Here is a 142540-nt window from a genome sequence, read left to right as displayed (position 1 = left end):
TTGCCATAACGCCACTTTGCTTTTCTCTCACTGAGGCCATAGGCCCCATAAGAAATGGGGCCTGGTCCGTACTATTTTGTTTGATTTTGTTTTCTTCCAAAGGAAGATTGGGCAAAGCCAGTCAGATATCAGGAGTTCAGTGCCACCTTAAATACTGAGAATGTGGCAAAGGTCTTAACTATTCAGACTGTCCCTACGAGTGTGCATAGGTCATAACTGTCCCCACGAGTGTCAAAGGTCATAACTGTCTCCAAAAGTGTGCAAAGGTCATAACTGTCCCCACGAGTGTGCAAAGGTCATAACTGTCCCCACGAGTGTACAAAGGTCATAACTGTCCCCACGAGTATGCAAAGGTCATAACTGTCCCCACGAGTGTGCCACTTGCAGACCATTTTTTTGCCTAATACTGTTGTTTCCTGTCATTCTGCAACTTCATCTGAATTTCTGTGAGCCCCAGGACTGGCCCATGCCACCAGTTTTCCTGACTTCTGTCTCTATTGTCCCATCTCTGAAGTTATGGAAGCACAAACAGGACAACGAGAGCATCCTCACGAGAATTCCAGGGCAGCTGAGAGCCCTTCCTCTTCTCTATACTATTAGGGATCTGGAGTTTATGAGGAGGACAGACAACAGACTCAACTGTCTTTCTGTTTTGGAGAAGGAGAGGCTCTGTCTAGAGCCATGGAGCCTTTCTCTGAGCCAGGCTTGAGCAAAACTACTCCCCCCAGAGCTGGGGTGAATTTTGACAGTCCCTATAGGGTACCTTGGCTCGTCCAGAATTCTTGTAGCAGAGACTGATGGTGCTAGAATCATTCTGCACTTCAGACGAGGACCTACAGGCTAGAGGGTGTAGAAGGATCCAGATACCCTCCAGCTACTTCAAGGTTCAGTAAGAGGGATGAATGTGTCTCCATCGGGAGAAAGTAATGAGAAACACTGCCCGAGAACAGGAAGAATCAGGCCAGGGGAAGTTTAGTGAGCAAGAGAGTAGGATGGACCAGTTTGCTGATCAGCCTCCTTCCCATTCTTTTCCTCTTCCTCCTCCTCTTCTCCGCCTCCTTCATCACGTTGTTGGCGCTCTGAGGCAGCAGCCAGGTCCTCCTTTTCCTCAGCCAGCTCTTCAAGCTGTTGCTGTGCCAGGAGCTGGCCCACCAACTGCTCCAGGGCCTCCAGGCTCAGCCTCTGCAGGCGCTCCTCGTGCTCTTGCCTCAACAGCCCCAGCACTGCCTTGGCATCCTTAGGCCCAAAATGTTTGCCTAGGACCTGGCCCAGCTGGAGCCACAGGGGCTGGGGCGGATGGGTCTTGTCTAGCGCTGCCTCCTCTGGAGGCCGCATGATGACATTGATGGAGGCGTTGGGCCCGATGCTGTAATCGGAGAGGTGTTTGTCATCATCCAGGAGCTGGCCCCGGAACAGCAGGTGCTGCTGCTCTGCTGGCACCTGCAGGTGTTGAGAAACCAGCTTCTTCAGTGTGGCCACACTCTCTTTTCCAGAGACCTTCAGGCTGCATCTTCGGCCCAGGAGCAGTTTGACCGTGAGGAACATTGGGCCAGAGAGAAATCAGGAGGGATCCATGCTCTGGGAGTTGCCCTGAAGGTAGAGGGCCCTATAGGGTGACCCTGTCACGAGAGGGCCACTGCTCCCAGCAGGGTAAGGGCCCAGCTCACTTGGGCAGCCACTAGCTAATGTTCAGTGATGTCACAATGTTGTGGGAGGGCTCATTTCCATAGCAGAACTCTAGGGACAGAAAAGGGACATTGTAAACATAAAGCATCTTTCCTATGAGAAAGAGGGGAGAAGAGGTGGGGCAGGGGGTGTGAAGTGACCAGGAAATAAAATGTAAAGAGAGCTGAAACAGAGAAAGAGAAACGGAAAAGGAACCATGAAAACAGCATTTCTGCCAATTTTCTCAGCACAAGCCTTGGGTACTTTCTTGATGTCAGCAGGAGGAGACCACAGAGCCCCCAGGAAATCTGTCTTATATCCATAGCCTCAACTTAATCCACGCGACCTACAAGATGCTTTGATAATTCCTGCCTGTGGGAGGGGAATGTGTAGGCTCATTCAATCCTACAGCCAAGAGGCACATAGCTGTATCTTCATGGTGGCCTCACCTTGCCTCCTGAACCAACATCTACTCAGTATCTTCCGTGTGCCAGGCACTGAGCAGACTCCGGTGTGCAGAGTCACATAAGGGGCAGGATGCTTGTTCGGCATGAGTGTTGTATTTGACAAGTTTCCCTGCAGCGCGTTGTTGATCTCGAGCTAAACCCTTTGCAGGTGTTGCCATGTGTTAGCCGGCAAGGATGGTACTGTCTTGGCTGAGAAGTGAGTGAGCCTAAAGAAGAGCTGATGCCCCTAATGGGTATGCTGGCTGCTTCAGGGGATCCCATGGGTCTCCCCAGCACCCAAGCCCTCCCTTCCCCTCCTCCCTTCCCGCCTTACTCCTTTCCCTTTCCTGCTGCCCTGGCTCTACAGAGGATGACATTGTTGACAATCACCACGGCCTTCTTGAGTCTGCCCTTCCAGTCCCTGGCCCCAACCCCTGGCCCAGGGTTAGCCAACCTTCACCTGTCCTTCTGACCTTGACATCTAACAGCAGCTGAAAGAAATAACCGTAAGCACCAGGACCGTTACCTCCACTCATTCTCCTGCTCCTGTGTTCTCACGCTTGGCGGATGACCCAGATTCTGGTCCTAGATGGCCCAGCACTCACAAGTCAGGAATTCCACCCAATGAAGCTCTTGCTGAAAAGTGCTCCAGAGTTCATCTCCCCGCTGGCCCCCACTGCCCTCCATGACTGAGGCCTCACTATAGCCACTGCTCTGAACTCACTGTCATCTCTCGATGCAGCTACTACCTTGGACCCGCTCATCCCACAGGCAAAAGAATGGTCCTAAAATTATTGTGAGTCCCCTGAGTTTAACTCTTTTGCTCTTGGAAACTTTCCTGCTGTGGCACCTAAGGACTTTACAGCTTGGCACCCCATCCTCCCCATTTTTCATCCTTTGCCCCAGCCACATGAACCTGCCTTTGTCCCTGCTTGTTTCAAACTCTACCAACTCACCCTGCAAACTCTGACTGCCTTAAAAATCGCCTCCTCCTTGAAGCCTCTGCTTTCCCCAGGCTTGGGCAAAGGCAATCCTACATCCTTCCCTGGTGCCATTCCTCCACTGGTTGGTATACCCAGCACAAACATCTCCACCTCTCCCCTGACGCTCAGTAGCAGGGTCTGAGTCTCTTCCATCATGATGCCTCCAGTACACTGAATTTTATATACAGATGGTCTTGTTGGTAGAAGAGATCCAATTTAGTCACACTGAGCCAGGCAGGGTCGTGCAGGATCCAAGTACATAGACTGGGGAAAGACATAAACTTGCCTGCAGCCTCTCCTTCACCCTGCCTCTTCCCCTAGAAAGAGGAAAATCCAAAATTATATAGAAAATAAAACAGAAAGTGATATGAGGCTTTACCAGAGGCTCTTCTATAATACTTATTTAAATAGCCAGTTCCCTGGGAGAATGAGAAGCAAGTCTGAATTTGCAAGTGTACACACAGTGTGGGAGGGGCTGTGGGCTCCGTGGTGGAGATGTGGGCATCTGTGCAGATGAAAAGAGAGATGTGTTTGGTTTCTGAAAGGTCACTTAAGAATCCTCAGTTCTTTGAGAGGCGGACCCCCTGGTGGACAAACCATTGGATAGACAGGAATGGAGCCATCCTATGGGAGATACCCAAGCAGAACTAACTAACCCACAAAGGTTTTCTGGAGGGCCAGCTCTAAGTGATCTTTACAGGGGACAGAGGAAGGTGAGGCAGGGAAGGGAATAGCTTGCAGTCTGCCCTTCTGTAGGAAGCTGGGAGCATCCAGGATGAAGATAAAGTCAGCCATCTGCCCCTAACCCCTCCTCCGAAAACTATTTATCCAGGCTTTGAGCTGCCCCAGTCATGAGAAGTCTCTGGAGATGGCCACTTGAGTTGGGTTCCCCAAAATGAAGTCCATGAAAGACCTAACACGGGCTCAGCTCTCCAAAGCTAGTAACTATGTGTAGACAGGTACACCTACGATAGAGACTTTGGGGCCACGAGGACAGTAACAACTGAGTTAGTGGTGTTCATACATGCTAAGAGAAATGGTCACTACTCCCCTGGAATCTCCACCACCCTCCCAAAGGGGGCAGAAGAAGCACCTGTCTGGATTCCTGTTTGGAGCCAGAAAATATTCCAAGCCCTTTCCCTACCATGCAGTTGCTTGTCTTAATTATTCAGTTAACGTGAGTAAATAAAATTGTGGAATTAGAGCATGCAACCAGACAATGCCTGTCATAATTAGAAGGGATGATCATCTGGAGTGAGTGGGTTTGTGACTTGGGAACGGGATGAATGTGTGCAGAGAACGTTGAATGCCATGCATTCATATTTCTCTTAAAAACACTTCAAAAAGCATTAGCACCACTGGGGACCAGTGCAATGTCCGAGGAGGAGATGGTCAGGGGGGGAGAATACTCCTCCCTGGGATCTTCCATCGCTGCTGGGTGGGCTAACTGAACCTTGGTGCAAAGAGAGCATACAATTAGACCTTTTGTCCCTCAGTTGTCCTGGGGCCTGCCTTTAGCTGGGTGAATCCTCAGATCTCATTTTGCACCTCTGGACAACAGGAGGATGATCAGTTCCCACCATCCTTTGGAAGTTGCTATGTGAACCCACAGCATCTGAGCCACAGAGATATTAAACATAGGGTTCGATTTACAGATAGAAATGGAAGTTCCTATTGTCGCTCCTAACCAGTGAGGAAAGAGCCCACTACACCTGGAAACATGCTCACAGTGACTCCCCACATGCTCCTATCTGTACAGGTGGACAGGCAAGGCAGTCTTCTGAAGACTGGTCCAGCTCAGAGGGGAAGATGAGGTGAGTTCGTTAGCACCTGCGGGGGCTGCAGTGTTGTGGGACATTGCTTTAACCAGGCAAATATGTGTTACATTTGTTTAACGATGCAAAGATGTCTTGCTTTGCCTGGTTAGGTGCCTGATTGAGCTAATTAAAAAGTCGGATGGCCAATAGCTAGGAAGCAGAGTGATGGGCAGAGCTGGCAGGCAGAGAGAATCAGTGGGAGGAGAGAGAGACTGAGGAAGACAGAGAAGAGAACAAGGGAGAAAGAGAGGGAGGTCCCAGGGCCTGGCAGCTACCAGACAGAAAGACATGGAGTAGGACATACAGAATGAAAGAAAACTAAAAAGTCCTGAGGCAAAATACAGATGAAGAGAAACAGGTTAATTTAAGTTTGAAGAGCTAGTAGACCAGCATAAGATAAGGCCAAGCATTCATAGCTAATATTAAGTCTCCTTGTCTTTACTGGGGAGCTGGTTGGTGGGCAGAAAGAAAGCCTGTTACACTGCAGGGTACAGTGAATTTGCTGCTGCCTCCTCTCTGATACTGACAAAGGCTTATCAGGGAGGTAAAAGTTATGATCTCTGTCCACCCGACCCCTCAACAAGGTGTTGTTACTGTCCTTGAATGAGGCCGGCCTGGCTTTGTCGGGAGTACCAGGATGGGGCAGCAGCTAGGAGTGAAACCAGGAAGACCTGGAAGTAGCCGGAAGCAGGAAAGAAGAGGGCAGGCATCCAAAAGTCAGAAAGGGAATCAGCAAGGAGAGAGCCACAGAGTGGGCCAGATAGCAGCACCAGGGCAGGGGACAAAGAGAGAAGAGAAGGGGAGATGCGGGGGCAGGAAGAAGAAGTTCAAGTTCATGTAAAGTACAACAAACACTCGGGCAGACTGCTCCTCTGAGAACTCCATCCTCTTCCCCTCTCTTCAGAAGTGGGAAAAAGTTCATGGGAAAGGGTTGTTAGGGTAAGTGGGATCCGTCCGGAGAGCTGTTTATCCTGGGGGTGCTGAGAGCCTATGGTCTTTGGTTCTAGGAACTCTCTGCTGCCTCCACCTCAAGGGGAGCCTTATTGCTCAGAAGCACATGGCGTGCTCATCCCCCAAAAGGCCCAGGAGAGCCCAGTGCCACGAACAGCAAGTCCTCAATCCTGTAGCCAGATCCATCCTCAAGCCCACCCTGTGCTGGCTTCTGTAGGAGTGGTCTCTTGAGGTTGATCCACAGTCCACAAGCCTAGCTTTAGGAAGGACAGGCAGCTCTTTAGGGGACTATCTGAGCAAGCGGAAGATGGCAGATCTTATGCAACTCCAAGAACCCACAGGAGCCAGGCGGGAGAGCACAGACATAGACAAGCTCTTTTGGCAATAAGCAGGCATGATGTCTATCCAGACCTCTATTCTCAAGCCTAACGACCCTATCCCTGCCCCATGCTGCTGTCCCAGCATCCTGGAGAAGTCAGGAGCCTGTCCCAGTCAGCTAGAGGAGCCTAGTAGCCTGGTCCTAGAGCCAAACACAACTCCCACCTTGTGACATCTAGCTGTGGCCACTAGATGTCACTAGTGGCCTCCCTGGCCAGCTCCTTGGCAGGCATGGCCAAACTATTGTGCTGTAGGGCATACAGGACTGAATCTCAGGAACAGAGTCTTATCCTGAATGAACTCCACCTCTCACAGATTGCTAGTCATTCCTCTGTTCGGCCCTTGACAGTCACGCTTGGGGCATAGACATAAGGACCCACACTGAAATGGGTTCTGGGCTGGGCCAGGTCAGTCAGGCACATCTTTTGGGAGACACATAAGCCTGCCACTTTTGTGCCTAAACTGCTACTAGGGAGAGAAAGAAGCCACTGGTGGGGTATCAGAGGGCTTTGTTCAGGAGGGGCCTTGGGACGAGCTGAAGGAGCCACGGAAGGCAACAAGAACATCCCGGCTAAGCGCCTAACCTGCACAAGGCTGCGTGGAAGAGTGTGGAACCTGAATGGGTTGGATGAATGATTTCCAAGTCACTCCAAGGTGTCTGACTGCTCCTCGGAAGATTACGACATCGGCCTGAGTGGCAGGAGTTCTCTATCCTGCAGCTTTGATAAAATACGATAGAGCAGAATCGAGGACACAGAAGCTGTCCCTAGAACTCTAGGGTGGTGTCTTCCCACCTAAGATCCAGATCCAGAACCGGAACTGCGGGCCTGAGTTCATCTCTAGAATTTGCAATTAGTCTAGATACAAGGTACTCAAAAGAGGTTAGCGGTGGGCAGGCGGCAAGGGAGTGGGAGGGCTAAACTGAGGCTGAGGGCCCAAGCTCATTGGCTACCTGGTAGGATGGCAGGTGTACATCAGACGTCAGGCTCCGTTGAGATGCTCAGTTGAGCATGTGCAGCAACGACCCAGGGTTAGCAAGCCGAGCAGGGGTCAGATAAGGCAGCCCCAAGGTCCTCCCTCTCCTGCTAGTTTGTGCCCAGGTGAGAAGATGCAGTAACTCTCCAAACCAAATACCTATGGGGAAACAGAAATGAGCCCCTAGCCTCTGGGTCTTGATGGAGCTTGTGTGCTGAGCATGGTGTTTCCAGCACTGAGACCCTCCTGCTCCTTGCTGGGTAGAGATTAAAGTCATAACAAGGCTAGGTTGTTGGCCTGACAGGAACCAGCAGCCCATGAATGGTAGAAACCCCGGGAGGTTGGCTGTTCTAGGTGACAGACTATCCTGAGCGGTCCCAAACTACAATATATGCTTTCCACTTGACCTCCCCCTCTCCCCGTGTCCGTGCAAGAGCATGTGGACTGAGTACAGGATTCAGGGCTACATATGCGGAGACATTTCTAATAGGGAGCAAGAACATTGAATGGGGCTGCATCTGCGGAGACATTTCTAGTAAAGAGCCAAGAACGCTGAGTTCTGCCGACCATCAGCAGAGAGAGAATCGGCCTCAGGTAGCCCACGGAGATGCTGAATTAGCCAGGAGCAGGAGGATAGACAAGACGACCCAACAACATGCAACTTTGAGAAGCAGATGACTGAGAAGACTACGCAGTGTATATAGGCTGGATAAAGAGGCCCTGCCCTTTAGTAGAGAAGGGCTCACTCACACAGTAGGTAAAGGATGTCTAATCTGTGTTCATCGTGTGCTCTGATTATATGAAGAGGTGTTGGGGTAGTTCCACTGTAGCTGAGCCTGGGACCCTGAGTTCCAGTGTCACGGGTTGTTAGAGGAAAGGGCGGAACTGAAAGAGCAAGAGACTAGGGCCCAGGAAGGTGCCTTGCTAATTGCCAGCCTATTGTGGAGAGGTTTCCATAACCAGGGACCCTGGGGAGAATGCCATCAAGAAAGAAGCTGGCCCTAAGCCCAAAAAAGTGAGGCAGGATGGCTGCAGGGAGCCACGTGTGGAGAGTGGTCCCTATGGCCCCAGCCAAGTTTCTGGGCCCAAGATGAAAAGTGAATCACTGGTTCCCCCTGGAGGGGAGTAGTCAGTCACCCTGTAAAAGTTTATTTTTATACATGTCTGATCTATTTCACATCCGCTCAGATATTTTGACACATATACAGGAAATGTAACTCTCCCCCATATGGCATGTTTGGTTGGCCAGACCTGAGGAAACTCAATAGGGTCACAGAGGAGCAGAGGAAGAACAGCAGCATCAGGGAAGGATTGCCAGAGGCCTGAGGCCTCGTGACCACCTCAGGCCAGAAGACTGGGGACAGGGATCACAGTGAGGCCAATACAGAAATCCTTCTGCCTGCGTGCACAGCCAAGGACGCCAGATCCTGAGTGTGTCTGTGGTCACTGCTTCCCTGGTAGGATGGACGGAGGATGAAGTGAATCCAGAAGCAGACGGAGCAAAGAGAGGGATGAAGAGTATGATAGAGAGACCAGCCAGGCCTCAGGGACAGAGGCACAGTGGACACCACTGCCCCCAACTAAGTGAGGGGAAGAATGGCTCCAACTCAAGGAGGTCGGAAAATCACCAGCTCAGAGCCCAACTCCAGAGCACCAACAAATGGCAGCTTCTTCCTTCGGTCCTAGACACAGGCACCGAGGATCCGGGTCATGAACTAATGCTTTTGAGTGTGTGAGCAAAGGGGTGTGAAGAGCAAGGAACAGCAGCTTCCTCCTTCCACACAGGTCAGGGAGGAACTTTCTTCCCAGTTCCCACATGCCGAGCCTACTTCTGCCAGGGAGAAAAAGGGATCAGATTGTGGACCTCACTGTTCCAAGGGGGAGTAACTTGTAGATTTGGGGAGGCTTTTGTTTTAAATTCACATTCCTATCAGACGGTATAGGAAGGCACGCTGACAGTCTCCTGCTCATGAATGGTGATGGAGCAGATACTCCCAGCAGTGCCTTGATGCTGGCCTGCAACACTGAGTGTAGACAAGGGCCTCGGAACGGAACCCTCTCCTGTGAAGCACTGTCTTAGTTCTGTGTCGTTCTGAGCACTTCTGACTCCACCCCATGAGCTCCACCAGTGTCTTGGGCCTCCTCCTTGGCTGTGGATGCCACTGACCTGAACTGATCTTGTTGCGTTGGTCAGCATCTCTGCCCCTACTTGGGGTGGGGTACAGACTATTCAGGATTTCAAGGCATCCAGTCCCTGCCTGAAGTGGAGTGTGACAGCCAAGAAGTTCCTAGGCCCTCCCTTCCTCCCCTTTCCTCTGGAAGTCAGTGTGTCAGTGCATGAAGGCTGCACTTGGCCTCACCGCCCCCTATCCCCCCCCCCACACCTCCCCATAAATCCTGGCGACACAACAGGAAGGCCCTTTAACTAGCACATAAAAGTGCTTTGGGCTTTCAAAGGCCCCTGCTCTGTGTTTACAGGGGGCCCAAGCCTTTTACTGGGCCATTTCCAGTCCTCCTTCCCCTGACCTACTGATGCATCTCAGGGGAATAGTTACAGGCAAGCCACGTGACCATGGGGCACAGAAGGAGGAAGAGCCCTCTCAAGTCGGGAAGGCAAGGATGACCAAATGCACAGACTGAGCACCCATCCATCCTATGACCTGGGCAGTCTGCTGGGGTCACACTACCCTTCAGGTAGAAGCACAGTTGGACTCACCAAACGGTTGTTTAGTTGCTGAGTCATCTGTCGTCATAGAAACTGTAGATGGGTCTTGAAAGGGTCCCAGAAAACATCTCTATAGGGGTAGGAAAGGTCCTGACATGAGAAGTACTTCAGGCCATGTCACAGGCGGCCAGGTAGTCAAGCTGTCACTACTGGGACTTAATGAATCCTGGACATCATTTTAGCCCTCAAGAACTATAAGCCTGCAGGTCCACTGAAGCCAGCTAGTCTGGAGACCTCTGGAGGGACCTCGGCACTCAATGCAGAGGGCTGGGTGTCTCTATTCCTGGGGACAGGTAAAGAAGGGGCATTCAAGAGCTAGAGAGAAGTCCTCACCAGCCAGCCGTGAAGCCCCCACCCGCTCTCCTCTCAGCCCAATTTTATTCTGTCTAGCTCTCTCTCTAGCTAGCAAGTCTGGGTCTACCTCTCCCCACTCTATGGTGTCGATCAAATCCAGGGCCTCACACATGCTAGCCAGTCACCGCCTTCTTGTGGCAGGTCACAGGCAGAGACCAGTCTGTGCATAAACAAGCAGTCTTCCTGACTCAGTCTCCAGAGTGTGGGGTCACCAGCACTCACACAACACCAACCCTTCCTGCCTCGCAGCCTTTCCTTCCCCCTTCTCTTTCATAGTACTTCCTCTCATTCCTGCCCCCTTCGCTGAACCAGAGTCTATTATAAATGATTTTATTTTTCTTCCTCCCTGCTTTTCTGTCTTTCGAATTGATCTGATCGCTCTTCCGTCCTCTCTTAGATAGATAGGGTCTTCTCTTCTGGTCTCTTTTATAAGAAATCGTAGAATGCTAAGATTCCATGCACACGACCATTCTCCAAAGCTGTTTCTCCCCATTTCACAAGTCCATATCTGGAGGCTCGAGGCATGGACGTGTTTTGCTTAGCACCATCCAGCCATTGTAGGCTAGTTACCTGCCTGTCCTAAGCAGTAGCAATGACAACCAGCATTCCCTCCAGGTGCAATACATAGAGCTAGAATATGCCACAGACTGTGTCACATGGTTGGAATGGTCAGCACAGTGGTAGGGTGCCAATATTCTCCTTAGTGCCTCCAAGCACATGTATGATCACAATAACCCTGTAAAGTAGGTACTGCCTCTGTCCCCACGTTATAAATGATGAAACTGGGGTGCACAGAGATCAACCAAGTTGTCCACAGTCACACAGCTAGAAAGTGGCCAGTACAAGATTAAAACCTAGTCATTTGACCTCCAAAGCACAGAACCCCCCTTCCCTCTGCAGAGGGTCCCTCTGTCAGGAAGCAAAGAAAGGCAAAACAGGCCTGCGGTTTGCAGAGGACTGGGAGACTCGCCTGTGGGGTTAGAAGGTGCCCGCAGAATGAGTCTGGGTCTGTGTGCCCCTGAGAAGTTCCGAGGCCAAGGGCTGATGGGATGTCATGGGAAGGCCTCTGCTGAGACAAGAGATTCTGTCTTGTTTCTGAGTTGGAGAGAATAAAGGCCTCTATTGGGAGCCCTGCCCCCAGCTGTTTCCTGAAGAATCTGTCACCTCCCCTTCTGGGAAGGCCCCTAGAACTTCTGACCCACTGATCCTTTCACCCTTCCTGAGATCCACCGTTGAGTCCTGCCTGGGGAGGGGGCCCATCACCACCACCCCCCACCCTCCGTGAGCTGCCATCATTCCACTTGCACCATGGCCCCCACCGTTGCTGGGAACTTTGGGCCTGGGCCTGGGCCTGGACCTGGCTCTGTCTCCTGGAATGGCTGGAAAATGTGCTTCTGTTGATAGAGTCTAGGGGTCTTGAAATGATATCGTCTAGGGGTCTGGACTGGGTTCATTTTCTCTGTCAGTTAAATAATTAAAAGGCAGGAAAGATCTGGAATACAACAGGTAGTAGAGGCAGAGAAATCTCAAGCATCACAGATGGAATCGACAGTTAGAAGAAAAAATAAAGAGTGTTATTGGGGGTGAGAAAAAACACATGTGGCAAACACAGAGAAAAAGACCCTCTGCAAAGGGGGGGGGGGCTCAGAAAACTGAAAGTTCAGTCTCTTCTTGAGGGCTGGAGATTTAAAGTCTCTGAAGCCCCCCAACCCCTCCCCGTCTCTCTCTCTCTCTCTCTCTCTCTCTCTCTCTCTCTCTCTCTCTTTCTCTCTCTCCTCTCTCTCCCTCTCTCCCTCCCTCCCTCTCTCTCTCTCTTTCTCTCTCTCCTCTCTCTCTCTCTCTCTCACTCTCTCTCTCTCCCTCTCTCTCTCTCTCTCTCTCTCTCTCTCTCTCTCTCGCACACACACACACACACACACACACACACACACACACACACACACACTTTAGGGTTGATGGGTTTGAAGACAGGATGCTTGACTGATCCACAACTGTGTTCTGATCCAGCCTGGAACTTGTTGAGGCAGTCTGTCAGCAGGGGGCCTCCTGGTGGGGGAAAAGAAGCTACCAGGCTTTTGTCTACAATCGGGAGGTTGGGGAAGAAGCTGGCCATCTTGGAAATTCACCACCTTTATTTCTAGCCATGGCCGGTTCCCCATCTGTCTGCCTACTAAGGACTCCAATTCCTAGTCTCCCTCTGCCATCCTATCCTCCCTCCTAGACCCTACCACAGCACAGATTGGATTAAGAACAAAAATATGAGCTGTGTTTGTTTTAATCAGCTTCAAGACACGGGGGCTTCTAAAGGGAAGGCAAGTGAGCAGGCTGGAGCTGGCCCCGGGGGCAGGCAGGCTGGGCGGTGATGCCATCCCGGGGTCAGGAGCATGCCGAGCAGAGAGAGCATCTGTGGGTCAGATCCCTGGCAGATAAGGGGAGAGGGAGAGGACCTGGGGCCCAGGAGGATGAAAAGGATGGGAAGGGGGGAGGAAAGAGATGCTTTTCCTGAGACATGAGAACTGGGGAGAGGCAGGACTGCCTACAATCCCCAACCTGGAGTGAGGGGGCAGGGAAATGGACAGGAGAGGAGACAGGGAACCTGGGGGGAGGGGAGGTGATGGTGTGAAGCTCAGGAGCTTCCTGGAACCTAGAGGAAACAACAGAAAGCTTTTTTTTTCTAACAGAAAAAAAAATCCCTCCAAAGTGAGGGATGATGGGAAAGAGAGGCAGGGTCAGTCAATATCCTTCATTCACTACCCAGTGACAGAAGGACCCCTGCTGGTGCTGCCATGGAACCCAAGCAAATGGTCTCGAGACATTTTTGTGTACACCATCACTCAAGTAGCAAAACGCTATATTAAAGGCACCGTCTAGAAGGCAGGAGACAGAGACTGAGGGAACAAAGGCCTGGAAAAGCAAGCGGCTGGGAGAAAAATGACATCCTTAGGGACACATCAGATTGGATAAAGACCTGGAGCTTGGGGGATGTAGAAGAGCTCCAAAGGGGAGCCAGAAGCCTGGACCCTGCTTCCACACTCTGCCAAGTTTATTTTATAATCTCAGAGGCCACATTTTATCTCTAGGCTTGGGTCTTTTGGACTATAAGTCAGAATACTAGCCACTCTGGAATTGTTAGATATTTATCAACTTTTTTTTCTGAGGTGTGAGTTCGCACGTGTGTATGTGCGCATGTGAGTGTGTGTGTGTGTGTGTGTGTGTGTGTGTGTGTGTGTAAGCCAGAGATCAACTTCAGGTATTGATTCTTTTTTTGCTGTTGTTGTTGTTGCTTTGTTTGCTGGCTTGTTTGTTTGAGGCAGGGTCTAAATTAGGTCTAGCTGTCCTGGAACTCACTCTGTGCACCAGGCTGACCTTGAACTCACAGAGATCTGTCTGTCTCTCCCAAGAGCTGGAATTAAAGGTGTGCACTACCACATCCAACTAGGTGTCCAGCCTGGTCTACAGAGTAGTTGGCAGAGGCTGCTCATTTGTTTCCCAGCCACCCAGACCCAAAATAATCACACAGAAACTGTATTATTACAACACACTTCTTATTGGCTAGCTCTTATACCTTAAATTAACCCATTTCTATGAATATGTGTGTCTCCATGCAGTTGTGGCCTACTGGTAAAGTTACATTCAGCATCTGGCTTCTGTCTCCTGTGGTGGCTACATGGCTTCTCTGTGACTCCACCTACTCTCTCTAGATATCTTTTCCAGCCTGGCTATATGCTGTTAAGCCATTGGCCAAAAGCAGATTCTTTATTAACTAATGGCAATAAAGCATATTCATAGCATATAGAGGGGAATTCCATATCATCTCCCATTTTCCGTCTAAATAAAAAGGAAAGTTTTAACTTTTAACATAGCAAGATTACATACAGCAAAACAGTTATCAAGCAAGAATTATAATTACAATGTTTATATCTAGTTTATCTTTTATCATAACTAAGGAAAGCTATAACTATTCTTCAACTCCATTAAAGACTCCAGAAGGATATAATATTACCTAAGTAAACAGGAAGTGCATTGTAAGCAACTTCTAAAACTCTAGAATTGACAGAGACATCTCGCTGCCTGGACAGTCACCCAAGGTTCTTCTATACCATTTCAGAATCCATCTTCAGCCTACAGGCCCATGGTTTCTGGGAGACTTTTCCATGAAGCAAAATATTTCAAAGAAAGTTTCATCTATATTGGCAGTTTGTCAGTCACACACTCTTCTGTGTCCTGCAGAATGTCTGGCAGACTCTTTCATGAAGCAGCAAACCCCAAAGGATCATCTCACCTTTAGGCAAGTTCAGCAGTCATTTTTCTATGGGTCCTGCATGACCAGTTCATCAAGCAGTCCAGGCAAGAGCAGCTTCTTGCCCAAATGGCTACCAAACTCCATAGGGAGCCTCTTCAATGCCCATCATCCTCTTGAAGTAAATTGGTGCTACCAGGAGCAGATGAGTCTCATTGTCATGAAAAGTCCTAAGTTCTTAAACATTTTAAATGCCATATTCTGTTAGTCTTTGCAAGGTTTGAAGAATAACTATTCATCTGAAATATATCTCTTTACAGCTATAAAATCTAACTAACATGACTACAAGCTTGATTATTATAGATAACTATCTATTAATCTGTATTTTTAATTATACATATTTTTAAATGAGATGTGCAAACACAATACCTTAATCAAGAGCTGAAATATACACATAATAAAATTGACCTTAAATTTGTATCAATAAATTAAGATCCCTACCAAAGCAAATCTCTACAGCATATCCCCCTTTAAATGTAAAGAAGCATTTATAAACAATATTTGGTAATTTGGATGTAGTCTCTCCACACTGCTTCATGATGCTTATTGGGAGAAGTAATTTGGGGAATTCTCTTGAGACCTTTTGCGGGGCTTGGTCCATCAAACCATATTAGTCTAGAAGGAATTCACAGGTTCTCATCCTCTGTGGAAACAAAAGCAGAACCTCTTTTTCAAAGCAACATATCCTTAGACCCAAATTTTGAAATGAAGATACCTTTATGTTGGTTTAACTTAGCAACCTGTCCAATGAAATATCTCTCTGTACTTAGCTCATTCACAGTCAAAAAATTCAATGAAAATACAATAATATACATAATCTAGACTGTGTATATTCCTTCTTTATGTGGCTTATTTTTCTTTACTCCTTTAATCTTTGACTATCTGTTCTCTGTCTCTTTAAAGACTTTACTTTTTTAACCGTTTGCTTCTTTTTATAACTGTGTCTTCTCTCTCCCAAGCCTATGTTCATTTATCCAACACTGTGACCCATTTAGAGGTCTTTTCCATCTGGATTTGTCTTTAGTGCATGTGTATCTGTAATTATTTTCTGACCAGGAGTGCTTTTTTTTCCCCAAATGCTAAACAGCGCAGCTAGGAACAATTCTGCCATCCTGCCTGTTGGCTCCACCCAGTCCAACATGGCGGAGTCTCACTGCCTCTGAGACTGCTGGGTGGGAGCCATCCTCACCACTTCAACTCTGGGTGGCACCATGTAGCATATAAACCCTTTTTATCTGAGTAAAAGCTAAATCTGTCCTGCAGCACACTGCGCAGCCTAGAAATATCTCTGTGTATGGCGGCAGGAATCTGCCATGCTCTCCTGCCTGTGCACGAATAGCAGACCCGATCCAGCTGCTTTCCCAGGCAGGGGTGCTGAGCAGCAGGTGAGCTCTCCGCTACTTTCCTCCTAACCCCAAGCGGACATACAAGCACCCAGACCCGAAGTGTGTGGCTCGCCATGTGGGTTAGCCTCAGTTGTTCGGGCGCTATTCTGTAGACAGAGACTGCTTGTTCATTCCCGACTGCCCAGACCTGAGGCTGCTCATTCTTTTCCTGCCACCCAGACCCAAAATAATCACACAGAAACTGTATTATTACAACACTGCTTGGCCTATTAGTTCATGCTTCTTATTGGCTAGCTCTTATTTCTTAAATCAACCCATTTCTATTAATCTGTGTATCTCCATGTGGTTGTGGCCTACAGGTAAAGTCTCATCTGCCATCCAGTGTTGGTCTCCTGTGGCGGCTACGTAGCTATAGCTTTTCTGTGGATTACTCTCTCTGTGTATCTTTTCCGGCCTGGCTATATTCTGTTAAGCCATTTGTCCAAAGCAGCTTCCTTTTAAACCAGTGGCAATAAAACATATTCGTAGCATACAGAGAGGAATCCCACATCACAGAGTGAGTTCTGGTATAGACAAAGCTACATAGTGAGACCCTGTCTTGTGGGGAAAGAAGTTCTGGGAAGCAAAGTCAGGCTCTTATGTTTGCAAGAAGAATATTTTACTGACTGAGCTATTTCCCCAGCCCACATTTGCAAATGTCTTAAAGACACGTCCTGTGGGCCACAACTGTATACTTCCTACCATGAGTCCATGTGCCAACAAAAGGGACCAGAGAGAGCCAAGGACCAGTCTGAGGTCACGCAGGCGGTGAGAGAAGAAACTGGCACAAGTGCCCAAGGCTCAGGGTGTTTGGCTAATGTCCCAGCTCTTCAGAAGCCAAGTAGCCTCAGGCTACGTGCATAAGTAAAAAGACCCAGATGGAAACAGGCGATTTGGGGAGAGCTCCTGGAGCCTGGCACAAGCTGGGCAGTGGTACCATCCTGGGGCTAGGAGTATGTGCAACAAAGAGTATCTGCAGGGCAGATCCCTGGGGCCAGGGGGCATGAGAGGATGAGAAGGAGAGAAGAGACAGGATTTGACAGTAAAGGGCCAGAGCTACCCACAGTCCCCATCCTCCAGTGAGGAGGGGGGCTGGATTAGTCCCTTCTCCTGCCTGACTAACACTCTGGACCACAGTTTCTGGGAGAAGAGGGCTCTTGGGGCAGACCCAGGAGAGGGTTTTGATGATGGTAAAGGTAATGATGCTTTGGTAATAGGAAGAAAAAGAGAAGGAAGCAAATAGCAAGCTCATATGAAGATGCTTTTGTTTTAAAGTTTTATGTTCTGCTCTTCTTTAATGATTTAAAGTGCTGCTTCCTGTTACATAGCATGATGAAGGCAGGAATTCTAAAAAGTACTGGCAGAGGAAAAGTTGTCACACCTATATTCATCCCTCAATTAAAATCGTTAATTGGTCTCATAAACCCCACGACATTTGGAAACAATCATATTATCTTACCCAGCCTGGGGCATAGCGCAGGGTTCCACATGCTGCAAGGACTGGATAATGCCATCATCATTCGGATTGCCAGGCTGGGGTCTCGAACCTCAGAGTTGGGCAGGGCTGGGGCAAACGGCTGCCTTTTTGGACTCAGTTTTCCTTTCTGCATAATGGGAGACAGCTACTAGGAGATGCTCTCCTGAGACTCCCAGCAGCAGTGGTAACCCATGGAGCTAATAGGGCAATTGAGTTAAGGGGACCCAAGTTCAGAACACACAGCTGTGCTCCTGGCCGAAAACTCAACGGGGAGGCAGCTCGCCCGTGCATGGGTCAGGTTTATCAGGAACAGAGCAGAGAGTCCTGCTGACCACAAGAAAGGAGCTCGCGTGGACATTAGCCAGGACACAGACCTAGAGCAAACCCACAGTCCACCCTTCCAACCTCTGGCTGAGTCTTCCAGCTCCGTTCCTCTGTCCATCGTGAGTCATCTCACCCTTGTGGTCAGTCAGTCCAATTAGCCCCTGCCCTAAGCCAAGGGTGGGGACACATGCATGACCCAGGAAACATGGTGAACACGTTCATGCTGTCCAATGTCAAATGACAACGTGTGTATTTATTCCCATGTATCTCTTGCATCTCGGCCCCTGAAGAGGCCATTAGAACTGAAGAAACTGATCTGTGCCGTGCACACCACTCTGCTTGCTAGTGACAACTCGCTCAAGCTCTGGGCACATTTTTGCAGCATGAACACTTGATACCCCCCCCCCACAGACACACACAGACACACACAAGCCAGTGTTTTCTCTATCACAATCTTCCATTTCCTCTGTCATATAAGTTTTCCAGTCTGGTTCCCCAACTGTGTCACGGTCCTCTGGGAAGGGAGATTATCCAGGATTTGGGAACAGCTTCAAGTGCCATAGAAAAGAACGCCCGCAGACTACACATTGTCACAAGCAGTCTCGACCCTCAAGGACCAAACCAGTCCTGAGAAAGTATCTCTGCTGACCTGAGGGTACAGAGAAGAGAAGGGGGTTCACGCATCCCCTGAATCCTTTTGGCATCCAAGAAGGTAATCTGTCCACACACCCAGCAACAAGGCAAAGCAGAGGCAGAGGCTTGGCTGTGGTCATCCATGGGGCCTGCAGTGAAGAAGTCAGAGGAGGGAAGGGAAGGGCCTGGGCTGTCCCGCCTGCCCCAGGCCAGTGTCTTCACACCACCTTCTAGGTGTCTAGTGACTGTACCAGGCACTGCTTTAAGGTGTAGGTAGCATTTTCCACCCTTGGTCCTTTAGGAAGAAAGGGTTGTCACCAGGGTTCTTGGGTGCAGAAAGAATGTGGGGTGACCGAGTCGCCATGGGGGAGGGGCGGTGGCAGTCTTCCAGGCCCTCATAGGCTCTGTATAGCATCAACCCCATTCCCCAGACACTGAAAGACACCCGCTACTGACACCATGGCGTTGAGTTTCCCCTGGGCCAGTTCAGGCTCCTGTCACCAGGCCTGCCAGGAAATTGCTGTTGACACCAAGGGAAGGGCCCCAAGACCAGGAACAGGGGAAGCTGGAGACTGTGGAGTTGGGTTTGGGACGTTCTGAATGGGCACGAGCCAGGGTGGGAGCAAGCGAGAGAGCTGTAGATCTGAGAAGGCCCATGATGTCCAGGACCCTCAGTCTCCATGGCATCCTGCCTCTCCTGGACTCTCTTCAAGCGCCTATGGGACCTTGGAAGCTTAAGGCCAACATGGCTGTATGAGAGGAGACAGTGGCACCACTGTCCAAGGACCATAGGACCCCTTCCACATCCCCAAAGTTATACAGTTACCTCCCCTCCCTGCCAGCAATCTCAGAAGGAAAACTAGGGCTCCCCTACCCTTTTGCATGCTCCAGGAATCCCAGAAGCTATAACTAGGGCAGGATAATGTCTTCTCTGGCTGGGGAGGGGTCTTGAGACCATCTTTAGATAGTGTCACTGGCTTTGGGCCTCCACTTCTCCATGGGGAAATGTATTTGTGTTGGGAAGGCTGGGGATGGGATGGCCTGGGCTACAGAGTATCCTGAGCCTTCAGGAACACAGGAATGTCCATGGATTGCCCTGGTCTGCCAGCAGTCTTTCCTTCAGGTGAGAGCTCTCATCCTCAGACTGAAACATCCCTTGGGCTTGGTCCCGGATTGGCCCAATCCAGCCCCAGGCAGGAGCAAGAGGAAGGCCAAAGATTGGGGAAGGCTCTGTTTGGGTGAAAGGACAATCTTGTTGCAAGCAAACCATAGAGGATGGCAGGACCTGGACTATAGTGTCGAGATGGTAATACAGTGACGGTGATGTTGACAGGGATACAGGAGCGTGGCGAGTGGCCTGCATGGATATAAAATAGTGGGAATCGCGGGAGTTCCAGAAGGCTCTGGGCAGTTTCAGATACCAGGTAAGCCGTCTGGGGCTGACCTCAGCAGTCATCAGCCGCACCTCCACGCCACGCAAAGGAAAGGTACTCTGCCCATGTAAAGACCTGATTGTGTCTGGGTGGGGATTCCAATTTGCTGTTCCCAAAAGCGGTATTAACAAATGACAAAACTGCTTTAGTTTTCTTGCTTTTTAATGTACTCAAGAAAGGGTATTAAATAACAACCGAAAGAATGGTATTTAAGCACTTTGAAAAAGAAGAGGGGGTGGTGGTTATTGCCGTGATAGAGGTTAAGCCAGGGCCACTCTGAGTGCTTGGAAGAATCCCGAGGGTGCCCGCGGTGCACAGGTCAGGCTCCATCCAGCTCCAGGGCTGGGAGGATCCCCGGGAGAACGGATTCACTGTGTGCTTAGGGTCCACACACTTCGTTCACTCCTCACGAGAAATAAACAGAAGCAGGAAGGAGGAGAATGCACTTCGGATTCCGGGTCTACCTCTTCACACTGGATGACTCCACACACACCTTAGTCTCTCTGTGCCTCTGTTTCCCTGCCTCTAGGAAGAGTTCTGGTGAGAAGTGAGGTTCTATCCGCGAAGCCTGCTAACCAGCAAACAGCGCGCAGCTATGGCAGTCACCCAGGACATGGTTAGTCCGTGCTGTGATTGTGATTCCAGCACGGTCCAGCTGACAGTTTCATGTAAAAACAAAGTACAAAGGCAAACATGGGAAATGAAACCTGATTTTATAGTATTAATCACATTGAATCGCACTGCTTCTTTCCTTTTATAAAAAGCTTTTCTTTCTTTCTCCCCCTATCTCCCACTAACTGTCCTGGAACTTGCTATGTAGCCCAGGCTGGCCTGAACTCCCAGAGATCTGCCTGTCTCTGTTTCCTGAATGCTGGGATTAAAGGCGTGTGTTACCATGCTCAGCTTATTTTCTTCTTAATTATGTAAATGAGTGTCTGTTAGGGCAAGTGTGGTGAATGAGGGTCTCTCTCAGATCTCCTGGATTACAAACTGCATTACAAGCAGTTTGTGAGTTGTCTGACATGGATTCTGGGAGCCAAGCTCAGGTCAGAGAATATGCTTTATCTGTTGAGCGTCTCTCCAGCCCCTAACTTTCGTATACAAACTTACCATCCCGAAGATCTATATTTGAAAATTTACAAATTATGTAGCAAGTACCTAATGCATGCTGTTAGCTTCCAAGAGTGTTCCTGCCAGTAGGAAGGAATTTAGTCTTATGACAGAGACAGTATAGAAGAAAGCAAATAAATATATAATATGATTCCAACAAAAACAACAAAAATGCCAAATGTCCCACAATGAAAATGTGAGAAATCAAGACAAAGAACAAATCACAAAAGAAGCCAAAAAGCGCAAACACTTTTCTCGTAGAGGAACAAAGAAATGGATTACATCAGACTCCAGGGGATAGTGAGTATTTGAAGCCTTGACATGAGATACCAAGAATTCTGCATCCGGTGAAATTATCCCTCAAAGTGAAAGTGAAATAGTGACTCCAGACGGACAATGTCAATAGCAGTGAGAGCTGAGAGGGAGAACTAGAGAGGAGGGAGTCAGCACGCAACGGGGAGGGTTGTCTCTTCAGATACCTCTCTCTAAGACACTGCCTAAACAAAGCAAAAGAGTGGGACATGGGTCCGGTGAGGGTGAGGGCAGAGGGTGCCCCGGGGAGAGGGGACAGCAGGGCAGAAGCCCCTGAATCTGGACAGGGTATGAGAACAATAGAGAGGCTCAGGGAAGGGAAGCACATCAGGCCTTGGGTAGAGGGCATGAAGAAAGACTGGTAAAGCAGAGGCTAGGGACGCAGAAGGAGCTTTGATTTGCACTATCATGAGACTCCACGGCCAAGGGTGGCGACATCCACTTTAAACCTTTGAATGGTCACTCTGGCTTTGGTTTGTGGAGAAGACAAGAGACTGGCTGGAGGGCATTGCAGCGGTCCAGGTTCCCGGGTAGCAATAGAAGTCCCTGGATCTGGGTGTATCCAGAGGTGCTATCAAGTGTGTGGGACTTGGAGTGTGAGGGAAAAAAAGAGGCTGTGTAGACTCTTGGCCTAACAGCTGTTGTGAGGCTCTGGGACACTAGCAGGCTGGGGCAGACTTTGTTTGTTTATGTGATGTTTGAGGTGTCTGTTAGGCCCAAACTTCTGGGGATGTAGGCCTAGGACTCTGGGAAATGAGAGAATATCATTTGGGAGTTGGCGGGGGCAGAGAGACAGCAGCTGGAACACTGGACCATGCTAAAGCTTGTGACTGTCTTGGAATCCTCAGGGGAAACTCCACACAGCTCCACCAGGGCCAGTGGAAAAGATCTTCCTACTGCTGTCCCAACAAGGTTGGAATATTCTGGCAACACCAGAGACCTACCTCCTTGCCTGCCTTGTTTCCAGCGACTCCCTCGGTTCCTTTCACCCCTATAGGCTGAAGAGTCCAAGCCTCCATATGCTGACAGCAAAGCCCTGAGACAACACATGCCCAGGAGCTGACTGAGAGGGGCAATGGTCAGGGGAGGACGTGCACACATCCATGAGCCCCCCAGTTCCCCGAGAGGACTTGAGATTGTCTTAGATGGCCCCTTGTATACATGTCCCTCCAGTCCTCAGTGCATGGGAACACAATGTGACCTCCAAATAACAACCACATCAGGTCCCCCAAAATGTGGCAAATGGAGGTTGAGACCCCTAACACCCACCAACATTCCTGCTAAGAAAAGAAAGCAAACCTGAGACCCAAAGCCCTGTACCGGCTGCCTTAGCCACACTGCTACGTTGTCGCCCTGTTTGTTTTTATAGCTGTTCTGTTTATGGCAAGTGCTGCTCGTGTTCCATTTATAGTAAAGATGTAAAATTTCCTCCCAAAGATGCACGTATGTGTATGCGTGTGTACGGCAGGTTAAAGGAAAATCTTAGCGGTACAAGCACACTCAGATGGTAACCAAGACCACAGAGGTTCTACTCAAGTGACTAAAGTGTGAAAGACATGATCCTAAAAGAAACAGAAACAAACTATAGCCCTGGGCTTATCCTTGTACACAGAGCTTATAATGACCCAACCTCCCCAGGCTTCAGGGGGATTGTCTCCTTTCCTTTGTCCCATCCATCCCTACTTCCTGCACAAGTGGATAATGCCCCCTTTCCATGACCAATTAACCCCTGTCTGTGGGAGCTCACCAAGGGGAAAAATTCTCTGCTTGATTCTTATCACAAAACCACAAATTCAAATGCTTGTCGTCTTCCTATTGATGCAAATTTGAGAGAGACCCTCTACATCAGCGAAGATTGCACCGAGCCCTGGGAGTAAAAGTGGCACCCCAGCACACTTCTGACTCTAGGGGACAGTGTCTTCAGAATGGGTTTGTAGTGTGACATTGTCTCAGGCAGCACTTGGCCAAAGCCAGACCCCAAGCAAGCTCTAAGATCCAGGGGGTCCACCCAGCACTGTGGGTCAGTCAGATGAGCACACTGGGATGGAGTCCTCAGATGTCATGAGCAGAAATCAGAGGACCATCACAGAAGGTAATCAGATAGGAGCCACGCTGACCCTCTTAGGACCTCGTGGAAGGCCCTCTCTGGAGACCTTTGGCCCAGTGATGTTATCCCAAAAGTAGGAAGTGTGGGTTCTGGGCTCTCTCTACCTCCAGCTGCAGCCAGGCCAAGGGAGGCACAGCTGTATTGCCGGAGGCTGTGTCTCTTACGAAGGAGAAACATCCGGCCAATTCCATCCAAGAATGTCAATCAAAGAGCTGGGGAGGGATCAGCCGGCTTGCCATTCTCACTAGCTAGCTCTTGTGTCTTAGGAGCAAGCACTAGGACCTTCTTAAGCCAAGATAAGGAGCTGCCTGTCTCCTGAGGGCTATGGCCTCTGCTCCAACCCCCACCTCCCTGCAAAAGCTGGCTCACAACCTGTGGGAGGCACAGGGCCTCTCAGGATGTGACCCAGGATGTGGGGACCTGCAGGCTCCTCAGAGAGATATGCAGAGGTGAAAGGGCAAACCTGTTTCTAGTCTTCTTATCAGGGGTGGCTGAGTGAAAGGGAAGTGGGTTGGGTAGCCCTGGAGGTCAGGCTGGGGGATCGTGGCTGGGGGGGTCATGGCTGGGGCAGGGCTCAGCCCAGAGGACCTTGGAGGAGCCCCTGCTTGGCAGAGAAGAAAGAGAAAGGGGTGACTTGGGGGCCAGAGAGGGAAGGCCCTGCAGGGGCAGCCTGTTCCCAAGAGGAAGAGAGTTAGGGTGACAAACCGTGCAGGTTTGCTCAGACTCCAAGAGCCTCCACAGACCAGGACTCTCAGGTTCAAAAATGGCATCGTGGGTCACCTGAGGTGCAGCCTGGCTACGCGACTACCCACCTCTACCCCGCTTCCCCTTGTCTGAAAGTCTTTACTGCTGTTCTGCCCCCCCCCACTGTATGTATTCCACAGCATTAATGTGATGCCAACTGTGTACCATGCTCACTACCAGGCACCTGGAATTCCCAGGGAAAGAACAGCACGCCCTAGCCTGTCCCTGAACTTGGAGATGACATACTCTTCAAAGCCTGGGTAGGATCCTGACTCCCCAGCCCCCCCCCCCATGGGGGGGTCTGGAAGACCTTCCTCCCTGTGAGGGCCGTGTCTAATACTGCCCCACTTCACAGTGGCTGCCTAGCACAAGGACCCGAACAAGAAGGTACTTACTTGGTACTTGTCTTGGGTATAGGGCCTGGGTACGGAGGACAGGTCGGAGAGGTAGATGCCCCAGCAATTTATCAGTGTTCCCTGCCTCTTACCCTCCTCCTATACTCACAAGCTCGCAGGAACACTTAATCTTAAGTGACATTTTCCACACTTCAAAAAAAATGGAAGCAGGCACCCACTCTCAGGCTGGGGAGCAGGGGGACACGGGCAGACCTCTGGACAGAGCCCAGCCTTGGTCAGAAGAAAGGTATCATCTGGGATAGATGGACTGTGGAGGGATGGGAAGTGGCTTGGCTTCTCCTGAGATCTTGACCTTGGGCTCTAGCATCCTGGTCCTTCAAGGGTCCTCCCTGCAGAGAGCCCGCAGTAAACATGCCAGGTAAACATGACGGCATTTAGGGAGGACAGAATCCAGCCTAGGATCCTGCGTCTGAGGAAACCAGCTGTGAGTAGCTATAGTGCAACAAAAGCTATTGAGAGATAAGACAGGGTAGAGGCTGGGAGAGGCGGGGGGGGGGGGGGGGGGGGGGGGGGAGGGGGGGGAGGGGGGAGACGGGGGGGGGGGCGGGGGGGGGGAGCTGTATAAAAGGGAACTTTCAACCCGTCTACACAGTTCCTCATGTTGTGCTGATCTCCAACCATAAAATTATTTCCGTTACTATTTCATAGCTGTAATTGTGCTACTGTTATGAATTGTAATGTAAATATCTGTGTTTTCCAATGGTCTTTTAGGGTCGCAGGTTGTGGGAAGTTCTGCTCTTGGCAAATTCTGCGAGTACTGCGACCAAGGCCAAAGCATAGAGGGAAGCCGTGTGTTTGTATCTTGCCCCCTAGTGGTAGTTTTCTATATTGCAACCCTTGGTGTTTAAGGCAAGCTCAGGAGGCTGGTCGCCCCTGTTTTCAGGCCTGGTCTTTCATCATTAGGATGGGAGCCCCTGAGTATTCTAGGAACAGCTGCAGCCCAGTCATTCCCAACCAGCTGGGGACCGGAAGAAAGCAGGATATGGGAGGCTGTGCCATAGAACCTGGCAGAAAAAAGCCTAATGCTTGCTCTATTCACAAGCCAGAGAGACAGGGAAAGCAGAGAAGGGACTTTCGCTTTTGCTTTATTGTATGTGTATGAGTGTTCTGCCTGCTTAGATGTCTGCGCACCACTTATGTGCCTGGTGCCCACAGAGGCCCCTAGGAGGTGTTCGATCCTCTGGAAGTGGAGTTAAAGAGTGGATTCTGAGGCACAAAATGAGTTCTGGAAATCACACCCAGGTCCTCTGCAAAAGGAGCAAGCGCTCTTAACCACTGAGCCATCTCTCCAGTCTCCAGTCCTTGGGTTAGAACTTAATCATAATCTTTGGTTTCTGATACATTTCACACCTGTATTTGGCTAATTAGTCCTTAGCTACTTTTCACAACACTCAAGCTCTGATGAACAAGGGACATTCTGTCTTCCTTCATTTTTAAGTCAAGCCTCCCCACTTCCTGCCGGCCTTCTTCCAAAGGAAGCTTCACCTGGAACGCCAGTACTATGCACAAGCGGAATGGGTGTGCCTGAGACAGAGGTGAGCGGCCACCTGCTTGTCCTCTCTCTGTGGAACAGCCCCAAATAGCTTCTGGAATTATCCAGAATATGCTCTAGGCCTCAGTGTTTGAGCAGTGGGAGCCTGTCCTCTCTGCTCCCATGCCCCAGAGTCCAGAGCATGCCCGGTCTAGGCTGTGTTGGACAAATGGTGGGTGAACGTAATAAACGTGAGAAACTTGCTCCAGTGTTCTCAGCTCTGTGGTGGGACTAAGAAGGGCAATGTCTCTCTGTCCCCCCAAGAATTCCCCATACTGATAGTGCTAACACTGTGCCTAAAGTTCCCCCAGCATCTCAGAGTCTGACCCTGAATGTCCTCCCGGTGCCAGAACAAATGCTACGTTCTCCATGAAGCTTTGAACACTCCGTCCATTTTATGACACCTCTCTCCAGCATTCTTCACACCCCGAGGGCTTTGCCGGAATGGCATACCTGCCTCCTTTCTCCAAGAGTGTAGGTGCTGCCCGCATGAAGAGCTGGAGATGAGGGGTGATGGTTGGCTGGCTTTGCCATGCAATGGGGTGCTTTCCACAGCAAATGTTGGGGAAGGAAGAAAAGGTCTCCGGGTGCTCCTGAGGACGCTAGCTTGGCAGAAGTTCATGTGCTCCAGGAGTGACACCTGGAACCAATTTCACCTCCTAAGACATAAAGTCGATGGGCTCCACAACTGTCACCAGAGAGCACAGAGGGGATCCAGGATAGGTAAGTTTTGGTGGAAAAGGAGTATCTTGGGTCCAGTGGTGTCAGAGCCATGTGTAGAGGATGTGTCCTCAGAAGTAACAGTCAGCTTAGCTGTGGAAGAGCTGGAGGGAGGGGCCAGAGGCGCCAAAGAGCAGAGAAACTCTCAAAGAAGGTCTGAGTCTGCCTCCCCACGCCTGTTCCCCCTGTTTCAAGTGTCTGGCAGCCTGGGACAGAGGGGACTGCTTCCCTTTTTTCTGCCCCCCCCCCCCCAACATCTGGGACTACATCAGACATTCAGATCTGGTAAAGAAAATTGTTATGGAAATATGTAACCGTGAGCCATTATCAAAGGAAAGGCGTCTTTAAAGTCCCTTTCAACCCCCAGCCTGGTGGAGGGGACTGGAAATTGGAAAACTGGGAGCCGATTACAGGACCATCAAAGTGGCCGAAATTCAATCCAATCTGCAGGTTCTGAGGATGGCTAGCAGACCCCCGTCCCAGCCCAGAAGGCTGCAAATCTACTGTTTAAAAACCAAATGAACAGCATCATCAGATCCGGGTAGAAAGCAGACTGTGCCCACAAAGTCTCCCCTGGATTTCCCTTACATTGGGGAAACCTGAGAAGCAGGGGCCCTTGGGGGAGGCGTCTGGCCCTGGGGAAGCTCCCACCTACCAAGGCTTCTGCCTTCTCCCCAGCCACCAAAGCCCCAGTTTGAGCAAGAGCCTTCTTTTCTTCAAACCTCCTGATATATTTCTTCTACATTTGTGCTTTCTCTGTTTCCTTCCACTAATCCATTCTTCTCCTCCCTTTTTTCTTTTTCTAAGTATTCCATTTCTTTTTTCCCTTCAGAATCTGTGTGACTTTCCTTTTGTCTTTCAGTGCTCTCTCTCTCTCTCTCTCTCTCTCTCTCTCTTCCTCCGCACTCCCCCTCATAGCTTTTTCTTCTTAATTTTACTTTTATTTTTCTATGTTTTCCTGCCTTTTCTGCTCGTGAATTTCCTGTAACTCCCGGCTTAGAGGTGAAGGTCTTTGGGCTGGTTTATTTATCGCCGTGAGTCCGGGGTAATTTCCACAGTTGTCCAAACACAAATGACCCTCCGTGTGCACATTAGGGACCCTTCTCCCGGTGTGCATCACCACAAGCTGTCCACCGCCACGAGCTTCCTGTGCCAGCACACACAGGCACACACAAAACACATGTGGTTCCACCTATAAGCAAGCTCTGCAGGCATGGAATTTTATGTCGGGAGGGGTGGAATGCTACAGTGCATAAAACCGATACAGGCAAAGAAGTCCACGATTTATAATTCTTTTTTATATGGAGCAAGAGTAAGAGACTATAATTTTACTACTAATAAAATTTTTCATATTTATTCTCAAAATATGTTTCCCTCCATTCTCGGTTCTTCTCACCATAACCTTGAAGGCTCATTTAGATCTTAGGTTCACATTTGTTTGTTTATTCTGTTGTTTTGCTTTTTTTTAAGAGCCTAGTTTTCCAATGACTACTCGCATCTCCATTTTATCATCCACCTTAGAAATTTGTCAGAAGAGTTTCCGAAGGACAAAGGGAAAGGTGGGAAACACACACACATACCACGTTTATTGAAGAGTGCAATTAGAAAAGAGAAAAACGAAAGCGCTCGCGCGTACAGCTCGGGCCCCAAAAGTCCCTGGAAAGCACCGAGCCCATGTCGCCAGCACGGATAACCGACGGGACCCAGTGCTTTGCTGCCGGCTGCCGGAGCCTCGCCCGTCGGCGCCTGTGACTCAGACCGCGAGAATGGCATCGGGGACTCGCTGCGGGAGTCACGCACCCGCCTCTGAGAGTCTTTCTGATCGTGGGTCCGTGGATGACTCCTTGCATGCCGCGCTCCCTTCTCTCGGGTTTCACCTCCGGCCGCCTGGCTACAAGCAGTCCGTGAGGTCCGATGGCACCCTGCGGCGGCCCCGAAGTTCACGAGCACGGTGCCCGGTTGCATTCGCGTGCGCCCCCCGCCGCGGCCCTCGAGTCCTCGCCCCGGCTGGAGAGAAGAGAGCGCCCCACGGCAGCGGGCTGGACTCTGGAAGCGCCCCGAAGTCCCTGGCGATCCCGGAGGAAGCCGAGCGCCGGTTCCCTTTGATCTGATTTTATAGAGGCTTGTAGTTGACATTAAACTTCGAACGCTTTTTATCTATTTCAATCTCTCTCTTATTCCTATTTTAGAGATGAACTGTGCCGCTGCGGATCAAACCCTGCTAACCCGCGAGGACGCGAGGGAGGGAACAGCCCGGCCTTTCAGCTCCGCGGCGCGGGGTGCGGGAGAGGCTCCGGGGGCATAGCCCCATCTCCACATCCACACTTAGCTCCCACTTTCCCCACATACCTCTCCTTCCCCCACATGAGCTACCTCTCCTCAAAATAATATTCGGCCCTGGGGCGGTGCAAGGTTGAGGAGAGACTTGGGCACCGGGAGGTTCCCCAAATGCTGTGAGTTGCCGCTGCGCAATCTTCACTCTGCAGCCTCCCGCGTCCACGCCAAGACTCAATTACTTTCAGGTGTGGACCACTTAATAAAATAAATCTTCCGGGGCAGGAGGCAAGGTTTTAGGGGCCAGAATCAAAACAGCCGACTTTGAAATCATAAACAGGGGCTTCCCTCGAGTCCAGTGTACTTGGGAGGGCAGGGAAAAAGGCGATCTGGGTACTCCAGAGTGTCTCTTCTTGGAAGCGATAATGGCTATCCTTGTCTGGGTGAGGAGGCCCAGAGACTTTTTGTCTCCTGCCTCTCCACATTTCAATCTCCACTCTGATGAAGAGAAACCAACGCTTGCTTGATCACCAACCAGAGACCCGGGAGTCCAGTCTGGTAGATGCACTGGAAACTAAAGACTTCGCCCGCTTCCCGTCTCCTGTGTTGCCTGTCCTTTGTCTGTCATTCACTGGCCAGAAGTCTCTTCATCTGAGATTTCCAAACCTGCTTTTGCAACGCTCCAGGGAGCTCCGGGTGATTTCTAGGGCTTTGTGAAACCCTCAAAAGGAAACTTGAATCGGCACTAATTATTCAGCTACAAAATACAGATCTTGGATGTTGATGAACCCAACAAGGCTCATCCTCAGCACCACAAACACCTGAGGCAAAGACGCCTCCTTCAGAAAGTCCTGGATGGGGGAGGGGGAGCAGGGGCTTGGTTTGTTAAGCTTTGGAGCCAGAGAAAGAACCCTGACAAGAAGGGCAGGAACTCTGTCCCTCATTGGGTTTCCTCCAGCACAACCTCATCTAGCTCTTCCCAGACCTTTGGAGAAGCCAGGGCCTGGGGTTCTATCCTCTCCACAGCATAAAAAAAAAAAAAAAAAAAAAAAAAAAAAAAAATCCTCCAGCAAGGTGCAGTTTACTGGACAAAGCAAACTGGTTCCTTCCCTGTTTACTAGAAAATTCAAGCCAAAGAGAATTTTTATATGGCTGCCCTAAGAATCTGGATGGATAGGAAAAAAAAAAAACACTGTCTATGGTGGCTCTACTCCTTTAAAGGAGTTATTCACCCCAAATCCTCAGAGGGCCCCTTAGTCCTTCCAACACAGGCTCTAGGAAACTACCCTTCTGAGCTCAGCCAGGGAAGCCAGATGTGGAGGGCGACCACTCCTGCTCACTTTACTCATTCTCAAGGCCTCTGACAAGAACCCACATGTTTCCACACAGAGACCAAATCTGCCCCATCACAGAGTGACCCTGTTGGAAAAAAACAAAAAACAAAAAACATGGGTGTGATATTGGAAATACGCTGGGCCCACTTGTGAGAGCCGGAAAGAGAGGTCCTTCTCCTCAGGAAGGCAGCAGAGACCAGTGTGTGAAACTAAGTTCACCCTCACTTGGCAAGAGCAGACCGAGGGAGGGATTATTGACCAAAACATCTGCAGTGTGAGATCATGGAGCTCATGGGCTAGTTACAGAGAGAATCCGGCCAGTAGAGCCTGGTATTGGTGCCTTCGGGGCTAGCTAGAGAAATACTGACTGGGCTTGGGGCCAAAGTCGAAAGGAACCTTCAGGCTCCCCAGAGCCTGAACTTCACAGTGAATAACTTCAGCATTCAGCTGGATGTGTCGCTCTGCCCTGGAGTGCTTGTCTTACGTGTACAAGGTCCTGAACTGCACCCCCAGCACCATAAGGTGGGGGAGCACACAGTTTGGGCACCAGGGATACAAGTGACCTAAATAGCTTATTAGCAATGGAAAATATATAAACACACAACAATTACCTCTAAGAAACAAGTTATTAAAAATCCCTCCTTGTGTAATTTGCAACATAAAAAGCTGAGACCATATGGGTGAGGAGGAAAGTGGCAGCGTCCTAATTAGTTATGAGCTGTTGGCCCAAGTCCCCTCTCTAGTCTCCAACCCCTAAGTACAGTTGAATCACCTGGGGGTTGGGGATGAACCATATGCTAAAACAAAAATGCCTGGGCCCTACAGCAAGGATTTTTTTTTTTTTGCTTGGTCTAAGATAGGGCCTGATAAACTGCCTTGTTCCTAACATTTTCCCTGATGCTGTTGTTGCTGGCTTGAGGACTTCAAGAACCTTTGCATATGACATTTAAACACGCATCCAGGCCTCGCACTCTGTTCTATTCTGTGTCTTTAAGAGCCCCTGGAGATCTTGGAGCCAAACATGAACAGATTGATGTTTTATACCCAGGCATGTAACTCCTTCTTAGCAAAACAACAAGGACTGCCTACCCCACCCACTAAGGGATTTCTGATCACGGAGTGCAGTCTCTCCAGTTTGAATTGCCCCTCGGGTGGCTGATTACAAGACCAAGTGCTCCAGCCATAGCCAAGGCTGGTTTTCCTGGTGCCCTTGCATCGCTCGGCCTAATCCTAGCTGAGTTCCAGGCAGGCCTGGTGCATAGACAGCAGCCTTCGGAAGGATTGGCAGCAGCCCAGGGGATATCTCTGGGCCCCTTCCATGTGGACTAGTATCTGCCAAACATTTGCCCCAACACACACACACACACACACACACACACACACACACACGCACGCACACACGCCTGTGTGCACACATGCTCAGATACACACACACACACTTCACCACACACGGAGCCCCAGTCACGAAAACTAGTTTTACTTTGATGTACCTCTCAGGGCACATTTGTTTCGGCTCCTCTCCTGGAGTCCCGGTCTTATTTATCTTCTTGGCATGGGTTCTTAGGATACTTCCATTCAGACAGCAGCAGAATCACTCAGCTCCGCTGTTTTATGAAGTTTATCAAACAGCAAAATATCCGGTCTCTTTGTCCTAGGGGTCTGGTGTGAATGTGCCTACAGAGCTGCTTTCCCCCCAGACGTCCTGGGGTCTGTGTGGATATGGATCCCTCTCCCTGTGAGCACCCTGCAAAATCTGGGCTTTGCACATTTCTTGCAGCAAGCCCCGCCCCCCCCCCCCCCACCTCCAAAGCAGATGCGGGGCTTCAGGACTTCTGAACAGGGTCACAAGGCACATATGCCACACATACATACACAATGTTCTCACTCACTAGAAAGCCCCATGTGCCACGGCAGACTGGCCTCCCTGTACACCCCCGTCTCAAGCAGCCTGGCACGGAGCCCATCCCAACAGCAGAAGCTGCTCCTAAAATCGTCACTACCATCTCAGACTAAAATTTCGGGATCTCTGCGGAGAGAGCCCCATCCCGTGCAGGCGAGACTTGGGCTTTCTGCACCCCTTTAAAGGGAATGTGTGTTTCATAATTGTCGCAGGGAAACTCAAAACAGCCACAGGCCCAGGCTCCCCCAGACCTTTGCCCCTCCCTCAGCAACCTTCTTGTATTGCTGAAATCATGTCGACCCCAAGGGCTAAACTCTTCAGCAGCTAGGTGTACTGTTTCTAAGCCTGGAAAACCCACTCTACGCTGTCCTCTTTCTATCCCCCCACCCCAGTAAGGGGACTCCTAAAGTCCAGAGAGTCACCCCAGGCCTTACAGATGCCCTGACATTGTTGTTTTCCGTGCATATGAGGCACAGGTATACTAGGTCCTTCCTGCATGAGTCTGGCTCAGAGGTTTACAATACTCCTGAAGATCCTGTGCTCTATCCTAGGAAAACCAATTATCCCTTTTTTAATGCCAGAGGGGCACTGTGGCCCCTATTCTCTGGTCTTTGGATCATATATACATCTCCCTAACACACACACGCACACCTTACTCCAATGTGGAGATGAGTCTTGTCATTTTTTTTCAATAAATACCTTTCCCCCCCTAATCATCCTTCTCCATTTCCTCAGCCACATTCCAGTGCAGGCCTCGTCATCTCCTTTCTGGACCAATCTCTCGTCTACTGAGTACGTTCACTTTGCTTATTCTGCCCACTGGCTACTGTGGGGAAGTTACTTTCTCTGTGCCTCAATTTGTTAAGATGAGAACTCCTTCATAAAAAGGAGAGAACTAAGTAAAAGTAAGGCATTGAAAGGGGTCTCATCCCCAAGTAAGTGTTCAATAAACATTAGGTCTCATCGTTATAATCATTATTCTGGCCAGGCTTCCAAAATTATATTACCAAAGCACATCTCTCACCTTCCAACTAAAGAACAGAGTCAAAATAATATGACCAACAAATCCTCACAATAAGCCAGGCCCTGCTCCAATTGCATCTTTTTCAAGACAGGGTTTCGCTGTAGCTTTGGAGCCAGTCCTGAAAGTAGCTCTTGTAGACCCGGCTGGCCTCGAACTCACAGAGATCTGCCTGCCTCTGCCTCCTGAGTGCTGGGATTAAAGGCTTGCGCCACCACTGCCCGGCTTCCAATTGCATCTTAACACTATTCATTGGTTCACTACGGTCTACAAGAAAACAGGCATTCTTCACATCCTGCCCAACTCACCTGCTTCTCCTTCAGCAAATCCTCTGCTAGAGATGGTCAGCAGGTCCCTGTGCCCAGGCAAGGCCTTCCACACATGGAACCATCTGCCCATATTTTTATGGCCCTTTGTGTTTTCTCAGGCTGTAAGCTCAAAACCTCTGAGGATTCTCTGGGGGACCGTGAAGAATTCTTTTGCCTTAGTCTCTGTAGTTACACATCTGGACTCCAGGGACATCTCATGACCAGCTGGTCTTCTTCTCTACCTGAAAGTCACCTGGCAGTATGACAGGCCCCTTCTGACTGTCTGCTTCTCATCAAAGACAAGGGCTCACATTCAGTCAACATACTATGTTGCTAGGGAATCATTCAAAATTCTAAATCTTGTCTACCTAGAAGGGAAAAAAAACTCTTAATAAGAAGGATGCAGACAGGTTATGGCATGAGGGTGTATTTTTAGTTCTGTCATTCCATTGGGTACAGACTCAGTTCCAGTGAATTCCCAGACCCTTTAAATAGCTACAAAAGGACAATAGCCACTGTACATGTGAGATGATTCTGATTCTGACAGCACTGCACGCTGGAGACAGGGCACGCGTACCCTGCGACTGCCGTGGCCTCCCTTCCCCAGCTTACAGCAGTGAATGTATGAGTCCAAGCACACTTCTCATGTTCTTCCTCTGTAAGATGGGCAGAGTGTTGAATACCTATCTCAGAAGTGCTAATCTCTATCTAATTTGAGGCCAGAGAACTTGCTTGCTATGACAATCGGACATAAATGCAGAGAGAAAAGCAGAACACACTTTTCCCCATTGTTAGCACGCTTGGGCTTTGTCAGGGGCTGACAGTTCCCACCTTGTGGGCTTTGATACTTACACACCAAGCACCCTATGCCCTTTCCAATCATCTTAACCCATCAATGCAGCCACTCCTCTGACTCAGCACACAGGACCAGCTCCCAATCTCAGGATATCTCAAAAGCATGGAGCAGCGGTCTGAATCAGACTATTGTAGCAAACCTCTGAAGTGACCTCCAAGGAGCTCTTGCCTCATGTCATCCTTATTTACGCTGAACTGAGACTGACCTAGGTAGCTAGCAGAAGGTTGCAGAAGCAGTGGTGTGCTGAGCTGCGCATGGTAGAGCATGTTTATACTCCCAGCTGTTGGGAGGTAGATGTCGGAGGAGAATCAAGAGTTCAAGCTTTGGGTTCAGGAGACCTTCACTTGAAATACACACACACACACACACACACACACACACACACACACACACACAAGGGAGGGGCTAAAGAAAAGAAAAAGGAAAGATGAGAAAAAGCAGTATCGGTGAGGTAGTTCTTCCCAGGTCATAAATTGCACTGCAGCTACCGCAATAGTCTCTCTGACCATTCACTGTTCAGGAAAGCCAGTCACCTGTTTGTGCCTGGTGACAGTCAACCAGCCACGGGGTAAGCTAACACCAGCTTGTCAACATGTGAGCAAGCCACTTGGAAACGGATCTCCTAGCCCCAGTCAAACTCAGTCTGAGCTGAGGTCCTGAGCGATACCCACCCACTCACACTTCCTGAGTCCCACAGTGCCCACAGCTCCCCACAGGAACCGACAGACCTTAAGCCGTGAGATGTTTTGTTATGCGACGGTTGAAAACTGATAATGTATTGCTCTGAATCATTTTCTCCATTTGTGAGATGGGAATGTTTCCACTAAGTTTATAGCATTGTAAAAGTTAAACTTGACTGACACACAGCGGGTACTCTGTAAACAGTGGACGTGGTACCACCGTTCACTACCTCTCCTTCCCAAATAGGCCAGAGGAGCTGAGAAAGCTGGGCAAAGCCTCCTCTACTTGCTACCCTGTGTCATTTCCAATTCCTTCTAAAGTTCAGACCCAGTCTCAGCCCTCTCTCCCTTCATGCCTGGCAGATCCTGGCCTAGAGCGGGTGTGCCTGAAACACAGTGATGAGCTCCTTCAAGAACTCTAGGGTAAGTCCACTCCCATTTCTCGGGGTGTCCAGGAGGATACGTTTGCATTTCTTTCTGAGGGCCCCAAATGCGATAATTACATACTTATTAGCCCTATAAAATAACAAATCTGGAATCTGCTCTCTGGAACCAATGGATTTCCTGCTGAAATGAGTTCAAGGGGTGCCCTAGCCAGCATCCTCTGTGAGAGCCAAAATCCTGCCACAGAAGGCTGCACAGAGGGACTGCCTAGCCCACATCACACACTTTGCCCTTCCACTTCAAGGCTTCCATTGTGAGCGTGTTTTCTGGATCTCTGTTCTCACTCTTCATATCGTTGTTGCTTGTCTGCTGACTTAGTGTGTGCCTGCTGGGCTGGGGGCTAGTCTTGGGCGCCCCCTCCTCTTGGAGTAGACTGAATTCCCAAGGACTGGCTCTTTCTCCTCTTCCCCTCCCGTAAGTGAAGACAGTTTTCGAAGCTGTATTCAGCAGACACTAGGGACTAGATTGATGCTCCTGCTCGCAAGAGTGTCTCTAGATCCTGTGGGTTCCTTCTCTACGTGGCTCCAACCTAGGTCCAGCAATATTCACCACATCTGAGTTCCCCCACAGTGGCTTCCTCTCTCACCTAGGAGCTGCTCTTTCTGGGATACCCTCTCTTCCGGCCCCTCCATTCACCTTTATTTGGGAAACTTCCACTCTGCTTTCTAGATTCAACCTTAGAGTACCTCATGACCACCTGTCCCCTGCTGTCCCCATTACTGGGTTAGACATTTGTCTTGTGAGTCCCTTTCAGCTTCCTGAATGGGACTGACACTCTGTGAGACAAAAGCCTATTTCTCTGCATCCTTCTCCTAATCATCTCCAAAGGCCCCGGATGTGAGTGGTATCTTTTCTGGCCCTATCCTACTTTCTGTCATGTGGCAGGCATTCAACACATGTCTGATGATCACACACCATTGCATAAGATCAATCAAGGTGTTAGAACTCGCCCCAAATCTAGAACTGCCCATTTCTGCTTTATACCAAGACTGCATCTGTAAAACTCCCCCACAAAGTGGCAACAGGGTCTACAGGGGGCACTTGCTAGAGAATTCATTTCTTTCCACACAAACACATCAAGTGAGCAGCACTATCTCAGGTCCACTGGCACAGCACCCTACAGCCGTCCTTCTACCTCTCTCTGTCTCTCCTCCCATTCCACCTAACCCTGGTGAGATAGATAGATGTGTGTGTGTGTGTGCACGCGCATGTGTGTGTGTGTTCAAAGGTAGATCTAGGCTCAAATAACATCTGTATAAACACTAGCTCTCCCAGCCCAGGAAAGCCGACTACAGAATCATTCCTCACACTTTAGTAGTATAGAAACTTAGCTACGAAGAGGTTAAATGGCTTTTCAATCAAGTATATTAAGTTGATAGAGAAGGAAAAAATAGTCCTTAAACGTCCCAGAAATTTCACCCTAAAGCATAGGATCCAGCTTACACTGATAGAACGTAGTCAAGGATCCTGATTCCCACAATACAAACCTTTCTTAAAAATATCATCCATGGGCAAGGAACACCGGATCTTAAGGTTTATTTACCATTCCTTAGCCTGACCTTCCAGGAAGAATGTAGTTAATGAGAAACAATCCACTTGGGCTCCCAAACCCAGAATTTTCATAAGGATCAATTTAGGATTTCAGTGTCTAAATAGAACGAGAGCAATGCTGACTGTTTTCCTTTCCAAGGGAAAAACAAACAACTGGAAGGCAGTCTTGTATATATTAAGAAAATCCCAAATGTGAGGTTCCATTTGCACCATTGTTCCGGCTCCCTTTGGATATCCACAGAAGGATATTTGACTTCATGGGTAGAGGCAGAGGGATGAAGAAAATAAAGGGGAAAGGTAGCTGTAACTGTTGTTTCCCTCATCAAGGAGCTGACCTTACACTTGGGCTAGAAGCCAGGACTGACCCACACGGATTCACATCCAGGTGACCACTGTCTCCAAGGCAAACTATTTATGTGAATGTGTAATTTAGAGTTGTTCTTTATTTTCTGCATTTAGACTTCCAGTTCACAAACTTGTCCCGCCTTAAGCATCTGATTGTTAACCTTGCCCACACGTGAATGCCATGTAGTATCTGTCTAAAAGATGTTTTACCAAAGCAAAACCAAAGACAACTGTTCTAAGAAAATGTAGGCTGACTTGGCCGCCCTTCTGCAGATCGCTGATCTTCATATTTTCATATGCAGCAATATGATTCATTGCGTTCAGTAAACTTAAAGCTGCTGTTGGCCTCAGGAAAATGTCAAAAACATAAGAAGTGATCAGTGTGAATATTTTTCAGAGATGTAAATATTTCCCACATAAATGATGGTGGGAGGGTCATTTTGCCCATGTTCTGTCGTCTTTTCTTCTATTTTGTTTTCTGTGACCCGGCCTGGCCTTGAACTAGAAACAATCCTCCTGCCTCAGCCACTCTACTACTGATTCCAGACTGGAGCATACCTTGCTTCTCCCCACCTTTCTTCAATACCAGTGACCCTCTTCACTTCAACAAAGCCCTGTGCAGGCAAGGGGACCTTTTGTCTCCTGGTAAGCTAACTTTCACCTGCAGACTCCCTGGGAGATGAATTAATTAAGCAATCATCAATAAAAGTATCGTTTCCATTTTAAAACTTGTTCTACTTGGCAAGAGGAGAACGTTTTATTAAGTGGTATTTTTTTGTTTTCTTGATTACAGGACCTAGAATTCTCTGGATGATTTATGGGCTCATCTCTTACTCTGTTGAAAATGGATCAGCAACAAACGCTATTAATTCAATGGCCATTAAACAGCATGAATGGTGAATTCAGGAATCCTCTCAAAACTCCGCCCTACATCTAAATCAGCCTTAAAGACACTCAGGTGTTAGTGTTTCATTCGGTCTCCATTTAGCAGAAACCACCTCACTGCTCCCTCGCCTTTTCTGGCCACCATAGCTGGGTGCCAATTGGTGTTCCTGAAGCCACTAGTGCAGCTCGGCTCAAACCAGCTCTGCTCCATCTGGTCTCAGCTGCCCTTTGGGCAACAGGTCCCAGATTTCCCACTGGGAAAACAGAATGTATAAAAAATGATTTCTACCTTATTTTGTTGGCTGAAAAGAATAGAGAACTTGTAGGGTGGGAAGAACGGATCTGTGAGCAAATTCTGGTTCTTCTACTAACGAGTTATGTTCACTTTGAACAAACGGCTCCCTTACTCTGTAAAGATGGCCAAATAATTGTGCCTACTTCATGACTTGTGGTGAACATACGTAAAGCCATGTATGTTGGATATACAAGCTAAGTCCAGCATACTGTGTACACGTACATAGCTATGAAATGAGGGGCTTCTGGGTCTCCCAAGGCTCCCTAACTCTCAGTCCACCTAGAAAAGAAACTAAGACCTTGGACTTCTCCTGTGCTATCTCTGCACCTGCTTCATCAGATGGTTCTCCACTGGAGACAGAGGCCTGCATTTGGACCAGTAATTCAAAGGGGAGCAGGAGAGGCTCCTCTGGGCTTTTTGTTACCCACAGTTCTGGGAGAAAACCCTTCCAGAAGAGATAGCTCTTCCAAGGAGACATCTGGGCCCTCCTGTCTCCTTCGTTCAGTTAGTAACACCATCACAGCATGGATATTGCCTCTGTGCAGAGGGAAAGAGCATCAGGAGGAATCTCTTGGGCTGGGAAGGGGGTGGGTCTGTGGGGCAACAGACTCCTTTGTTCAGCTCTAGTGCCAGGGGCCATTCCTTCAGGAGTCAGGAGACTTCCACGGATTCAGGGACAGAACCCTGAAATCTGGGCTTCCCACTTTCTTGAGAAATCACCGTTGTCATTAAATTAACAATGTAGCGTAGAAAATGCGAGTGTTTCTCAAACCCCATGTCCCTATACTTGTGACCCATTTCTATGACAAGAAAACGGAGGCAAACGGCTCAGAGTTTAATCCAGGCTGCCTTGTTTAACTGTCAGTGACATTTTTCTTGGGTCACCCTGTCACCCTCTCAACTGATTAAGTTGCTTGGTAACTTTGTTGCTCGGATGTCCTAAAAGGATACATATGAATGAACCATATCCAACTGACAAGTATTGAGAACTTGTATTAATAATCAATTCAACGGTGTCCACAACTGAAATCCAGTGGCCTCCCCTCCGGTACAGGCAGAGGGAAAACCTCATTTTGAGCCAAGCTTCTTTAGCTGGAAATAGCAGCCCCAGGTGCTCCCATCTCTGCCCAGCCTGCAGTCTGTGATTAGGGGCCCTAATGGCCATAATGCCTCCAATGTGGTGTTTAAGCCAATAAGGCTTCAGAGAAGTTATGGTATGTTTAATAATGGCTTAATGACTCCTTGTGAGATGCAAGGCTTCTGGTTCCTGTTTGGCCTTGATTTACAGCCCAACTCTGGCTGAGGACAGCCAAGAAACCCCCTCTAAGCCTCCAACGGAAGAGGGAGGTGTTCACACCAGGCCTCTTGGATTCCTTTAAAAATTGAGAATTCAAATGAAATACAAATGACGTCTGACTCCCCACCCCTCTCGCTAATCTCCAGGGGCACTAAAAATACAAATGGTTTAACCCAGACCTAAGGGATTTTTAAACTGGAGTCCCAAGGACCTCTGTCTGGCATTTCTTCCCAACTTTTAGAATGCAAAGAGCATTCTATTTCAGAAAAGCTAAACTATACTCTAATCCCACGTCTCCTCGGGGCTGGGGAGACTCACCTCCTGGGAAACGCATCCTACCCTCGCTCCGTCCAAAATAACAGGCCTGAAATAGTCCCTTTCCAGTGGGACCCGGGACACTCTGAAAGGCATTTATTTCACGCTGCTCAGAGGGACAATGACCCTTCTACTTCTTCCATACCTACGCCAAGAGCTACCTGGAAAGACCGCGGTGAAGCCCTGGGAACCTGTCTGCTGCCTCGCTTTGGAGCTCATCACCAATATGTAGAAGGACCTCCACAGTCAGATGAAAACACTAAGTGATGGGTTCAAGGAGCCACAGCAGATTAAGGATAGTATCCAGGCCCAAGATCCCCAAGCCCCGGTTAGCTTAGAGCTGTTACCTCAGTGCCCAATCACTCACTCATAAGTCTGTGCAATACAAGTGTCTAAGGGAGGTGTGCTTGCTTTTCCCCCAAGACACCCGCAGAAGACTCAGGTAAAGGGTAACCACTGTAGGGGGCTCTCCACTCAGATCTCAGAGAATATGTGGAGGAGGACGTCTACCCACACTGCCTCGCCTCTCTGGGGACAAGAGCCACTGAGATGGATATCAGGACTCAAGGGTGCAGCTCAGAGCCAAAACTCACCCAGACTGGTAGACAAAGGGGATCCTGCCCTCGAAAGGAAGCTGCCTTCCTCTTCCTCTCTTCCAACTGCTTGTGATATCGGCTCGGGGTGAATCAGGGGGATCCTGGGCTCCGAGGGGTTAACCCGCGCGGGGCCGCACGTGACGTGGATGGTTCCAGCATTAAGTCAGAGGCGCGGCCCCCTCTCCTGCCCCCCACCCCCCGCGGCGCGCGCCGCTCCCGGGGGCTCCGCGCCCCCGAGCCCAGGTCCCTCCCCCTTGGCAGGCGCTCACAGGCAGCGCGGGTAGCGGGAGCCCCGGAGCCCCGGCGGCCTGTGAGCCCGGAGCCGGCATGGACCCTGAGAGCTGCGCGCCCTTCTCCGTGGGGCCGGCAGCCGGTCCCTATGCGGCCACAGGGGACGAACCTCCAGGCCCCCAGGGGACTCCCGACGCAGCGCCTCACCTGCACCCCGCACCACCCCGAGGCCAGCGGCTTAGCCGCTTCCCGGCCTGCGGGCCCTTGGAACCCTACCTCCCAGAGCCCGCCAAGCCGCCCGCCAAGTACCTGCAGGACCTCGGGCCAGGCCCGATGCTCAACGGCGGCCACTTCTACGAGGGCCCCGCGGAAGGTAAAGCGCAGCAGGACCCGGTGTCGTTCCCCCTACACCCCCGGCCCCTCTAGGTTTCCCCGACCCTCTCTCGCACTTTTCTGCTTCTCAACTTTGGCCCGTCTCGTATTTCCCACGGTTCCCTCGCTTGATCGCTACTGGCCTGGGCAGGCAAGGCCAGTGCGCTGGGGACGGCAGAGTCGCCTGTGTCCCCGGCAGCAGCAGCAAAGGGAGGCGGGAGGTCAAAGAAGGGTTGAGTGGCGACGATCTTGGGCCCATTCCTGCCTCGAAGGCGACAGAACCTGAAAGGAGGGATCATGCTCATCCCTAATCAGGCCTCTTGCTGCCACCAACCCAGAAGCGGGGACTGGGTCGAGGGCCCGGAAGTCTAACTGGGCCTCGACGCTGGGAGAGAAGAGCTCGGCTTTTGTGTCTGGCGCCCGTTGACAGAGCGCATAGGCTGGGTCTCGACTTAGTGGCCAAGCTGGACCCAGCGAAGGGCTGCGGCCTGGACTTACCCAGCTCTCCGCGTCGGGCCCAGCCTCTTCAGGAAAGGGTGTTGCCGTTGCCCTTAGACGCTCCGCAGAGTGGAGGTGGCCAATCGATCCCCTTCCGTGCCGGGGCCATTGTCAAGACCGCATAATTATGTTCTTGTTTCTCCGACTAACTTTGTCTTCCCGTCACGGGGAAGGCCGCCCTCCTTGCGCTTGGCATTCCAGCACCGAACCGCCACCTCTGAGCCGTCGGAAGCGGCCCTGGACAGTCCTAAACCCTAGGACGCTTCCCGCTCCAGGGGCAGTGTGTGCTAAGGCGAGTCAGCCCCTGTCATTATCTGAGAATGTGCCTGACTGGCCGGGTCTAGCAAGACTGGCTTGCGGCCCACTGTACCCGCTGACCCACCAGAGTCTCAGCGCCCACGCCCACCCCTTGTATGCTGCCTCATTTCGCAGCCCAGACTCTGAGATGGATCTCTCTGGAGATCCGCCCATGCGGAAATCGCTTGCACTTCGAGTAGCTGGAGTAGCTAGCTGGGCAGCGAGCAGCTCCAGCCTTCGTCCGTCCGGTTCGGGTGGTGGGAGTGTGTAGGGGAGGCCCGGGAGGTGTGTTGGGGTCATCGAAGGAAATGAGCAAGTCCGCTGAGCTTCGCGTCTGATGCCCTTTGAAAGAGGCTCTCCTGATAAAAACCACAGTTGGGACTTAATGAGAAGCAGTTGGCCTGGCTCCTCTGATCCCTGCCAGACGGCGGCATCCGCACAGCGCCCAGAGCACCGCCAGCGACAGGTACCCGCTTGGATCGGTGTCGCACCCAGCAGCACCCACCCCACAGTCCAGATCTCCGCTGCGCAGCATCCTGCACCTAATGTTCGGGTTCTTGGACAGCCAAGAAGCTGGTGGTCGCATGGCCAAAAGCAGTGAGGCGGGCGGCGACGAAACAAGGCTAAAGAAAGTAAAACCACGCCAGCAACAACCCAAGGGGAGATAGGGAATTTGAACAAAACAACGGATTAGAGGTTGAAGAATAAAGGTGACAGGCTAAGTCAATCGGTGGGGTGGACAGAGAAACTAAAGAGAGTAAATGGACGAACGAAAAGAACAACAAACCGCAGATCGAACGAAGCGGGAAAACGAGGAAGAAAAAGACAGAGAGAGAGAGAGAGAGAGAGAGAGAGAGAGAGAAGAACAAACGAAAGAAGGGGTACTTCCTAAAGGGGTAGCGCGCATCAAATGCAACAAATGAGCTACGAAAACTAACGATTTGGGATTTGGGTTGTGCGGGGAGACAGGCCAAACGCAAAGGAAGCGCTACGAGCTCGAGCCTGGGCTGGGGTCCTGACCGCTGCTCCCTCTGACGCCCTGACTGGAGCTCTTCGGTTCTGGTCTTCGTTGCACATGGATCTTTAGTAAAGATACTTTACACACCACACACACACACACACACACACACACACACACACACACACACGTCCCTGCCTTTAAATTATCAGTCTCGGAGCGTTGGCTGGTCTTTTCTGAGACCCGGTGTTGCGCTCGGAGCTTGACTCTCTCACCCGGCATCCCCACCCCGGCTGTCTCCCGCCGGCCGGCCGCACTTTGCAAAGAGCATCCTGCCCTTCTCCCGATGCGGGCCTTGTTTTGTCCTTTCCAGCCACCCATCCACCCTCCTCGGGTGATACCTATGTGTGCAGGGGTGGTTCCTTCCGGCTCTTCCAGGGTTGCCAATTTGTCCCTAAGCTTGGCTCTCTGACCTGGGAACGAATCCTCTGGAAACGTTTCCTGCTAGAGTTCTGCCTGCCTGCCTCAGTTGAGACCTACAGCCCCAAGACCCGGCCGACCGGGTAGAATCTAAATCTTTGGCTTAGAACCTCCAAGGAGAACACCACCGCGTCGCTGGCGTCCCTGAACTAAGTGCTTATTATGAACTTAAGGTCTTCCCTAAAAGCAGCCCTCAGAACTGAGGAAGCCCAAGCTCAGAAACTACCTGACCCATTTAGAGACCCCAGCATGACGACAAAAAATGATGCATCTTAACGCAAAGCTGCCATGAAAGCTGAAAGCCAGGTGGCTGATTCTGTGACAACAGTGAGTGCCACCCATCCGGACTTTGGAGCACGAGGATGGATGCTACTCACCAACCCAGCTTGAGGTGACTTTAGACAGTTTGTGGTAGGGCTGTGGTGTGCTTCTCCCTTGTCAGGGATGCTTGAAGGCCGGGTCAGAGATAAAGAATCCTGACCCCTGTTGGCATGTTAGAGGTCCCAGTCCTTGCACCTGGCTTTCACTCCTACAGAGGGTTTTTGCATTCCTGCAGTTGCACAGGCTCGGGATCCTCTTTACACTTAGCTTCAGGCTCCCAGTGGCCAAACAACCAACTTGAGTTCTCTCTCTGGACCACCCCCAATGTGCTGTAATAGCTGACAATAGTTCAAACCTCAGAGGAGTTCCTTGACAGAACCACCTTCCCCAGGCAAGCTTGAACTGCTGGTGTCAACTCTGAGACTGCCTTCCTGGGGGCTCCTTTCCTTTTCTCCCATTTTTGTCTCTGCTCTCCCTAGGCCTGACTCCTCTGGAAGTTGCTTGGGGAGCTCTGGAAAGCGGCTGGGTTCCTGGAGTCCTCCAGCTAGAGCAGGGAGGTTTGAGGGAAAGAGTAATGAAGAGGGGCAGCAGTTGTCTGGCCCTTAGAGAGGAGCAGAGGCCAGCAGGCTTAGCCTCTGTTGAAGGATCACTGCTCTGCTGGGTTTTGATCTCTTGACTTTATCGGCTTATGGGCTCAAGATCAGGAAAGCAAGTGGCGGGGCCCTAGATTGGAGTAATTCCTTTGAGCTGGCTCTTCTAGGAACAGGGAACAGACACTGAGAGTTAGGAACCAGAACACCTCCGGGAGCTCTCTGTGGTGGTTAACTAACGTATTCCTAAGCCCTTGTCCTGGGTTCCTCTCACCCATTTTCTGCCTGAAATCCACCCTCACCTTCCTGAGAACCTGAGACAGCAAAGTTCTTCCCTGCCAGGCCATTTTGAGGGTCCTGATATCTCCAGGGTGACCCATTCCAAGCTCCCGGCTCTCTCTGACAATTTTATTATGTAGTTTGACTTTTTTTGATTCCTCCTTCCTAGCAAGATGTGACGATGGGCACAGTAAGGCCTGCAGTGTGACTGCATGACCTGTGCATCATGAAGGAGACTGCCTCTACAAGCTGCTGTAGCCAGAGGCCAGGCCTGGTGTGACTGCCTAGGTCTTCAGGACACCCGTGGAAAGCTTATTTCACAGTCTGGGTGATCCCAAGGGGGGTCACTGACCACTTTCCAGCTGAAAGTGCCCTCCAGATAGGGACTCATCTGATTCAGGGTACCCCTCCATACATGCACTTACAGCTGTGATCTTGACATTAAGTCTTCAGGAAGAAATGCTTCTTGGTGCCAGCTAGCTAGGCCTCCTGAGGGCCAGGCCCCCATTGGAGATGGGCCTGGGACCAAAGAAGGGGCCCTCTGAGTCAGCAGGGCGTCTTTGTGGCTTCCATCCCCCCGAGACTGTCTAAGAGGAACTTTATGGGGACACCGCTGGGGCTCTTTTCCAGAGGGAAAGGGTGGGAGATGATTGTGGTGATCTGTTTTTCACCCTGCCAGGTCAGTCATATGGGGTTCCTGACTAAGAGCCTATCAGAGGGAGGCTGCTGGGATCTATTCCCACCTGGCCTATTAACAGAGGTGATGAGGAAGCATTCAGACACTCCTTGGGGGCGGGGGGGGGGGCGGGGCGGGGGGGGCGGCAGACAATGCTGAGGGTAACTGGGAAAGGGGGTTGTGGTACTGGTCCCTCAGGACCCCGCCAAAGCACAGCCTATCTGGCCTCCATCTTTCTGTGCTGGACCCTAAGCTCTTGCTCTGACCTTACAGCTTTAGAATGAATGAAGACCCGTGATTCCTATGGAATCGTCATTGTACCAGCTTGCTCTTCATACTTCAGAGTTGGGAAAGTTAATACTAATGTCAGTGAGATTTGGACTTCAGAGAATGAGGCACGGGGAAACCAGCCAAAGGTGGTCTATGCATCTCTGTCCATGCCTGCCTGGCCCTGGTAGTAAGCTCATGATGGAGGGCCTGGGAATCCAGGCCGGCACAACCAGAACAAGAGAACACTCTAGAAAGGGGTGGGAGATGTCAATCACCCCATCCTTAACCCCTGCCCCCACCCTTGGCCCTGCCAGGGTGGCAGTCCCTGCTGTGGCGCCAATCCTGGCACCTCCACACCCTGTGGGACACACCACCACAGAGCACTTCCCCGAAATGAACCCCCCTAAGGCCCTAGAAGATCTGCCCAGACCACAGAGCACATAGTTCCCTAGGGCCCCCTCCCCAGCTGGAGGCTCAACAGTCAGGCCTCTGAATGCCAGGCTCCCAGGGAGGGTGGCTGCCAGGAGGAAGAGCAGGGGAAGGAGGAGGAGGCGGAGACTAGAACTTCAATGCTCTTTCCCTCCCTCGATTCCACCCACAAAACCCCCCTGTTAGGTTTTCATCCTCCTTTTTGTGTTTCCATTGCAGCTGAAGAGAAGGCCTCCAAAGTTGCCAGCTTCCCCCAGCTGCCCGTGGACTGCAGAGGAGGTCCCAGAGACGGGCCCTCTGACGTGCAAGGTTCCCCAGGTCCCTGCCTGGCCAGCCTTCGTGTCCCTCTTTCCCCGGGACTTCCTGACTCCATGGAGTTGGCCAAGAGCAAGAGCAAGAAGCGCCGGAATCGTACGACCTTCAGCACATTCCAGCTGGAAGAACTGGAGAAAGTCTTCCAGAAAACCCACTACCCCGATGTGTATGCCCGGGAGCAGCTGGCTTTACGCACAGACCTGACTGAGGCCCGGGTACAGGTGAGGCCATGGTGGGCATCAGATTTTCTGGTTGACACAGTCGTTCAGACCATGGACCAGATCAAGGAAGGGCTAGGAGAGGTGGGCACTAGTGTCTCACAGAGTCGCCTTGCCCAGCTCCTCCTGGAGGCTGGCCTTTGGAGATCACCCTTCAGGCTTAGCTCTACTGTGGCTACAGACTTTTCTCTATTCCTAATGAACTACATTAGGTTAGGGCTCAGGCATAGTCTTGCATTGGTCTCTTGGAGTCCCATGGTCCCTGGGAATCCTCTGTTATTTACCAGCTGGCTAGATATTTGGTGTTTCTCTTGCCCACTTTTGGGAAAGGAATTACCAGTAGAAAGCCAGAGAATTTTGAGGGCCACCAGGTGGAAGAAGTGAGTCCTGAACACTTAATAGTGCTACTTCTGAGGTGGCTGGCCAGGGTGGGAAGGTGACTTCAGGGCATGTCAGGCTCACCATGAGCCAACAACCAGCTTCTAGCTAGGAGGACTTGACCAGGAATGTTTCCCCTCAACAGGCTCTTCTGTACAAAGACCAACCCTTAGGGCCTTTGGCTATTGCAACTGCCTCACATAGTGGGGAACCCAGCCAGTGAAGAAGGGGGAGAGAAGGGTGAGCGGATGCTGGAAGGGGAAGAAGGAAAGCTGTGCCCAAACGTGTTGGAAGCGATGGAGAACAGGAAGGTGACAAGCAGGACTGGGGTGGAGAGGACCTTCATTGAGAGTCTGGCTCTAGAGGAAGAGTGGTCACCCATGGCCTTGCTTTGGTTCACAGTTTAATCAGAACAGGCTCCCAGTGGCCAGTGGCAGAGAAGGGTTTGGGGTTCTAGAGAAAGGTGAGATCACCGTCCTGGCAGAGGAATCTGCTTCTCCTTCTGTGAGGGAAGAGAAGTTCCTGTTAATCACTCCCAGGATCGGGCCCTTTTAGAGACTCGAGAAAATGCTATGGTGGGGACCAACTCTAACAGACAGTGGGGCCCCACAGGCTGCTCTACAGAAGCCAGCAAGGTCCATCAAGCAGGTCTGATAGCCAGATAGGACCGGAGAGGCTCAAGTGGTTTCCTCTCCCTGTCGTGTCCTCCTGCTTTCCTGTCCCGTCTAGGTGGCAGCTAAAACTGTCTTCTATGACTGTCCGCCAAGGTTCTTCAAGCTATGGAAACAACCCCAGATTTTACAAGCTAAGAAAGTCCAGAACAGGGAGTCTCTGGAATGTTGTGTTGGGGTGGTGTCTGAATTGCTCTTCCCTGTGGAAATGCGTGGTGTGTGGGGCAGGGACACCTCCCTCACTCCTCTCCACGATCCTCCCCCTCTTCCTCCTCCTCCTTTTCTTTTTCTTTTGTTTTAATTGGGGGAGGGGAGTGCTTTTGAAACAGGGTCTCATTCTGTCTAGAACCTAGGCTATCCCAGGATACATTTGACAGCCCAGGCTGGCCTCAAACTAAAGATCCTCCTACCACAGCCTCCTGAGGGCTGGCAAAATAACACACGTTTTAGGCATGAGCCACCAGGTCCAGCTCCTAGGCCTTTCTGACCCATGGAACCCCCAAACCCAGTCCAGAAGCCTCCCCAACCACCAAGGCCCTAGAGAACGGGGAGGTTCTTCTCTGACAGGAGCATGACACTTACCATAAACCCCACCCCATGAAGGGGACTAATTAAGACCACACATGTGACAACGGAGAGGGCAAGTCCCAAGCCCAGGCAGAGGTCCAGAGTGGAGAGGCTCCAGCGGGAAGTGGACGGTGACAGAAGACTAATTCCCAGTAAAGGCCTAATGCCTGAAGAGGAGGAAGAGGAGAGAGGAGGGCTTTCATGGTAGACACTCTTGACCCTGGCCAGGCCTGCCCTGGGACCTCTTAGCTATCAGGTCACTGGCCTACATGAGTAGAGGTAATCAAGGAGAAGGGACCATACGAGAGCTGAGGATGTTCTCCTCCCAGACAGGGTGGCGGGGTTTTACACACATATAAGAAACACAATCACTGCTCTTTCTATTTTTATCTCCACATGGCTCCCTAGAAAACAATGGTTGATTTGTGTGTGGTTGGCTTTGACTTCGGTTTTGGATTTGAATTTTGGCAGGGTTATGCGTATTTTAGACTGACTTCAAACTCAGTACGTGACTGAAGCTGGCCTTGAACACCTAATATCCTCTAGCCTCTGCTTCCCAAGTTCTGGAATTACAGGCATGAGCCACTGCACCCACCTTGGTTTGGTTTCAATATCACCAGCATCTATTCCACAGCTGACATGATATTAAATGAAAGAAATAGAATTATATATGCCAATACAAATAAATAAAATAGGATAGGGTATATGCCAAATTCATCACACGTATGCTCAGATGTGTATAAGACATATGATCCCTCACCTGCCAAGAACACATGAATGACTGAGAAGTAGATCCCTAAAGAGAGCATGGGCTTAGAATGTGATGAGAGACTGAGGAAGGTCAGGACATTACAGAAGAACCCAGACTGGATGACGTGTTGAAGAGATGGGCAGTCCAGGAAGGGAGAACTTACACACAGGTGGGAAGGAACAACACAGCAGGTGTCTGAAGAGAGAGGTGGGTGGGAGCTTGGGAGGCATCGAGGAAGAACCAAGTGCTATTGCATGGCAGGACAGAAGGCTATGGAGACGGCAGAGACCTGAGCAGCCTTGCTGGGCAATGGACTCTAGGCCGGGGCTTCCAGGGAGCCACTGAGGGATTAGACAGGACCATGACCTCAATAGGAATGCGTTAACTGAATAGGAATGCCTTAATTCATTGGATGCTACATGGTGGATCAACCAGACTCCAACACCCACACACTGGCGCACCTAGGAGGTATCCTGGGCCCCTGAAGCCCACAGGCCCCCTTTCCCTATAACAAACACTGTGACAAGACCTAGCCAGGATGGAAAGGAAGAGAGTGACTCAGCCTGGGAAAGCTTGCTGGGGCCCCTGGGGGCCAATAGTGCTGCTCTGGGATGGGGCCTCTCCCAGGCTCCACTGGCTCTGGAAACAGTGAGGATTCTCTACGCTCCTGCCACTGGGGATTTTCTGACTTGGATCTAGATCCCAGGAGAGGACTCAGTGATTACCCTCACCCATTAGGCTCTAGTCCTCAGGGCTGCTCTGGCACCCCTTAACCCTCCCCAATGGTCCCCAGGTCTGGTTCCAGAACCGCAGAGCCAAGTGGCGGAAGCGGGAGCGTTATGGGAAGATGCAGGAGGGGCGGAATCCTTTCACCACTGCCTATGACATCTCTGTGCTGCCCCGGACTGACAGTCATCCTCAGGTGAGACCTTTAGCCCCGCCCTTCAACAAGGCCTGTCCCTGATCTATGGGGTTGCCAGTGAGAACATGTGCTCCGAGGGAGGAGGGAGGGGCTGCAGCATCTCCTGCAGCATCTGGGTGCTGTGTGATATGGGCAAATCATTTAATTTCTTCCTCGGCAGAACAGGGCTATTGCCTACTCTGATACACACAGAACATGGAGGAATTAAGGAAGAGAGTATAGTTTCTGAGAAACCATGGTGGGGACATCCTGAATGCCAGTATGGATGATAGGAGGGATGTGACCCTGGGCCTAGTGGAGACTTCTAGAAAGCTTCTGAGGCTTCAAAGACAATGGGAGAGCCAGCAGGGTAAAATGCCAGCTTCTGGGCCAAGCAATTCATAGCCTTTCTTTCCCCTTCTCTTTTCAGCTGCAGAACTCCCTGTGGCCCAGTCCAGGGTCTGGGAGCCCAGGGGGACCCTGCCTCATGTCTCCAGAGGGCATCCCCTCTCCATGCATGTCCCCATACTCCCACTCCCATGGAAATGTGGCTGGCTTCATGGGGGTGCCAGCCTCCCCTGCAGCCCACCCCGGCATCTATTCCATCCATGGCTTTCCTCCTGCCCTGGGAGGACATAGCTTTGAGCCCTCTCCGGATGGTGACTACAAGTCTCCAAGCCTTGTCTCGCTCAGGGTGAAGCCCAAAGAGTCCCCCAGCCTGCTGAACTGGACCACGTGATGGCTTGCACGGACACAGACTGAGCTGCCCGCTCCTCTTCCTGCTCTCACCTGCTCCTTGCCCATCTCCACCTGAACACCAGACAGCAAACCCTTCTGCCTCCGTATCATGGGTGGTTCCAGAAGCTTGGGAAAGGATCTGGGACCCTCAGCCTCCTTCAGGGAACAGGCTACAGAATCTTATCTCTTAGAATAGGTGGGACGACTTGAAGAGACTTCAAAGCACGCAGGACTCTTCCTTATAAACTGGGTCCCCTCATTCAAATTGCGCGAGAGGAAAGATGACAGACGCTGCCCTTTTCCTCAAGACTGTTTCTAATCTGGGGAGCCAGTCCAGGAAGATGGAAGGAGGAGGTAGACTGAGCAGGGAGGTGCTCTCTGTGGCACTTAGGGTTGGCCACCAAGGGACATTCGCTCAGTGCCTGGAGCTGACATTTGCCCAAAAGGCTATAGTCAGTTTGATAAAAGGTGGGGGGTCTCCTCTGCCACAAGCACCCCTCACATCTTTCTACCCTCAGCCCAGTCTACCAACATACTTGGAGTCATTTTCTCCAAGGGGCAGGGAAGAAATTCCACCAAACATTAAATATTTGGATTTGTTTTCATGGAATCAGGTCAGGACTATGCCATAGAAACCAGATTGGATGTTGATCAAAATAAAACAGATTTTTCCAGCCTCTGAGGCCCTGAGACCCGGATCCCAATTTTTGTAAAGATGCCTTTGTTTTGTAGTAATAAACACAGTGGTGTTTTTTGTTTTTTGTTTTTTGTTTTTTTTTTTTTCATTCTGAGCGGCTGTCTGTCCCCAACGTGCGTAGTCCTCCGTTGCTTTAGGATTAAACTGTATCTATGATCTAGGTTGGGCCAAGCCCTCCTGTGGAGCAGCAAGAATCCAGGGGCTTCTAATAAAAGGTGCAGGGTCGGTGACAGAACCCTCAAGGTCAATGGATGCCATGCTTGGCTCTGTCACCTGCATCAGCTCACTGGCTTTGGCAGACCCCAAGAGGCTCTAATGCGTCGGGCCTCATTTATTTGGTAGGGAAATTCGGAGGTGGGAACAGAAGTAAGAAAGCTGAGGAAAGCTTGTGGTTGAAGTGACCACGGAGAGAATCGAAGGACAGGGATCTTATGGAGGTTTTGAGTGCCTGTGGGCTGGGACCCCAAGTGCTGGGGGCGGGGCAGCTGTCTTCTCCCAGATGCCCCAGAGAGCGTGTCTGAGCTGTGGGGTAGAGACAAAAGCCAGAACTCTTTCTTGTGGTTTTAGAGTATTACCCATTCTACCCCTCATCCCCTGCCTTATCTCTGGAGCCTGGAAGGCAGGGAAAAAGCAGGCCTGGCCCTCCCACCCTCCCAGTAAACACAACCACATTGCTCTGAAGAATTCCACTCAGCCCAGCCCTGCCATCCCCCACCCCACGCCTCATCTTTCAGGCACAGAGAAACCCAAGCATGCAAAGACACATGGGTGCTATGTTTATTATCAAGGAGAGAACAAGTCCCCCATCAGACTGAATTTCCTAACCAAGACAGTTACCATGAGATGGCTGTGCAGCCCCATAGACGGATCCTCCTTCTCTCTTCCTTTCCCAGAGAAAGCTTCTGGTAACTTCCTTCTTCTCTCTTCTGACACTGGCTGAAAGAGAGCCCTGTCTAGGACTGCCACTCACTGGTGAGCCTCCTAGACTTTACCCACTGGTCAGTAAGGGGATCGGGGCTCAAGTCCCCATTTCGGATTCCAGGGGACATACGGCTTCACTAGAAATGCCATCATTCCATTCAAGGAGTGGTCAGGGCTGTTTGGACCCTTACGCCCTACAAAAGCCAGAGAGCCATTTGTCCTGGGTGGTTCTCTTGCTGTGATAAAAATCCCAACGAAAGCAAGTGTAATAGGTGAGGATTTATTCTGGCTCACGGCACAGGCTTCTGTTCTGGTTGTTGTTTTGTTTCAGAGACAGGGCTCTCTGTGTAGTCCTGGAACTCACTTTGTCGACCAGTCTGACCTCAAACTCAGAGATCTGTCTGCCTCTGCCGGCTGTGGCCCAGTTCCTGCTGTGTTGGAGGAAGCAGGGCAGCTGGAGCGGGAGGCAGCTGTCACAATGTGCTCACAGTTAGGAAGTACAGCAAAGTGTGCTGCCGCTCAGCTTGCTTTTCTTATTTCAGCCTGGGACCCCAGTCTGTGGGATGGCAGGCCATAGAGGCAGAAAGATGTCTAAGGCCTTCCTACTCCATGCTAGGCATGTGCTATGCCAGCAACAGCAGTGGCCAAGAAACGCACTTTCTTTTCTCCTAGTTTAGAAAGAAAGAAAGTTGGAAGGAGAGAAGTAGAGAGACTCTGTGAAGCTTAAGCAAATGAAGCTGACATAAGGATGGGACCAGACAGAAGAAAATGACATTGAGTCCAGGATGAAGTCAGTGAGAGAGCGGTGGAGCCGACAGAGGCCATGGGCAATGCTTAGAGGGCCTGTGGGGAGGGCACGGGGAGGCCGGATGCTGGCTACTGGCTCCCATCCAGGTGCATCTGCCCACAGCTCATATTTTTCTGTCCAGCGACAACTGGATGAAGAGAAAGCTAACTTTACAACCGCCCACTTCACACATAATGAATACGAATGGGCACCCCGGAGCCTGTCTCAGGGGATTATCTGTGAGCTGACAGGTCCTCCCACCGGCTGGGTCATCCCAGCCAGCCTGTCCCCTGGCTGGGGCACAGACAGCCCCTCACCTGCTTCCCATTAGCCATACACCCCTCCTCCTCCGTGCCTTTAAGACACAGCCCCCAGGCCTCCAGATACCCTGCCTCCAAGCTCACTCTAGAGGTGACCGGAGACTCCCAGATAGATCCAGTCATTTACTAAGGTCGGTGGGTTTCTCTCACTCCTGGGCAGGAAAAAGGAAGTGACTCTACCTGGAACCCCAACTTCAGGGGCTGAGTTGTACTTAATCTGTTTTTGCTGAGGCTTTTCTAGGTCTCACTGAAAGCCAAGTGCAGACTGAAGCTTATGCCTGTTGTGATGGTGCACACTAAGAGGGTATGCCGAAGAGACAAGGGTAGGAGGGTCACAGAGTCCATCTCTAAGTCACGGTTGTGGCAGGAGCATTGACTCCACAGAAGAATTGCAGGGTCCGAGCCAAGCTGACACATTAGTCCAGGCTTCTACCTCAGTTAGCAGTAGAGACTGTTTCCCATCAAAGTCATTCTTCTCCACCTACCTCAGTCATTGACACATCAACCTGAATCGCCAGCCCAAAGTACACACTCTCTGTGCCCCAGAGAACAGAACCCAGCCTAGACAGGACTTCAGTAGGCATTTTCCTGCCCCAGCTGAAGGAGCATATAGCTCCCATCCCTCCAGCCTCCTTGGCTCCCTTCCCACTCCATGGCTGTAGGCTCTCCCAGCCCAGTCTCTTGTCCATGGCCTGGGGCTCTGAAGCCCATGGTAGGACCTTCAGATGGAATGGTAGACTGTGGTACCCTCTTCACCTGGCCCTTCAAGATGCCTAACACAGCAACTGGCCCAGGGCAGAGAACAGAAGGAAGGTCTGTCCTTCAAGGACTTGTTTTCTAGGAGATAGAGGAAGCATATGCAAATTCACAGGTCAGAATTAGAAGGGCATCAGAGATGCTAATGGTTACCTATTTATAGCTGTCCCTTGCCGGCCAGGTATGAAACTTCATTACCTGTTACCCTAGTCAGTCTTTGCAACAGCTGCTATCACTAAGGCAAACATTACAGGTAATGAGGCTGGGAGCCCCATTAGCTCAAGGACAGTCAGGGAGTAAAGGTCAAGGCTTGGATTAAAGTCAGGGCTATCCTGGGCATGGCAGTACCCACTTTTCACCCAGCATTTCGGAGGCAGAGTCAAACTATGAAGTTAGTTCCAGGCCACCAGAACTACATAGTGAGACCCACTACATAGTGAGACCCTATCTCAGAAGGGGGCAGGGGAGTCAGAGCTGTCTGACTCCCAAGAGAGCAAACTCCCTTTTAGAGAGACAACCTAAAGTTGACTGTACCAAGTACCAAATGATGATAGCCTCTACTTGCCATTAAGTAATCGGTTCATTACACCACAGATGGGAAGACAGCCTCCAGAGAAATAAACCCAACAAGGACAGAAGGGGTAGCTAATGTAGGAGAGTCCACTGAGACCAGGAGAGGAATAAATCCAGGCTCAAGGCTGGACCAAATGGAACAGACCTGTTATCCCAATTATTTGGAAGGCTGAGGCAGGAGGATTACAAGATAAGGCCTGCTGGGGTTACAAGGCAGTTCAAGACCAGATTGAGTAGAATTATTGAGATCATACCTCAAAATAAAAAGCAGAGGGTGCTGTGGATGGATCTCAGGGGCAAAGTGCTTCTTAGTGTGTACAAGGCCCTGGTTCATCTCCTAATGTGTCAAACAGAACAAAACGCAAACACAAAACACAGCAGTAATCCAAGTTACTGTGAGGGTACACTCAGGGTTAGCCAATAGCTAAGACAAGGCTAAGCCTGGGTGGCCCAGATAGGGCCTAAAGCAAGGGGCATTTGCCATGAATCTTCTGTGCTAGGGGACCCTGTCAGAGCCAATACCAAGTAAGTACGATAAACAAATGAAGGACTGAGCAGTGGCAGCGAGTGCCAAGGGATGGCAATGATTAAAGGGGGTGGGGGTGGGGAGTACATGGATACTGCAGAGATTGTCTGAATTCTGGTTCTGTCCCTTACTTTTGTCTGCCCTTGGGCAAGTTCTTTCCCCCTTCTGCAGCAGCTTGCACATTCACAAAACTGGGCTTGCGGCAACCTTCGTGGTGCACTCGCTGCTTTTCCTGCTGCTGTGGCAATGTCCCTGGCAAAAGTGACTTAAAGAACGGTCTTGGCTCATAGTTTTTGGGGACACATGCATCATGGAGGAGGATGGTGAAGGGGGTGTGAGGTGGCTGGTCCACATTTTGTCTGCTCAGTCAGAAAAAGACAAGGACGAATGCTGGCGTTCAGTCCTCTTCCTCCCCTTTTCTTCTCCGTCTATGCTTATGGTAAGTCTTCCCTCCTCAGTTAACCCTCTCTAGAAATGTCCCCATTAGATACACCTGGAAGTGCACTTCTTAGGTGATTCTAAATCCAGTCACGCTGACAGTGAAGAGCAACCATCCCATGAGGCTATTATGACAGGTGTTCTGTTTAATCACTACTATGCAGAAAATGCGACTGAGAGACACCTAATGGTGCATCTGGTCCCTGTTTAGCATCCAGTAAGTGAATCTCTGAGAGGATACGGCCTTGGAGTAATCCATCCCTTGGTGCTTTAAGGAACACTGGACCCTTCTGGGTAACTCAACCATTTTCAGAATGCTTTCATGTACATCTCATCCCCTAGATGAGATAGTCAGTCTCCAAGATAGTTACATACAAGGACCTGTGTTCTAAGGAGCAGTATGACAGTACCACACCACAGTTGTGAGAAGCTATTTTGCTCCCCTCCATGTGCCCAGGCTCAATGGCCTCTTGTTTTTCTGCAAGGCAGAAGAGAGTCTGGGAAGTCTACAAAGAAGAACAGTGGTGGTCAAAGCCTCAGGCTACGCGATTTCAGAAACTGAGTTACATGTTGGAGTAAGACCGCGAAAACCCACCTTCCCCAGACAGAAACCTCAGCATCTGCCCTTATACTATCCGTTCCAGCTAGCAGCAGCAGATCCACCATGCATACAGCAACAATAGATCCAACATGCATACAAGCAACAATAGATCTAACATGTATACAAGCAACAGTAGGTCCAACATGCATACAAGCAACAGTAGGTCCAACACGCACACAAGCAGCAGCAGATCCACCATGCATGCAAGCAGCAGCAGATCCACCATGCATGCAAGCAGCAGCAGATCCACCATGCATGCAAGCAGCAACGGATCCACTATGCACACAAGAATGATAGGGCTTGTTTGTCCTGCGCAGTTACTTTGGAGGAAAAGAGCCAATCATAGGGCCTCTCCATCCCATAAGGCTCTGTGACTTTTAAGCTCTGACCCTTCCACCTATTATTAACCATGCACCCACATTAAAGCATGCGGCTTAGCAGGTCACAGACCTAGCAGGCATTGAATCTAAATATCCACAGAACAGACTTGTCCTGGAATATTTCCTTTATCAGTCAAGACCCTCTCCCCCTTAGAGATTTAAGACCTCATGCATGTTGCCTTCAGGGAGCTTCTTGGAATTATGAAAAAAAAAAAAAAACCCAGCCCTGTCGCTAAAGTCACAATGAGGATAAATCTGAAGGAAAAGAAGGTTGAGGCAGACATGATCAGGTACCTGAGCCAAGTGAGGTCCCAGGACTCAAACGGACACATTTCCCTTGTTTCTTCCTTAGCCATAGAAGTTACACACTTTCTCCACCACTCTCCCACCATGACAGATTCCCGAGGGCATACAACTTTCCTCTTTGTCCCCAACACCTCTGTTCCAATCAACTGACTCCTCTTTAACTGAGCACTAACTAGCTTGACTGAGGACACTCAGGAGTGTGATCCAGAGAAACCTGAGTTTTCTATAGAAACTATAGCAAGGCCAGTAAGTAGTAGAACTACAGTGACCCACACACTAAAGCAATCCTAGACTGATGTGGGCAGATGATCAAAGTACCAATTTCTCCTTCCCTCCACACTAGATAGGAGAGGCAGGCAGGCAGGCAAGTGGGTGGCCTCTCATGCTGGTGGGAAGTGGTCCTTGAGAACTGGAGATTTTCAGACCATATTTCTGAGAATCTCATGCAGCCTAGGCTAGCCTTGAATTATGTAGACAAGGATGACCTGGAACCTTTGATTCTCCTGCTTCCACCTCTCAAGTGCTGAGATTACAAGTATGCACTGCCATGTGGTGCTGGGGACCAAACCTGGGGCTTTTTACCTGCCAATCAAGCACTCTACCCTGAGCTACAACCCTAGCCCCCAGAGCCTATATAGACAACAACAGGGATAGTTTTGCTTTCTTTTAATGTAAACAGAATACACAAACACATTAAAAACCCCACCATGACACAAGAGAACACAGAGAATTTTATATATTTACAGGCCATGGCAATCAAGAGGAAAATGGCACCTCTGACTTCGGGAAGCCTTGCTCTATCTTTGATCACATCCAAAATCAGGGTGCAGAAGCTGTGGTTTCTATCACTTCTGGACAAACTCCCCAGGATGCTGGAATGGCATGTCACCCCCAGAGCACAACCAAAGTGTCAGTTTTCAGTTCTTGACCCTCACACCAATCTCTCCGTCTTGACCAACCGACATGTCAAAACTGCTCAGGAGTCAGTGTGACCTTGAGATTCAGTTGCTGATGAGAAGGGATGCAAGGCCCGTCTCAGCTTTTCCCAGCCTACGGCTAATTGTGAAATAAGTTGCAATCAGTCATGACCAAGAAGGGAGGGTAGAAACTGGAAAAGTGGAGAAAGAGTAGATTCCAGCTTGGAGGTGACTGCTCCTGAGTAGGATGCTGGGAGTCAGGCAGAGGTCAGCCTAGCCGTCCTCACAGGCCCAGGGCTGGCTGTAAGGACTCAATGGAGCTGTGCTGCCATCTGGAGGGCATGACGAGAACTGCAGCAATGATGAGGACAGTCCCTCACGGGTGATGAGATGAAGTTTCAGTCCTCACTGCAGCAACTCTTCCCAGGAAATAGGCTTAGAGAAGACCTCCCTTTCTAGCCACAGGTCATAGTTCATCTGGAAGTCCTCAGGTAGATCTACCCGCTGGCCCAAAACGCTCTGCAGGCAATTGTCCACTGGCAAGAAGTCAGGGTTGCTGTGGGTCCGGTCATAGCGCCGGGCATTGAAGCGTTCAATGTTGGCACGGAGAGCACACTCCTCTGCCTGGAAGTCCCAAGGCCGGGCATCAAGATCTGGGACAAAGCAAAAAATCTCAGTTAGGAGTCCAGCCCTATAGTAGCTCCCCATGAGTAAGACTATGATCTTTAACAGGAGATTACTTCCAAGCCCCATCCTCAGGAAGATGAATAGAAATTCTTTCCCAGAAGTAGAGGACAGACAAATATAAGGAGAAAAATCCAGAACTACTGAGAAAGAGGCTTGTTCTCTAAAATATGTAGACTCAGACGAGAGCCCCTGGAAAAAACACTTTTCTAAACATTAAGTCTCCTTGGTTCCAGGGGACAGAAGTGCAGCCCTGAGACTCCCTCATTTGTCCCTCCCCTCACCTCCCTGACAAGATGTCATGTGCTAACTTGAGCCCAGATGCTGGATACAGTGTTGCAGTGCTGTGACTGTAACAATGTAACAAACAACACCCAGACAGCAGTTAGACGGAGACAAGATACCATAGGTATCCAGAGACCCGGAAACAGGAAGGTTCAGGGACTAAGTGCAGTCTATTCTGACAGAGGGCACACTGAGGGATCCTACTCTGTGCCTAGAGTCCTGGGTGTGACAGAGACCGGCTGCCAGCAGATAATAATAGGTTTGAAAAGAAAGTGGTGGACTATGCGAGCAGGGAAATGAGTGAGTGTCCTTTCCCTGTCTTAGTGTTTGACTTCATTCCTAAGGGAAATAAGAAGTTAACCAGGAATTTTACTCAGGAGGCAACAGTATAGGGTGGGTATGTTGAAAAGATTACAGGAGTCAAACCAGAAACAGAAACTAGAATCAGAGCCGGTCAGGAACTCTTGAATTTAGGCAGCCAGAAGGCAGCTGCAACAAGGATGAAGACAGGCAGAATGTTATGGCAATTTCTAGAAATGACATGACTTAGAATGGAGAGACAGAGAAATGGATGAGCACAGACACTGAGAAGCTTTCCAAAGTCTTACATAGAGCTCCCTTTTGGGGCCACAAAAACTAGAGCCAGGCCCCTTTCTGTGCCTCAGGGCGGAGACAACTAAGGTACCACAGGCAAGGAGTCAAAAGTGCACCTTGTCCCACCCTCTCCCAACCCTGTTTCAAAGTGCCTCACCGTTGCCATACGCCCAGTCATCGTTCAGCCGATGTCGCACCTTCTGGTAGATGGCAGACATTGTCTTCATGTTGCTCTTGCGCCACTGTCGCCCTAAGTACTTGGTCTGCACTTTGAGCAGCTTTAGCACGTAGAGCTGCATCATGGCTTGCTTCACCTTTAGGGCCCGCTTCAGGATGGGTGCCGACTTGAACACCACCAGCATCTGGGCAGGCACAGTGGCAGCGATGATGAGGAAAGGAATAGGTGGGTGTGCCACTACATGGTCACTTAACCCTTCTGGGGTAGGAACAGGGCCACAAGCCATGCAGTTTCTCTTGAACTCCCTGCTTGCTGGTACATGGAACTTACAGGCAAACCACAAAGGTTGGTCACCCTAATTATGAATCACTCTGTAATCTAATTTCTGAGAACTCATGGACCTGCCCTGTCCCAAAGGCATCCCAGGGTTAAAGCTGCTCTTGGACTCCTGACTATCATTTCCCAATCAGGATCAAGAGGCTATGGAAAAGTATTGTGAGGGGGGAAAGGTATCTGTTTCAGGGCATGACTGGGAATCTCTTCCAACTTCCAGTTCTACTCAGCAAAGAACCAGAAGTCTGAGGGAGGACAATGCTTCTCACCAGCCTACCCTGAGGACTCCCTGTCCCAGCTGAGGAGAAGTATAGCATGTGGCAGTGCTCTATGAGACCCCAGTTCCAGGACGCCTCAGCACTGACTCACCATGGTCCTTGAATGTTTCCACTTCGTTAGCTTGTTCAAGATCCGAAGCAGGTTGATGCAGGAAAAGAGGTTCCTCCAGCAAAACTGGTTGTTGTCCCCTGCTTCCTGCAAGGAAAAGCCAGAGACATCACAGCTCTCACAGCTACAGGCTGCTCAGCAGTGTCCAAAGGCCTTGACAAATACACGACAGCGGCCATGTTTCAATGCTTCTAGCACAAAGTTCCCTTGTCTCACAGCCAAAGGGAAACTCCACCCCACAAGTTGACAGAGAAACAAGAACTTAACAGACTTTTAATGCAGGAAACATGGGCCACAAAACTAGGGACCATGGCCCCAGACTTTAATGGGAAGATGCAAGCAACTAGAGTAGGCAAATTCTAGGTCAGCAGCCCCTGCCGGACATACTCCTTTACTAGCCCTACCTCCGCCCCCAATCGCTCTGCTGTACAACACCCCTCCCCGACTTTAAGGCCATTTCTGGTGACCTCTTCTGGAAGACACCTCTATCTATGTGGGGGAGGCAAGCCTCATAGCATAGCAAAGGGATAGCCAAGGGATCCCAGCCACTCACCAGACTCTCTGCAGTTAGCTCTGGAAGCTCATTGACCACGCAGTGAGGGTAATCCAGGACAGAAATGCTACAGAACGCAACAAGACCCAGGTGCTCATCGTGAGCAAAGGCTGGGTCTGCCAGAGTAGCCATGGTTCAGTTGAAGCAGAAGTAGCAATCTAGCTTGCTTGCTCTAACCCAGTCTCCCTGACCGTAAGATGAAAAAACATCTACTACAATACGTGTACAGTTTCCCTGTGACTGGACCAGTTTGTAATCTAATTCGTAACTGCAAGGCAGGGACACACTACTGCAGCTTTCCCCGTAACACAAATCGGGGAGGTAGGGCTCAAGACTTATGATAAGATTTATGACAAGCCCTCTTAGAAGCCACAGCTAGCCAGACACTTCCCTTGTGAAGTCTACACCGATAAGCAGGTGCTGTCAGGTACAGCTGGCACAAGGTGGGTGCTAAGAATCAGACAGTGCTTTACAGTGCACAAGGCCAAGCTCCTTACAGAGAACTGGGAGGGAAAGGGAAGAAGAACAGAGTGGTAGTGAGGGCAATTCTAGAGCCTCGGACAGAGTCTCCTGGTCAAACAGAAAGACACGAGAATAGCCAACCTCAAAATTGACACGCTGTCACTCACTTTGTCTCCTGACTGCCTAGCAAAGTACTAACCCACAGATGCTCAGAAAATGTCTGCTGAACAGTCTCAACGGAGAGCCCAGCTGGAAGTCCTGCCATCTAGCTATACCACCCTTTCTTGGCCCCTGGTACTCATCACCTGTTCTTGGCAGTGATGTAGGACATGATGTTTTGATTGAAGAACTTCAGGATCAAAGGGATGCAGTTGGCAAAGACCAGGTGTTGGGCCATGTATTCAAACTGAAACCAAGAGAAGATAAATAAACATGCCCTTTGGGACCTTATTTTCTTTCCTCTAGAGATAAAAAGCCAAGCCTGGCTGGAGAATCTCACATTAGAATGCTCATGCAGAGCTCAAGTGGAATCAAAAGCCAAGCCCTATTCTCTTGGGCAAGAGCAGCACAGACTGGGGCGCTGGTCCAGTGCACAAGAAGGCAGACAGACCCTACAGGTACCTGGTAGACATGGTTCAACTTAAAGTGCTTGAGCAGCAGCAGCAGCACGGCAGAAATGGCCTTGACGATGACCTCCTTGTGGCGGTTCACATCTACCCCCAGCTTCATGCTCTGTAACACTGTGGTGCTAGAAACAGAAGGGCCTGGTGAGTCACCAGCGAGCACGGCACCTTCTTCCTAGGTGTCCACAGTGGGGATGGAGTCCACAACCGTCTGCCAAAGGCTCACACCTCACAAACATTTCAGAGGTCAGCCTTAGGTATCCACCTACCCATCTCCTAAGCGATCCAGCTTGGCACAATGTCTGTCTTCCCATGATGCCACCCAAAACACTCTCAGTCCCTTTCTCTGCTTCTCCTCCAAAAAAGGAACTTCTCTAAATTCTCCCTAAGCTTTGGCCACCCTACTAACTTGAGTTCCCCAAAGCATGTTCTGTGGAACACCAGTGTGCGGAGAGGTTTTACTCTACAGTGGTAAGATGGGGATCCTGAAGTTGGATAAATTTAGGAAACACTGAGTTACAGCTGTTTCAAATCTTCAGAAGAGGAACACAGTATTTCATTATCAAGACGGCCTACTTTCTGTGAACCTCCCTGTGGTAGGAGCCAATCTCCCTCACCTGGCCATCACCACCAGATCAGGGGGGATCCACTCAGAACAAGGCACTCCTGGCCAGCAGGCCAATCAGGTGTGGGCCTGGGTCCTTTCTCAGTGTAGTACAGTCTCAGGCTGTTCTCTCTCATGGAAAGATCTGTCAGCCAGAGGTGAACAAACCCTGGAGTTCCACTCTCTCCTCTGACATTTGCCAGGATTCAGCCTGCCAGTTCACTGGCCAGCAGGAGAGACTCCACACCAGTACAGGCTCTGTGGTGGCTAACAAGCAGACCAGAAGTTACCTCTCCCATGCAGGGTGTGCCAACCACATGTTTCTAGGAGGGCTGAGAAGTTCACTGCCCCATCTATTTTACAAAGGAAAACTGGCATTCCTAATTTACTGAGAAGTTCACTCGGTGACAGTCCGTGCTGGGATTCAGGCTAAGCTATTTCTCTACCCAGGGAAACTTATCCAGTAGTTCCCTTCGTCTGAATCAGAAATACCCTGGACTTAAGTAGCAAAGCTGGACCAACAAAAGAAAGCAACCTGAAAAACACTGGCCCTCTTCCTTCTACCCACTGATAGCACTGATACTCACGGCATCTCCTCAGGCAGAACATCTGCCAGGATATTGATTGAGTCTGTTTTGGCTTTTGATGTGGGAGCTGCAGCCAGTAGGATCTTCAGGAGGGCAATCTGGGAAAAGCAGACCACTTAGATGGGCATCAGAGCCCAGGACCATAATGGAATCCTGAGAAGTGGGACTCCTGCAGGTCTGCAGGGGTTAAGGAGACCAGCCTATGGGGTATCTCACCACAGATGCCTACTGATAGGCCCCAAGACTGGTCCCAGACACAGAGCACTCACCATATACTGAGGCAGGCTGGGGAGCAAGCCTTGGTAGAGGGTTTCTGCAGGAACTTGCTCAACTTCCTCTTCTCCCTTTAATACAAGTCACAGATACAAAACCTACATCCAGGTACAGTCTCCTGAGCTAGACCCTCTAAGCAGCAAAGTGAAGAGTGACACTAATGATGATGCCAGGAGCCTCACTTGCAACAGTTTAGTTAATTCTTTTTGTGCATGGTGTTCTGCCTGCATATGTATGCCTGCATACCAAAACTCATTATAGATGACTGTGAGCCACCATGTGGTTGCTGGGAATTGAAATCAGGACTTCTGCAAGAGCAACCAGTGCTCTTAACCTCTGAGCCATCTCTCCAGCCCAGTCTAGTTAATTTTTATTATAACATTCTTCATAAGGTACCATAGTAACACATGTAACCCCAGCACTGGTTAGGCTGAGACTGGTGTTTACGAGGCCAGTCTGAGCTGTATAGTGAAGCCACCTGGGTTATATATAGATGTTATCTCAAATAAACAAACAAGTAAATAACAGAGAAAGGCCTATCTGTCACAGGAAGGGAACAAAGCACCAAGAGATCAAGTTTTGTGCTCAAGTTGCTTGTTGTTCAGGGACTGAAAGAGCAGGACATGGACCGGAATCTCTTCAAGGAGAGGCCAAGCTCAGGAGCAGCTTTGTGGGCCAGGCCCAGCTCAGAGACTGAGAGCAGTTGGGAACTCTATGGCTGTAGGCCTCTTAACTCACCCCTGAGAGAGGAGAGCGAAGGAATTCCTCCTCCATCTGTGCCTGGACCTCTGCAATCGACGTGTACTTGTGCTGAAGAGGGGCAGGAGAGGAGGTGCTGAGAAAAACACCCTTATTCTCTGGCCACACTCCCCCTCACCTGCCCACACACACTGGCAAAGATCCAAGATTTTATTCTGGTCTTCTGAGAGAGAGTTAAGTCACATCACAGATCCCTATGAAACTGCAGACTTATAATAGCTTTCTAAGGAGGCATCTACTTCTGACAGCCTCTGTAAAAAGTAAGTTCATAGTCAATAAGCAAAACGCAAACTAAAGTGGGGGAAAGGGCTTCCAAAAGCAAAAATGACAGGGGAAAAGACATCAGAGGCAAAACTGTGTGCTCAAAATCCTAGCTGCAGAGACCATTTGGTACTACTAATTTCAAAACTGGACGTAAAACTATTACATCCAAATACATTAGAAGTACTCCTCCTGATCCCTGGTGTCTTCCCCCACCTCATCCTTACACCCACAGCTCCCACAAGCAGTGAGCATGGAGAAAAACATGATATTCTTGGCCCCAGCCCTGTCTTTAGACTCCACCTGGCTGCCCGCCGAGAGCCTGTGTCCTGCCTGCCTGTAGCTCTCTGTCTGGAACTGGGTAACTGAAGCTGCCCGATTCCTACAGTATGCTCTTAGCACAGCCACAATGGTGCTCATAAGCCTTGCTCCCCAGCCATTCCATGGACAGCGAAGCTGACAATGTCATCTCCGCCGGCAACTCCTCTCAAATCTTCAAACTTGGCTCAGGCAAAGGGAAGGCTACACTACTTACAGGCGTCTTGAACTCTGAGGCTGGTGTATAACACACCCCTAAAAGACATCACAGCTAAGAAGAGGTGCTTCCCAGGCTATTGCTGGCAAACAATAACCTGAAAGGCTTGTCCCTTCTCACTTGTTCACCTGGGACCAAAGGCCAAAAGTTCCCTTTGGGCCACTTACTTGTTTCAGTGTCTTGATGCTTTCGTGGATTGGCCTTGGCAGCCCCACCACTGTGTTGGTGTCACTGGAGAATAAAGAAGACCTTGTGCTGAGCCCAGACACCCACACACCTGCCCGCTGCCCCAAGGCCAGGTGAGTGAACTTCAAAGGAATTCAGATCACACTCACCTGCCCAGAGTGTAGCCTATGAACTTGCTGCGGCTGGATTCAAGGAACATCTCGATATCTTTCTCTCTACCACAGGAAGGAAGAGGGACATTTTATCAAGTTCCATCTCAAGGGGTGCTACTGTCACAGGCCTGTGTTCTAACAGACAAAGCAGCTCCAAATTGTGATTTCAAGACAAGAAAAGATCTCTTACAATAAGGGGAAAAAAATCTGAATTCCAGCTACTTTGATTTTTTATATAATTTTGTTGGGTTTATAAACTTGATGTTTATATTTCTATAATATTCATGGCTAGCTGACTCAAATTCAGGGAGGTATATTAAACTTAAAAGCACAAATTATTCTAACAATAGTAATATTTAATACTTTCAGACACCAAGAAGTTTGAGAGATATGAGCTATAGACTTCAAAAAGGTCATTTTCTTGTCTCAACAGAAGCACCTTGGCTTTGGGGTGACCTGTTCTACATTCTACTCACAATATCCAGAAAGCTGAGGACTCGCCCCTTTACATCAGTTTATATACACATCTATTCATTGAGCTGCTGCCTATAAAGATCCACATCTTCAGCTACCTTCCCCTCTGACTTCCAAGGATACTGCTCAATGCATTAAGTGGTTTTGTGAAACTCTTCATCTATCATTTTATATAAAATGCCATATACAACTCCAATATGAGTGGGGATAGGTTTGCCTAAATACACATTTTATTTTTTTCCCTCTCTTAACTCTTGAGTTTGACCAGTTCAAATTACTGAAGCAAGAGCTGCACTGGGTTGTTTTATGTCACGTCAGCAAGGCCATCCTCCCAGAAGCAACCCCGACGGCACAGAACAACTTAAGGTCATCTAAGCCTTGCAGAGGAGCTCGGGTCAGCACTGGACTGAGGATTTGAGGGCTCACTTCAAGACTGCTCTAGAACTTGAGACTCACCTGACCTTGGGAGCCCAAGGGAGCCCTTTTGGGCAGGTGAGTCTGTCAGTCTGAGGGTGCTGTAGTGGGGGAGGCATCACCTCATCTCGCTCAAGGGGAAACGTCTCCCCCTCCAGGCTGTTGTCATCATCATTCTCCTCTTCCTCTTCTCGAGCGTCATCAGCCTTATAGGGATCCCGCTCATTGAAGGCATCTAAATTGTCCTGCTTTATCAGAGCCTGAAAGCAAGGGGAGGGAGCTAAGAAAGCTAGCCAACTAAAGAGATGATGGCAGAGGGAAACAGTTCACATGGAACAGAAAGATATCAGATAGGGAGCTGTGACACCAGCGAATACAGAGAAGGAGCTAAGACTAGAGTGACAGACCACTTCCTGCCCCAGCACCTCATGAGCTGCCTGGATCTAAGGATCCACTATACACAGGCCTGGGGCTGGAGACATGCAGCCTGATGGGAGCTGATTTCTAATATCCAGCTTACCTCAGGAGCATGCGCTCCCACCCACTCCATGTACTCTGAGATCTCTCAGGAGTCCTGGGGTCCTCTGTTGCCTCACCTTGTGTTCTCGCCGGCCCCGTTTCTGCTGCTGCTCAATCAGGTCTGAAGCAGAAGCTGGTGGGGAGGCAGCCCTCATGTTGCGGATCACCTTGATGCTGTCCTCAGGCAGTGGGGGAAGGCCAAGGAGAGCACGCTTCTCAGCCTTCATGCTCTGCAGCTCCTCAAAGCCACCTAGTGTGCACTGTGTAAAACGGAGATGCAGAGCCTAGGTCACCATGTCCTTGGTGATATCATTTTGCTAACAAGCACGCACGACACCATCAGAACCCACACCTTATAGAGACTCATAAAGACCCACCCTTGGACAAAAAAAAACAAAAAACAAAAAAAAAACAAAACTAAAGGCATCCAAGAATTCAGTGCTCTGTACAAGGAACAAGAGAAAAGGGAGCAAGAAAAAAATAAAACACCAGCTGGTGGAAGCTGACACATGATACATGCAATTCTGTACATATGATATAGTCTCTAATTTTAAAAAGAAGCAGATTGAGCAGGGTGTGGTGGCACATAACTTATAATCCCAACTCTTCTGAGGCAGAAGCAGGAGAATCACCATAATTTTAAGTTCAGCCTGGTGCATATAGCAAGTTCCAGGCTACTCAAGGCTACACAGAGACTATGTTTTTAAACCAAACAGACAAAAACTAGAGTAGAGCCAGTTCTTAGAAATGTCAGCAGACTAATGCTTCAAGGCCGTACATGTCAGTCTTCCAAACAAAACTAAAGCATACTATGTGTTGCTCAAGTAAAATAATATACAAAAAACCCTCCTGTGTAAATTCACTAGAAGCTCAAGCTCTAGCCCGGCAGTCACTGTGGCTGCTCAGTGCCACTGTGTCTAAGTAACTCAGCTTCCTCTCAGCCTGAGTGAGGCTTCCTGAGGAACCAGCAGGTCTGGTCAAGATAAAGCTTGTGCACACCCTAAGAGGCTCTAAACTCACTAAGCTCTGACTGCAGAGCAAAAGGGAGACCCCCCACTTAGTATGGTGTTCCTCTGGAGAAAGTACTCCCTGCTTGCCCTGAGTTTGGAATCTGACAGTGCCCCCATCCTAAAGGTGATGGCCCGTCCACCCAGTGTCCATTCCCTTCCCATGGAGAAACCGTCCACTTCACAGTACACTCTGGAAACAGGCTAGCTAGAGGCTCACTCTTGTTTCTTCAAAAGACACCTTACTGGGTTGGAGAGTGAGCGCTACTGTTCAAAGCTAAGCTCAACCCAGGTAACCAAAGTCATCTGCCCAGTGGACTATATCAGTTCCATCTTTGTCTCAAACCACTTTACAAACATAGGCTTCGGAAGGGTCTCCAAGAGGCGTCTTGTTTGAGGATGGAGCTGTTGTATGATTAGAAATGGCTTCAACAAAAGTCAGGGAGCCAATCTAGTCAATCTAGTATGACTATGTCCTGCCTGCCCCTACTCAGCTTTTTTTTCTTTTCTTTTTTGAGACAAGGTCTTACCATGTAGTCCTTGCTGTCCTAGAACTCACTCTGTGGACCAGGCTGGCCTCAAACTCACAGGGATCTGCCTGCCTCTGCCTCCTAAGTCCTGCGGTTAAAGGCATGCATACACCATGCCCTGTATTTCTTTTTCATCTCTTTTCTTTAACTTTTTAAAAACTGAGCCTGGTAGCAGATACTGACGAGGCTAAGGCAGGAATATTTCAAGTTTAAGACCAGACCTTGTGTCAAAATAGAAACTAAACAGCTAAGGAGATGGCTCAATGGGTAAGAGCACCTGCCTTGAAAAGATGAGGATCTGAGTTTCAAACCCAGTCCCATGTAAAAAGCCAGATAAGTCACACATTAGCCTGTAACCACAACAGCAGAGTGGAAGTAGTAGGGCTGCCAGTTTAGCACCAGGTTCAGTTAGATCCTGCCATAAGGGAATATGCCAAAGAAAGATAGAGCAGGAAACTGGTCTCTGAGCATGGGTGTGTGCAACTATGCATGCATGTTACTGTACCAAATGCATACTCACATGCATAAGAAATAAGTAAATAAATAAGCAAAAACAGTACCAGTGTAAGTAAATAGTCTGTTTACTTAGCATGTTCAAGGTCCTAGATTCAATCTGTAATATCACTAAACAAATATTTTTTAAACTAAGTAGTTACATATTCACATAATTCAGTATTCAAGAAATGTAGTTATTCATCATTATCCATGGGAGACTGGCCCCAGGAATTTCCCCTCACCCCTCTCCCACAGGAAGGTATCACGTCCCTCAGAAGATGGAATGGGACTTGCATATAACTTAGGTATAAACTTCTGCAAGCTTGAAATCATCCCTAGATGATTGTAATACCTAAAGCTTTGTAAATCACTGCTACTAGTTAGGGAATAATAACAACATGGTCTGTACAGTCTACAGACCTCATTCTATGACCTGCACTTGGATGCATATATGGATGAGAATCCACAGGTACAGAGGGCCAACTGTACAAAGATGCCTTTCCTGCCTCGTCTCCTAGCATATGAGTGCCCCCAAGAAGGTGCTCACCAATACGGTCTTCCAGAGCAGCAAGAGAACTTTCTTCATGGGGAAGTGGGGTGCATGGCCGCTGCAAAATTTGGTCACCATCCCAAATAGCATGATGGCAAATGGCTCATTGTTGTACAGGGGAGACCCTGGAAGTGACTCAAAAATATCAGGACCCCAGCCAGTAACAGCACCCACCAAAGCCCCCCAGTCTCAGCTCCCAGGTGAGGCCTTAACAGAGGATCCCCAGGGCCCTACCTAGCTCAGCTCTGAAGGTCTGCCGCATCGTTCTCCACTCGGCCTTATCACCCTCGCAATCCTGGTGAACAGTCTCCACAATCAGGTACATGATGTTGAGCAGAACCCTAAGCGCAAGACAGGGGACCGAGGGCACTCTCAGCCAGGAGTGGGGGTATATGCTTGTAATACCAGTTCTTGGAAAGCTGAGGCAGGAGGGTCTCAAGTTTCAGGCCAGCTTGGGCTACACAGTGAGTGCTAGGCTAGCCTAAATCATATATGGAGTCTGTCTCAAACAAACAAAATGTGAAGGAGGAACCGTTGGGCTTTCACACCCCCTGGCTAAGATGTAAACACTCATGCATGTGGTAGAAGGCCGTTACAGAGAGACACCCAAGAAGAGAACCGACACCTGAGGATCCTTACTCGGGTCGAGACTATAACTCACTCTGTATCTGCAGTGTCTGAACAGAGTTTACTCAGAGCCGACAAATATGAACAAGAATGGCCTGCAGAATGTTCTGCCCTATGCCTCCTGGAGAGAAAAAACAAAACTGACTAGAGGAAGAGACTGAGGTCAAAGCAGGGCAGGATCAGAAGGAAGGCAGAGTTTCTGGGGAGAGTGGAAGCAGGAAGTGAATGCAGAGACAGTGCCTACAGTGAGGAGAATCACACTCCAACTCCAAAACCAGAATTCAGTCCTACAACATGGGAAGAGGACCCTCTCTTTAGCAGTTCTAGTCCTGTACAGACACGAAGCACGGCTGAATTGTCAGGAAAACCAGTATAGATGGGATCAAACTGTGCACAGTGGGTGGTGGGAGCCCAAGAGCAATGCCCTGGTTTTTGTCCACATTAAATATACTCTATGACCAATTTCTTAGCTGCTCTATTAAGTGACTTGAGCCGAGATTTCCTCTGGATTTTCCAGGCCCCTTCTCTCCCCTAAGACATCAGGGCCTACTAATGACTCCGGTGAGCCTATCACCTGAGCTGACTGGTGGGCAACAGGAATGCACACACAGCTAAGAGATGCTCAGCTTTGCTCTGAGCTCACGCTCTGGTTCAGGGTACTTGAAGCTTGTCTCACCTCAGGTCTGTGCTGTCAGCCAGGGAGATGGCAGGCTTCCTCACTGCACTGCTGCATGCGGCACTGTTACTGCAAAGGAGACCTGAAATCAGCTTGACAGGGCCAGGGAGATAAAGGATGCCCTTCACAAGTACTGTCCCACAGGGCAACAAGAAGCTGCTACGTTTAGGCTTTACATGAGACCTTAGGACACCACAGTGGTTTAGAACTCAAGCCCTTGACCAGACTGTCAAGTCTTAAAGTGTGAATCCTGCTTACTAGTTAGTATACGTGGACAAGGTAGAGTCCATTTCTCTGTGTCTAGTTGTCTCATCTACAGAATCAGGGTGATAACGGTATTTGAGTCATAACATGATTCAGTATACAAAATGTCCTGAAAACAGGATGAACATATGCGTGAAGATGTAGTTCTAGGTGAGTGCCTTTAGTTACTACTATAATTATTTGATTTTAATTTTGTTGTTTCTTTGGCTTTGGATATGATCTCACTAAGTAGCTCTAACTACCCTGGAACTCACTATGTAGACCAGGCTAGCCTTCAACTTATAGCAATCTCCCTTATTTATGATGGCTGTTATCCTTAACTGAGCAGTAGCTGCCTTGCTCACGAAGACCAGAGGTGACAAGCTTTGTTGTGCCTACATGTTAAGTTTGGGCTTGGTGTCCTGCTGAAGGGAAAATACAGAGGGGTGCTCAAGGTGAGCAGTTTCCTTCTGAGGACTGTTTTGGGCATGAGTGGAACCTGCCCAGGTACCAATGCTCCAGCATTACAGAGCATGCGGACCCAGCACAGGAACCCAACACTACTTTCTATCAGCATGGGAACCTCTCACCTCTCTCTGTTATTTTATTTTCTCATCTCTCTCTCTACTATATGATTTTCCAAGGAATCATTAAGCAGCTTCTTCCTTATTCAACCTTATATGTTCCAAATAGCCTGAGAACAGAGACCCTTCACCTTAAGTGGCCTATTCAGCTGTCTCAAATGTTGTTAGTTCTGCAAGCTCTAGCCCACTTCCCACTACTCCCCTCCCATCCCCTCCCCTTCCCTTCCCTACTTAGGCCCTCAACAGAAGTGCTCACTCTATTTCCATGTTCAGAAGCTCCACCAAGGCATTGAACGTGCCCACCTCCAGGAGCAGAAAGATGTTGTAGCGCATCCAGAACTGCACTTCTGCCTCTGAGCTGCACTCTCCAAAAGTACCTGCAAACCCAGGGCAGAGCTTACCAAGACCCTCCAGACACAACTAGGCACTGTCACCGGCAGAGGTGTCAGGGTTCCCTGGGGACATCATCACAATACCTTGGGCAACATAGAGAATTGCTCGAGCCACCTTGAGTCTTTTCTCCCGGGCAGTGACTTCCAAGCCATCCAGAAGCCTCATGGCATGGGTACGGTGCTGGTTGGTATCCAGCTCGGTCCACTTCTTGTCTGTCACTGCAGGGCACGAGACACTTATAACTGAACCCACATAATTCCTTACAATAAAATGGGCTGTGCTAATCTTTCAAATCAGGTCAGGAACAGGACCAGAAAGGCAAGTTACTCCTTCATAAGGGATAAGGCCACACTGCTGTTCTGTGAACTGGAATTCCCATCAGAATGCCCAGAATGCCCACGTGACATTCTACATGTTGCATCTGGCCTTGAACAACTAGTACAACAGTTTTTTTTTCATGTTCCTGGATGTCTTAGATCAGTCTGATGATGAAGAGAAACCCTGTCCTCTCCTGATGCAATATGAAGTGAACCAAGAGGGGGGACGTGCTCTCACCATGGATCCGGAAGTCCTCCTCAAAGCATTTTCGATTCATCAGGAATTCTGGTCCTTCTGTATAGCTGTAAAGCTCTGTCAAAGAACAAAGTCTCACCATTACCACACTCCACATCAGTTCTCAGGTGCAGCAGAGAAAGTAAGGCATTTGTTTCCAGCCCAACTATACTCCTGCCTGAGTCACAGGGATCCTTAGACTACCCTCTCTGGTTACTAGTGGGGAAGGTCTTAGAGTTCTCATGTACTCGACAGACAACACTGGCCACTTGGAAGCTCTAACTGGAATGTCAGCGGAGCATAAATCTGGGCATTTCTAGTATGATATGTATTAGACTGTGCTGTGTCAGAGGCTGACCATCACCCTGAATACGTTTCAGTGTCACCTCCTGAATAAGGATCGTGAAGCCAGGAGAAGCAGCTTATGCTGACCTTATATTATAGATCGATGACGTTAGCTGTGACAGATGTACAAAGATTTGAGTGCAGTGGCTAGCATTCCTGGGACTCACCACTCTTTAGAGATCTGTCCAGTTGTTGTTCAGCAAAGGGTACCACTAACTGTCTTACCCTGGGACTGGGCGATAACCAATTCAGCTGAAGATAAAGGACCATCCAAAATAACTGAATACACATTCCAAGTTAAATAACCAACTAATGCTTTAGATATCATTAATAGGAATACATAGAGAAAAATTATATCCAGTCTTAATTTTCTTAAGAACCAAGTCAAAAGTCCTGTCAAATGGGACAAGGGTCTATCTATACGTTACCTGCGAGCTCTGCAGCCCACTTGTCTGTGTCAGCATACTCAAACTCCAGGTCCGGAGACTCAGAATAGCCCTAATGAATGGAAAGAACGTCACACAGAAGATCCTCCTGAGTGTTTTGCAAAGGGATAAACACAAATACCTCAGAGACACTATGGCACTACGTGACATTACTGCCTCTACTTTTTTCATCTTTTACCACAGTATTTTGTCTCCTGAGCTAGCTGAAGTCCCCTTTAAGCCCTCTCCAGCACCCTGTATTTCACCTTCAAAGCACCTACTCTAAACTAGAATTATTCACTGGATTCCTTTTTTCACTCATCCTCCTCTCCATAAGACGGTAAGTTCCTGGAAACAGAAACTCTGTTCTGCTGAACAATGATATTCACTACACACCTGTTCAACAACAAACACAAAACTTCTATTTTGCTCAGTGCCTGACCATTCCACACAGCACCGGATATCTTCTTTCTGAACTGTGGACTATAAAGAGCTAAGGACAAAATGAGTACTGAAACCCTCAGCCACTTTGCTCTTATCTCAATTTTCAGTGAGAACTGACAGACAGAGAAAGCAGAAACGGAACAGATTGGCCTTCCTCCCACACACAGGAGAAAATGCAATGAGAATCTGTTAGGGATAGGTGATTCCTGAGAACACGCCATCTTGGAAGCCTTGTGCTGGGAAGAGAGGATCAGGAAAAAAAAAATGGATAAAGCTAGTCTTGATTAAAATGTACTTGAAAGAGCAGAGGGTAGAGGTCAGTGTAGGTCACCTCACCTACTATGTGCTAGACCCTAGGCTTACTCTTCAGCATTGGGGGTGGGGGAAGAAGCAAGTGAGATGGAGGCTGGGTCTGGGAGAACCTTATGAAAGATAATGACCATGGACAAAATGACATAATTTACCACAAACAATAGCTCTACTCCTTAGTAATGGACAACAGTGGACACTTACAAGCTACTGAGTTTCTAGGCAAGGGATATAGTTCAGTGGTAGAATGATTACCTAACATGTGTAGAGTCCTGGATTCATGTCCCAGCACCACCAAAACACAAATAAAATCAACAGCAATACAAATTACTGAGGTTGAGTTCTCATTTACGGAATGGGAATGACAAAAATCTGCTTTTCTTACCACTTTTTTTTGACAATTTCATATACATTATATAATGTATTGTGATCATATTCACAATCAAATCCATTACCCTTTCTTATCCCCTCCCAATGTACTTAAGTCGAGACAAGGTTTTACTGTGGAGCCCAGGCCTTGAGCTCTGATCCTCCTTCCTCAGCATCCTGTGTATTGAGACTGGAAGCCCGCTTGGCTGCCTTGGCTAATTTTGAGGACATAGCACATACTGAGCTCTCCTCCCTGTCCTCTAGACATTGACTTCAGCTGTCACTAGGAAACGTGTGCAGCATCAGCATCTCTAACACAAGCAGACAGATCTCACTATTTGACGGGCTTTCCAGATGTTGGCTGTGGTGAAATCAAAGGGTAGAAAGAGAAATTAAAACGTCTAATAGAGGTTGAGGGTGTAGCTCGGCAGTACGGTGTCTGCCAAGCTTGAACAAGGCTTGGAATTTGAGTCTCATCATCACAAAATAATAAAATGCATGAAAGGGTATTTATCTATTTGGGGGCTAGTTAGGGAAATTTAAAACTTCTTTACCTGCTGAGTCATCTTGCCGACCCTAAAACATTTTCTTAAAGATTTACTTATGTGTCTATCTGTGTGTTTAAGTGCATGCATGCATGCAAGTTCCCACAGAGGCCAGAAGGAGGGTACTGGATCCCTAGGAGCTGGAGTTAAAGACAGTCGTGAGCTGCTCAATATGGGTGCTGGGATCCAAGCTCAGGTCCTCTAAGAGAGCAGCAACTGCTTTTAACCACGGAACCATCTCTCCAGCCTCCTAAAACATTTAAAAGAGAAAGTCTGGGGTATAGTTCAATTCTTGGGTTATTCTTCAGAAAAACTGAATAAGTCTGGTCATTAAAGGTGTTTCACAAACTTAAACTTTCATATTCCTCCATACTTGAAAGATCACTGAGAAGTGGCCACTGATGAGCCATTGTTCCACAGTAAAAGATTCCTAAAGGATCCATCTTCTGCTTTTTCAAAAAAGACTATTCTAAGCTCAGTCTCTCTATTCTGGGCTTGTTCATTTGCAACATGTTTTAGCAAGGTTCGAGCCTGCAACAAAAATGTTTGAAAGGAACTAATTTCAGAGGTATCATTGATCTCTGGTTTGAGCTGGAGCATCAAATTCGGATAATGAGGAATTCCCTCTCAGCAAGTGCCTGACTGCTCATCACACTGGGAGTTGTCCCAGGTGGAGACTGCATAGTAAGTGCTCTGGGAATGAATGTGCTGATTAAGAAGCCCTAAAATGCTGCCACGGGTGTGTGTTCATTCATGAATTCTGCAAACGGAAGCAGTGGGAGGAATTTTAACTTGGGACGAGGTGAATAGCTCCATACTGCGCGAGCAAAGGGAATCACAGCTCACTAGCAAGGAGAATCCGACGCTCTTTGGGTACTTCTGATCCTTAACAATTTAGTATTGGGTCCACTGGGCATACAGACACTTGTCAGTGTCTGCCCATGGCCTGATCCTACACTGGCTAAAGTTTGGAGGGGAAGCCAGGACTCACTCTCTCTCTCTGCCTCTCTCACAACACGGGCCACGCAGCACTAGAGATACAAGCTCTGTCCTAAAGCGCCCTCTAAACTCTCCTGGGTCCCCCTTCGCTAACAACTGGCGTGGCCCACCGCCCGTCCAGGACCACAGGCCGAAAATGATGAGGGGCTAAGAGCAGACCACCAACTCCGTACCCCAGGACTGTGCCTCAGGCCACGCCCCCGGGAGCAGACCTGCTGTCCCCGGCTCCAGGACCTTCCCCCGGGCCGCAGAGGAGTTCGAGGCAGCGCTCCGGGCTTCCCTTCCCGGGGCCGCGGGAGCTGCCAGTCTCCCTAGCTGCACGCTTCTCGGTAAAGTGACAGCCCCCAGCCCGCCTGTCAAGCCACCCGGAAGCCCGGCTGGGCCCGGAAGCTGCCCCGGTGCCGGGACCCCCTCTGCCACCAGCCCAGTGGCAGCCTCGCCCCCCTGCAGCTCTGACCTCCGAGTCTTTGCGCTGGTTGCGGTTAAACTCGCGAGCTTTGCCCCCCGGCAGGAGGCCTCCAGCGGCCCTCGGCGCCCCGGGAGGAGGCTGTGCGGTGGCAGGCGGAGGAGGAGGTGGCGGCTGGGGCTGCTTGTTGTTCACAATCAGAGGGCCGGAACAGGCGGCTGCCGGCTCCATCTTGGCTGCTCCACACCCCCGGCTCAATTCTCGGACGGGCTCCGTCAGGCAACTCTCGCGTGATTTCCTCCAGGAAATTTCCCCACTCGCCATGTTGAGTGTGGCGGCGCGTGTTGAAAGCCGGAACTGTCAATCACCTCCAGGTCTTTGTCATTTAGTTTCTCTTCCCTCCTTCCAGTGGAACTAAGGAAGAGACGTGCCACTGGACTCGCGGGAATTCCTTTTTAGGTACCTTTTAATTGGCGACATTTAACACCTTCTGCTAATCTGTCTCTTCCTTTCTTTAACATTTCTTTGCACTGACGTCACAACCCTGTCCAAGGTGAGACTAGCAGAAAGGGAAAATCAATAGACAAAGGAATCCCTTACCCATGGGTCTGGTTGAAGCCTCTTACTAGCAGAGAAGAGTTTCATTACAATTAAAAACTGGTTTTGGCTTTTTCCTCTCCCTCCACCCCGCCCCCAGTTGAAAAACCTGCAAGTTTGTAGGACTCTACAAGAAACCCCTTGTGCAACCCTAGAGACTCCTGGTTTTATCAGATTTTAATTCCTCCCGAGGCACCTCTGGAGCCTCGTTATAATTTTACTTATCACGGGGGCAGGATGGAGTGAGGGATTTCTTTCTGTTTGTTTGGTTGTTTGGTTGTTTGGTTGGTTGGTTTTTCGAGACAAGGTTTCTCAGTGTAGCCCTGGCTGCCCCGGAACTTGCTCTGTAGACCGGGCTGACCTTGAACTCAGAGAGGTTCCCCGGCCTCAGCCTCCCAAGTGCTGGGATTAAAGGTTTATACCACCACCGTTGGGCATGAGTCGGGGATTTCTTTGCCTCTTAACTTGAGAGCCACCGAAATAGTACCTATGGCTAATACTAAGACACTAAATGAACCCGGGCGGCGGTAGCGCACGCCTTTAATCCCAGCACTCGGGAGGCAGAGGCAGGCGGATCTCTGTGAGTTCGAGGCCAGCCTGGTCTACAAGAGCTAGTTCCAGGACAGGAACCAAAAGCTACAGAGAAACCCTGTCTCGAAAAATCAAAAAAAAAAAAAAAAAAAAGACACTAAATGAAAACTCGTCCTTGAGGAAGACGTACCCACACGTCTCATTTGTTTTCCTTTCTTTCTTCTAACCTTCACACCTAAAGTCTATATTTCCTAAAAAGCCCCAACTCTGCTTCATACTGGATAATCTTGAAATTCTTTTCTGCATTGAAGACACAAACCGGTTTGGGGGCATGCACATAGTGCAAAGACATACATGCAGGCAAAAAAAAAAAAAACCATATACATTTTTAAAAAATCTTAATCCTGGATTGGCCTAAATTATGACCCTGAAAGATTGGGGTACTCCTTGGGCTGCTGAAGATAGGGTGGAGCTGTGTCTCTGTCCCCAAACCACTGACAGGGACTTTAATGCTATAGTAGTGAACAAAAGAGATAGAATTCCAGTCTTCATGGAGTTTACATTCACATGGGGGAGATAAATGAGTAAATAAACACAAAATAGAAATCTATGCACACTAGAGAAATCATGGGGAAGGGGGAAGGTATGTAGCAGACACTTAGACACAGCTCTTGCTAAAAAGCATTGGCTCCTTACTCGGGCCCAAAGGTAATGAAAAGCAGAAAACCCTGACATCTTTGCCTTCATTTTGTAGCTGTCTCATTTACTCTGGGTTACCTGCTGACCTCTGCACTGAGGTATAATACTCGAGGAACATCTGTCTAAAAACTCATTTCCTTCAAATCAGAATGCCAAACACATAGGAGTAACTGAGACATTTTACTGTCACTTTTTACAGTGCCCTCTTCCAGAAGCCTTTCCCTCCAAGAGGCACCTAAGTAGAACCAGCACTGAGACAATGATCAATCAGACTGCATTTGACCAGGTCTGTTTCACTATTCCTATCTCTTTTGTTTGTTTGTTTTTGTTTTTCGAGACAGGGTTTCTGTGTGTAGCTTTGGAGCCTGCTCTGTAGACCAGGCTGGCCTCGAACTCACAGAGATCCACCTGCCTCTGCCTCCCAAGTGCTAGAATTAAAGGCGTGTGCCACCACTGCCCAGCAATTATTCCTACCTCTTGTCCCGAACCTTAATTCTTCCTCTAAAACTAAAGCTCTTGTAAATTCCCCCTAAACAGATTTGGAGTGACTAGACCCCTTATCGGTTCCTTTTCCAATGTGCATATCAATGAAATCTCTGCTTTTCAGCAGCTTCTGTCTTCATTGGCCATTTTGGAGCAGGTGATGGAGCTGGACTAGTGGAGCTGTAAAATCCAGCACTTTTGCCCTAAACTTTAGGTTACAGGTACAGGAGTGTAGTTGGATGGAATAATTTTGTGTGTGTTACTAGGAAGCGAAACTGAATCCAGAGCCACGTACATGCTTAGCAAGGGCTCTCTACCATCAAGCTGTATCTTCAGAGTGGACAGAGCAACTTCTAGCATTTTCTTTAACACAGTACACTAACTATGGTTGACAACATATTTCAAGTAACTTTATAGAAAAGGATTTTGAATGTTCTCAATGCCAAGAAATGATAAATATCTGAAATGATAGATAAGCAAAGTCATTTGATTTGATCATCACACAAGACATTATACATTAATTTAAAATGCATTTGTTATGTAAAATGTTGATACGTATTCAGAAGCATTAAAGAAAAGTCGGACTTTTAATGGTACTTGTTAAAGGTGGCAAGTCAGGCTTTATTCAGAAGGAGCCATGGCAACTGGGAGAGGAAGTTTTTTTGGGGGGAGTGAGGGTATGAGAGAGACAGGACCTAACTTTTCTTCAGCAAGGTGGAGTAAGGGAGTATTAACAACAGTAGCAGGGTGGGGGCCGTGATGGAAACTTGCTAATCAGTGACACTGAAGATGAGGGTTTTCTGGCTAAACTGTTTAAAGGATTATTTCCAAAATATGCCAGGACACCAAGAGCAAAGGGCCTAGAGTTTACAATGTAGTCAAAGTTGGTCTCATAGCAATCCTCCTGTCCCAGCTTCCCAAGTACTGGCATTGAAGATGTGAGCTATTATGTGTGGCTTTATCAGATTCAGTGAGGACAGAGAAAGAAAACTACTGCTGAACCTGGTCAAGGAGGGAACTGAAGGGAGCCTTGCCAAAGGGAAGTCAAAGCTGAGGTTTTACCAGTTTCTGAAGGAAGAGGCAATCTTTAAACAATGTGTGCTGCTCCTTAAGGGCTTAGCCTAGTTGTTTGTTTGGTAAAAGTGAGTATTTTCTTGATTGTAGAAGCAGCCAGGCATTTGGTGAGGGGGAATTTCTATGAAAATAAAAAGAAGAAGGAAGACAGTTTGTCAAGATTTCTAGATTGAGCACTAAGCATCTCTCAACAGTGGGATGTGGATGGCCATTGCACCAGGACAATTTTCCTGGTTTGCTCTGTGAGTGTTTAGGGCAGTGGACTCTTGGGTGAGCTTTCTGAATAACCACACAACAGTGCTGTGAGGTGGCTCATGCCTGGCCTGGTATGTGAGGTTTTAAAAGATTGTATCTAGTCTTAGAGTTAGTTTCCAAGGCAGCAAGAAGATTTAGTTTCCAGTGATAGACAGTCAGGAGGGCAAGAGCCAAACCAGAAACATTAGTTTGAAGGTCTTTATAGCCAGATGTTGGAGGGAGCTGAAAGAATTCAGGTATCTACTACCTACCTATAGGTAGGTAACAAAAGCTTGGGATCGTGATCAGGGCTACAGGCTCATAATGATTATGTTCGAGTTTTCTACTAAAACACAAGCTTTCTCTCTCCCATTTCTGCAAAGATAATCAGAGTAAGACAGGTGTGGGCTGATTGTTTGCAGAAGTACAGCAAGGACAGCATCTCACACACGGGCTCATTTGAAGTATTCTTTGCTGGAACTCCTTATATGGAATGTGACTGGTGTGTGTGCATGTGTGTGTATGTGTCAATCTAAGGTCTCAGGCAAGACAAAGTGTGTTAACCGAGCAATCCCCCACATCACAGAAGGAACTTTTAAAACCCCTCAAGGATAGGAAGGCCAACCTTCATGTCAGACTTTGATTTGGTTAATTCTTCTGCTTTCAGGGATCTTCTAAATATTCGCATGTTTTTAGAAGTACCAGAAAGTGGTGTTCTTTATTTCCCTGTAAGGCTGGGAACATTTTTTTTTTTAAACAAGCTATCAGGCCAGTTTTGCCAAGGACAGTATTATTCAGTCTTGGTTCCTTAATTCTCCAGAGAAACGTTGTCATCCTAACAGAGATGTGGCCAAAGTTTACTATCTGTATCAGTGTGTTTTATATTACAGCTTATTTTAAAACTTCTATAATAAAAGCATTTAAGCTTAGATAATTTGACCTCTTTTTTTTCTTGCTACAACTTCCTATGGCACTTCGGGGTTTTTTGGGTTTTTTTTTTGTTGTTGTTGTTGTTGTTGTTGTTTTAGTTTGTGTCCTTCTGCCTCCCTTTTCGTTATGAAACAGCCCATACATAGTGTGAACCACCACACCCAGCTTAGGATGTTATTTTTAAGTAGACATATAAAACATACTTGAAACAAAACAATCATAGTCAAATAATTTACTTATTTATGTACTTTTCTCTAATAATTTGTTTGTAACAACTGTAATTGATTTACTAATAAAAATCTCCTGAGATAATAATCACCTAAATGTCACCTCATTCTGAACCTTGTGACAGAGATCACATGAACTTACTTAGGAAACCCACGTGGAATCCAAGGCATAAGTCTGGATTATATTTAATGCTGACAACTCTGAGAGGTCATCTTTTGTCTTTCTATTTTACTGTTTTTTTTGTTGTTGTTGTTGTTGTTGTTGTTGGGTTGTTTTGGAGATAAAATCCTGATAGGTAGTTCAGGTGACTTGGAATTCACTATGTGCTCTAGGCTAACTTTGAATTTGTGATTCTTTGGTTTTAGCCTCCTGAGAGCTGGGATCAGGTATGCACTACCACACCCAACTGTAAAATCGCTCCACTAATCCAACAGTATTTTTATTTAATAAAGATTTTCTCAAAATCTTAAGTGTCTGGGTCAGTTCTTTTTTTAGAAATACTTAATTACGTAAGAACTTATTTGTTTTAAGCTGATTAAGTAGAGCTTTTACGAGTTATTTTTGGAGATGGGAGGATATCATTCGTATGACACATATGGCTTATATAAACATAGTGACAGACACAAACAGAAGCCTCAAATCTTAAAAACTTCAGTCTGTAGGCAGGAGTAGTTATACCAGACTCACTACTGTGGAACAGTTAGACCAAAGCCGTGCTCCTGACAGGTGGGTTAAGTTTATCCATGAAGAAGAGAAAACTTTCTTACCAGGATCTGTGTTGCAAACTTTGAAGATTTAAAAATGCTTGCTCTGTTTCAGAAGGCCCTCTTTTTCACTGCCTCTATTCTTCTGAACTCTCAATTCTTGAGGATACCCCTCAAGTCCTAGGTGGTGAAGTAGAACATTTCTGTCTTAAAACACAGAAGTTTTTCTTCTGCTCTGTGTGTGTGTGTGTGTGCGCATGTGTGCGCACATGTGTCTGCGTGCATGTGTGTGTGCACCTGTGTGAATGTGTGTAGACGTGTGTGCATGAATGCATGTGTGTGCGCGCGTGCGTGGGCGTGTATATGTGTGTGGTTTCGTTGGTTTTATGTTCCTTGTTGGTTTGTTTTGAAGTAATGAAGACTGAGCACAGGGCCTCATTTGCGCTCAGAAGCACTTAACAGCTGAGATACATTCTGAGACCCTCACTTGCTTTCTAAATTTGTGTTTTATTTTGTTCATTTGCTTTTTTATTCTTTTGGTTTTGGTGTTGGTTTATTATTAGGAGTTTAAGACACACTTGTCTTGTCGAGGTCAGTTTTATGGGGTCTTTGGACTTAGTTTAGGTGAGAGACTGTAGGGAGGCTTTGGCTGTCTGAATGTTTCCAAAGCGTCGCTGAACAGAGAAAAGATTTGTTCCATTTGTAATCAGTCTCCTGGGGATTCCTGCGTCTTTTAAGAGCAGCGGGGACCTAAAGCTCAAGTGACTCGAGTTCTGGACTGGGAAAGGGAGAATTCTGGCAGTGCACAGAGGAGCTGAACAGAAGAAGGTCATCCAGCCAACCGAGGAGTTCCCGTAGGAGATGAAGGGTAATGGAGAGAACAGAAAGGCTCACAGAGATGCAGTAAGGACTTCAACCCAGGGAGGCGGGGAGTAATTCCCACTTAGGAAAGAGGCCCAGGAAGACCTCCCAGCCTGCAGGTGCCTCTCAAAAGAAGCTGGGCACACTCTGCCGCCGCTTCAAAAACTGTGCTCAGAATCTTAAGACTCATAATTGCTCCTTACCAGCTCCAACAATGCGCACAAGCTTCAAAGATGCGCACCAGCTCCAAAGATGCGCATCGGCTCCAAAGATGCGCACCAGCTCGACTCGTCATTAGATCCTTGATCGTCAGTCATTTTACCGCTATGACAATATACCTAATAATATCAGCGTAAGGAAGGGTGTGTTTTGATTCACAGTACCATGGTACAGTCTATGGCGGCAGAGATTTGGGGACTGGTGTGTCAGCTGGTCACATTGCAGCAGCAGTCTAGAAACAGAGACAAAGGACCAATGGTTACCTGGCTCTCTCTCACCCCCTCCCCGCAGTCTCCAGGATGGCACTGCTCAGGTTAAGGAAGATCTTCCCCTGTCAGCTAATCCTTTCTGGAAATGCCTTGACAGACATGCCCAGGGGGTCGCCTCCCAAGCAATTCTAAGTTCAGTCAGGTAAATTAACCATTACATGAGTCAGTCCATCAGGAACAAGACGAAGGCTTCAGACTTTCACAGCTGGGGTCTTGGGATTGAATGAGAAATCAAATCTTGTCTGAGCCACACACAAAGTAATTGTTAAAAATTATCTCTGCCACTTGCTAAAAATGGTAAGCAACCGAGGGGGTGTAGGACCTGATCTAAATACATTGGGTACATGTATGAAATTACCAAAGAATTTCTTCGAAGAGGGCGAGCAGCGGTTGCAACTGTTACATCTACAACACAGCTCCTCCCACCTAAGAGCCAGGGATCACTATTACTACAGAAGAGGGGGCGAAGATTGTGTCTCCTAGAAATGTCAGCAGCTACACCTATGAAGTCTCTCTCACCAGCATGACTGCCTGAACAAGAATGACAGCTAACATGTCCTCCTCATGAAGCCTCAACAAAGAACTTCAGGCAACAAAGGGATGCTAAGAACAGGAGAAATAGTTTTCCCTAGGGAAGAACACACCAATTAGTTATTCAGTACCAAATGTTCGGCTTTGGAAGCATAAACATAAAAGCAGCATTATATGAACTGAGTATGTTGTAGTTATGTACTTAAGAATATATACATACATTTATATGTACATATGTAGCAACTAAAAAAAGCTATGAATTTGAAAGAGGGTTTCATGAGAGGGTTTGGAGGGAGGAAAGTGAAGAGGGAAGTGTAATTATAGCATAGTTTCAAAGGTTTTAAAAATTATTTTTAAAATTAAAAAAAATGGCCAGAGATTTTATTCAAGGTGGGGGTCATGGCGATGCTATGGCTAGGAGTCACTGGGATTGTGTTTTGCAATGGAGAGAGAGGGGAGAGTGGACTTAAATCTGAGTCCAAAATAGAGAAGTGAGGATCTGTAATGAAGGCTCAGCACGGAAGTCAGTGGGAACGTCAAGGACAAGGATATCTGGGGATCTGATTAATAAGATTATCCAGTGTGTGCAGTTTGTGACAGAAGCAGCCAGGGTGCTAATAGATTGAGGGCGACAAACATCCCTACAAACAGGTCACAGTCTGTCCTGATGAGCTCTTTGTCAACTTGACAAAATAATAGCAGGAGCTGTCTGACTGGGAAGATGGGTCTCAGCTGAGAAAATGCCTCCATTGGATTGGCTTGCAGGCAAGTCTATAAGGCATTTTCTTGATTGAGGATTGGTATGGGAGGAACCAGCCACTACTGGCAATGCTACCTTTGGGCAGCTGGTCCTGGGTGTGTAAGAAAGCAGGCTGAGCTAGACTCTGGGAGCAAGATAATAGCTGTGGTCCCTACTTCTGCTTCTGCCCAGCTTCCTTTGATGGTGGACTGTGATGTGGGCGTGTAAGCCAAATAAACCCTTCATCTTCAAGCTGCTTTTGTTCATGGTGTTTTTATCACAGCAATAGAAAGCGAACTAGGACACAGTCTAGATACTTCTCTTGATGGCCCATGGTCAGGATACGATGATGTCACCACAGGTGATATAGGTTCTTCCCTCCTGAGACCGCTGTGAATCACAGAGTTGTTTTTCATCTTTTCCCAAGATTACAGATTCAGAAAAGCAACTAAAACTTTCTGAATAAAGCATCCTTTTCTACAAATAAGTTCCTTTTTAAATAAAGCATCTGTTTGCTTGTTTGTTTTTGTTAGTTTGTTGTAGCCCAGCTAACCTCAAACTCACAGAAATCCTGCTTCAGTATCCCAACGCAGGGTTGGGGTCGGACTTTCATCAAACTTCATTTTTTCAGGTGCATAGAAACCAGGATTTTCTTAATGTTAAGGATTATTATTTTGACTCATGTTTTTGTTATAGTAATAACATATTCCCAATGCAACTTCTGAAAAAAATAAAATTTGATTTTTCTTTAGCTTTTTTCTAGACATGAAGCAGTAAACTTTATTAGCAGTATTGACTCAATTTTCAATCAGTAATAGTTATTTTAATTTAAAAATAAAAATAGTAGAATTTGTTTCCAACAATAGTACTTCAATTGTCTATAACTATAAAATATGTCATTACTGATAAATTAAAATGGATAGTCCCCAAGTATATGCCATTATTAGCAAAACAAATTGTTTCTGTGAGAACCAGAGGCACACTATATCTTCAATGGTGGGCTGAATTTCTCTCAATACTCTCTTTATCCACCCATAGCACTTTCTCGTGTAAGCCACTTAGCAGTTATTTCTGCACTATGGTTATCCACATACACTGTTTTGGAGATCGGTTCTCATATGGTTCTGGTTGGCCTCTACGACAGCTGAGGTTATGCTTGAACTCCTGATCCCCCTGTGTGTGCCTTCAAATTACTAGGGTCACACGTCTAGGCCACAGTGCCCAGCCAGGCTTTCCTTATTTTAGAATTCTATTATCAGCATCGTACACTGAAAGACTGCAATAAACCAAGTTTGTTGGCACTCGGGAGGTAGAAGCAGGAGGACCAAGAACTAAAGTTCACCCTCAGCTACTCGGCTTGGTGGCCACCCTGAGCCTTGAGCTACATGAAGTATACAAAAAAATAAAAACTAAAAATAAAAGAGAAAGAGTGTGAGGAGATGTCTCGGGCATGAAGGGCCTACTGTGCTAGCATGAGGGCCTGAACTTGAATCCTCAGCATCCACATCCAAAAAAGGAAAAGAAGGGGCTGGAGAGATGGCTCAGTGGTTAAGAGCACTGACTGTTCTTCCAGAGGACCAGGGTTCAATTCCCAGCACCCGTATGACGGTTCACAAGTGTCTGTAACTCAGTTTCAGGGGACCTGGCCCCCTCACACAGACATACATGCAGGCAAAACACCACTGTGAATAAAATTTAAGAAAGAAAGAAAGAAAGAAAGGAAGGAAGAAAGAAAAGGAAAAACCCAGAGATGCCAGTGTGAACCTGTAACCCAAGAACTGGGGCAAAGAGCAACAGATGGCTCTCCAAATCTCATCAGCCAGCGAGCCCAGCAGAGCTGATGAGCTTCACGTCAGGGAGGGAGACATTCTGTCTCAAAGACAAAAGTGGGTGGTGACAGAGGAAGACAGGACATTGATTTCTGGCCTCCACTTGCATGAGCAGCACATGTCATACATACTTGCACACACACGTGCGCACACACACTAACACATACAACACATACAGACACATATAATAACAAAAGTGTCTATAGGAAATGATTAAACTCAAGTCCTTATCTATGTATCAAATAGCCCAACAATTTCCTGAAAGTCTCCCAGGCAAAGCCTTTCTGTCTGCATTATAGTTCTAAATGGAGTGTACAGGGACATTGCTGTTCATCGTCTGAATCCTAGTGCACATCTGTCCTCTTGTCTTAAGGGTTCTACTGTATCGAAATGCTGCCTTTCCTAGCTCTATGCATACTGCATAAACATAAACATCTTCCTAGTGTCTGCTCTCTAAATATGACTGGTGATCTTAACTGCAGAGTCCTTGCTTTGTAACTGACAGAAAATTGTGGCTCTGTGACATAAACATGAATCCCGAAAAATACGAACAAAAACTAAAACATTTAACGGGCTACTCAGATTGGACTAAAGGAGAGAATGGAAGACAAGCAGAGGACCTGGAGAAGCCTGACTGTGTCCGCCTGACTGTGTCCGCCATGGTTCTTTAAAGCGACAAACAGTTAGAAGGACTATATCTGTCCATGTATATTAAAAGGTGATCTATTAGAGTGACTTACAGGCTGTGGTTCAAGTAGACAACAATGGCTGATGGAAAGGCCAAGGCTCAGTCCATGAGGCTGTTTCAGCAGTCTCGGTCTGGAGCTGGAGTCCCGGGAAGTCCTAGAGAGCAGCCAGTCTCCAGTCTATGCTGGAATCCCAAATGAAAAGGTTCTAACACCAGCAAAGGACTGCCTCAGGAACAGGATAGCTGAATTTGCCATCAAGAGTGAGGGCTGGCAGGGGAAAAGCAGGTGTGAGCTGCCACCAGAAGGCCCAGATTTAGGATGGGTCTCCTCACCTCAAATGATCTAATCAAAAGCCAAAAGCCAAGCTTGGTGGCCCATACCTTCAATCCCAGCATTCAGGAGGTGAAGGCGGGAGATATCTGTGAGTTTGAGGGCAAGCTGGTCTATGTAGTAAGTTCCAGGACAGCTAAGACTGTGAAGAGAGATCCTGTTTAAAAACAAAACAAAAACAAGACTTATCAAGAAAAATCCCTCACAGACACACCCAGATGTAGTCAAGTTGACAACCGAGATTAGCAATCACACAGAACAAAATTTTGGCCCAAAGGGAAAGATTTTTTTTTTTTCAAAAGAAATAAGAAGTATAAGGGATCAGGGTGCTGGAGAGATGGGTCAGCAGTTAAGAGCACTGGCTTCTCTTCCAGAGAGGTCCTGAGCTCAATTCCCAGCAACCACATGGCCGCTCACAACCATCTGTAATGAGATCTGGCGCCCTCTTCTGACCTGCAGGCATACATGCAGGCAGACTACTGTACACATAATAAATAATTAAGTCTTTAAAAAAATGTAAGAGATCAGAAGACAGCAGTGTGTGTGGCTATGGTCTGGCAGGCTGTGCAGGGAAAGCAAGCCTGAGCATGAGAACTTGGAAGCGTTCTGAAAGATTGTAGAGAGCTCAGCCAAGATCCAGGAAGGGAACGAGGGTAGAGGGGCCAGCTAAAGGCAGCAGCCCCAAGGCTATGGGGAGCTCAGAGAATACAGGGACTGTATCCTAAAGGACAGACCTCTTATTTTATCCTAAGTGTTAACTAAACAGATACCATGGTCTGGTGCTTACAACTCAACCTGACTGCTTTGGGAAGAAAGAATGAGAGGCCCTGCAAGAACAGGTGAGGGTAGGAGACTCTGTAGGTGGAGGGGATGGCGGCTCACACCAGCGTGGAATGTTGGCTTAGCATGGTAATTCTTCTGTCTTGTGTAGGCAACACTACGGCTAGCTTTAATTGTCAGCTTGACCTAATCTAGAATCGCCCTGGGAAGAGAGTCTCAGTGACGAGCTGTCTAGATCAAAATTGGCATGTGGGCAAGTCTGTGGGGGGTTGACCTGATTTAAGAAGAGGTGACACCCTTCCCTGGGTCTGAGTCATGAGCTGTCTAAGAGTTGAAAGGGAGTGGAGTAGCAGGCATGCATGCTTTCGATCTTTAACACACATGGAAGGCAGAAGAAAAAGAACAGGTCTAGACTTCTGTGTTGGATGTGTCCCACTGAGGTGGCTGCTACTGTCCCTTGTTGCTATGCAGTAAAACCCTCACAGGTATCTCCTCCTCCTTTGTCTCTCCAGTGCTCCATCTTCGCTGCTTCACGCCTCGGGCTGAAGTCTCTCTGACTTCCTGTGATGTAACTCTTGTGTGATTTCCTGTGGGTCTCACCCACGAGGTGTTTATAAAGTCTGTGCTGTAAATTAATGAATGCATCCTGAGCTGCCATTTGTTACTTCCTCCTTCCTGCTGTCGGCTGCTTTATCTGGGCCCCTTCACACCCAGTAATATATCTCTAAGTCCACATTTCACCCTTCCTGGGTTAGGCCAAGGCCAAACAGGTGGGCTAAACTAAGGGGTTTGAAGAATGTGTCAGTATCTAGAGGCTTCCCCCCCCCCCTCTCTCTCTCTCTCTCTCTCTCTCTCTCTCTCTCTCTCTCTCTCACACACACACACACACACACACACACAAAGCAGCAAATCATACAGGATCCCACACACATCATTTTAGGGACCATAACTTGGTCAGGTTCTAAGACTGAGCATTCTTTATTAATGGGGAGAAACATCTTAAACCTTGAAACACACGTGACTATTTCAGTAAACAGTCAGGATAGCAGATTCTGAATCTACTATGCTATACTACTATCATATACTAGATTTTGGCTCAATAACTCACTTCCTAGTAATATTATGGATCTCAAGGAAACAGCAGAGATTTTCATAAAGATGAAATTGTTCCAGGCAGGGTATTCTTGGTGGTATAAAGTAAGGACATATATAATTTGAGAAATAGGAAGAAAGTCTCAAGCGGAGCATACGCAAGCTAGAATATGCAGAAGCTCTAGCATTTGTATGAAATATTAATATGAATGCTTATTTGCTTTAAATATTCTTATTCTATAGGCTGACCCAGAACTCAATATGTAAGCCAGACTGTCCTTGAACTTGTGGTAATCCTCCTGTCTCAGCCCCCCAAGTGCTGGGACTGGAGGTAGGTACCACCACACTCAACTCTAGGGTGATGATTTAGTAATATGTTTTTGTTTGTCTGTTTTTGCCATTGGCTATCCGTTGAGAAAGAACAATGAGACAAAATCAAGTATTTTCTTTATAACATAGTTAGTGGTATTTCTTTTTTAGCATCGAAAACAGGCTAATACAAACTGGTGAAGACTTCCAGACATGAAGGCGTTACAGTGCAGCTGCAGACACAGCTCATGCCACCACTTTGTAAGGAAACCCCAGGAAGCTACAACCAAGAGGAGAAAGGACACTGCAGAAGTGTCTTCAAGTATTGCCCTTTTTGCTTGTATGAAAAACGAGGACCATCACACCTACCCTCAGAAGCTATGGATCAAAGCAGACAGATCTTTGAAATTATTCTGAAAATTGTTCTTAAATGGGAGTGATTATTGTTATGAAGAAGGGATGCCTAAGGCAAGAAGCTTTCCCGCCACCACAAGGAATCCTGGTTTGAGTCTGGAGGAGGCAAAAGTTCATAGTGGAACTTCACAGCATGGCAGAAGCTGCCCAAATCTGATGGTTGTCCCACAAGGTATGTAGGACACCAGCTGGGGTTATAAATGTATGGGGTGTCATCAGGTGCTGGACAACGTGGGTGTCAGGTGCTGGGCAAGGTGCTTTGGAGCCACTGCTGCCTAAGTACATGCCAGAAGGTAGAGTAAACTTGTTTCTGGCAATTTCCACCCTGTGTCCTGGCTAAGATGTTCCTGCTCACTGAAATACACAATACAAGCCATGAGCCATGGAGCATCTGTGGATCTGGTCCTGTACTCCCATGGTGGTACACGCAATTGTTTCCATTAGTAACCATGAGAAGAATGAAAGAGTAACAATATTTTAATGAGATAAATGTGCTATGTAGCTCAGGGATGGCCTTGAACTTCTGACCTCCCTGCCTCTACTTACAAGTGATGGGCTTACAGGCATGCACCACTATGCCTGTTTTTATGCAGTCCAGTGCTTTTTGCATGCTTAAGTAAGCACTCCACCAACTCAACTTCTTCCCTAACCTGGGTCAGATTGAGTCATAGTCTTCCAGCTTTTTTTAAGCACTGTGAAGTAGTCAAAAGAACCCACGTACACATCCGATGGCTGACTTGGTCTCTCAGATGTCATGGATATTTCAAACGTGGCTGCTTACTGAGTTCTGTCTCCCATCCTAAACCTGCTATAATGGTTTGAATAGGTATGGCATGCCCATAGACTCGTGTGTGTGAATGCTTGGTCCATAGGGAGTGGCGCTATTAGGTGTGGTCTTGTTGGAGGGAGTGTGTCACTGTGGGGGTGGGCTTTGAGGTCTCATATGCTCAGTCTATGCCCAGTGTGGGACAGTTTCCTTCTGTTGCCTGCAGATCAAGATGTAGAACTCTCAGCTTCTTTTCCATCACCACGTCTGCCTGCATGCTGCCATGATTCTCTCCGTGATTATAATGGACTGAACCTCTGAACTGTAAGCCAGTCCCAATTAAATGTTTTTTTATAAGAATTTCTGCAGTTATGGTATCTCTTCACAGCAATAGAAATCCTAACTTAGACACTACTCTTCCTTATTTCAACAAATAATGTTGCCAAATACCTATTTTTCTTAAGCCTAAACTTAGCTGCATCTTTAACTTCTCTGTTCTTCACCCTTTATATCTAATCTTCCCATTACTCTTTTTTTTAATATTATCAAGTTAAAATTTATTTTTTGCTTCAGAGCCCTTCAAAACAGTGAAAAGACATTAAGAATAGAAGAAAATATTTGCAAAATTGTGTCTAAAATATAGCACTAATATTAATATCTTAGAGTTCAATAATAAAAAGATAAATCAATAAAAATTGTAAAGTCTGAGGATAGTTTACACATAAGAAAGATAAATAAATAGGGAATAAGAACATAAAAAATTCTTAATATCCTAGACTTTGCAAAAAGGTTATTAATAACTTAACTACAAAGATATTTTCAACAAATATTTTGTTCTTTTTGAAATGGCTGTTTTTCGATGCTGTTTTGGTCCTTCCCATTACTCTTGCACTGAATTCAGATGACCTGTGGGCCATCCAGGGCTCTGCTTGCAACTCTCAGCTCATCCCTCACTTTGCTCCTTGAGAATGGCTCCATGACCATCTTCCCCAGGTCATGCTTACTGCATTGCAATACTGTGTTTTAGGGGACGGCTGTTCAGGGAGGGTTGGCTTGCCGTTTCTCTAGATATTAACAATAACAATGGCAAATATTGATGTAGGCTGTTGGTGTGGCAGGCTCACCATCAAGGGCCTAAACTAGCTCAGTCCTCACACAGTGCGATGAGCTGGGCACTGGCATAGCTCCCTTCGCAGACAGAAGAAACCAAGACATGAAGTATTTGTTCACTGTCACACCGCTGTCTTGGTGTAACCACAGACTTTCCAGGGAGCAGGGTCGTGGGCAGACGTCTGTGTTTACCAGGTGTGTTGGGATACCCTGGTAATGCCTAGGGAGGTGAAAAAGATACAGTGGCGGAGGGAAGATGTGTCAAACCATGACACTGCTGAGAAGCTAAGTGGGGACTCTCTATACTCCTGCATGGACTTGTCCTTGGTAGCAGTTTTTGGAGGAGGGGCCAGGAAGCTCCTTTTCTAGAGCCAATAGCTGGAGAAAGACTGCAAGACATTCAGGGCAGCAGGAGAGCAACAGCAGTGCTATGTGGCCACCGTGCAGCATACCCCGTGGAACACATTAGCCTCTGGGGTCAGTGAGAAGTCAGTAATCCTAACTTTAAAACAGAAACATTATCTCATAGCTTCTATTAGTCAAGAATCTGGGGGTGTCTTGTTTGGATCCCTCTAACTCAACCCTGTTGATGAAAAACATGCTGACCATTGTTAGAGTGTTTCAACCATAAGGACAACATTAAGGAGAGTTGCAACAGGTGACAATGGCTGTTGTACTTCCAGAGAGAGTGCTGGCTCAGTTCTGAATCCAGTACCAATGCAAAACACAGCTACCACCCCCAAATAAGAAGCAGTTTATTCTCAGCCAAATATGAGTTCCCACTGTTTGGGAACTCAGATTCAAGTTGCCTTGAAAATCATACTCCATGGTGAAAGTGGTTTCATGAATTTTTTAATTGGGGGGGGGGTATGTGCATGTGATGCAGACTGCTGAGCTCAGAAGAGGGTGTTGGGTCCCCTAGAGCTGGAGATGCAGGCAGCTTGAGCAGTCTGACATAGGTGCTGGGAGTCAAACTCAGGTCATCTCCAAGAGCAGCATCCCGTCTTAGTTTCTCTGGCTCTGGCTACAGAAACTTTTAATAGTCACAGAACAAAATGAAGGCATAATTTAAATGTATGTGTATGCATACACAGATCATCTTAAAGTCCGACTCTGCATCTAAGAGAAACCTCATAGTAAGAAAGTCGTAAATTAAGGAATTTACTAAATATATTAGTAGAGTCAGTAGGCAAGTGAGTTAAAGAAAACGAGGAGATCCCTGCTATAAGTCTCAGACGCTACCTGACAATGCTCATAGCTTTTGGGTTAGTGTAAGTCTGTGATCTCTTAAGGTAGTGTATGTTACAGGTTTCCCCTGAGAGATTCCTGTAAGCAGATTTTTCTGTCCCACTGGCCAGCTTCCAAATAATCACACAGACATTTCTTATTAATTATGAAAACTTGGTCAATAACTTAGTCTTGTTCCTAACGAGCTCTTAGAACTTAAATTGACTTTTTTTTTTTTGATCTCATTTTACCATGTGGCTTTTACCTCTATCTCATTTTCTGTGTCTGGCTTGTCCTGTATCCGTCTGGTTTCTCCACCCTTCTTCCCAGCATTTTTTTCTGCCCCCCAAATCCTGTCTAACTATTGGCCGTTCAGCTTTTTATTAAACCAGTCAGAGTGACATATCTTCACACGGTGTAAAGGAATATTCATGGAGAGTTGATTAAGGGTTAAAGGAGCTAAAGATAGTCCAAGACAAATCGGCTCAGGACCTGTAACATCTTAACCACCTAGAACAAAGCTGTAATCCTTCAATCGGCCTTTAGGATATGTAACATAGTTTTGGCTTGGGGGAAGGACTGGGGGCAGGGCTTAGTCAGTTCCTGGTGTTGCACCTCAATTTATGTCTGCAGAAGCCCGTTGGTTTTTTTTCACACCCTACAGAGCTCAGCAGGCCCCTTCCTAGGCTATGATGAAAATCAGGTAGAGTAGACAAGAAGTCAGTCTTTAGGAAAAGGAAATAGTTGTTAAAGCCTTTAAGGAAGAAGCTGCTAAATTGCTTCAACACCATCAGTCACCACGATCTGGGTATCACTTTTTTTTCCTGTCCTTTGTGTCTGGCATAACATGTACATGGATATATGATAGGAGCTATTATACGTAAAGTTAAGATCATCAAGAATGGTCTATGTCCGAAGGCAGTAAAGGTAGCAGATGAAGGAAGCAGGCATCCCTAACCAACCAAAAAGCCTAGTATGTCATGCAGAGGGCTTCCAGGGCCTACGCAGCCTGATGGTAGGGTGTATAGCATCTAGAATTTGAGTTCACAAAATCCCACCTACATATTAGAGTTTGTGTGATTGATAGATAAGGTTAGGACCCATGCAGTGGGGCTGGTAGCCACATTTACAATGCAGAAGGTAATCAGGATAAGGTATGCTGTGACAGGAAATACAGGCAGCTCCAACACACCGACCACTAGGAATTTGTTGTATCTTAACATTTCCCATATCAGTAACAGCATAGTAACACAGCTGATTGATTAGATCCAATTAATAATAAACCCCTTCTGTTGTTTTTACTTTTTGTAGGGGCGTTTATTACTTTGGCTGTAGGAGTTTACATCTAAAATAGAGACACGTTAGGAGGCTGAAGAGATGGCTCAGTGGTTAAGACCAATTGATGCTCTTCCAGAGGACCCGGGTTCCATTCCCAGCACGCACATGGTGAGCGGCTCACAACAGACTGTGACTCCAGTTCCAAGGTATTCAACAGCCTGTGGCCTTCAAGGGCACTGCAGGCTCACGGCGCACATATGTCCACACAGGCAAACATCTATACACATAAAATAAATAAATCTTTTACAAGGAAGATCTAAATGTGAAAGTACTTAAGAAATAAGCTATAAAAGAGAGACTTGTTGGGGACTTTTGAATTAGGTTCACGTCATTGCTAAGGCACTTGAAGATGTGCTAGCTTTTCGCAAGACCACCTGGATGTGTCCTTAGAAGAGGTCAGCACAAGTTAGAAGTGAGATATACAAATACTGAAGCTTTAGATCACAAAGACTGTAAGTGCCCAATAGGGTCCTTTCTAGCCTGGCTGACTGGAGTCTTGGATGTGGTGTCTTATTAAGTTGACAGCATTGTCTGGCTCTCGTTCTCGTTCCTTTAGGTGGTCACCTCCTGGGAGTAATCACTGTGGAAAGACTCTGTAGCCAATTTTGAATTGTAGCTATTATTTTAAAGATTATTTATTTATAAATCTTATGTGTATGAATGCATATACATATATCTGCATATACACCTCCATGTCAGAAGAGGGTATTGGATCCCATTATAGATGGTTATGAACCACCATGTAGTTGCTGGGAATTGAATTCAGGACCTCTGGAAAAGCAGCCAGTGCTCTTAATCACTGAGTCATCTCTTCAGCCTGTAGCTATTATTTTAAAAATCTCTTAAAATAGTGTGCAATGTTTCTCTTTGGGCAATGGTTCAGTCCTTTGTCCCATTGTCCTTTCTGTTTCCTTGATAAACACGATTTCCAAGAGCAACTTCAGGGAGAAAAGGGTTTATTTCATCTTACTCTTCCAGTTACAAGCAGGGATGTTGGGAAGACAACACCAAGGCAGAAACCAGAGAGGAATGCTACTGACTGGCTGGCTCTCTGATTCCTGATCTACTTGTTTTCTTATATTTTCAGAACTACTTGCCTGGGGATGGTAGCACCCACAGTGGGCTGGACCCTCCTACAGCCATTAGTAGTCAAGACAGTGTCCCATAGACCCGTCCACAGGAATTTCGATCCACGCAGTTCTTAAACCGAGGTTCCCTCTCCCAGGTGCCTCTAGTTCATGTCAAGCTGACAATAAAACTAACCGGTACACCCATTAGTTGTTCTACAGGGAGATAATTGATGTTTTCCAAAACAAGTGAATATTAGATTTAGAATTAATGGAAATGCTTTGGCTAAGGAAGATGAGAGCTTAAATTAATTTTAGCAACTGATTTTTTTTAATGCTGCTATATATTTATTTAGCTGTCAGTCCAGAGAACTGAAGATCGCTGTAGACATAGAGACAGTATTGCATAACAGCCCAAATTTTACAAAAAATTTAAACATTTGCCCGGTAAAATGAGTTCCATACTTATGTAATTTATCAGAAATGCCCCAAGTAGAAATAATTATTTCTAAAGAACATGTTTTTCATACTTCTCAGGCAGTAGCCTTTTGACAAGGGAAGATTTCAACCCAATGAGAACACACACACACAAACTGATATCCTCACACCAGAGGAATTGTAGACAAAGTTTCTGTCCTGTTCAGTTCCGCAGCTCTTCAGTCCCAAAGAAACACACAGAGACTTTTATTAATTATAAACTGTTCGGCCCATTCGCTCAGGTTTATTATTAACTAGCTCTTACAACTTGAATTAACCCTTTACTTTTGTCTGTGTTTTGCTATGTGGCTTGCTGTATTTTCCCACTGCAGCATTTTCATCTTACTTCCTCTGTGTCTGATTTGTGACTGTGTCTCTGCCTTTCCTTTTCCCGGAATTCTTCTAGTCTGGTTATCCTGCCCATACATCCTGCTTGGCTATTGGGCAATAAGCATTTTATTAAAACCATATGAGTGACAAATCTTTAAAAGTGTGCAAAAGCAATATCTTACAGCAAGGAATCTGGATTAAAATCTAATTGCTAGGTTTTAAATGGCCCATTCAATAAAGAGATAAAACAAAATCTCTGCTCTTTGTCTAAGCTTCTGTAAACATAAAGACTTACTGCTTTAAGTAGAAAATTAGGGCTTAGCTTTACATCAGTGTTTAATTTTGACCTTAGGATTTTTTTAAAAACAGGAAATGCTAGTTTTAAAAATATTTAAAAATCTTTTGTTGATGAGTCTATGTAAGAGTATGAGTGTACAGAGACCACAAGACAGAGCTGCATCCCCCAAGTTGTGTGTCACTCAGCACCTGTGCTGGAAATCGAACTTGGGTCCTCTGGAAGAGCAAGAAACACTCTTAACCACTGAGTCATTTTTCCAGTCACGGTAATTTTAGTAACCTTGAATTATAATCAAGTCAATAATTTACAAATTATCTTAAGTTTTATCTTTCACAAACTTTCTTATGACACATGATAAACTTTTAGTTTTGTCTGAATCTATTTTTTCTTTTTCTTATCAACTTCTATTTTTTCTTATCATCAACTTTTAATGAACTAATTTGTTTGATTTGTTTTGTGTTCTGTCTTCATTTCTTTATCTGATGCTATGATAAAATGCCTTGGCAAAAGTCACCTAAGGAACCAGGGGCTTATTCTGGGTCATAGTTCAAGGCACAGCCCACCACAGTGAGAATCATAGTCACAATCAGAACGGAGAGGGGGAAAGTATGCTGTGCCTTGGCCCCGCTCCTCCCCTGGGATCAGCCAGGATCCCAGCCAGGCAGTGGTGACACCTACAGTTGGCAGCTCTTCCCATCTTAATTACTGTCATCAGGATATTTCTCCCTGCTGGGCAGTGGTCGCGCACGCCTTTAATCCCAGCACTCGGGAGGCAGAGGCAGGAGGATCTCTGTGAGTTTGAAGCCAGCCTGGTCTACAGAGCAAGTTCCAGGACAGGCTCCAAAGCTACAGAAAAACAAAACAAAACAAACAAGCAAACAAACACAAAGATATTTCTCCTCAAGTATGTTTCAAGTTGTTCTAGAATCTACCAAGTTGACAATTCATATAAAACATCACAAGTCCTATGAATTAGAAGACATTTGGACTGAATTTACATGATTGCTTACATATGAGCCATTTTTTAATTGAACCTTTTTCAGGGGAAGACTTTTATTATATAAGCCTGCTACACAAAATGTATCTAAAACTTGGCATGCAGAAACATTCCTGCTGATGGACCAAGATAATATAACCCAAATGCATAAATAGTATCAGGATCACCTTTCCCTCCAGGCCTAATCCTATGAAAGTTTTTAATTAAAATTTTACATTATGTGTATATGGATGTTGTACTGGCTAGTTTTATGTCAACTTGACATGAACTGGAGTCATCAGAGAGGAGGGAGTCTTGACTGAGAAAAATGACTCCATAAGATCTGGCCATAGGCAAACCTGTAGGGCATTTTCTTAATTAGTGATTGATGGAAAAGGGCACAGCCCATTGTGGGTGTTGCCAGTTTGTCGGTGGTCCTGGGTCTATAAGAAAGGCTGAGCAAACCATGGGGAGCGCGCGGTCACATAATGCTCTTTTAGACATCCTGAAGCTGCTTAGATTGTGCCACCTTGACTGAGTGATGGTTCTCAACCCTCACGATGCTGCGACCCTTTAATACAGTTCATGTTGTGGTGACCCCCGACCATAAAATTATTTTTATTACTACTTCATAACTGTCATTTTGCTACTGTTACGAGTCGTAATGTACATATCTGTGCTTTCCGATGGTCTTAGTGACCCCTGTGACAGGGTTGTTTGACCCCCAGGTGGAGAACCACTACTTCAGTGACTTGTGCCCCTTCAGAGTTAAAGGTTGTAGAAGGGCAGCATCTGACATTCAGAACTTCTGCCTGCTGAAGTTAAGGCGGCTTCCCCTTGTCTGCTTTGAGAGTAGACATTTCTGCTTGTCTAATTGAGGATAGCCAGAAGCCCCACAGGTGGTTTTCAAGTTGGGATGAACTAAAAACTTGGCAGAATTATTATTTTAACACAGAAATGCTGATTGGAAGGCACACGGTATGGTTAGATTTTTTTTTTTTTTGTCAGTTTAACAGGAGCTAGACATCTGGGAAGAGGGAGTCTTAATTGAGAAAATGCTTCCATCAGATTAGCCGGTGTGCAAGTCTGTGAAGTTTAATGACTGATGTAGGAGAGCCCAGCCCAATGTGGGTGGTCCTGGCCTGGAGAAAATAGGCTGAGGAAGCCATGAAGAACAAACCAGTATGCAGCAATCCTCCAAGGCCTCAGCTTCAGTTCCTGCCCTGACTTCCTTCAGTGATAGACTGTGATCAGGGTATGTAAGATACATAAACTCTTTCCTCCCAAGTTGTTTTTGGTCATTGTGGTTATTATGACAGTAGAAAGCAAGCTAGGACCCAAGGTTAAAAATATAGGGATCAAATACTAGAGGTAAAAGAATGGCTTTCATAATAATAGAATTCCTTTGGCAATTACTCACTGATGGTCGGAGGATGAAAAAGTAGTATCCAGGGGAAAGGCATGGTCAGAAACAGTTACCGTTTTGTTGAAAGTGAATGTTCTGCCACTTGGTTCCAGCTGACACAAAGTCTACCCTAATCCTTACCCTGGAACTGGGCAAGAAACATGCCCAGTTTCCATTAGTGTTTTGAGAGAGCATACTCCTTTTTGGGTATTGTGTCCTTAGTCTGGTGAATCACCTGTTACTTGACTTTCTGTGATGGTTTCAAAAAACTTTGAAAAAATTTCATGTTGAGTGTGGCACAGCATGCTTATGGAGGTCAGCTGGCCACGTAGGCGAGTTGGTTCTCTCCTCCTATCACATAGGTTCCAAGGACAGAAGTCAGGTCATCGGCGGTGGCCAGTGTCTTTACTTGCAACCATGTAAAGGAAGCAGCACAGAGCCGGAGAGGCTGTGCTTTCTTTTTATTTCCCCCAGAAAATTGATTGTAACAGCGAATTAAATTCCATCCATGAGTACTTGATAACATGGCTTGGGGATCTCCTGGGCTCATTCTCATGGCATGAGTTCCTTCACACAGGGGGCCTCTGATAAAACTGATGTCACAATATTAGTAAGCCAGACCACAGATTTGGATTAGAAATGAAAGAAGAATCTGTCTGGAGACATTTTATGTATGAAGGGATTCCAAGGAAAGAGCCAGATTCCCCAGATGTGTCTGTCGGTGAAAAACACCAGCGACTGGCCAGACTTTGGCTCCTAAGGCTTAAGTGACTCATTATTTACTTTTCTCTCCATTCTGTGACAGAATACCAGACAGAAGCAGCGTTAAGGGAGGAAGGACTGATTTTCATCCATGGCTTCAGAACACGAGTGCCTGCCATCTTAGCAGATATGAACCAGAGACAGGCTTGCCCCCAGTGACCATTGATAACAGCTAGAGCTCATGCCCCCAAAAGATTTCACAACCTCCTAACAGTGCCACCAGATGGAGACCGAATGTTCAGACACATAATCCTGTGGGGGCAAACCCACTATAACAGGTGAGGGGGATTTGAGTATTACTATTCCATTATTCGTGTGTTGGGAGGATGTATTTCCATTATTTGTGTGTTAGGAGGATTTATTACTATTCCATTATCCGTGTGTCAGGAGGATGTGAGCATTGCTATTCCATTATCTGTGTGTCAGGAGGATCTATTACTATGCCATTATTCGTGTGTTAGGAGGATGTATTTCCATTATTCGTGTGTTAGGATTTATTACTATGCCATTATTCGTGTGTTAGGAGGATGTATTTCCATTATTCGTGTGTTAGGAGGATGTGAGCATTGCCATTCCAGTATCCGTGTGTCAGGAGGATTTATTACTATGCCATTATTCGTGTGTCAGGAGGATGTATTTCCATTATTTGTGTGTTAGAAGGATGTGGGTATTGCTATTCCATTATCCGTGTGTCAGGAGGATGTGGGTATTGCTATTCCATTATCCGTGTGTCAGGAGGATGTGGGTATTGCTATTCCATTATCCGGGTGTCAGGAGGATGTATTTCCATTATTCATGTGTTAGAAGGATGTGAGTATTGCTATTCCATTATCCGTGTGTTAGGAGGATGTATTTCCATTGTTCGTGTGTTAGGAGGATATGAGTATTACTATTCCGTTATTTGTGTGTTAGGGAGAATTGGGATAACATGATCTGGAAAGACATTATTAACAATGAAGGTGTTCACGGTGAAGGGGGCTAGCATGACCTGCAACAGCAAAGCTGTCAAAGCCCTCTGGCAACACACAGAAACTTGCAGGTAAAAACTATTAACAGGCAAACTTCCAGGAGGGGCTCCCAGGCACATGCCTTTCATTGTATTACTTATCTGATAATTGGCTTCACTAGGGTAGCAGGTCCAGTCAGAGTAGTCTGCCACCTTTGTTTCCTGTGAGCCCTTAAGAGATTCACACTAGTGGGAGCAAAGGGGCTTAGGACAGGCTTCCGCTCCTTCAGATCTGGGGAGGTAGAAAGATAGGACTCAAGAGCGGCTAAGATTTTCATAAACAACTGTAAAGCAGCTCACAAGAACTAAATTTTAAGAAATTAGGAGCTCTTCATATCCTGAGAAGGCATGTGAGCAGTTCTCCTCAGGATTGAGTTCTCTGAAATAAACAAACCAGGATGTTTTTATGTCTATGATTAGCATTTAAAAATAATTTATTTTTATGTGTATTGGTGTTTTGCCTGTATGTATGTCTGTGTGAGGGTGCCGTATCCCCTGGAACTGGACTTAAAGACAGTTGTGAGCTGCCCTGTGAGTGCTGGGAATTGAACCCAAAGTGGAAGGCTGCTACAAAAACATGCCACAGTCCACTGGCTTTCAGTTTGGGAAATCCCTTGCCTCTTAGCGACACAAGATGAATGATGTTTTAAATTGGGGAGGTTCAGGAGATAGGTTTTAGTTAGGACTTGTTACTATTTTTGCATTTTCTTTGAAGAAAGAGTATCTATCTAGATCTCTAAAAAATCTAATACTATAAGTTTGACTATTATATGATTTTTAATTTGTATTTTTAAACATTACATTCTTAAACGAGTTGCATAATCATAACACCTTAAACAAGAGTAGAAATATATAGTATAGCAAATTTGACCTTAAATTTGTATTAATAAACCAAAATTCATGCCAATGTATTCTGAGACTAACAGTTTTTTTTTGATTACAGACTTAATAATCTACCTTTCTAAAAATCATTTCTATATCATATCCCCTTTTTTTCTTTAGAAAGAGATTGCCTATGAACATTAACCATTTATAACCAATCCTCTTTAAATGAAAACAAACACTTATAAACAATATTTTGGGAATTTGGATATAGTTTTCTATACTACTTTTTGTTGATTGGGGATGCTAGAATCTTATGGGGATCCTGAGAAAATTTAGCATTGCGGTTGAGAAAATTTAGCATTGCGGTTAAGTCTTGGCTGTAGTAGTCTGTGATGCTGCATAATCTCAACAGCCTTGACGCTGTTTGGGACGTTAGATCACCTGGGTCATCACTTCCATGGATACCTCAGAGGGTCTTGCTCAACCAAACCATTATAGGAGGAATCCACAGCTTCTCATCTTCTGTGGAAACAGAAGCAGAAGCTCTTTTCAAAGCAACATACTTAGACCCAAATTTTGAAGTCAAGATACCTTTATGTTGGTTTAGCTTAGCAGCCCTCACAATCAAAAGTCTCTCTGTAGTTAGCTCATTAAGAGTCAAAAAATCCAAAGAAAACACAATAGTATACATAATCCAGACTGTATATTTTCTCATTTTTATGTGGCTTATTATAACTTTATTATTTATTTGGTTTTGTTTTTTTTCGAGACAGGGTTTCTCTATAGCTTTGGAGCCTGTCCTGGAACTAGCTCTTGTAGACCAGGCTGGTCTCGAACTCACAGAGATCTGCCTGCCTCTGCCTCCTGAGTGCTGGGATTAAAGGTGTGAGCCACTATCGCCCGGCTTATTTATTTGAACCTGTTTATTATCTTTAGTTTTTAATTTATGACTCTATCCTTTTCTTCCCAAGCCTATGTATATTTATCAAATACATTGTGACCCATTTAGAGGGTGTTTTGTCTGAAATCTGTCTTTATTGTGTATCTGTAATCATTTTTTGACCAGGAGAGTTTTAAAAAATGCTAAGCGGGCATGGTTAGGACCAAAGCCAAGGCTTTGGCTGTTGGCTTCGCCTGTCTGACTTTTTAACATGGTAGAGGTATGTTCACTGCTAGCTCTGGGAGCCATGCTTACTGACCCAACTCTGGGGACGCAGCAGGTCTATGCCGCCATCAAGCAGCTTATAACATGCTGCCCACAAACCCTACTTAAGTGCTCTGTAGCAGGATCTCTCAAAAAAAAAAAAAGCATGAAACAGGAGGCCATATCTTAAAGGAGCTGTACATCTGCTTGCCACAAGCAAACAGAGCCTATCTGAAAAAATATGGCTACCAAAAAGCCATTTCTGACCTTGTGTGTCTAGAATCCTTTTTTAAAAAAGCTTTCTCAGGCTTTCTGTGGATGTACAATGCCCTACGTTGGGCACCATTTTTTCTCCTGCCCACCAGTTCCCGAATAACTATTCTAAGCCTTAATATTAATTACAAACTGTTTGGCCTATTATCTCAGGCTTATTTATTAACTAGCCTTTACATAATCTTAAATTAACCCATTTCTATTAATCCATGTATTGCCACGTGGCCATGGCGCTACCTAACACCTTGCTTCTCTGGCATCCGACTCTGCCTTCTTTCTTCCTGTATTCAGTTTGGCTTGCCAGCCTCACTATATTTTTCCCTGCGATAGGCCAAAGCAGCTTATTAACCAATAGTAATGAAACATATTAACAGCATACAGAGGGCTGTCCCACATCAGCTATCCAGTGCCTATAATGTCTTTGCATTTGGATAAACGATGTGATTAGTTTTGCCACTGGCCCCAGGATGAACTATATCTTAATACTCATTTCTGATTTGGATGAGCCTCTGGAGTTACTTTTCAACTGGTGTCGGAGTAGAAATTTTGAAGCTACTAGATTATTTTCTAGCTAAGATTTTCCCCCTGGAGGCTGGGGCAGAATTTCTGTGGCCTGAATATATGCCCTCAAATCCATCAGTTGAAACTGATTCACCAATGTGATATTAGGGGTGGGGCTTTTACGAAGTGATTATGTCATTTGGGTCAGAGACCAAATGAATGGACTGGAGGGAAACTGTTAGGTCCTGTTTGGATTTTCACTGTGAGGGTGCAAGAGGCACTATCTTGGAAGCAGAGAACAGCCTGTTTCTGACACCAACCTGCTGATTACTTCATCCTGGCCATCTCAGCCTCCAGCAATGTTGAGAGTAAATATCTATCCTTTAGAACACCAAGTTTCACGAATAGTTTTGTGTGTATGTGTGAAGGTCTATATGCATATGTGTGCATTTACTGGCCAGAGAATAATCCCGGGTGTCATCCTTAGGTACAGAATCCCCCTCCTTCAAGACAAGGCCACTCATTGGCCTGGAGCTCAACAACAGGCTTGATTGCCCCAGGAGTTCTCTTCTGTCTCCTGTGCTGGGGTTATGAGAATGGGCCAGAGCCCACAGGTTCTCATAATCGCAAGGCAAAAACGTCACCAAGTCATCACATGTTCTTTTAAAGCAGCAAGAACTAAGACAGCTATCCATATGTATTAGCCAGCTTTTCATCACTCTTGTAAATACCTGAGAAAACCAACTTTATTATTAATTTTGGTTTTTTGAGACAGGGTTTCTCTGTAGCTTTGAAGCCTGTCCTGGAACTAGCTCTTGTAGACCAGGCTGGCCTTGAACTCATAGAGATCCACCTGCCTCTGCCTCCTGAGTGCTGGGATTAAAGGTGTGCGCCACCACTGCCTGATGAGATAACCAACTTATAAAGATAAAAAAAATTATTTTGGGAAGCTGGAGAGATGGCTCAGCATTTAAGAGCATTGACTGCCCTCCCAGAGGACCTGGGTTCAATGCCCAGCCCCCATGTGGTAGTTCACAACTGTCTGTAAGTCCAGTTCCAGGGAATCTGACACCCTCACATAGATATATATGCAGGCAAAACACCAATGCACATAAAATAGAAATAAATAAACCATTAAGGACAAAAAACAAAACATTATTTTAGCTTACAAATTCTGGAGGCATGTTTTAGTCCATGATTGACTGGTCAATTACTTTGGGTCTAACAGTAAGATAAACATTTAAGGTGGAAATAAAGCTACTCATCTCACTAGCCAGGAAGCAAAAAGATGGGTGATGTCACACCCATTCCTTCCAAGGGCACTCTCCGGTCCTTCAAGTGACCCAAGCACCTTCTATTACGTCCTACATCCTAAAGGTTCCAGTACACCTCTCAATAGTGATGTCAGTCTTAATGCACTGACTTTTAGGAGGATGTTCAACATCCAGATCATTGCAACTTAAGACATCAATGACAATAGTGCAGTGGTTTAAGCCTATAGTCCCAGCTACAGGGAAGACTGAGTCAGGAGGACTTAAGCCAAGAAGTCTGAAGCCAGCTTATGAAAGCCAGACCTTGTCTTCAAATGGCTTGTCTCATCCTAGGAAATGGGGTCTAATGAAATTTTGCTATTTAACCAAAAAAAAAAAAAAAAAAAAAAAACCCAAAAAACACAAGACTACCAGTAAACCTTACATTTTAATTGATTTTAATGATTATTGCTCATCTGCAAGGATTAATATTGCATTCATTAAAAATCATTCAATACAAAATGATTATTTTCCTCCCAAGTTGGTCTCCACATGTTCCCTCTGATGCCAGACATTTTCCAGTGTCCTTTGTTACATGGCTTGACAGAGACGAGCCCTTACCTATTATTCCTATGGACACAGTAATAGACACAGGACCAGAGGGCAGATTAGAGGACAGCAAGAACTGGGCCCCTTCCCTCCAGCACAGCTGACCAAATGGATACACTGTTGTTGGCCAAGGTAAGTCCCTCCTGAATGTGGTGTTCTGACTGGCTGGTTAAGTGCCCTAGGAACGGGGTCTTCAAATGTTAGCATATATAGAGAAGAAAGCACGATCACATTGGCAAGGAGCAAGAAGAGACTGAGTAGGGAGAAACGGGAGAGGAAAGGCAAAAAAGTTTTGGCAAGATAATTGTTCCCTGCTAAGAAGATGCAGGGTAAAAGCTTTCCTTTCTTGTATTTCTCTTTTTGATGCCTGTTTCTCTAATCAGTGGAAAGAGAGACGTAAACATTTCTAGTACCTAGAATTAACAACGCATAACCCATCTTTGAAGGATCACAAGCTAGAACACATTCAGGACTTAAAATCCTGGATAATTATATACTTAAAGCTTGTGAGCATGAAGCTCGTTTGACTATGCAGAGATACTGGCTAGCGGGGTGAGTGGCCTGGGAATAAATCTCTCTGATCATTAGAGGGCCTCTTGGAATTATCTTGGAACATGAATCAGGATGTACTTTCTCTACCAACTCTTCCTTAAGATCTCAGCTTATAATTTTTATTCATTTACTTTTTTGTGGCAAGTGTCAATCAAAAGCGGCACCATGTCTATAAAGCTAACACCAGACAAGGCCTACAGTTCTGGACATATTATATAGTTATATTTGTTTCACCTTGGCCCAATTTATCATTCTTTCTCCCCATCTATACAAACATCCCTTCAAATAGTTTAGGTTGCAGAAGCACAGCTGCCCACAAGTTTGCTCTTAAAGGATAAACCCTAAAGATGGGGCTCAGTGTTTTATACTGAGTAATGGCTCAAGAAATTGGCTGTCAGCATAAGCTGCATGAGGCAGAGCTAGGAAATTTTGCTTATGGCTCCAGTTCACTGATGCTATAAACTATGGGCTAGAAACACAAGGGGCTCATCAGAGTCTGAGACTAGTATTTTTCTAGCCTCACCTCTTCATACTTCGCTTCAAAGGTTCAAGAGATATTGGTAACCACCTGAGCTGTTCCTCAGTGTCAACATAAAATTTTTCCTTAATTTAAAGAAATACAACAGAAATAAATGCTAAGGGACAAAATTCAACTTGATAGAATGCAGTTTAGTTAAAAACTACAACGAGAGAGACTGGTGGAAGGGCTGAACTACAAATCCAAGTGAACCTACTGAGTTTAACAACACAACTCTGCGCCAGACATGCCACCTTACACAGGAAACACAGCTTAGAGTTTCTAGGGGGAGTGGACATGCACCACCTACATCTAACCTACCTGGCTGGAAGGACCATCCTGGCTCTTCTGAAGAAGTGAAAGAACACTAGTTCCAGCAGCAAGGAAACTGGCTCTTTTAAGGCAATTTAGACACTGCAGATTGTTCCACATAGGAGATATCTTAGCATTTTTTGTTAATAAGATAATTAAATACAACCAAAGTCCCCACAAATGGTTAAAGAATCGACTTTCTGGGCTGCAGAGTTAAACCTTTCTTTAGTGATTACGGTGAGAAACCTTCAACCTCAGTTTCACCTAAAGAGCCATGGAGCAAGTTTCTGTGTGGTCTGCAAAACTCGAATGATGAGATGAGAAAACAAAAATGAAATTATAGAAAAAAATCAAAAGGAAAGTAAGAAGAAGAAAATAAAAGTTATCTTAAAAAATACTCTATTAGAGTTGGGTGGTTCATGTGGACTGGTCACTGTAATACGTCCATTAGTATCTGAAAAGAGAGAGATGGACCAGTTAACATGCCGTCTATATGAGCATCAAGGGATCAGCTACAGTATTGTCTCCAGCTTCCTCCCAGCCCAGACTGGAGGGATTTCTACATGGGTTCCTCCTGGGGTGAAGCTCCCCTTCTAAAGCTTTAGAATACTTTACATTTATTGGCAGATTCACAATTTTTCTACCTTGTTAATCTGGTTTTCTGCAGGGCTGGGGACTGAACCCATGGAGTGACTCCCTATGATAGGCAAACACTGGACTCAACAACCTGGTCATTTCCCTGCTAATTTGCAGTGGTGGCCTTATACTCTTCAATAGCAGGCATGACACACCTTTGCTGAAGAAAGCTGGCTGTGCTGGCTGATCTAACATTGGGGAAGAAGCTCTTTATTGTCTTTTTCCTAGTTACCTGTAGTAATTAGGTTTGAATGGCCCATTTTTGTTGAGTCCCAGATACTTTGCTTGGTCATCTGTCAGTTCGGTCAGGTGGGCATCAAATGACGGCAGGTGCAAGCTGGCAACATATTCGTCTAGGAAGAGAAAAGTAGCAGGGGAGCAGGAGACTAGTCAGATATGCCTCCTAGGATAGTCTCCCCCTCTATCTTCATTTTAAAGCCACTTAGGAAGACAACAAAAATGGAATAACCCTGAAAAAAACCACAACTTGAAATATTTGATTAATTAAGAAAACTTTCAAAGCTGCAAAGAGGGAAATTACCTCTTTTAGTACCCACAAGGGCAAGTAAAGGCCATCTACAAGGTCAGCACATGGCTAACTTATACTTCCCCATCTTTCTCTGTCAGATTAGGCTTCACCTGAGTGGTTACCATGTCATATACTACACTCAGCTTCCTGTGGCAACTTCCTTAACTAGATTAAATTATTGTTTAAATCATGAATCACAAAGAAGATTCCAGCAGGTTCAAAAGAGCCTACTATCACTGACATTTATTTAGGGTAAGATTCCTAAAGCCACAAATTTTAGGCTCATGGATTTTTTTTTAATATTTATTTATTTATTATGTATACAATATTCTGTCTGTGTGTATGCCCACAGGCCAGAGGAGGGCACCAGACCCCATTACAGATGGTTGTGAGCCACCATGTGGTTGCTGGGAATTGAACTCAGGACCATTGGAAGAGCAGGCAATGCTCTTAACCTCTGAGCCATCTCTCCAGCCCGGGGCTCATGGATTTCTAAGGCACATGTTTACTACTGTTCCATAGATAAATTTCCCTAACTTTTATGAATACAACTTCTTAAAAAAAAAATCTAGCAGCTAGAGACATGGCTCAAAAGTTAAGGCACTTGCTGTTCTTCCTAGACCCAGGTTTGATTTCCAGCACCCATGTGGCAGCTCATTTGTAACTTCAGTTCCAGGCAATCTGATACCCTCTTTTATCTTTGACAAGCAACAGGCAAGCCTGTAGTCAGATATACAGGTAGGCAAAACACCCATAAACATAAAAAAAAATCAAAACACCCACATACATAAAAAAATTAAACAAACAAAAATCCAAGAGCAATCATTTGAAGAAAACAGAGTAAGAATTTAATTTTTTAAAATGTGTATACATCTTTTCCTGCATGTTTGTACCACATGTGTGCCTGGTGCTCATCAAGCCCAGAAGAGGGCACTAGGTCCCTTGGAACTGGAGTTACAGATGGCTGTGAGCCACCATGTGGGTGCTGGGACCTGAACCTGAGATCTCTGCATACGCAGCAAGTGCTCTTAACCACTAGCATCTATCTCTCCAGCCAGCAAGCTGTCTTTTAGCTTAGTCAAGCATCTGGACTAGCTAAATGTATGTGCTGGGTACCACTATGAAGAAAGGCAAAGAGTTAGAGATGTTTATGCCACATGAACAAAGTTTAAGTAATCATACAGAGGTACAGAAGGTTGAGAAAGAGAATGATAGGACAACTTGTTTCTGTTTCTCTCACTTTGGTCTAGGCTGTACTTAGTTGCACTGGGAAATCTGATGAGCTCTGGAAGGATAAGAACACCTTCCTTATTTAGCTCAGATTCTACAATTCTGTAAAACACAGTGTTATTCTCATGTTATTACTCATAAAATATGGAGGCTCGTGGTGCTAACAGAATGCCTCCTAAGGCCAAGCATCTATTAGGCACTAGAAGAGCAATCAGAACCCAACTATATCCAGTGATTTTTTTTCAGGAAAGTAATTTTACAAAGTCATGCAGCCAACCAGGATTAATGCAGGTTTCAGCTTCTACTCACCCATTTTCTTAGGAAGTAAGTACACATCCTGTTTGTAGCGCCCCTCAGGTGCATTATAGAGTTCTATCAGTGCCAAAGCCTAAAGTGGGGAGGAGGACCAGGAAACAAAGCACTTCTTAGACAGGGACATAACAGTGCTCATCCTGAGAGCACTCAGAACTCTGCCCTGAGATAAACACTAGCTGATACAAGTGCAAGTGATGTTTTGTTTGGTTTCTAACAAGAGACACACTGAAATAACTAAGCTGAACACTGTAATTTCAGCTGAGCAGTCAATACAGAGACACAATCAGAGGAGAAAGTGTGAGCCTCAACAACCTAGGACAAGAAGTGCAATATTCTCACCAGAACCCTGATCTGTACTGTGCCCAGTTCCATATATCTCACCACATACCTGTGTTGTAGCTGTGATAGAGAGAACAAAGGTAGGAACTGTGGAGCAGCTCAAATTGAGTAAACGACCCTGGAAGGGAAGAGAGATGAGCTGAGCTGCCATCTTTCAGGTTCTCAAACACAGGAAAGAAAGACTTTACATCCTCTGCACTCCACTTGGAGAGGAAGAATTACAGTTTCAGAGCAGGACTCCAGGTTTTAGTACTTTACAAATCTGTGTGAAGGCTGAAATCAGTCAAGGGCAGGAAACAGTGTATGTACTTAGCAAAAGGGAGGTTTCCCTGAGTGCTTCTCTTTTAGGGGATAGACAGTTGGGGAAACACACCTTTATCGGAAGACAGGACTCCGAGGAACATGGGTCCTAGTATTTCCCACTGTCTCCCCCCCCCCCCCCCCCCCCCCCGTGGATCTAGTACCCTGTACAGTCTTCGGTGTGTGTTACCTCCCCCTCCCTGTGGATCTAGTACCCTGTACAGTCTTCGGTGTGTGTTACCTCTGCAAGAAGGACAACTCGTTTGCCATCAGGCCAAATGACATGGTCCACCTGAGAGCGCACTCGCTCCCATGTTAGCTCTGGAGTGCGGAGGCTGGTCTGGAAGGAAGAACGGTTAGTCCGTTGTGGCTCTAGTGAAATGCAGACAAAAGCACAGCTCTAACAGGAGAAACCTCACCACATCGATTTCCGTGTTGGAGTGGCCCATATTGCATACGATGCAACTATTTTTCATTCGGTCCAAATGCTCCCGTGTCACCACATTCTTATTTCCTAAAATAAAGAAGAGTGGCTGAGGAAGAAGAAGATGCTGGGCACTTCAAGTACCAGCTATTTCCAGTTAGAACCTGGGAGACATCTGCTTCCACAAAAGAGCTTGCACACACTGTGAGAAAGATATGTATAACAAAATATGAAAAATCACCAAGGGAAAAGCTCTTTCTTTTGGAAAACATTAAAAGTTCTGAGAACTTACTCTAAGCCTGAGACTTCATACAGACAGGTATTTCCTTTTGTGTCCCTTTTGAGATTCAGCCTGAGAGTTAACTTTGCTCTACATGTACCAAGGCACTGATACTCACCTGTGCAAGTTATTACAACATCGACCTGCCGGATGACTTCATTTAGCTTCACCACCCTGAACCCATCCATGCTGGAAGGAAAGAAGTAACACTATAAGCAAAGCAAAGTGTGTGTGTGTGTGTGTGTGTGTGTGTGTGCGTGTGTGTCATTGATAAAACTTTCTGAAATGATCACGAAATTAGAAAACAAAATCTCCTTCTGAGGTAAAAGATAACATTATCTCCCAGAAACAGTAAGTGATAAGTTATACTAAACTGCATACATACTGGCTCCTGCAGAGCCCCAAGATTCTACACAGGAAGAAAAAATGTCAAGAGGCCCTAGAATTAGTGTGAAGGGAACAAAGCCATATTATTCTTCTCTTCCTGGGAGACTTCTATGAAAAACAACCAAGTGATTCAATCATCAACTCTCAGAAATAAAAAGCACGTATATCAAATCTAATAGACTCATTACTCTAGCCTTACCAGGCCTGCAGAGCACAGATGGGGTCAATTTCTGTGATGTAGACAATTGCTCCAAGGGCCTTGAGAGCAGCACAGCAGCCCTTTCCTACCTGCAGAACACAGGAAAGGCAAGTTGCCAGGTCTAATAACATGATCATTGGGGGCAGACAAGGTTCTGAGGAGGCAGGAATTAATCTTCTTTGAATTACTCATCATTTAAGTGAACACTCCAACCCAGCTGGAGCAGAGAGAAACCTAAACCAGGTTGTAAACTTCAATTAGAGATAATTTAGTAGACATGTTGTAACAAGAGTGGGGGAAAGGGAGGCTTTGGGTAACAGTTAACATTATGGAAACAAGATCAAACAAGAACAACTCTGAGTTCGTATTCCATAAAAACCCGGTGAACTCACTGGCAATGTGTCCACTCAATAGCCAGCAGCCCAAGAACTTTAGTGGACCATTGCTGAAGACAATAATAAAACTTCCTAGACCCTATTCCAGCTTAGAGACAGTCAACTATAATGTCATGTCAGTTTCTCCATTCTAATGCAAGTCATAAAATGGGGATAAAATGCTACTTATTCACTTGAATTGTATTTCATAAAAGATTATAACTAGGGAAGCAATAATGTTGACATCAATCAATAAGAAAAACTGGCAAAATATGAAAAGTCAATACATTCTATACCTTTAATTCACATATATGAAGAAGACTTTTGCTACTATTTTCTTTTTTTTTTTTTCTTGGTTTTTCAAGACAGGGTTTCTCTGTGTAGCCCTAGCTGTCCTGGAACTCACTTTGTAGCCCAGGCTGGCCTCACAGAGATCCCCCTTCCTCTCCTCCCGAGAGCTACTGTTTTCAAGCACAGTATGGAAACATACTCTGATCAATTCAACAACGTTTCCAGCCTGACTCCTTCACCCAGTGTTTCTATTAAGCCCTTCTGGTAAGAAAAAACAGAGACACAGGGGCCCAGCTATTTACCTCACCATAACCACACACCACCACTTGTTTCCCACCAAACATCACATCTGTGGTCCTCTTCAGGCTGTGGAAAAAGACAAGGACTCAACTCAAACAGTATTAGCAACTCAGTCCCATTGTACCAAATTAAAGCGTAGGGCAATGCCCAAGAGAAATTCAACTGGAAGCTGGCTGAGGTCACTGTGAAACAGGCCCCTTTAATGACATGTAAAGGAGGGAGACCACAGAGGCAAGCTGTAGGTATCAGACTAGCATGTCAAACAAATCCCACTGGTTCCCTACAAGTCTGAATATACACATTTGAACATACCCATCCAAAATGGATTCTCGGCAGCAGTACAAGTTATCAAACTTCTGTTTGGTAACAGAATCATTGACATTCATGGCTGGAACACAGAGCTTGCCAGCTTTGGAGAGCTGATACAGCCTAAAGGGAGAAGAAGCCACAAAAACAAACACATACGAAGTTAGGTGATAAAACAGTACACAGCAAAACCTGCTTCAAATTCCATGCTGCCCTTCTTAGTGTTGGTTATCACCTAAGTCTTATTTATTTGGAAACATGATTATTTTCTTGTCATTTCTCAACTCATTTCTTCTATCTTTACCCTTTAATTTTGGAAGGAATATATACATTTTCAGTTCAAATAATTCACTGCTCTTCCACAAAAGGAACACTATATTCTTAGGCCAGCATTTTTCTAGCTTTAAACACTCATGTCTACTTCTGGTAAACAAAGATTACAATGATTCTGATGTGGTTTCCTGTGTCTGTGAGAACAATCATGTGCAGTGTGCCCCCAGTAGAGCAATACTCCTAGATAGCATTTAGTTATTTCCACCAAGCCACCAGTGCATCTCCAGTTTTACTTTTTCTTGCATCACATGTAGTTTTGCAATAGGCTTTCCCCTCCATATTTAAAATGTAAGACTACAATACAACATTGAATACAATTTTCCAAGACACAATATTCGCTACAGCCCTTCCCCCAAATAATTGATAATTAATTATTTAGTGGAATAAATGGGAGAGGTAAAAAACATGTGAATTAGAATCTGGAAAAAAAACTCCTTCTAAGGCAACTTTGATTTTCAAAAGTAAAAAACTCAGTTTTATCCAAGGAAGACACTCCCACTTAGTTATTTTACGTCTGAAACACAGCCCTAAAGCCTAGGAGAGACCAGAAGAATTTGATGAGGCAAGGACACAAGGGGCAGCTACTCCAGAATCTGTTACCTGTGAACACCAGTCACGCTCTCTTCCACAATGCCTCGGATCTTCTTAAACACGTTTGGATACTTCTTATAAACCCAGTGGGTTAAGTCTCCCCCATCATCCAGGATCTACAGAACAGCCAGAAGACTTCTATGGGCATTCAGGCTGCTAGAGCTAGGGGGAACTTTGAGCCCACTTTCTACACTAGTGAGAGAGCCCTGTATGTCTTGGAAGAGCACTTCTTAAAGATCCACAGAGTAGGCATAGACAGTGGAAACAGTTAAATCTATTGGTGTAAAGTGGTTAAAAGAATTCCTAAATGTGTTCTGGGTTACAGTGGAAAGATTTTGTTTTGTTTTGAAGATTAGATCTTGCTATGTTGCTCAGGCTGGTCTAAGCAAGGACTCCTCCTGCTTTAGCCTCTCAAATGCTGGGATTACAGGCATGCACAACCATGCCCAGCTACAGTAAACAAATTTTACAAATCTTGGACTCATTTTCAGTCTAGCTGAAATATGCAGCTCCTTGAATGCAGAAGGAGAGCTGGGGCAGGAAGGGAAGAAATAAAAGTCCTACTCCAAAGAGGGACCACATCACTTCCTCCTGTTCATTTTGCTGTGTTTTCAACCATGTCCACCTAAGCTTACCCTTCCCCCACATTTCCATTCAGTACTCAGAGACTTTTTTCCTTTCCTTTCTTTCTTTTCTTTCCTTTTCTTTCTTTCTCTTTCTCTTCCTTCCTTCCTTCCTTTCTTTCTTTTTTTGGTGCTGGAGATTGAATCCAGGGCCTTGTGTGCCTCAGACCCAAACCGAGTAGGTATTGTGTTATGAACACTTTAGCAATAGAGTCAGTAAATAAGATCAAACATACAAAAATATATTTAGGGAACCATGCTTTAAGGGAGAAAAGGAAATAAATCCATAGTCAAAAGTATGGAATGGACATGAATTATTACCATGTTAGCTTGCCACCCATCCATGTTGACACAGCGGTCAATGCACCACCAGAAATCATCTTCCGACTCGCCCTTCCAAGCGAACACTGCAACTCCTATGGAGACAAATAAATCAGCTATCTTCCTTTGAGGTGCATCCTACATCAGTACCACTTTCTGAAATCCATGTGAAGAAGACAAGAAACAATTCTAAAGATGAAACTTAAAGAGTAAAAAGTAAAATCAAATAGTACTTTCAGTTTAGAAATTACTTTAGTTAGGAATTAAGAGGTTTTTGTTTCAAAAATATCTTGAAGCCATAAAGGCCAATTTTACTTTATACTGCATCTTAAGGAGGCAAAATTAAATATGTAAAACAAAGCTCCTTCTAGAACACGTGTACATCAGCAGACATCTCAAAAATAATGTAAATGTTCAATGAGGAAGTAAAATCATGTGGCCGTATGAACGAACGATGTGGTCAGTTTTGAGTGACAAGAAAAATTACTTCTGAAAATGCAACGTTTAGGTTATAAAAACGTGCACACACTAAGATTTGGCTCACCAATATAATGCATAGAAAGCAACTTGCCAAATCTTTGGTTATTTTGAATTTCCTAAATCTTCTACAATAAACGCTTATCAGGCAAGAATTAGAGCAAGCCCTAGAGTGTGAGTTTCTGAAGATCTTAAGGTGGTGGTGGCAGGTCCTCAGACAAACTCCACGCGGTTGGGCTTCTGAATGTTCTAACAATAAAAATTTATTTAAATTAATTAAACTCATCAGCACAAACATTTTAGTGCACTAATGAGTACCAAATAAGCAATTAACTATCAATATAAAAGACCCTGTTCATAGTATTCTGCCAAGACTGATAAAACTTTTGAGGAGATCAGCAGAATCCAGTTTAATCCATTTGACCTTAGAATTGGGCATTTCCTTTTTTTTTTAAGTATACCTTGATTTTAGCGTAAATTTCTTCCTGTTCTCTCCACCCCTCTGGTGGCGTTGGGATGGAATTTACTGTTGTGCCGCATGTCAGGGAAACACTCCATCTTGGAGCTTCATCTTCAGCTCTGTTGTTTTAAGACTGCTCAAGTTTATAGTTCCCAGAATACACGGTATAATGGTAATTTTTAATTACCTGAAGCAAAGCTGGTAAAAAAGTGGGAACTTACCAGCTTCAGCCAGTGCTGCAGCTACTTCATTCTGAGTTGAATAGATGTTGCAAGCAGACCAGCGGCACTGGGCCCCCAGGGCACAGAGTGTCTCAATCAATACCTGTATGAATGAACAGAAAGACAGGGTGAGAAGAGTGGGCTCTCCAGGAGCAGGGGACAAATCTCAGCAAGAACACAATATCTATACCTTCACAGCAGTTGGCCCTACCCTGGAGAGTTACACCAAAGTTCAATTCAGCTGTGTGGCACACTGTTACTTAACTATATCTGAAAGACATATTCCTAAAAGTCCTTGAGCATTTTTATAACAATCATTTTACAACCTCCTCCATCAGGTGTGCTAAAAATGGGTTTAGTATATGAACAAAAGTAAAGCATGCTCCATGGTTGGACAGGGAGGTCCCAATCTATCTAATAGCACTTGGATTCGCTAGGTAGGAAAGGCATGATTATTTTTAATTAAAAAAATGTTTTCTTCCTCTTATATTACAAGTCCTCTGTTTTCTTCCAACAAACTTACCGCTGTCTGGGCCGTGATGTGTGTACAGCCTACTATTTTAGCACCAGCCAAAGGCTTCTCTCCCTGAGCACGTTTCCTGAGTGAAATCAGAGCAGACATGTCTGTGGAAGAACAAAGGATCTGAGCAAGGTCCACACTACCAATACCATTTGATCCTGCCCAGCCACAGCAGATGGGGTAGAACATGCCAAGTATATTTCCCTGATGAGAATTGGAGAGTTACAATGTTGTTTCTGCTTTATATATACAAGGACTGAGAAGAGAATGAATTAAACTTTCAAAACTGGCCAAAGTAGACAGTGAGTCTCCCCAGAAGAGAGGGAAGTAGTTATAGACAGATTTATGTACATCCTCATCAAACCAGGAGGAATGACTTTGACTTCAGGGGAAGATTCTTGCAGTAATGAACATACCTTCAAAATGAAACAAACAAAAAAAAAAAAAACCAGAAGAGCAGAGACCCCTGGAGTACAGTAGTGGAATAGAGAAACCAAGATTCAGCTGATTATCAGTCACCTTTACTTTGTTCCAGTAGAGGGTGCCTAGGACTTAAGGAGCCCCAGGCTGCCTCAACCTTAGCTTAGAGCCCTGCCACATCAGCTACTTCTGGGGAATGTGGCACTCTGGTCTTGACAGCTACAAAAATATCCCACACAACTAACCACTATATTGTGATCCGACACTTGCTGACTACGCACTGTTGACCTGTGAATATGGTGGCATGACGAGGAAAACAGAAACCACTCTGTAATTAGCACGCACTGGGAAAAGGAAAACAAATGTAAGCATCCTAAGGCTTAGTTTCCATACAGGGAGAAGTGTTTATCCAAAGCAAGAAACTGTCCTTTCCAGGACACTGCACTTGCCCAGGTCTTGGTAAGGAGTGCAAAGGGGCTTCTGGTCCGCCACTCACTCCCCTCTTTACCTTGCTCTGCAATCTCAATCTCCCGACGTCCAAACTCTGCCTGCTTGATGTTCTTCACACAGAAATTGCTGCTGCCCTTCGAGTTGGTTTGCTGCTTCTCTCGGGGGGAAACCTCATCATCTGAACTATCTGTGTAGGATGCAGCTAGAGCCAGCCAAGAAATAGAGAGAAAAATCTCATTGGTTCAAATTCCACTGAGTGCAGTCCCCTAGGGACTCTCATTTAAGTGAAGAGAACAATTTTAATTGCAGGTCCCTTTGACACCATCAGTTTTGCTCCTCTAGGCTCTAACAGCTGGTGTGAATAAAGCTACATCTCCCAGCACTGCAGCTCCTTCTCCCTCTCTAACGACACTGCGCCACAAGGGTCTAATCCTGTACATAACAGTAACTTGGCCCATCAGGACTGTAACCAGATCCTGAAAAAGATGGAGTAACAGGAATAAGAAATGCTCTTTCTAGAGATCACGAGTTCTCACACTTACACTTGTTCCCTGGCCAAAGTTTCCATTTGGTAGGTTTCGGGAGGTACTCAAGAGACAGCATTTCCAATAAGTTTCCAGGTGCTGCTCCTGAGAATGACTGATAAGATGAAAGCAATTCTCAAGGGATTTTATACCAGGCTGTGCTCCAGGAATACAGAAAGGACAGAAAACAAGCAGATCTTTCTGACAGCTTTGAGGAAAAAGTCTGTCAAGAAGATAAGTCTGACATAAAAGCTTCACCTAAGATTTGCGTCCATCCTCAGCTGTGCAATAGGGCCACAGTCACTCGTCACCTCTGCAGTCATGTCTTCTCTCTGAACTGAACGTTTTCCTGGTCAGCATTCTGGCTACTGGACTGAGGCTCTCTTACTGACTTCCAGATATGTCCTCCAAAGGGACAGAAGCCCAGGCAACACACAAACACTACCACAGGCCATTTTCCCCACTCTAACAATTCAGCTGTTACTAAGCTTTAAAAAATGTTCTAAGGGTTTCTGTAAGATGACCATCAAGACCTTTGAAGATTTCATGCATTCTACTTCTTCTTTCCTTCCAAAACTCAGTTTTCCACATAAAATTTCCTTGTCTGTTACCTGCAACCGCTCTGCTTATCACACTAATTTAGTTTGTCACTTCAAGATACCTTTTTATTTATGATAGCATTGTATTTGGGATTGTTTCTTGCATGTTTTAGCCCCCACAGAATCCATAACAATCATTTATTTCAGTTTATCCTGTACACCTATATTTGTTCTTGCTTACCTGTCCTGCCTATATTGGATGGGTTATCAGTGGCATAGGAAAGAGATAACATTTTCTTTGATAATTGTTTTTTTACATTTCTTAAACCTCTCATCCAGCCCTTAAAGTTAATAATACAATGCAAACAATATTATTAAGAGACAATGAAGGGCGTTCTAAACAAATCCTTCATTAACTTTAATAGCAATCTGGACTTTGGACGAACCTCTTAATCTTTTAACTGTTTCTTCTGTTGAATGATGAAGGAGTGGTATAGATGCCTCTAATGTTTCCTCCTACTATTTTCTATGATTCAAAAGCTTCTGTGAATGTGTGTGAGTCCAGAGAAGTCATCCCAGTCTCAGTTGGTTCACTCTGGGTACCATTCACCTTTTTTTTCTTTCTTTTTTTTTTCTTGGGACATAGGCTTCCTCACTGAGAACTGGAGCTTAATGATTTAGGTTAGGACAGGCAGTTGGCCAGTCAGTGAACTCTAGGAATCTTCTTGTCTTCCTAGTACAGGAACTACAAGAATGCATCACCATACCTGGCTTTTTAGGTGGGTGCTGAGGATTGAACTTAGGTTCTCATGCGTGCTTAGTAAGTCCTACACTGAGCCATCTCCCCAGTCTCTCCAGTTACTCTCTAATACCTTCTCTGCGACTGAGACAGGCACAATTTAATTAGAACAAACACTTTCTATAGATGGCTAAGAAGGAGGAGAGGAAGCTGCTGGAGCCACGTTATAATACTTTATATCTTCCCATTCCAGACGTTAATAGGGGAAGACACAGCCAATATAAAGGGTAATCTTGTAAATAAAGGAGACAAAACACCAGTTGTCATAATTCAAGCAGTCTTAGTGACAAAGAGAAAAACACAGGTGGAAGGGAGTATTTTATACAAAGAACTTATGTTTAAAAGTATATTTCTTTTTAAATGCCAGTTCTGAAAGCCAAAATACTCCTGATTCTACCCTTAGTAAAGAGGACATAGCGACTTCCCAATACCACCAATGGGCAATGCTCACAGACCACACAGAAACAGCCTGGAAAAGAGAGCCTCAACAAAAGCATCTTCGCTACAAGTCTTGCTGGGACGGATTTCCAGTCTAGACAAGTGAAGAGCACTAGGCAGTGATCAGGGGAGACAGAGAGGACATGAAGTTCACACCTACCTGAACTGTAGCTGTCTGTGGAGGACTGGGAGATGGAACGGGACAAAGACCTCCGGCCAGTCTTAGTAGGGAATTTGGTGAACTCCTGCATGTCATCAGCAAACTGGATTTGCTAAAAGAGTTAAAAAGATAAAAAGCTGAAAACTTAGTACAAGGAAATACTATGGGTTTTATTTATCATGAGTGTGTGTGCACATGAGCACACACCTGGAGCCAGAGGACAAACTGTGGGAGTCAGTTCTCTCCTTCTAGCATGTGGGCCCTAGGGATGGAACTTAAGTTGTCAAGCTTGGTGGCAGGCATCTTTATCCCGAGTCATCTTGTTGGTCCAATGTATTTCATTTTCCAAGGCCATACACAAACTTCCCCCGAAGTCAACATTATCATGTAGTTCCTACTATGCCAGCAATTCTCATCAGGAAGGAGGAGGCTCGCTGACCCTCTTTTAAAGACCAGCTACGGTTGCTTCCCAATCATTTCAGTAAGACTTGGATTGGCAGGGGAGGAGGGTAATTCTGAAAGCCAATTTATTTTAGTAACTGTACAATTTTACCAAATTTTCTTCCTTCCCTTTTATATAATCTTCAACACTAAACTCTTTACCCTTTCTCCCAATTCTATCAGAAAACAAATATAATCTCATATCTGTTTTTTGCTCTAAGTCTCTTCTAGCATATTCTTCTTCTGAATTTGGCAGTGGCGTAGCTTTTGGATAGAATACTTAGCAATGGCAAAACATATTACAGTGTTAATATCACAGTCCAGCTATGCATCTGTATTCCATAAAACCAATGTAGTATTGCCAGAGTTTTCTAGACCCAGAAAAAATTTAACATATCTTTGCTACACAATATAAACAAACCAGGAAGTAGATCCATGACTCGGTAGTCAAAGCCCTGATTGCTCTTTTGAAGGACCTGGCATCCTCTGATTCACAGCACCCACATGACAACTAACAACTTCACCTAAGGCGATCCGACTCCCTTTTGGCCTCTGAAGGCACTGAACTCACCTCGTGCACATACATGCAAAACAGTCATATACACAAAATAATAAATTTAGAAGATTAAGAGCTACATTGATTACAGCTGCACAACTTCCTCTTCTGAAACATCCATCCTCTGCTGGGGTAGTACCAGACTGCAGTATAAGAACCAAGCTTTGGTCTGAGACCTTGGCACAAGCAGTTAATATGATCAAATGAAAAAAAAAAAAAACCAAAAAAACCGAACTGGTAGGTCTCTACAGTCACAAAGGAGCAAACAAAGGGACACTGGGTTGTTTTCAACTTTCTAACTAGCATGGTTCCCACCAAAAACGAATGCAGAGAACAGAATCAAACAGCAGGCAAGAGACAAAAACCTGGGAGTATTTGTTTAGAACTCATCTTGGTTCAATATCTAACTGGGGAAGTGTTTTCTTTAGGCAACTCTGACACAAGGAAGGGAGAGAGTCCACAGCCTGTTTTGTTAACCCTAAAAACAGACACTGAAGGTTTAAAGAAGCAAGGCAAACATGCAGGAAGGCATTTAATAAACATCTGCAAAATGAGTGAATCGTTAAAACACCTTTCTTGTGTAATATCAAATTAAGCTTTTAAGAAAAACGACAGGGGGCTGGAGAGATGGCTCAGCGGTTAAGAGCATTGCCTGCTCTTCCAAAGGTCCTGAGTTCAATTCCCAGCAACCACATGGTGGCTCACAACCATCTGTAATGAGGTCTGGTGCCCTCTTCTGGCCTGCAGACATACACACAGACAGAATACTGTATATATAATAAAAAATAAAATAAAAAAAGATAAACGACAATCACAAATCAAGCTGAGCCACAGATATTATACCAGAATATGGTTAACAAGTATCTTCATGCAGCCCAAGACATTTCTTACTTTTGTGTTAAAACCTTAATTTTAAAAACCTTAAATATCAAATGTACAACTGCTTTTCAAGAAGAAAAACAAACAAAAAAGTAAACCCTCCACTCACTGAGATGGCCACAAGTCAGCATTTGCCTTCTAAGTAGAATTTTCAATTACATGTTCACATGACTTCTCCAGTCAGCAAGATGCAAGTCAAGGAAAGTTGACCAAGTAATGAATTTCAACCTAATAGGCAGTTACTCTGAAAAAAGTACCGCCAAGAGCCCATCAGTGGTCTTAACAGATTCCAGAGACAGCACTTCCTAAAGCAGTCTCCCTGTTGCTGGCATGGGCAGCCTGTTCGGAAGTGCTCTCTGCTCCAGGCTGTTAAGATTCTCTCTCCTGTTCATCTTTTTTTCAAAAGGTTCTGGGCAGGTTTCCAGATACCACCCACATGGTGGTGAGGTGGGGGAGGAAACTTCAGTAACACTTGCAGATTTTTAGATAAAAAAAATAAAGAGAAGCAGTTGTAGAAAGCTAGAAATATTTCTTCAGCAACCTAAGAACTGAATTAATAGACATAATCTCTCCTTGTAGTTATTATTAATAAAGCTTATCAGCAGCCTAAAGCTTAGCAAGATCTTTCCCATCTAAAAATATTAGACTGTGGCAAACAGTGCTCCTAACATGCCACCTCTCAAATAATGGATATGGTCCACATTTGAAGTAGTGTGGATAGCTGTCCATAAGGTACCCAGCAGACACATGCCCTCTGAACTACAAGCTGCAGAGACTGCCTCACAGCAGCTCTAAAGAATGCTGTGGCTCTGCCAGTTTCATCCAGGAGTCTAACTCTTTAGGTTCTTACCAGCTATCAGATGTTTCCCACTCAGTGGAAAGTATCCTTGCATGCTGTTCACCTTTATGCTGTAAATAAGGATACTGGTGCCAAAAACAATTTCTGGATGTCATAGTTTCTAGCAAAATTGGATCTAATAGCAGCTTTCTGTTTGGGCTAGATTCAGTGTATTTAAGTGAAAAAAAAATATGGTATTTTGGATAAAAGGTAAAACAAAGACAACTGCAAAAGTGTGGTTTGTATCTCTTCTTCTTCTTCTTTTTTTTTTATTTTTTTATTTTTTTGCTTTTCAAGACAGGGTTTCTCCGTAGCCTTAGAGCCTGTCCTGGAACTAGCTCTTGTAGACCAGGCTGGCCTTGAACTCACAGTGATCTACCTGCCTCTGCCTCCCAAGCACTGGGATTAAAGGTCCACCACCACTGCCTGTCTGTATTACTTTTTTTTTCTTCAAATCTAAAGAAACACCAAATCAAACATGCAATAGTCAGCATAGGAAGGGAAGAAGGAAAAACAGAGAAAGTGCGAGCAGAGTCCCCTCTTATGCTAACCGCACATCTGAGAAATGCTAGGCTAGACAGACCCAGTCTCCAAATAACACATCCAGATACAGATGTCTACTTGCTGTGTCTTAAACCCAATTAAACATTACGTCAGTACAGTGTACTATTTTAAAGCATTACTTATGATGGTTGATATGATGGTTGTCTGACTTCTTTCTAGTACTGAGGCTCATTTAGGAACAGCTACTTTACATATTCATGTAGAGGTGGGTGTGGTGACAGTAAGCTACGAGAATGGTAGAGAACTTACCCAAGACAAAGGGAACACAGGCAACCCCAAAAGTTATAAACCTCAAGAAAAAAATAACTGTAATTGCTTAACTGATCTTAATAATTTTTACCATCAGAAGTTGAATTTAATTTTGAAAATGTATGGCCTACACACTCATAAGCATAGCTCAGTTACCCTTTCTCCTTACCATACCTTATTCCATTTTTCCTTCTCTCTGCTGAATTAGAAGAAATTAAGAACTACCAGAACCCTACTATAACCCTATGGCTAAGTGACAACTAGCAGGACAATATATATAGTGCATTATTTTCTTTTTTTAAAATATTTATTCATTCATTCATTTATTATTTATTATGTATACAATATTCTGTCTGTGTATATGCCTGAAGGCCAGAAGAAGGCATCAGACCCCATTACAGATGGTTGTGAGCCACCATGTGGTTGTTGGGAATTGAACTCAGGACCCCTGGAAGAGCAGGCAATGCTCTTAACCTCTGAGCCATCTCTCCAGCCCCCGTGCATTATATTCTTTTAGTCAACATATTCACTTGCCACTAAATACCCATGTCACCTGAGGAGAGATCTATGTAAGAAACAAGGGCTGCTAAAATCTGTGTCTGGCTCTGGCTGCCCATGTAATGAGGAGACGGCTTTGTCACGAACTTTCACTCCTCCTCTAGGACATGCCGGCTACTGTAACACACAAAGACTGAAGTCTACTTGTTACATACCTGAGATGTACATGGAAGGACCAGTCTTTCTTAATACTGAGATGACTTCAGAGGTCAGTATCCTTTTCTGGTTCTGAGACATTTAAAAATATATACACTCTATCCCATTGCCTTCCCTGGCATATTGTGCACAGAATTTTGCTGCTTTTGAAGTTATGAGTAACAATTTTCTTAGGTAACACCACTGAGTCAAATAGACTATCAGAAACTAGAAAATTTAACAAGGTAATTACTAAGATGTGCATTAAAACACGTTCTAAAACTCCTACACCTTTTCTAATCCCTTTTCCACATGTCTTCCTGCTAATTCTAATCTACTCCCAGCCACTCCCTTCTCAAAGAAAAAAAAAGTCATGATAGTCAGCCCAGACAGAAGCAGTACCTTTTCTTGACTTTTAAGCAGAGATCAGTCTGATTCCCATTTTAGAAGCAACAACAATGAACACCAATATTGTGAAACAAAAAAATACCCAAGTCTAGCTCAATTAGATAAAAGTGGTTTCCTTATGAAGGATCTTTTCTTTCCAATGCCCTGTCCTCAAACACATCCACCAGAGAATAAGGATCTAAAAGACATCACCTTTGGGATACAGACAGCTTCTTCTTTCATTTCCTAGTGCAGAAATCAGTTTTCTGAGACTCAGCAGGTTTTTGGCTATTCCCTGTTTTCCTTCTGTCTCAAATTTAAGCTCTCAGTCTTTCCAGATGGGGTCTGAGTTTCTGGGAAGGGGTGGGTGGGCAGGCTGACTAATCACAACACATATCTTCCACTTACCCTTCGGGGTCTGAGCAGTCACCAGTAACACACGCTACTAGAATCCAATTCCACAGCCAGACAAAATATCCCCTTCAAGGAACTCAATGTGATGCCATCAAGGCTGGTTGGGGTGAGGAAGAAGGAGGTAATATCAAGGCCATACAGCCAAGTCACTGAAATCATAAGAGACAACGCTGGAAAAATTCTCATAGCACAAGTGGTTTCACCATCGGCCACTACCCCTTTCCTTCAAGAGACAACTCTTCACTGGCCTTGACTATCTCCCTAGGGCTGCAGTCAACCAAGGAATTGCCAACTAGAGGTAAAATTAGCAAGTTGATTTTTTTTTTGAACATGTTAAGTAACACAGGGACAGGCTTCCTAATCTTCTAAAAAAAACCCCAACAATTTACAACATAATGTAAAACACATTATGTATGTAAAAAACCAAGTTCCCTTCTCTACTTAATCTGCTAATGCCTAATTGCCTTACCCTTATATCATGCTAGCCTACCCTCTCCTCACCCGCAACTGCTGGCATCTCATTAAGGAAAAATCAGAACCCTGGGTCCTTAGAGCATACCTAGTCCTTAGGCTCTGTTCACTCACCTCTCCCAGCACCACTGCTGTGTCTTTTACTTATTTCCCCAAATTTCTTACCAGTTTTAACTCAGAAAAAAAGGTCAAACAAACAGTATAATAAATATTTTAATACCTTTGACCTAGAATGGATCTTTAAATTTTTCATGTGGTATATACATACATACATATACACACACATGCATATTTTCATATACTGAAGTCAAAACAAAAAAAACTTACAAACATAAAAATTCCAGTTTTTTGGAATTTCTTTGGAATTCATTCAAGAATAAAGAATAAAGACACTCTCCTACCAAATATCAATGTCATTACAAAACTTAAGAATAATAAGCCGGGTGTAGTGACACACATCTTTAATTTCAGCACTTGGGAGACTGAGGCAGATGGATCCTGTGCATTTCAGCCTGGTCTACATAGTGAGTTCCAGAATAGCCAGAGCTACAAGAGTGAGACCTTGTCTCAAAAAAACAAAACAAAAAACCCAAACAACAACAACAACAAAAAACACCCAAAAGAATATTAATAGTAAGTCTGCAAATTTAAGAACATTTTATTTACTTCTGTTGTGTAAGAGGTACACGTGGGGGTGGGGTACTCATATGCCGTAGAGCATAGTGGATTATTAGGGAGCTCATTCTTCTCACCTCTATGTGAGTAAGGGATAGGGGAAGCTCACAGGCCATGCAGCAGTGAACAAATACCATTGTCTCAAGCACGGTGGAAAATGAGGACCAACACCTGTGGCTATCCAATGACTTCTACACTTGTGCCACAGTGCACACAAACATAAACACAAAGGCACAGAGATTTCCTTGAAGTTCTTTTTGTCCTTACAGTACATTTCATAAAGGATGTACAGTTTAAGTACTGTTTGCTGGGAGCCTGCACAACCAATTACTACATTAGCTTAGGTCTGCTGTTTTGGTTGGGCTCACTTGTGTTCCTAAAGATTCGTAATGCTTCAATTCTTTCCTCTTCTATTTAATCTTATTGGCGTATAAAACAGACATAAACAAACTTAGCACATGTGTGTATCCAGAGTCTCATTTCTATCCACGCTATTATCAGTGGCTTCTGTATGTTTTCATGTTAACTTTCTTCCAGCAAATACATATTTACATTTGCATTTTTCTTCTCTTGCATTTTCAAAGCTATCAATCTAAAATATCCTGCACTTTTGACCCCCAATCATAGAAGTCACTTTATTTAGATTCATAGAGCATGTACTAAAAATCAGGTCAGAGGAGAGTTTTGGCAGCATACGTCTGTGATCCCAGCTGACGCAGGATGATCACAAGTTTCAGGCTAGCCTGGGACAGACCAAGCCAGCTTACTATGTTTAACCTTTTTTTCTATGTTGATCTTCATTCTAAGGGTACCCATAACTTAAACTGGCATATTCTACAGCAAGGTTATGTGGAGATGTTCTTTTTTTTTTTTTTTAAAGAAGAAAACTTGTCAATTGTTTACAAACAGGCCTATCTGTACACTTCACACAAATGTCTATGGGAAGAAAATTTAATATGAAGCAAACAATTAATTCTCTGGCACCATTCGGTGATGTCGTAACCTAACAAGGCAATATCTAAAAGAAAAATTTCCTTCCTTGGTCTAGAAGTACAGTTTATATGAGGTTTAAAAGCCAGTTACATTTTAAATCCATTTATTTGTTCTGTGAGTACATGAATCACGCTGTGAGTCAGCTCAGCATTTGGGAAGGCTAGACTATGTCTAATTGGGTAGAACGAAAGGGAAAGTCTTTGCCACGTAGTGTATGAGTGGCAGAACTATGAGCAGCTACCAACGTGTGGCAGTCAAGTCGGAAAGAACTGGTGTTTTGAACCCTGGGCTAACAAGGCAGGATCTACAACCCTTTTAAGCTGCCATCCGTTAGTTGCTTCCTATAAGCTCACTGACTTCCAGGATCCTATGTTAAACAGTAACTACATAGCAACAGCAATTATTTCTAAAGGAGCCAATGACACCTTTCCACAATCCATCCTGTAGTCAGGTTATGTTTTCAAGTTGAAAGGATATAATGAAACCCCTACAAATCAGCTTCGGCTGATTTTAGTTTCCATCCTTCAAGTTTACATAAAAATCTTAATATGAAACTACCACCTTCTGGGGCTCCAAGAATCGTGAAAGCTGGGAAGGATTGTCAGTTGTGGCTTCTCTGGAGTTGTTTACAAGAGTTACCTATCACTCCAGGATATATTCAGCCACCAAAACTGAGAGAACAGAGTTTAATCCTGGACAAACATGGTGCACAGAACCAGTTCCTGCATGCTGTCCTTCGACCTCTACATGAACACTCACTCACACATATACAAACAAAAACAAAAATCCCCAACAGGCCACAAGCTCAGAAGCACTTCCCTGCTTTTGGAACTGGGTAGGGAAAGCACCTCCTGCTGTTTTAGGGGCTAGTCTACTCAAGTCTGGTTGCAGGAAGGCTTGTGGAGAATAACACCAAAGCAGTTGTGAGCTCTAGGGAAGGTGAACAGTTATTCAGAACCTACATTGTGAAATAAATGAAAGGACAGAGACAAAACTTTTTGATGATGTTCTAAGTGGCTAATGCCCTGCTGTTAAGATGCTACTGTGCGGAGCAGCAGGGCTTAAGCTCCGAGCAAGCAGAAAGGCTCCTCTGATTCCCTGTTAGGAGTGAAGGACAGCGCATGGGCAATCCAGTGCTGACTACTTTCTAATTAATATCCTATCTATATCACAACCACCTATCTTTGTACAAGGAGGATTCCAATTTGGTATTGTTAAAACTGACTACTGATTTGTGTGTGTATAGGAAGGGGGTTCACCTGAGAAACTCACTGAGTATTTTCAGGAGGAGGTATAATACTTTAAAATATGCATCAGATGTATATTTTAAATGTGTTTTTAAAAAGATTTATTATGTATACAGTGGTCTGTCTGCATGTATGCCTGCAGGCCAGAAGAGGGCACCAGATTTCATTACAGATGGTTGTGAGCCACCATGGGGTTGCTGGGAATTGAACTCAGGACCTCTAGAAGAACAGCCAGTGCTCTTAACCTCAGAGCCATCTCTGCAGTCCTTAAATGTACTTTTTAAAAAAATATCCAGAGGGTGGGGGTGGCGCATGCCTATATATTCCCAGCACTTGGGAGGCAGAGGCAAGGTGGATCCTTGAGTTCATGGCCAGCCTGGTCTACAAAGCAAGTTCCGGGACAACCAGGACTGTTAGACAAAAAAAAACAAAAAACAAAAAACAAAAAACAAAACAAAACTGTCTAGTGCTCGCTAAGGATAGTGGTTTTTCTCTTAAATATTAACATTTAACAAAGAGAATATGTCCTGAAATTGAAAAGGTTCTTTTACATCTGCAGTGTGTTACCCGAAAAGCACCCAGTTCAAGTCACTTTAAATCTTAAAATGTGCCTGAAAGATCTAGCAATGTTAGGGGCTGGAGAGATGGCTCAGAGGTTAAGAGCACTGGCTGCTCTTCCAGAGGTCCTGAGTTCAATTCCAACAACCACATGGTGGCTCACAATCATCTGTAATGAGATCTGGCGCCCTCTTCTGGCGTGCGGGCATACATGGAGGCAGAATGTTGTATACATAATAAGTAAAAAAATAAAATTAAAAAAAAAAAGATGAAATTTAAAAAAAAGTTCTAGCAATGTTAAATTTTCACAAAATAAAAGTTATACTGCTGGGCATAGCGGCACTGACCTTTAACCCTAGCACTGGGGAAGCAAAGGCAGGCAGATCTCTTTGAGTCTCAGGACAGCCTAGACTATACATCAAATTCTAGCCAGAGCTACAAAGTGAGACCCTGTCTCAAAAAACCAAAAATGTTATATTCACTTTGGGTAAAGTTAAATAAAAAATGTTGTCACCAACGAATTCTTACTTCCTAATATCACAGTGCTACAGAACTATATCTAAAAACTATTGTAAGGCTTTTACTTTTGTTGAGATAATCTACTTTTAAGTAACATATGTGAATAATAAATTTTGGTTCCCTAGCTATGCTAGGCATGTTAAATATTTACCTAAATAATCTCATATGTAGATCCTAAAAAGTCAAACTCATAGGAAGAAGGGCTGAGGGAATGGTTAAAAGATACAATTCTGATGTCTAAAATGAACAGAGCTCTGGGGAGATTCTCAACCTCCTAATGCTGTGACCCTTTAATACTGTAGTTCCTCATGTTGTGGTGGCCCCCAACCATATATATACATATGGGTTTTTTTTTTTTTTGAGACAGGGTTTCTCTGTAGCTTTGGAGCCTGTCCTGGAACTAGCTCTTGTAGACCAGGCTGGCCTCAAACTCACAGAGATCAGCCTGCCTCCCTAGTGCTGGGATTAAAGGGATGTGCCACCACCACCCGGCTCCATAAAATAGTTTTGTTGCTACTTCATAACTGTACTTTTGCTACTGCTATAAGTCGTAATTCATTATCTGTGTTTTCTGATGGTCTTTCAACCCCTGTGAAAGGGTTGTTCAACTCCCTATGGGGTCTCACTCACAGTTCAAGGAGTACTTCCTGGAGGCAGTGTTCTGGAAAGTTTCACAAAAGGTAACTGAGGAAATAGTTATGTAAACTGACTTGATCAGAGTAATCTCTTGACAATGTGTACAAATAACAAAGTATCACATTATACTGAATACAATTTTGCTAATTGTATCTTCAAAAAGCTGAAAATGTTGATGAAGAAAAATAAAATCGAGTATTAGTTTTAACTACATATTAATACAAGTTGAATAGAATTGTAAAATATATTTTTGTTATTGTTGTTTTTCAAGTTGGCTTCAAACTCAGATATCCGCCTGCTTCTGCCTCCCGAGTGGTGGGATTAAAGGCGTGTACCCCCCCCCCCGGCAGCTTTATAAAATAGATTTTTAAGACCCCAGAAATTGAGGCTTAAAGATCCTTCCGTCATTCAAAACAAAGACTTATTTTTATTTTGTGTATATGAACAGATGCGAGCCTTGGATCCCTTAGAGCTGGAGATACTGGCAGTGACTTAGGCACTAGGAATGGAATTTCTGTCCTCTGGGGGAACACAGAACGAATGCTCATGAGTTCAGCCACCACTCCAGCCAGTAAGGAAAGACAACTGGTGTACAATTGTATCTCCTCAGCTTTAATGCGTCACTAAGCAAACCACGACACATCCTTATGTTAACAGCAGGCTTCCTTTTTTCCTCCCACAGGAAAGCAGTTAGAACTGGTACCGGGTAGAGCCTCCTGACTTCTCTGGGGAGAGATGAGACTCTGTTAATGGGACCTGAGTCTATACACAAAGTTAGCTCTGAACACCCTGATAATACCCCCTTTATTCGGTAGTCTTTGAGTTTGGGCGTGGAAATTTCTCAAGACCATAAAGAAAAAGAATCCTATAAAAACCCCTCAAGTAAAGGACATTTCTTCTCTTCCAAAGAAAAGGCAGGAAAAGCTCCAGCCTCAACTAGACACGTCTTCCTACTGAGTTCCAGCCACCACTGTTCCTGCAGCACTTATCCTGAGGCAGGCCTGGCCATTCTTTCAGGCCAAAGGCCAGAGCCAGTATTCCCAATGGCTTTGGCTGGTAACATGGTTCACAGTTTAATCAACTATCTCCCTGGCACATGCTTCTTGATCTTTCTTTAGTTATTTCCCTAACTCCTCAATAATCAACTATTCCTTTCTGTGCTTTTCTTCTTAAGTCAGAATTTCACCAAAATGTTTCTCAAAATCTTTAAAATACTATTATTTTCAGTCTAGGAATTCATAATATAAACTAGAAAGTTTAAACTCTCATATTTTGACTTGACCAACTAGAAACTAGGGGTAAGAGTATGTAAAAAAAATGTTAGAATTATCTTAGTATTTCCAAAGTAATTTAGACTGAAGAAAAGGTACTGGCTTAGAGAAGCCTGGTGTTCCCTGTTTTTTCTATAGATACCCTCCAGCACTCTTTTTTAAATCATCTTCCTGTTTTCATGAAGACCTTTAGGAGATAAAGTCCAAAGAACACAGCTCAGGGCTTCCTTTGACTCTAACACATCCTTAATTCTAGATAAGCAATCATTCCAGGTGCTTGGCCTGGGTCCTTGGATAGGCTTTAGGTTGACAAATTTCCTGTATACAAATTGTTTAATTTACTCTTTTTTTTTTTTTGCCTAGAATATGTACACAGTTCTAAGAGTGCTCTAAACTCCAAAGGTTAAGGGAGCCTAAATAATAGTCTCAGGGGAATCTAAACTCTACAGGACATATCTGTAGTTGTGTCTAGCACAGGTGTAACTTGGACAGGCTCCTTAACTTCTGCTCCAGACTTACTCTGAATGTGAGAAAAGCAGCAGCAGTAAGTTATTTTTTTTTTTTTTGTTTCTTTTTGAGACAGGGTTTCTTTGTGTAGCCCAGGCTGGCCTCGAACTCACAGAGTTCTGCCTGCCTCTGTCTCCTGAGTGCTGGGATTAAAGGTGTGCACCACCACTGCCAGGTTGGAGAAGCTACTTTAAACACCAACTATACTTACTGGTCAGTACAAACAGTGCATCTGATGAATCCTTAAGAGGTTAGGCGAACATGACAGTCTATCTAATCAAGACAGAGACTTTTTTGTTTTGTTTTTGATTTTTAAATATGGTTTAGTTTAAGTTTAGTAAAAACTGGCAATATGTTCTCATTCCAATCATGACCAGTACTCAGCTAATCCCCTCTCTATGGAATCAGAAAGGAATGTGCAAAATTATGAGCTCCATATTCTCCAAATAGGATAACTCAAGGGCTGAGATTAATTTCATCAATCATCCATTCCCAATTACAAACCGGCAGACAGGGGACCTGTCAACACAGGTGCTCTCCATCTATCCTTTATAACCTGGAAGTTTCCTTTACCCCACTTACATTTACTCTCAACTGGCAAATAAGATTAGAAACCACCTCCAGAGTAATGCTTCCTCCTGGGAAATACTGGAGAAGGGGTGTAGTGAGGTCAGTCCCTCCAGGATTTGTTTTTCCTTGGACTTAGCCTACAGCTTATTACAGTGAGAACATGATGTCCCCAACCAACTTAGACTCTTTCTGTTACAACCTCGAAGCAAACAGATTCTACAGCAGTTACAAGGCTGTTACCAAGGCCACTGTATTGATCAGTGTAATTAAGATTCACAATTCATCAAGTCCAGCATGAGAAGCCAGCTGGGTCACTCTCTTCATAACAAGCCAAAACTGGAAATCTTCCTGTCTTGCTTGCTAAGAAGTCTGGTACTGATGTTGGCACTAAAAACTCAAGTACTGAATTAGAAGCTGGAACCACCTGGACAGTGACAGGAAACTGAATCTGTTACCAGAGCAACCGCACATATCTGCCATCTCTACAAAGCACTTATTTCATCTTCCAAAACGGAATTTTGAAAGACTCCCTCTCCACCAAATCTTGCCAAAGTCACATGCTTTACAGAAATGTCACAAAATTTAATGCCAACCAGAATCAGAGCTCATGATTAGGACAGCACTGGCCCCATTCCCAGAAGACTGTAATTCTAAAGGTGTGTTTCAAAGACAAGTGTACATCAGGCTTTTGGGTGTCAAGTTCACCTTTGGTTCAGCATTTGTAGAGTAAGAAGGTTGGGAAATTTGCTCAGCATTGTCAGCAAGGCTGTTAATACTTTCAGAGCCCTAACAAACACTCCAAATCCGACTGTTACTGTTCAACTCTTCATTATTCTTCAAAGTTGCAACTCCCTAGACCAAAGTCCCTGCCCCTCAAATCCAGGACATCAGTCTCGACTTCGAGTAGAGGGTCCCCAGTGCTAAAGACTGAAAGTGGTAACAATTTCAAATCTAAGGCTATGTTTCCACGCTACAAGCTAATAAATGAGGAGGCCATGTACTCTGTATTCTCTTTTTCCTCTCTGACCTTCCATTTGTGGCATTAGAAAGAGCTTTGCTGGAGGGGGAGGGAAATGGGAGGCTGGGGGGAGGCGGAAACTTTTTTTTTCTTTTTCTCAATAAAAAATTTTTTTTTTAAAAAAAAAAGAGCTTTGCTAAGTGAGTGGGAATTCTAATTAGGTTCTCCCTGCTGTCCCTAGTTGCAGCCTTATCCATTCATAAGGGAGGTTAAGTTAGTAGGAAATAGCTCTGGCCAGAAGACAGGGAAAGCAAGTCAGGTGCCACATGAGCTAACTCACTTTCTCCTGGGGACAATCCCTTCCCAGTATTTGATTCAATAAACATTCAGACACTACGTGTAAGGCATGGTCCTTGACCTTAAAAAGCTCTATGTAAAGAAATCAGATTTCATCAGCTCAGACTTAAACACAGTTTGAAAAGCACGATCTCTTATGAAGAGTAGTAGGGCTGAGATTGTTCCCTCCCAAAGTTGCTGAAATGTTGGCTTTTGTGTGTAAGTTTCTGAGTTACACTCTCAAGGCAATGAGTCCCTTGAGAAGGTGAGAGGCCTCCCAAAGAGGAGGGTAACAATACCACCAGCCTCAGCTTGATTCTAAACCACAAGAACAAAGTACAAGTTAGAAACCTTAAAAAAAAAACACAAACAAACAACAACAACAACAACAACAAAAAAAAAACCAAGCAGATTCTCGATCTTTAAAGAAAGGAAGTAACTATGAGGAGAAGCCTGACTATTTAAAGTAGGATCTATGAATAATATGAGCAAGTTCCAGGCAGCCCTATTAAAACCTCTAGAAGCAAACATGTTTCTGTGCTCCTCTGAACTTTCCTAAGGACAGAAATTATGAGTTCATGAAATTTTTCAAAGATTAAGACTCACAAGGTTAAGAACAATCTCATTTCCTCAGTCGGACCAAACTGAGACTGGTTTCAATTCTCTGCCATCTATACATTCTGTATGTAGTTACCTCTTCTCGACTTAGAAACATAGATGAGGGTTTCCATTTTGAAAATACAAAATAAACTTCTTTTCTACATCTTTAAGATAATGTTAACAACTGAGTCCAAATGAGTTTTCCTTAGGGCCTTCTAAAGATGGAGATGATAGACAGTACCAGTAATTTGCATGCACCCTGAGATTAAAGCATTGAGCTTATATCTTTAGAGAAACTGATCACAGATAGAACAAATTAGTCTGAGTCTCAAGAGAAGTGTGGGTGTCCCACCTAGTTCTGTAGGTGCTATGGAGCGAAGGGACACATTTCTGTGGGAAAACTCAAAATTACAGTTCAAAGGTATTTCTGTTTCATACAATTCAAGGATTCTGCTTTGGAAAGACCCCGGAATCATTAAAAGAAAGAAAAAGAAAGAAAGAAAGAAAGAGGGAGGGAGGAGGGAAGGAGGGGAAAACCAAATCCTTCTGGACCCCTTGCTAGCCAGTGCTTGTTCAAAGATTATACTTGAGAACCACAAGTTGTACCACATTCATAGCTACCCACAGATGGGTTTAACATGCCTAACGGGATTAAAGTTTCAAACATCTTTTTGAGATAATTTGCAAGACTATAATGGGAAACATTGGATCCAGGTGACACACTTCATATGGATCCAAAGCACATTTACTTTCTATTTGCTTTTGTTTTTAAAGACGGGCTCTTTCTTTGCAGTCCATGTTGGCTCTGAACTTATTATGATCCTCTTGTCTTAGCCTTTTGAATGCTAGGATTATAGGTGTACACACAACCATATTTATAATTTTACCAGCCAAAGATGTAAACAATGAACCTATTATAAGTTAAATGTCTAAAGTTCTGAACAAATTCATTTAGAAATTAGAGTGTATCTAAGGCAATCAAACCAAGTAAGAGGAGGAACCATTCATTGTCTGTGGAGAAACTAGGGAAAAAAGAAGTCTTCTGGGCTGGGGCTATAGCTCTGTGGCAGGGCACTTGGTTTGCATATCCAAGGTCCTGGGTTTGATTCCTAGGACTTCAAAAATAAAAATAAAAATCTTATTCTCCTGACTCCTATTCAAAGATTGCAACTAACAAAGCAGCTGCTTTAAAGAGAATATAATAACATGAAGATGAGATTGAATTCCAGCACTCAGGAGGCAGAGGCAGGCAGATCTCCGAGTCTATAGAGGACAGCCAGGACTACACAGGGAAACTCCGTCTCAAAAAACAAAAACCGACAAACAAAAAACCATAAAGCTGAGAAATGGCAACCAATCTAATTTCTTTTTGATGACTTTAAGGAGCACAGGTATAAAATCTACACAGCAGCAAGAAGACTGTACCATCAGATAATTAAAGAAAAAAGGAGCACCCCGGATTTTACCTCTGTCGTTTTGTTCTGAGCAGTGCTTCTTAAGGCTCCGGATGAACTAGCCCTACATACACTTTACCCAGACCAACAACTATGCACAAAAGTAGTTTAATATGCCACTCAGCAAAATCCTGTGTCCTTCCTCCTCAGATTTCAGAAATTCAGAGAATGGTCAACATTCTGAGAGGTATTTGGAGAAACATATCCATCAAAGGAGATTTCATCAATAAACTGGAGATTTGGGTTTGTTCTATCGGAAAACACCAATCTGATACAAAGTCAATTTCTGAAGGTCCGAAAACAGCTACTGTCTCTGCAACAATGTAGCAGATGTATTTGATTCCAATTACCGCCAATACGTCTTACAACTCAAGGACTCCTTTCTCATGTCAGCTTTCGGGACCATACTACCCGAAAACACTGTAAGCTGTGAATAAGTTTTACCATGTGAGCTATATCAAAACAACCAATGAGATCCCGTGATAACCGCCTTTATAATTCTTGGTCAGGAAAACATGTCTTCCATTATTTCTCATGTCTACTGAGGGACACGTTCTTAGGGATGTTTATACGGAGTTGCTTGTGGTAGCCAATCTCATTAATTATACTCAAAGTTAACAATTTTCCCCATTATTTCTGAAGTTTTGTCTTCCCCATTGTATTGTATTTATGACCTCCTATAAGCTACCAATGAGAAAAGGCCTAGCAAGATTCTCAGCAGGCAAAAACATTTGCTGCCCAGTCTGATGTGAGTTTGATCCCTGGCACCCACAAAGTGAATGAGAAAAGAGACTTCTGCAAATTATCCTCTGACTCCCCACATGCTGTGGCACACGTGTCTTCCCTCCATAAATTAATGTAGTAAAAAATTTTTAAGCTGGGTGGTGGTGGTGCACACCTTTAATCCTAGCACTCCGGAGGCAGAGGCAGGCGGGTATCTGTGAATTCGAGGCCAGCCTGGTCTACAAAAGCTAGTTCCAGGACAGGCTCCAAAGCTACAGAGAAACCTTGTCTCAAAAAACCAAAATAAATAAATAAATTTTAAAAAGAGGTAACAAAATACACTTTAAAAAACTACTGTTGTTATCTTAACTTCCAAATGTCTCTAGTTACATCTATTCCAAACAGGTACTTATTAGGCAAATGAGGAAACTGAGGCACACAAGTTATTCACTTACGGGAATACCAACTAATAGTTGGCTTCCTGACCACCAATTATTTCAAGTCTTAATCAAACCAACAAGCCCTGTAATAAGGATACAACACTGGGTATCAATAACGTTGAATAGTAAGATGCATATGCTTTTACATATGCTGTACCTCAAAGCAAACAATAAATAAAAGCTGGCAAGAAAAAAAAAGTACACTAGGATCTGATCTTACTGAGAAGCACTGGGGTCACCTATATTCTTTGACCCAGGAATGTCCTCAATTCCAGTGGGGCCTCAGGAATGGGAATGACCCACGGGTTACTTGGTTTAGAGTCAAGCTGGAATCCTCATGGGTGAAGGACGACACCATTTGAAAGAGGCCATTTTCTCACACTACCCAGTACCATGCCAAGCTCCCACCCACCCTCACCTTTCCCATACTTTGTCACATAATCATCACATGGAAGAGGTACAAAAAGTGATCTAAGTCATAAATCCAGCTGCAATTCTGAGGAAGAATAATATACCCAAAAACAGACTACCTGAATTTACTACATGACCTTGACTAGTCCTTAACTGGTCCATTAACTAAATAATGTCTTTTATCATCATTAAGGGAAGGGTAATTAGTCATCACAATGCATTTCAATATAAGTACAACGTAAATGCCACACAATAAAGTTCAAAGAACGAGACTAATAACATGGAGACACATAATAGCAAATGGAAACTTACAACAGGGTCTTCCCACACTCCTGGCAGACTTGCTTATTTTAGCTAATGGGAGTCTCTAAAGTCATTAGCACTTGGCTTCACAATAATACTCATTTGTGATCTTCCTCCCAGGAAGAAGAAAGGGAAAGGGATCTTAGTGCTGCTGGCATTCAGCATTTCAGTTACTGGTTAGCCAGACTGGCAATTAACAATTGAGTGCTGTGTGCAAGGTACAGAGCTAGGTTTCATGGCGATAATCAAGAGTCCTTGCCTCTAGTTTACAATGTATAGTTCAGATTTTGGTTTATCAGTATTGGCTTGCAAGAATATAGTTACATCGAAATAAAGAAAAGGAACAATGAAAACACTCTCAAGTAACTAGACAAAAGGTGGGCTAATGGTAAGAGATGAGCCAGAGGGATCAGGCTATCAGGATTTCCCTATTCTTTCCCTTAACTCATCTGAGGCACTATGCGTAAGCATTCTGCTTGTAAGAACTCTAACTGCGATTCCAAATAGTGCACATTGCAAAAGGTCACTTCTCCAACAAATCAGAGGAATGAGAGCACTAAAAACGAGGTCGACTGGATCCCTTAGGATCAAGGGATCTTCTAGAATCTTTTAAAGGCCCTAATGGTAACAATCTCAATTTTGTGAGAAAACTAAGCTAAAGTACACAGTGATGCCTTCTCTTTGCTAGACTTGGCTAGTAATTCGTTTCCTGGAGGGGAAAAGGCCCTCTCAGGCACTAAGAACAGCTTAACTACTTCAGGTGCAGGGACCTCCGGGGCTGCCTACCCCTGCAAACCTTGCTCTACTGAATTTATACCAGCCCCGAGCCCCAACACGTACTGTAGGACAGGGTTAGCTCTGAAATGACTTTATACAAGAGGGGAATGTTTGTCCTGGTTTTCGCTGGCTTCAGGAAGGTCACCTCTTGGCAAAGGTTCTTTGGTCTACTGTTAACTGGGTGCCAAAGGTGTAAAGTCGAGTAATGTTTGACAGAAAGCTCCGGAGATCTCAATGCCACCGCGGAGAGGGCTAGTTAAACTCAGCCCTCCATAGATCACCTTTTCCAAGAGCAAGAGAAGCTCAACCCATTGCACAATAAGCGGAACTTGTTCGCTGCAGTAAAGAATGAGCAATCATTGCTTACCACCCACCTCTCCCACCTACCCAAGCTTCTTCTTTCTGGAGGGATGTCTAAATGATCTATTCACATGACTGGGATCAACCTGCATCCATGACAGTGTCTACTGTCACCAACCCTTAAATTTCCCTTTCTCGCATACTTCCAAGCAACTGGAAGACTGGGATGCGAAAATCATTTTTGACTTTCAATCTTTTGTTGCTTTTAAAGCCTTCAGCTGCATTAAAAAAAAAAAAGCCAGTTCATACAATTTTTCCTCTTGCCTCTATCACGCAGTTGTTGGTTAAACGGCCAACGCTCCCCAAGAGATGCCTTGAAAAGCGCTGCCTGATTTCCCCACTCGCTAGAGGGGAAGTTACCTGCACAGCTCCAGCACCCAGAGAGGTCACAGGGGTCGGCTGAGCCGTTCATCCCCTCCCAATCTCTTCCTCAAGGCCCTCCATTCAGAAAAAGTCAGCCGCAAATACAAGGCCTGGCCCTCTCTGGCTTCAGAAAGATCCAGGAGGACTCCGGCCGAGGGACAAAGAAAAGCGAGGTCAGAGCGGCCTCTTCGGCCCCAGATAGGCCCATGGCCGCTCACCGGCCACCCCTTACATCGTGTCAGTGGTCCCTAAGCACCCCAACCCTTAGCCCGAAGTCCCGAACTACCAGAGCCCGGGCCTGGGGCTTGCTCGCGCCCCTTCCGCGAGGGCCCCCGCCGCCACCCAGAGCCTCGCACCTTCTTGGGAGCCTTGGTGACTGTGGCCATGAAGGAGTACTTCTCAGCGTCCTCGATCTCCTTGGCCTGTTTCAGCTCCTCCCCGACACCGGGCAGCGGCATCGCGTCAGGCATCGACATCCCCCGGCCGGCCCGACCCGCGGCTAACCCGCCGCCCCCGCCTCTTTCCCTCACGGGCGCTCGCCCGTCCGCGCGGCACCCTCGGCCACGCGCTCGCCCGCCTTCCCGCCAGGCCCCGCGCCGAGCTGCTTGTGCTTCCGAAGGGCTGGGACCCGCGCGCCTCGTCGGCTCCGCAGTCCAAGACAGACGGACGGAGACGGCGGCCACGGAACAACCAGAAGCGGCAGCGCGCTGCTCCGACCTGCCCGCGCAGCAACCTCCGCTGCACGCAAGCACGCACGCAAAGTAAGGGTAGAGGGCGGAGACGCCACGTCAAGTACTGGCAGGCCCAAGGAGGGTGGGGAAAGAGGCGGAGAGAATTGGCGCACTCTGGTGACGTCGCCACGCTGGGCCGGGCTGCGAGGTCTGTTCCTTCCTCCTTGGCTGCTCCTGGGTGATGAGCTTCACAGGGTGAGTTGTAGCTTGTTCGCCACCAGGTGGTGCCATCAGCCCTACTATGTGGTCCCTGTAAAGATGCCACAGGACTGAGCGACCTTGGACTACTGAATTTCCCAGGAGATCTCGGGGTAAAAAGGTGGGGGTGAGGGGTGGAGGGGGCACCGTATAAAAGAGCGCTGCTTGGGCGCATAGGCCAGAGTCCCACAGGACTTAGAACCTTTCCTGGGATTGCCTACTCACTCGCAGCCCGCACCATGGCTGGACCCTTTGGACCAGAAGCCCAATTTCAAGGGCCAGTGTTTGCTTTTTGACTTCATAGGGGGGCAGAACAAGCTGAGAGCCGTCTGGTTTCTACACAACCCTTTATGACCTCCATCACTATCTCCTCCTGGGCCTTGTCTGTTTACAAAACCTTCTGGCTGCAGCTCCCGATGTGAAGAGGTCATTACGATAGGGTTGATGGGCCTGAGGGTAGAGAACTAAGGGCAGATGGAAAAAAAGCCCAGGCCAAATTGACCCTCCCGCTGCCTGCTCTCTCTAGGTATTAGTCTCTCCCTGCCAGCTCCACTTGCGGTGAGCCTGTAGGGTGCTCTCAGAGTTTCTGGATTCTACTGTGTACAGTCCCCGTGTGAGGCCCCGGGTGGCAGAGGTGCATGTGGCCCATTTATGTTTTCCAAGAATTGGTTCATTTGGAAAGGGAAACCTTGTTTGGAAGCTGGTGTCAGCTGAGATAGTCTGTCCTTTGCAAATCATTCAGATGACATTGGCTCCAGTTCCTATGTCCTGTGGAAAGTACAATGTTGTCCCCAGGATTTCTGTGAACTGCTGAGGGTACTTAGGTTTTCATGGTCACCTCTGGCTCTAATCTAACTAGTTCGCGGCCTAATCTGAAATTTTATTCACCGTTCCAGTCTCATGACTGTTCCTCTTGCTGTCACATCAGCCCATTCTCTTTCCAACTCCCACCCCTAAACCACAAAAATGAGGCTATAACATGTAGCAGAACTTTTAGTGAAGTTTTGTGGGTCACAGGGGAGAGGAGGTTACATCACATGGCAAACAGTCTTCAATCACATTTCTGAAATGTTTCAAAAAGTTATTTCGGCTGTCTCACCACCTTGGGATTTCTCAATGGCCACAAGATCCCACAAAACTCGCTTCCGCTACACATCTAGCTGCCTCCTGCGACTCCCTTCTCGTCCCTTTCCTTCACCCTTCTCCTCTCTCCCGTGGACTCTGAGAAGCCAGACTCTTCTCTACTGTGCTAAGATTAAGTCTTCCTGGGACCTTTCTCCTAGATTTCTCTCCATGTCTACTTTTTTATATCCAGCACCTCACCATGTTGTGGTTGTTTGTTTCTTTGTTTGTTTGTTTGTTTGTGACAAGGGTTCACTCTGCTGAAGCCCAGGCTGGCTTGAACTCTTACCCTGTTCCATTTATGCCTGACTTTACCAGGTTTTTAAAGAATCAACTCTATCAAGAAAAAGGCTGTGATCTGAAAAGACACCATCCCCCCCCCCCATATCAGTTTATGTTCAGGGTTGGGGAAGGTGTGAAATACCTTCTGGAACCACTGAATTCTTCCTCTGAGAAGCCTGTTCTAACTACTCAGACCCTTAGCCATGTGGATGTTAGAAGAGGGTCACTGAAGTGCCTGAAAGGACCCCATGTCTTAAAACGTTAGGATTCCCTCATCTCTTCTGAGTGTTCAGACTTCTCTTTTGGACAATCCTATGGCCATTGGGCAGAGAGATGAAATCAGAACACTAGGCACATCCACACAGGCCAGGTAGGCCCCTTTCTCCTTAGAGTTGGGGCCTGAAACCACACCTGGCCCACTCAGGACCGTTTATTTTTTTTGGGGGGGGGTGTCTAAACTGTTATTAGAGCCCTTGGATTCTGCAGACTCTTTAGAAATCAGCTATGAAACTCTGAATCCCTTGAATAGAAAAATATATGTCTTGAGACACATTATCTTTAACAAGCACTTGTGTATCTGTATTTTGGATTTGATTTTTTTAAAAAATGTTTGTTGTCCAAGTGCTTTGCACTTTCTCTGTGCATTTTAGCCTCCAGGCTGTGAGCTTCTCTGAGACTGAAAAGTACCTCTCTCATCCGCCTCCAGGAGCCAGAGCATCGTCTTAGCTCCAGGCTCACAGGGCCGGTGCCGGTGCTGTGACCTAAGCAGGACCAGACCTAGAGGGAGTAGAACTTTATTGAGTGGGCCAAGATGGAGACTGGCACGTGATCCCCCTCACCCAAGTGCCTGACTTAAAGGGAGGCTGATGATTTGGCCTTAGGGGGCATGAGCAAGGATGCTTGGTCTAACAGTGGGAAGGGCACCCCTCTGATGCTGGAGAGGCAGTAGGTCTCTGTGGGTCATTCCAGCCCAAAGTCTGGGCATTCCTAAAAACCAGCCACTGTGGAAGGTATTGGTGACTGCCATACCTCAAGGTGTAGGCTGGAGATCAAAATGCTTGCCCAGCCAGGGAGTGTGGCAACATAACATCCGTGAGAACCAGTGAGTACTTGCCTACCTCAGGCCCAACCTCAGGACAACCTCACACGGTTCAGTGGAAGAGACCGCCCCTTCTGGATGCCAAGAAATGTCCCGTCTTTTCTCCCTCACTCCCTGGCACTACCTTCGTCAGCAAGCAAGTGAGCTCCTCAGAACATCACAGGCACATAGAGACTAGAGAAATAGCCCTAGGCCAGTGTTTGAGAAGAGGAGGGACCTAAGGATAAGGCTACCTGTTGTATGCAGTTGTAGAAAGTTTTCAAAAGATCTGGAGACCAGAGGAGACCCTGCCCTAGAAAAAGGGTGGCTGGAGGTCAAAGGTCCATCAGATCATCATACTTAAAGTATAACAGCATTGCAGTTTTCCACATGGGCTTGATATGATTAATCTAATAGTCTACCCTAAAATTAATGGTACTTTTTTGTTCTTA

At 46.1% G+C, this 142540-nt stretch overlaps 4 protein-coding genes and 1 long non-coding RNA gene across 7 annotated transcripts; 2 read left to right on the top strand and 3 right to left on the bottom strand.

The window, feature by feature from the left end:
- Positions 1–972: 972 nt before the first annotated feature.
- Positions 973–1545, bottom strand: LOC121433178 (ubiquitin-like protein 4B). The gene has a single exon (XM_041631510.1). It carries the CDS (start codon positions 1543–1545, stop codon positions 973–975), a length of 573 nt encoding a protein of 190 aa, XP_041487444.1.
- Positions 1546–41209: 39664 nt separating this feature from the next.
- Positions 41210–50919, top strand: LOC121452395 (homeobox protein aristaless-like 3). The gene is made up of 4 exons (XM_041658526.1): positions 41210–41491; positions 46508–46824; positions 49982–50110; positions 50520–50919. The coding sequence occupies exons 1-4, from the start codon at positions 41215–41217 to the stop codon at positions 50826–50828; spliced, it is 1032 nt and encodes a 343-aa protein (XP_041514460.1). The 5' UTR covers positions 41210–41214; the 3' UTR covers positions 50829–50919.
- A 6864-nt stretch (positions 50920–57783) lies between these two features.
- Positions 57784–76657, bottom strand: LOC121451854 (striatin-interacting protein 1). The gene is made up of 21 exons (XM_041657646.1): positions 76463–76657; positions 73343–73412; positions 72573–72647; positions 72101–72235; positions 71881–72001; positions 70798–70866; positions 69729–69835; positions 69492–69619; positions 66990–67172; positions 66436–66653; positions 65503–65568; positions 65335–65398; positions 64351–64422; positions 63609–63683; positions 63340–63437; positions 62147–62273; positions 61831–61931; positions 61064–61130; positions 60493–60597; positions 59770–59974; positions 57784–58702 (listed from the first exon to the last, which is right to left on the bottom strand). Exons 1-21 carry the CDS (start codon positions 76640–76642, stop codon positions 58455–58457), a joined length of 2514 nt encoding a protein of 837 aa, XP_041513580.1. The 5' UTR covers positions 76643–76657; the 3' UTR covers positions 57784–58454.
- Positions 76658–76756: 99 nt separating this feature from the next.
- On the top strand, positions 76757–90958 carry LOC121447145. The gene is made up of 4 exons (XR_005974168.1): positions 76757–76870; positions 78438–78524; positions 89711–90125; positions 90946–90958. It is a non-coding gene; the product is annotated as an uncharacterized LOC121447145 (long non-coding RNA).
- Positions 90959–105149: 14191 nt separating this feature from the next.
- On the bottom strand, positions 105150–139422 carry LOC121457994 (S-adenosylhomocysteine hydrolase-like protein 1). 3 transcript variants are annotated; one of them, XM_041667140.1, is made up of 17 exons: positions 139034–139422; positions 119485–119596; positions 117083–117226; positions 116158–116258; positions 115635–115737; positions 114477–114571; positions 113542–113648; positions 112615–112731; positions 112305–112368; positions 111338–111426; positions 110870–110940; positions 110467–110561; positions 110289–110387; positions 109797–109865; positions 109403–109481; positions 107567–107687; positions 105150–107152 (listed from the first exon to the last, which is right to left on the bottom strand). In XM_041667140.1, exons 1-17 carry the CDS (start codon positions 139151–139153, stop codon positions 107146–107148), a joined length of 1593 nt encoding a protein of 530 aa, XP_041523074.1. In that variant the 5' UTR covers positions 139154–139422; the 3' UTR covers positions 105150–107145. The 3 variants fall into 3 exon arrangements, with proteins under 3 accessions (XP_041523074.1, XP_041523148.1, XP_041523223.1); XM_041667214.1 differs by lacking the exon at positions 105150–107152 and having other exon boundaries at positions 107563–107687; XM_041667289.1 differs by lacking the exons at positions 105150–107152; positions 113542–113648; positions 115635–115737; ... (2 more) ...; positions 119485–119596; positions 139034–139422 and having other exon boundaries at positions 107563–107687; positions 114477–114535.
- Positions 139423–142540: the final 3118 nt, after the last annotated feature.

The sequence above is a fragment of the Microtus oregoni genome, unplaced genomic scaffold (assembly GCF_018167655.1).
Source record: "Microtus oregoni isolate MIOR12 unplaced genomic scaffold, Mior012 000000F_ref0000247, whole genome shotgun sequence".
In the NCBI taxonomy this organism is placed as follows: domain Eukaryota; kingdom Metazoa; phylum Chordata; class Mammalia; order Rodentia; family Cricetidae; genus Microtus; species Microtus oregoni.
This window is presented reverse-complemented; position numbering and strand designations above follow the sequence as displayed.

Bases quoted from the DNA above. Each gene is read 5' to 3' on its own strand.
- LOC121452395 (XM_041658526.1), top strand. From the start codon at position 41,215: ATGGACCCTGAGAGCTGCGCGCCCTTCTCCGTGGGGCCGGCAGCCGGT. The intron at 41,492-46,507 runs GTAAAGCGCAGC...TTTCCATTGCAG, and splicing joins CTACGAGGGCCCCGCGGAAG to CTGAAGAGAAGGCCTCCAAA. The intron at 46,825-49,981 runs GTGAGGCCATGG...AATGGTCCCCAG, and splicing joins TGACTGAGGCCCGGGTACAG to GTCTGGTTCCAGAACCGCAG.
- LOC121451854 (XM_041657646.1), bottom strand. From the start codon at position 76,642: ATGGAGCCGGCAGCCGCCTGTTCCGGCCCTCTGATTGTGAACAACAAG. The intron at 65,569-66,435 runs GTGAGTCTCAAG...TTCCTGTGGTAG, and splicing joins CCTTGGGCTCCCAAGGTCAG to AGAGAAAGATATCGAGATGT. The intron at 58,703-59,769 runs GTGAGGCACTTT...GCTTTGTCCCAG, and splicing joins TGACTGGGCGTATGGCAACG to ATCTTGATGCCCGGCCTTGG.
- LOC121433178 (XM_041631510.1), bottom strand. From the start codon at position 1,545: ATGTTCCTCACGGTCAAACTGCTCCTGGGCCGAAGATGCAGCCTGAAG.
- LOC121457994 (XM_041667140.1), bottom strand. From the start codon at position 139,153: ATGTCGATGCCTGACGCGATGCCGCTGCCCGGTGTCGGGGAGGAGCTG. The intron at 109,482-109,796 runs GTATGTGGTGAG...TCCCCACTTTAG, and splicing joins CTATCACAGCTACAACACAG to GCTTTGGCACTGATAGAACT. The intron at 107,688-109,402 runs GTGAGTAGAAGC...TTCTCTTCCTAG, and splicing joins CTTACTTCCTAAGAAAATGG to ACGAATATGTTGCCAGCTTG.